Source organism: Nelumbo nucifera, chromosome 1 (genome assembly GCF_055504915.1).
Source record: "Nelumbo nucifera cultivar China Antique chromosome 1, China Antique-T2T, whole genome shotgun sequence".
In the NCBI taxonomy this organism is placed as follows: domain Eukaryota; kingdom Viridiplantae; phylum Streptophyta; class Magnoliopsida; order Proteales; family Nelumbonaceae; genus Nelumbo; species Nelumbo nucifera.
In genome coordinates this window covers 159,276,113-159,420,291 of record NC_142649.1, presented here as the reverse complement: position 1 = coordinate 159,420,291, position 144,179 = coordinate 159,276,113, and the positions used below count along the sequence as shown (strand labels likewise).

The following is a 144,179-nucleotide window of genomic DNA, read 5'->3' as shown; positions in this document are numbered from 1 at the left end:
AATGTATGTCCAAGTTCTATAATTTTTATATTTATATGTGTATGAAATAATTGTTATTTATTACACTTATTTTTGTTTAATATGATTATCAATATATAATATTAGAGATGTGTTCAAATGTTTTTTATAGAAATTCTGTATATTTTTTTTTAATTTTTATCTTTTTTGTAATTTTTATTGTTTTAATTATGACATCAAGGGTTGACACATTTGATCCAAAAGGGTGAACCATTGACCCAACACCAAAAAATAAAACAATTTCAGTTTTTTGTTAGTTTTAAATTGTGTTCCATTTCCATCATCAATGAAGGCAATTCTTGTTTATCCTTTATTTTTTCTTTAATATGATTAATATCAAATATTAGAGGTGCCTAACTTTTCTGTTTATTTTTTATTTTTATAATTGTTGTATTTATTTTCATTTTAAAATTTTATTATTTAACTATGGCATCATGTATTTATCTATTTGACCCAAATAATTGAATTGCTCTTGCCCACCACCTAGATGGAAGAATGGTTTTATTTTTTTGGTTGGTCTTAGAAAAGTATGCTTATATTGTTAAAAGTATTGGACATAGTATTAACTAGTGAGATTTAATAAAAGAGAATGGGAGCTACGACCTTAAAATAAGACTCATTAAAGGGAATTAAATAAAGTGAAAAGCATTACTTCAAATTACATTTTCTATCCTTACAGTTATAGAGGGACCAAATTCAAAAACTAAGATATTTTAGTCTAGAAAAAAAAATGTTGCACAAACTCATTTATAGTTTTTGATATTACAAACTACACACTTAGAGGGGAATTGGGGGTGGGGTAGAATAGGGTGCACATGAGGCCCACTGGTCATATATACCGCAGAGAGCCTGCAGTTCTGCAGGTTTGGTCCCGTGCAAGTTACCATTTTCAACTATTAGGTCATCAATGTTCACTTGTAATTTTAATAGTGTATATAGATGTGCAAGTTGTGATCAAAAGGCTATTCTCTTTATTTTCATGTTTAACTGCAAATTGCAATTTTGTAATAAAAATATATCAAAATAAATGTCAAATTAACAAAAGAGTAGTATTATAGTTCTTGTCATTGCTTTGAAGAAATATAATGAGGGGGGGTATTGGGTCTCTTCACTTTAGGTTTTGGTTTTGAAAAAAAAAAAATTAATAGGCTTTATTTTCTTCTGGTTGCCAGAGAGCTCGCTATATTCCTTAATTAATAGGATTGTAAGCCTGTTAACAGACAGACGGCATTACACCGAAATCTTTATCTATTTTAGCATTTTGATTTGAAACTGCAGTACTCCTCCTGGCATCTTAGCCAGAGGTTAAGATTCAAACTCTACTCAAGTAGGACGCCATCATCACAGTTTGGCCTTTTACATTCATTAGAACGAGATTATTTCCATATACATGTAGCCTACAAGGTCAAGGCCATCATCACACTTTGGCCTTTTTAATTTATATTCCCATACCAAGTCATCTCAGCTGTATTATTTGGAAAACTAGTTGACAAACAATCACTAATAATTCAATGTTTGGTGTCTTATGGGTTAAATAATATTATGAGTGATAAGTTCTGGTCAACTAACTGTAATTGGTTGGGTGGTTATGAGATTGAGAGAAGGGGCCATCCCCCTTCATATATAGCTCCATTTGCTAGCCAAAACAAACAAAATGGAGGTGGGGTAGGTATCTATTGTGGGCCAGGCTGGGTTTTACCACTTACCAATACAAAATAAATGTTCAGGCCCTTATCTCAAGTCCTATTCTCAGTCTAAAATAGCTAGTAAAAGTAAAATTGAGACCTAATGCTGTGTTTGGAAATGGTGTAAATGCATATGTACACGCTATAAATCATGAATGACACTTCCGGTTCAGCTGGTACATGCAAGGTGGGACCAGGTTTTTATTTTATTTTACACTCTCCTCGTTTGGTAACTAAGGCAATGGAAGATGGGCATGCATTTACTTCGCTAAAATCAAAGTAGTTTTTACCCCAAGATCAAAAATGTAAACTCTAACAAGTTTGCAAGTTTATTTCGATTTTAAGGGTATTTTCACATTGTTTTCAAATGCATGTGAATTAGGAAAGGAATGCAAAATAAAATTTATTACATACATACATATATATATATATATTTAAATAAAAAAAAAAAGAATAAACATTTAAACTTTTCCTTATGAACAATTAATTGCAAGTGTCCTTACTTCAAATATTTCAATCACAGGAAATTCTTCACAAGGTATAAGAATGACTATTTACAAAACAAATAAAAAATAATCTTCACATTTTGATTAGTAGCATTCCTTACTTCTTGAGATTTTGATCAGAATTAATAGTTGGGGGTGGGGGGGTTGTGCATTAGAGAGCCAAGTAAATTTATAAAAATAAAATAAAGTAAAGGGGGAGGCTTCTTGCTATCTCCCAATATACATACTTAGTCTCAATTTTGCTTCTTTTCCTACTTCAAGACGACCATTGAACCTCCGAGTGAAAGTGTAAGAATACTATACTCATTTTTAACCCCTGCACTACTTAAAAACTATATATACTAAGTCATTGATTATGTTTTTAAGTTTTTATGTATCCATTCTAGGTGAAAAGACGAAGCTAATCACTGGAGAGAGCAGTCAACCTCGAAGACGAATTTGATGACTGATCTCTATTTAAAGATGCCTGCCATTTACAACTTTCCATTTAGATATCTTTAATTGCATTACCTAATCTTTAACTAACTTTATCACAATCACGAGGTGACTCACTTTAGACACTACATTTAATCATCTATGCTAACATTTTCTCTTCCAAAATCTATTTATCATTTTCTACTTTTTTCCACACAATATCCCACACATTCTATTAGTTGTAGTCTTGTAGATAGATAATCTAGCAATTGAAAGTCTGCGGTACGGCCCCGCGCTGCTAGTCTTAGTCTAAAATAACAAGTAAAACTAAATTTCAGACCTAATGCTACATTTGGAAACACTGTAAATGCATATATATATATATATATATATATATATATAAACGCTATAAATCATAGAATTTCCGGTTCAGGTACATGCAAAGTGGGACCAGTTTTTTATTTTATACTCTTCTCATTTGGCAACTGTTGATGCAAAACATGGGTGCTTTTATTTCACTAAAATCAAAGTAGTTTTTACCCCAAGGTCGAAGTAAAATCTGACAAATTTGCAAGTTTATTTTGATCTTAAGGGTATTTTCACATTGTTTCCAAACACACCAAATAAGTCTGATTAATAATTTTGTTGGTTCTATGTCAAAACAGAGGGCTGGCTCTTTGGTGTGTTAACTGATTTGTTCCAACGTTGATGCAGAACCAAATCCAACGACCAGCACTTTGGGGAATCAAGGGGAAACTATCAATGGTGCATGGCACCAAATACCAAAAAGAAAAAAGGTGCAGGTGTTCTCTTATGTTGGTTAGGATCTAGGGGTACCCTAACCCTGGTTGATCTGACCCACTGAGTAACTGACAGCAAGCTTATTTCTTTCTGCCATATGGAGTGATGATGGGCCCAATCATGCATACTATCCAACAAATAGGAGGTTGTCTATTTTGTTATCTGGTCCACATACGCTCTATAGCTCCCTTCTATTTTTCCTTGTCTGAGTAATGCTACGCTAGGTGAACTGCATGTCATAGAGGGTCAAGACACTTCAGATTGATTTTGGGTCATATTGAATTTTTGATTGGGTTGTTAAATGCTAGACCCTAACCTTAAATGTTTAGGTTAGGATTGACTCATGGGTCAATTCGGGTCATCCCAAAAAATAAAGAAAAATATATGAAAATGTCAAAATTAAAGGAATTAACCTTAAAATTCCAAATATAAAATAAAAAAACTTGAGCATTTAACAATTCAAAGAGTAAACAATAAAAAATAAAAACTGAATAGGAAAAATTAAGGAGTATAAACTTCTAACAATACATAAATAGTCCCAATTAAACTTAACCATTGGGTCAGCGGATTGACCCATGACCCAACCCAACCCAGTTTTTTTTCAGGTTGAGTCCGGCCAGGTCATTCTCAAATTCAAATAGTTAAATATAAGACCCTAACCCTGATTTTTCAGGCTGGGTTTGGTCAGGTTCGCAGGTTTGGTCAACTTTTTTCCATATCTACGTACCGATCCATGGTGAATTCACACCCTCTTCCATATCCCAAGCCTTCCCTATACTTTCTTAACTCAGTTCAAACTTCCCCTACCACTGAATCCTAACTTTGTAATGACAAGAGAAAAAAAAAAAAAAAGAAAAAACCGTTCCTACAAAAATCATATGTATCGACATAAATATAAATTTGTTTCAAAAAGTCAGAATGCAAGTATGACTTGGTTTTTTATTGTGCTTTATTGTAATGGATACAAACAAAAATTTTTAGACTAAACTCTACCCTTTAATTTTTCCCATTGACCAAATTTTGGTGCAAAAGTTCACTTTTCATTGACCAAACTTTGGAAGCAAAGTTTGATTCCGTTTTGAATGTAAAAATGTTAGAAACGACAGATTTGCTTTTACTTCCAGTACAAAATTCTTACCACACAACTGCAAAACTGAATCGAGACAAATTCACCGTGGTTCTGCATTGCACTATTACCAAAGCAGCCTAATAAATGACAAAAGATACTTTTATGTGATTAATTTTAAAAATACCCTTACATAGATTCTAAAAGTACCAACAAATATCTGGGCATTTCATTGCAACATCTTTTCAAATACCAATAAAATCAAAACTTTGAAGGAGTTCGACTTAGATCAGGGCAAAGCCTGTGAGAATATCTCTCTAATTATGTGTTTTATTTTTTAGGGAGATATTCCTAATGTAAGGTTGTAAAAGGCAGTTGGAACAGTGTAGGCACGGCTATTTTCTTTGTAGAAATTATTAATGGTTGACAGCCCAATTCTATGCTTGACCTTTTTCTTATCAAAATTTGTCTCCACTCCTTTGTAATTTGTATGGATTTCTAGATTTTTCTCAATGGAGCTCTCAATGGTTAATACATTGTAGATCCTGGCAAGATATATATAAGGCTAATTTGGTCTCACCAAAATCTAAATTCCAATGATAGAGCGTTTGAAAATGTATAAAAATTCTGAAATTGTAATGTGATAGCAGATATTCTGTTAACTCATATACATAATGGATATGTGGAAGGAGGTCTATGAAGCAAAGAAAGTTTCAACTGGTTTCAAAAAGTATAGGGAGAGTTTTCCTCTATTCACAATTTAGGGGTGGCAACAAGCCGAGCTTTTTACGAGCTTCTCGAGCTCGGCTTGACTTAGTTTCAACCAAGTTTGAGCCCAATTCATTGGCTCAATTATGAAACGAGTCGAACTTGAGCTTATTAGAGCTCGGCTCATGAGTCTCGCGAGCCAACTCGAATATATATAATATTTTCTCAAAATCGAGCTCGAGCCTTGTAGAACAGTCTCAAGCCAAGCTCGAGCCTCGTACTATTCGGCTTGGCTCGGCTCAAATCCACCCCTAATTCACATCATCCCTCCTCTTTGTGCTTTTCCTACCACTTTTTGGTTTTCTACAACAAACAAAACATAAACCGGAACCATGAGAGATCGGAGATGCATGATGATGAAATGTTAATGGAATGAAAACAACTTCTCTTTAAACAAATCATCCATGGATATCTTTTGTTTAACATTATGTGTATTAGATTTTCTTCCTTTGACAAAAAATACTTGCCTCCTCTGAAACCAAATGTTAATCCTATAATTTTTCATAATTGATTACATGTTCTCAAACCGAATGGCATTCTTTTAATCCAATTTTTTTGTCTGTCAAGTTTAACTACGGTTTATTTCAAATATTTATTGCATATTAAATAAATAAATCAACTAATCACATTAAAGACATTATATAGTTGGTTTACTTTCATTGGCTTACATTTCACAAGATTTGCACTTCAACAACATTAAAGATTCAATTGTAACATGTTGCTTTATTACTAGTTCAAGTTTTTTGCTTCACAGTGCAATTCAAGCACCACATATTTTGCCCCGTCTTAAACCCTAAACTTTGCATTTCTTTGAAAACATTTTATTGAAAAGAATCGATTCTCAGATGAATCATGGAGTTTCAAACTCATATGGTGTGGTTGAATTTTGAAAATATAAGTTTCTCATCATCATCATCATCATTCATGTCTTATCCCAATATATGAGATTTGCCTAGATAATTGAATTGAATCCAAATCCATGCTTCAAAAATATTTCAAATATCAAATTGTATCTGAATTCCTATCGATTTGAATTCAGATTATTACAGTCTAAATTTAGACAATAGATAAAGAAGAAGAAAAGGGATGAAATGAGGCGAGCGGATGAACCCAGCTGCTTCCAAAGACCTATAAAAAAGTAGAGAGTCCTAAGGTATATCCCCAAGGAGAGCTCTTTGATGCTTAACTCAGTAGGTAGGTAATGGATCATTGGACCTAGCAAAGGAGGTCGGTCAGTTAAGAAAGCAAGAAGAAGGCAAGAGAGGGTTGTATTGTACATACCTTTTTTTGTGGGGATGTTATACCAGTATATAGGAGTGGTTCCATACTTCCATGCTCATGAGGAGTCTTAGTCCTGTAGGGAGACGGCTGTCAGGGCCAGTTCGAGGTTCTCGATAATTCATCTTTATCTTATAATGCTTCACACGCGGGCAAGGCAAGCTGGTCTATTCAATTATCGGGCTGGTTCGAGTCTCTGGGAGCTTCCTGGTTTGTTTCGAGACACGTAGTGGCATGGGCTTGAGCTGCACACATGGGACTCATCACAAAAACATTCCTCTCCAAATTCAATTTGATCCCTTTAAGTTGTAGGTAAATATGTATGGAAAAGTTGGTCAATGCCAATTTTCCTATGTTCTTGTTGCATTAAGCAATGGGCCTCATAGTAAAGTTACCCTTATTTTTCTGGGTAAAACTTATCCATCTCAGAAGTGGATAATGGATAAGTAAATTTCTCAATTGAGAAAAATTTTTACAAAACCTAATGGAATTATTTTATCCATTTTAACAGTTACTTCTTGTGGGTAGAAATATCATTCTATTATTTACTTGGGAATCCTAAAAATGAAAAGAACATGGATAAATACACTTACCTAGGTAAACGAAAACGAACAATGCTTAAGTGGAATTAAGTACTTTTGAATCCATGGCTAGGTCAGTCATGATATAGCACATCAGTCTGACTTGTGAGACCCATGTGTAAGGACATATTGTGTGGTGTTTGGCTTAGTATTACCAATAGAACTATAGACGACGCGATTATATTCCAACTCTAAGGTGGAGTTGTGAACGTCAAGGAAGCTTCCCTGTTTGGCTGTGGTTGAGGCGTTGAGCCATGAGCATTGGCATCATAGTATCTGTCCTTGGAGTGACCTCTTCTATAAGAAAAGGCCTCCGGTTGGTGGTTAGAATATGTAAGGACGGATTTTAAATCCATGCATGGCTTATTGGGTTATTGGCTTTGACACCAACGCGCAAAGACTTGAAAACTTTTTGGCATCTTCTCAACTGCCAAAATATACTTGCATATTCATGGAGGCCCATGAGGCAAACCAACTGTTGGAGGAATGAGGAGTAGTGGCATCTGGGGGACCTCTGATGGTAGGTCCAAAAGAGGAAACGCGAGGAAACCGCGTGGACTCGGGTACCATTATCAGTAGAATCCTCTGCTGCTTTCTCAGTTTTCCATGTGTTTCGAGTATTGACTAAAGCGCCTGTGGAGCCCAACTGAGTTTCCTTAGCTTTCCTCTCTCTGGACTTATCTGCAGAAGCCCCATGTGACGGACTGTATGTTCGCATTGGTGAGGCCTTCTACCATATCAAAAGCTCCATATATTTGTCCATGGTCTGTATGTAAAGGTAACTTATTAGTTATTTATCTCTGTCAAGTAAACTGACCAACCATTCATACATACTTTTTGTTGGCTCTCTTGGGTTTACTAGCTATAAGTTTTTTTTTTTTTTTCTTCTGAAAATGGAGGTTTTTCACAAAAGAGTATTTATTGATCAGATGGGAGAGCTGACATGGATTCGCTAGAAAATTCTGATGACAAAAAAAGGAAAATCTGTTAAATTTCGAACCAATGAGTGTAAGCATGAGGACACTTAACATACATTTTGTTCTGCTCAGAGTAGTAATCCTTTGCGACTAATCAATCTGCTTAGATCTTAGATTACATCTCCCTAGTACATTAACATACATTTTGTTCCAGTATTTTCTGTTCACTGAACTGAAAACAGTGATACCAGACATTTGGAGGTTATGGGTGCTCTATACATACAGAACTCATGGATGACTCAAGCTGCCTTGATCCCATTTGGAGCTCTATTACAGTAGCAAAACAAACATTCTGACCGTGTGCCAGTAGTTGTATAGGAAGTTGGATCAGAGACAGGACAATCTTTCCAGTATCTGGACTGAGTGGCACGCAAGCCAGTGGCCTATTTGCAGTGGTCCCTGAAAGTTGAAGTACTACCACCCATTTGCCACTGAGCCCACTTATATGTTGCTTCGGTAGGAGTGGTTCACTTCCATAGTGAATAATTTGCACTTCTTAGCCATTCACAAGTCACAACTATTTCATAGTTGTTTTAGTACAGAAAATGAGAAAAGTTCAGCTACACTCCAGTCTTGGTGAGAAGAGTCTTTTGTGATACTTAAAGAGATGGATCAATCTTCAAACTCCAAAACCTCTACAAAGTTGGGAGAGCCAAGGTTAGAAGCTCTTAACCTCCTTTTTTTTTTTCTTAGCTTCCTATATTTTTCTCTTTTCCCCCTCTTATTCTACAACTTCCCACTGTCATGGCTTTCTGCTGATTTAGTCAATGTCCAATATTTGATATACCAGTTGACCTTTAACATAGGTTACTCATTATTCTAAATTATTCTCACTGAAGCTTGTATCTGCAGAAGATACCTGTCAAAGCTTCTCACCTAGTATCAGCGGGTTTAAAGAGCCATAGTGTTAGTGGGATAGATGGAGAAATAAGGAGCCAGAAAAATAGTTGAGGTGATACTTCATGATGTATCTAAGGTTTCTACATATACCAGAAGACTGCTAACATTTTCTGTAGAATCTAGATCCAGATATAGGAATTCAATGGACTAAGCTTTCTGTGAATGATCCGATTCTGATATTCTACTTCTTTTCCTGAAGAGATGGATGAATATACTTATCATATATAGGGTAAAGTTCATTGAGGATGGAAATCAGTAAACCCTATACAATCTAATCTTCATGCAGTGTCCAGTATCACGAAACAATCCTGTTGGGACATACCCATTTCCTTAGCTTGCTTAGCTAGAACAAAAGAATAATCATCTCTTCAAGGGAGAAAGCCAGGAAATGCATTTGACATGTGCTCATTCTGTTAGTAGATAAAGAAAAACTAACCAAGTAATGCCCATTGGAAGACAATATTTGCAGATAAGAGACAACGATGTTTTAACAACTATTTGAAGAGATTAAAGTGATGAAACCTAGCTAAGGGTGTAATGGAAAACAACTATTCAGCTTGGTAGAAATAACCTAGAGTTAGTCTGGTTAGTTGAACTTTCTGATCTCTAGGTAGTGTTAGTGTTAGATGCTGAAAAAGAATGAAGCAGAAAAGGTGAAAGGGAAAGAAAACAAGATAAAAGAAGTAATGGATGACAAACCTAAGAAACTTAATTAAGGACAGCTACAGTCTGGCCTTGTAAGTATCCAAGACAACTAAGAGGCCCATTCTATTGGGATGGGCCTAACTTTGTTAAGCGTAGTCAGGGAAAGGAGGCCCCACGAGGATGCATGATGGTCACCATGGTCCCACTCAAAAGACCAAAATGATTTACCCATAATTGTGTAGATAAAATAAAAAAACCATTTGATTTTTAAGATATATCCTTTTATATTATTAAGCAAGTATAATGGAAGGAAAATAAGTCAACTTCTACATGGAAAGAGGGTGACAGTTGGCTCGGCCATCTCCAAGTTTTCCTACCAAAAAAAAGGCGCTTTATGATTAAATTTAAATGATTGCTTTTATTTTCTAGATTTTTTTTTTATCAAATAATATTTCTCTTTGTTTTAAAATGAGTGTATATATGTATATATATTTATCAGAAAGAGAATAGTATATGGGTACAAATTTTGCACCTGGTTCTATTTTGCATACACTTTTTTCGTAACTATGATTTTCCACCCCTATCCAATACAACATTTGTACTTTTTTTCTCACTGGCATTTATTGGCAGTGCAAATTTTGCATCCCAAAAATTCATATAAAATTTGCACCACCTTCCTCATACCTTAATTATCTCTCATCATGTACAATGATGAGGAACACATCATCTTATTTCCAACCTCACCTCCAAACAATTAAACAATTACTCTTCTTCCCTATCTCCATTCTCTTTATATATGAGATGGGAATCATTTCTTCCTATTTTATTTCTCACAAGCAAATAAGACAGTCAAATAAAATTCCCATATGTGCACTCCAATAGACAGCATATGTGCACTCCAATGACTTTATACCAGTTTAAATAAAATTCCCACTACAAACAAACTTGAGCCTTAATTAACATGTAATACAAAGAACACAATTGATATATTTAGACAAGATGCATAGATAAGGCATACATAGAACTTTTCGTAACACATCGAACATCTTGTGGTACATCAATTATCTAACATCCCGAGAAGGCAGAAGTCTATCCCTAACAAGTTGCATATAGTTTTCTTTTCCTTTCTCATCATTCTCTTCACTTAGAAGCAGGTCTAATCCAGATTAGGCCTGTAAGTTTCATCATATAAACTCATCTTTTCACTAATTAAACTTGGCGGTTACCCATCATCCAGGTTATTGTTTCCTAAATTTATAGCATTGTAAAACCAAACTCATCTCTGGTTAGAATATACTTTAAATTTGGTTGCATGTTGCTTATTTATCAAGGATATCGGTACTTAGAGAATAAAAACCTAATCAGGAACCTTAACTAACAATTTAAGCTTTTAAGTTAAATGGTTCCTTTTGACATGGTATCATAACCTATTTGACCAAGTGCTTTAGTTAGCATTAAAATATCGATATGTTCGATACCCAGGTTTCGGTATCGTTCATATCAATATCACCAAAACCATGTTTTTCTGAACTTTTATTTTTTCATCAGATAATCATTACAGGAATGGGGCCCTTTAAATTTTATAATCCAAGCACAAATAGGTACATCATTGCCCCCATTACAATTAGTTAAATTTTAACATAAGGTATGGATGAATATGTACTTATCCTCACTTCAAGGTCCAATAGGCTTTTGCATGAGATAATGTATTAGAAAATAAAAACTTATTAGGGACCTCACCTAACTATTTAAGCTTTTAGGTTAAATGGTGATGGAGTAAGCACCACTTTTTTGCTTTTCTTTTTTTTTTTTCTTTTTTCTTAAATATGCACTTGATAGTAGGGATGATGATAAGGGGGGAGTCAAGTTATTGGGTGGGGGGTCCTTCTCCCCCCCAACCCTTTTCCCCACCCTATATCTTTAACTAGGGGTAGCCCATCCCATATACCAACAATCAGGTTGGGTTAATGTTTGGCCCCCGAAAGCATTTTAGAAAAATGTTATTGGGTACGCAGAGTCACATTAATACTGATTTATCTCAATCATGACCCAATTTGATTTTTTGAAATCCTAATTCTAACTTTAACAAAACCCATTATTTTTTCCTATGTCAATCTAATTTGTTTGAATAGGATTTTTGAGGTTGGACTTGAATTAGAATGACTTATTTACATATATATTATTGGGTCGGATTGAACAATGTCTTAATCTTAACTTAGCACGAAATTTAATAGGATTCATATTTTTTAACTTTAACCTTAACAAAAACTTTAAACCGGACTTTCTAGTTGGATTTTAGGTGAAGAATACATCATAGGTGCACTTTAGGAATTTCCACCTAGTTTCCATTTTCCATTCTTCCTCATCTCTCATTCTCTTGGCCTCCCTAAGAGAAAATTCTTAGCTCCGCCACTGATAATGATAATTAGCCAATTTTAATTTTTTATCCCTCTACAGGTGTTTAATAGGAGATGAATCAAGCTTGAAGAGAAGGAAGTGGTCGTGGTCTGAAGCCCACCTCCTGGGCTAAGTTCAAAAGAGGTTCACTCCCTTGAGCTTGTCATCCCTAGCTAGCTACTACCAATTTAACAAAGACGATAAAATTTTGGTGCCATTGTTAATATCTTTCTTGTGCATGGAAACAAAAGCTACACCTTTCTGTCTCAAACCTCCAAATTTTTCTAGAATATATCAATTCAACTGGTCCCCCTCATACCTTCATTTGGAATCTATTATAAGTACTCAATAAGAAGTGATAAAAGTTATAGTAAGGTTTTAAAAACTGACTCGAAATTGGAACCATTTTGGTCATCTGCTTTTAGGTTGATGGGACCGTCTGATTCGAATGGATGGTTCATTCCAATTTAAAAAATTAAAAATAAAAAAAAATAATTAAAATAGAAATAGCCAAAACTGTTGAACGGGTCAACAGATCGCAAACTAAATCATTGGTTTTTGGCCAAAGACCAGGGTTAAGGGTGAAATAGAATTGGTTGCCTAAACTGTTCCCATGCTGAATGGTCCAACCGTCCAAATCAACGGAATTACGAAAACACTGAATTATATAAGATTTTTGGAATTTAAGAAATACTTTTGAAAATCCATTAGGCTCATATCTATATTATATAAAGACAGTATTTGTATTGCCTTGATTTTAATGCATGCCATAAAAGTTAAATTCGATTATATAATATATAATATTAACTTATATTCTTAAATGTATTTTTATCCTTTAATTGTACACATACATGGCCGTGACTTTACACTAGTTACAATAAATCCTCCCATTTACTGGTTTTGCCGAGGGTTAACCCTTTAGACACCTCTAGGTTTCAGCTGATAGGACAGTTCCTAGAAAACCTATAAATACTGAAATTTACCATTTGGGTTATAACCATTTTGTTTCTTAGCTGAGGGTCTCGTTTCAATGACTTGGAATCCGGTGGACCCATACTTATCTAACCATTAATATCCTAATTGGCAATGAGAATCTTCCATTAGACTCACCCTAAAATAGTAATTATTGACTTTCATCCAATACCACCTCTATTTGAGTCAAACAAAAATACGTATATTTGAATCTTAGAAAATACTGACAAAAAAAAAAAAAAAACTCTATTACAGTCGGATTGGATGTGCACCTTTAACTGTTTGATGTAGTTAAATAACTCTCGACTACCCATTCTTACCTCTTTAATTACTTGCTTGTGCTCCTGTCTAAAACGATTTAGGAGGCTGATGTTAGTATCCGAAGACCATTTAAAGAAGGTTAAATAAACCCTAGAGATAAAGGTTTTTTTTTCTTTTTCTTTTCCCTTAAAGCCCTTAGCTGCCTATGAGTTAGAATTATTTCAAACGTGTTTGGTTTTCAACTGAAGCTTCTTTTCTAAAATTATATGATTTGAAAGGATATTTTAGGTAATTTTTGTTTAGCAGAGTTCTCCATTTTTCATTATTCTGTCATATATAACAGAAGAATAAGTTTGTATTGGACGGGTGTTGAGTAGGCCTATCTACCACAAAAGGAGTAAAACCTATATGTATAACAAGTAGGCAACATTATGAGGGAGAAAGAATGATTCTGCAATTCCTACACTCATTTTTCTGCACTTTCTGATTGGTTACTTTGTGACAGGTGCTCCATTAATTATTGACTTCTTACCTGAATATAATAGGTTAGTGCTCGGAAACCATTAAAGATAAACCCACCTTTAAAATCTAGGTTGGATTAATCGTATTATTATTCCTTGTTCATATTTATAGATGGTCACTCCTAAAATTCAGGATACCACCCGGAGTCTGATCTTCACAGTAGCATCTATTTCCATTATGCATATTTATACAGAACATTCAGGATATTGAAAATATGGTTTGAGTTTGAACAAAAAAAATTGGCAACCTAGTTCAAATAATTCAGGCCAATTGTTAGTAATCATCCGAGCCGATCATACAAACAAGCCCATCAACTAATCTTAGTTTCAATGGAGGACTTAGTGGCTGAGGTCGACTTTCTTGAGCATGGACAAAGCAAAGTCGGAGGTTAGGGGTGGATAAGAATGAAGTTATCATTTGAGTTCAATTGGTGAGAAGATTGATTTGGCTCAATCCAAATTAAGCTTTGAAATAGAGCGTGAATTCAATATATAAGCTCGATTGCTAATCAAGATGAGCTCAAATAGCTCATGAATCTCACAAACCCAATATATAGGTTTAGTTTGTTTTTAGCTTGATTCAAGCCTCAAGCCTAAACTTGAACCTTATGTTTTTCTGTCAAGCTAAACTCGAGTAATCTAATATTCAACTAGGCTCAGCTTGTATACAGCTTGTATACAACTCGACTAATCTGAGAGCAGTTAGAAAGGTCACAGCCCTAAAGTTGGGGTAGTAGAACGGGAATGTTTTCTTTCGAAGTGTTTAGTGTGGGACTTCTGTGGTGTTTACCCTAAGGTGGAAGTAACAGCTTCCTAGGTTAGGATAGACTGAATTAGGGGTACAATTGAATCAAGTTCTAATCAAATAGTAAGGGCTCGAGTTTGATTAGGCCGATGCAACCCATAGCGAGCTGGCTTCATGTTGTGTCATGCTATGCTGGGCCATGGGTCGTGTCAGCATGGCCCACATTCTCATGCCATGTCATGCCGGCCTGCAAACCTTTAAATCCAAGCCCAGCACGACCCAAGGGTATGGATTGGGCTGTGGCAGTCTGTGTCATGCCATGTTATGTTGAACCATTGGTGGCACAACCCAATTTACATCTCAACTTCTAAGTAAACCAAAAATGATTTCATCTCTTAGAAATGCTATTATGGAGTACAGGGTGGAAAGTGACATTGAGATAAATAAACATTTGGATTGGAAATCTTGGCTGGAGAAGAGGAAGCCTATAGGCTCTAGGGGTGCAACTTAGGTGGCCCCAATCCGAGACATATATAGCATTGTCGAACAGTGTCACATTAGAAAGTGGGCTGATTGACCTATCTGAGCCTGGCCCAAGCATAACCCTAACTCGAATGAATCAAATGTTAGTGCGGGCTGGGCTCAGGTTGGATAATTCAAACTTGACCTTGGGCTTGGACTTTAGGCCCAATTAATCCAGCATAGTCCATCCAATTTCCACCTAACACGTGTTGTTACCTCAAGTGATGTCGAGCATGGTTTTTGAACCACCGTTGAGTCGGACGGTCGGACCGTTGGGCCTGAAAATCATCCAAGCAACTGGTTCTATTTTACCCTAAACCCGATCCTTGACCAAAAACCGTTGAATCGGTCAACAAACCATTGATTCGAACGGTCAAACCACTAACCTATTTGATCCATTCAATAATTTTTGGCCGTTTTTAGATTTTAATTATTTTTATTTATCTTTAATTTATTTTGTCAAAACGGACCGTTTTTTAAAACATTGATGTCAAGGACGATTACGTTTTTAGTGGTGGACGTATTCCGGGTACTCAGAAGACAAAGGACCTGCGTATGTTTTGGGGGAGTTCAGTGTGGAGAGAACTGAAAGAGATCCAAAAGAGTATGAGGGGATGAGCAAGCAGAGGAAGAAATTTTTCATTTGCTTGTTTTGCTTTCTTTGTAAAGCTGTTTTTAAGGGCTTCTTCTGGGGCTGGGCTTGTCTTTTCTATTGGTCCCTTCCCTTAGGGTTGGTTTTGTTGTTAGATTGGGCCTGTTTCTTGTGGTTATTGGTTTGCATAGGTGAGGAATGGTCCCCCAGGCTTAAGTTCATCTTTTGAGCTTTCTTTTTTTTTTCTTTTATTTCTTTGTTTTTTCTTTTTTATAAATTTTCTTTTATTATCTAAAAGCTTACGGTTTGACAGAAAATACAACTCTTGATAGAGCTCACTAATGGGGTAGAATTAGTGTAGCCATAATTTTACGACTTTGATGACTAAGAAGAATGATTCAACTTGTTTCACACATAGGAGGATTAGAAGCGAATGTTAGAGAAAATGCGCAGATTGTTGCCTCAAATAATTCTTCTTTATATTGCTGTTGTAGTTAGATGATCTACATCTATATTAGCACTTAGTCCTAGCAATCAGTTTAACCTTATCATAAAATATACAGACAATACAAAATTGATGCTGGTGCTTTCTCTTTCTCATACATGTCCATGCGTGTCAAGACTTTAGGATAAGAAGGGAAGAAAGGATTTGGCAGGCTAGACAACCATCTTTTGTAAGAGAACTGATGTTGCAGTCTGGACTGTCCATCAGATAGGAGAATTCTTTCAATTCACTAAGGGTCTGTTTGGTTTTCAGTCGGAATTGGAATCAGAATATGAATGATTTATTTTCATAGTATGTTTAGTTCTGACAGGAATGGGAATGAAAATTGGAATCAGCAGAAATCATGAAATTTCATTCTCAATGGAAGGGGAGGGAATGTCCATTTCCTTGCATGGGGGAATGTGATCCCACCAAGAATGGGTGGGATTCCAGTTCTGCCAAACCAAACAGTTGGTTCATTCCGATTCTAATTCCAGACCCCTATTCCCATAAAGCAAACAGGGCATAAGTGTTGATTTACCTCCTCATCAACCATTAGGAGTGCAACTTGGGTGGGCCCAAACCGGCCCAGACCGAAATTTTATACGGGCTGAGATTGGATTTTCAGGCCTTGGGCTAGGCTCGAGCCCAAGAAATCAGGTTTTTTTATTTTTTGGGCCAGGCCCAGGCCCAGCCCTTAGGTAGCCCAAACCCAGCCCAACTATCTATCTATCTATCTATATATATGCCTATTTACATACATATATACATAATTATATGTATACATATTTGAATAAATGCATATATATGTATATTTTTAGAGTGGGTTCATTGACCAACCCGAGCATGGCCCAGACCCGAGCCCAACCCAAATGCATCAAATTACAATGCGGGTTGGGCTCAGGTTGGGAAAATTGGGCATGACTTTGGGCTTGAACCTTAAGCCCAAATTTTAGGGCCAGGCCCAGGTTGATCATAAACCCAGCCCAACCTGCCCAACTCACACCCCTATCAACCATATACCCCCTTCATATTTGCCCCTTTTCTTATTAATGTTGGTTATAACAACTTCAATATAGATCTTATTTGAAAAGTCTCATACAAAATGACTTAGCTAATAGTTTACATGGCAAAGCTGTTGGCTTGAAGTATATATATTCGATTGATGAGAAGGATGAAGATAGAAGAACAAATGGAGTCATTTTGAATATTCATCAATGTTGTTACATGTGAGATTTATCTCTTCTCAACCTTGTCTATCAAATTCATGCCTAGGGATGGCAATTTATACCCTATCTGGCGGGTACCCACTCCTACCTGCCTCGATGGGGTGGGTTTTTTTGTTTGAAGGACGGGTTTTAGGATTTTACAACCCATACGAGTACGGATAGGGTACGATAATAGGCTAAACCTAGGTCATGCGTTGTTAAAAAGGATATAAGTTTTATGTATTAGGTGTTGAATTTAATAATATGTTGAGTTTTATGTAAAGGATAATTGATTTTTACATGTTTTAATCAAATAATTAAATTTTTTGTTGTTTGTTTGTGTTATTTTACTTATTTACTACTTATATATAATAAGAAATAATAGGAAATTAGATGCAGGTTCTAAACCCTACCCACCTACCCCTGAATGCGAGAAGGGTAGGGTCGAAGAGGGTTTTGTATTTTTATGTGCGGGGAGAATTTGGATTCTCAAAATCCAGCCCGCTACGAATTTTGGGGCAGATATAAGTTGAAAGGTTTAGAGAAACAAATAAGATCTAGAATTTATAAAGTCCTCCCCGAATCCACCCGGTTGCCATCCCTCCTATAAACTGTTAGCTAGAAAGAAAGAAATGATTTGTTTGAACCTACACTTACTTGACAAAGTTTCCAAGATACTGTGCATTAGAGTATAGACACCCAAGGGGGAGGGGGGCCTACCATTTAAAGGGCATAATGCTAGCTACCCTTCGGTCAATACACAGATGAAACTAATAAAGCAGTGATGGACTCTACGATCGGTAAAAGTATAAAGACTATGAGCAGTTTCAATTTGTGGGTGTCACCATATATATGTTGAGTATTGACCACATACAAATCAATGCTTCTGTGGGAGTCTACATGACTTTCCTCACTATTTCCTTTCTTGGACTTGTGCGGTATTCCGGAAAATCTGAACATCAATCTTTGGAAAGCAAAGAAATATTGAAAACAATTTGGAAGTCTAAATTGTAAACACAAATTTCTTGTTTTTTTTTTTTTCTCAACTTCTGAATATAGTGAAGTTGTTTTGTGTTCTGAAATCTCTCAAAAATGTCTACAATACTGTTTTACCCTTTTAACATATAATATATAAATTATAATATAATTATAAGCCTATTTTTGTGAGAGCAATTTCCATAATGCCCGAAGGGTATGATACTGGGAGAACTTTGACTGATCAAAACCCAAGCGTGATTTTTTTTTTATAGTAAAGTAAGAGAAAATCTATGATAGCAGAAAGGCATGGTATCGAAAAAGCTTTGAACAATCAAGGCACCAGCATGAATTTTGACTGTAAGCTTTTCCAATATCATACTTTTTTGGTATCATAATCAAACTCATATATAAAAAAGTAAAGATATCAGGTGGAGAAAAAACTCCGCCACATCTTCAAAAGCCAAGATAAAAACGACCTAAACATCATGTACAAAACAATAAGACAATATCAGAGAAGAGAAATATCACCTCCAAAGATATGAAAAGTTGAAAACTAAAATCAGGTCCGAGTCCTCAACCCAAAACCGGAGAGCACCAGAAAAGAAATAAACTGTCGTCTACATAGCCTTCCTACCTCACCCCAGCCCTGAATTTAATTTGATTCTCAAAGAACCAACCATACAAAAGTCCTTCAGACTTGATGCGTGGATAAGTATAGACCCACCCATACATTGTGCTTAAACATAATTAATTAAGATGGGATTATAAGGATTGAACACTAATTAAACAACTTAGTCAAAGAATCATTAAACCTAAAAGGTTAAACTGTTATGTGAGGTTCCTGAATAATTGAATATAGATTTTTATTCACTAACATTGATAAATACTGGGAGTTAGATTGGTTACCAGTTCTGTGATTGTTACCAGCTTGTTTAGGTATCATGCCCATAGTATTGTATATAATATATAATTTAAAATATATCATGTTATTTATTTATGTAACGTTACATCGTATCTTCTATACATTGCCTAACCTCTTAATAATTTAGTGCTGAATGTGTTTACAGAAGAGACCTCCTCAGATCTGAACGAACATTTGAGAGGTATTTTTAAAATTCAGAGTCGTCTTAAGAGGTAGTTGTAGCACAGATATGCTAAAAGCCTAAAACTTAATTTTTTCAGAGCTAGCTCACAGGTCCATTGGGCACTACTGAACAGCACCTTCGTCCTCAATGTGGGCCCTGGGGCTTTATACAATAGCTGTGTGTTACTGGTGACTTTTTCTTTCTTTCTTTGTTTTTTTAGAGAGAGAGAGTGTTTGACTAATGACTTGAACAGCAAGGCATGAGAAACATTTTCTGGGGGCCCATCAATTTTTCTCAAGATCGGGATATCTCCATGTTCTTCCACATCTTTAGGGCATAATTGGTTTCCTCAGTTTTAATATGTACCAGCTAATGACAGGCAGGTATTTTGTTTGAGACTCGCTATGAAAGCAGTAGCAGTAGGTTTTGAAGCATTTGGAGGATATATGATGAGCTATTTATCTGATTTAAGACACACTAAATTAGGTTTAATTTGTGATGAATCATTAAACAATACCCACACCAATGAAATTAAATCTTGAAAGCTTTTGTGCTGGGTTTTTGTTTGGGTTGTATACAGGAAACTAAAATCAGATTTTATCTATTATGAAAAGGACATGAGCTAATTAATTAACAGTTTGGGTTAGGAAACAAGGGTGTATACATACAAGATAATTAAACACGTCTGTGAGTGTTGGGTTATTGTCTCGGATCGATCAACTCTTAGGGGTTTCACTATGCTCTTGGGGGGAGCTTATGCACATGTCTGCTTGGATTTTGGATATTGGATATTGTCATCACACTAAAAGACTTGTGACACTCTGTTGTGACTGTGCAACTGATCGATCGAGCTGAAAGTTTTGACTGAGACCTTTTATGTATGCATGGGTAATGGGTTCTCTTGATGGAAGTGATACATACACCATGCATGCATCCAACCTGTCTGGATCCCTTGTGGGGGCTCTATTACAGTACAAAATCCATGCATTCCAACTATTTGTTTATTTGTACGGGAAAGTTAGAATGAACACGGAACAATTAATATTGCTTTCCAGTGGCCTTCTAGTAACTGATACTAAGGCTTGATTTGCGGTCAGAAGGCTGAAGAAGTGCCCCTCATTCTAATTTTTGGCTGGGATCGGAGCTTTTCTAGTTCTCTCTGGGCCCATGCAGATACAGTTGTTCCTTAGGCATGATTAAAAGCATCCCTACCTTGGTAACCTGATGAGCTTTATATAAACAAACAAATGAACTTCATTTTCATGTTTGTTTTCGTACTGAAGGAATGTGCCACTCCAGTAGTATTGGTGAGGGGAGCCTAATTTGGTGGAAACTTCGGAGAGCTGAATTAATGCCCCAGTCCAAACTCCAGCCTCTGCCAAGCCCACAGTCATGGTTAGAAGCTTTTAAACCCTTTTTCTTGTTATTATTTCTTTTATGCATGAATGTGTTTTTCTTCCCTAGTCGTCCCCTTTTAATAGAAGATTCCACTCCATGTCTCTATGACTATCTCTCTATCATGGGCTTTATTCTGATGATTTAGTTATTGGTTATATCTGAATCTGATCATGTAAGCTAGTAATTGACCCTCTATATATAATAGGTTGCTGCATTCTAATGTCATAGTTTTTTTTTTTTTTGGTGATTTAGCTAGTAGTATGATATGGTCTAGTAATGTAAGTTGTTGATTCCCAGGTGAAGTTGCTATAGATGTTTTAAATTGTTCTTCATATTGAAGGTCTTGAATATATCCGCATCAAGTTTTTGCATCAAAATTACACATAAGATGTGTAATTTGAGAGAGTGAAAGAGAGAGAGAGAGCTGTGATGTAACTACTCACCTCATTAACATTTGGATTGGAATGGTTCCTTAGAATAGACTTGTACATAAAGAGAGATCAGTGGTTAAGCTACTGGAGAATAATGTGCTCCATTAAATGAGTTGCTCCCTCCACTGGGACACTTCACATCTATATGCTTTGATGGGACACATAGTAGGGTCCACATACTCTGTATCTGCTGCTGAGGCTTCAACAGCAAAATAGTTCACCTCCTTGCAATCCCTAGCTCTATTTTTCAAGAAAACCTTTTCATTTATCAGAATCAAAATTAATAAAGCCCCAGAATCTCCATTCTCTTTCTCATCAACGAACGAATTATTGATTGAAAAATAAGAATGAAAAAGGAATAATATTTGGTTGATGTTCAATTTTTTCATGGAGATTGAATCTCGTCTTATGAAACTGCAAACCTATTGAAAGCTGATACATCTGTTGGCTTCCCTCTTTCTTCTTTGTCTGTTGTGAGAAAACATTGGAGCTGGATTTGTAGTTTAACAATTCACTGTAGTTCGAAGTTCTGGTTAATGACTAGGGTTCTAAGAACTTTCAGATTTTGTTTTGATAAATAAATGCCAAATAATGGACGGAGATGCTTCATGGGTTGAATATTGGAGTCATTCGGAGCTATGTCACAATTTAAAGGTCCTAGATAGCAGCATTTTTTGCTGCTGAAGCCTTAGAAGCAGATCTGGGCTAATTTTCTTCTTGGCTCCCTCCATCCAGAAGCTGAAGGCATGTCTAGTATTAATTATAAATCTTCAATATGGCTCCCTCCATCCAGAGTAGAATTTAGGGGTTCAGAAAATGACAAAGTTATATGGAATATATAGGAACACATGGAGACTGTAATTGTGCACCCTGCTGTGATTTACAGGATTTACTTTCCCAAGTGTATATGGTGGCCTCAGAGTGCAATATTTACAGCCTTCCTACAGTTTATGAAACCACAGAACATATTTCTTTCTTTCTTTTTCTTTTTTTTTTTAATGGTAAGGTTTGTAAGAAAGAAAAAAGGAGAAAAGAATGTTTTTACTGTATCGCAATTATCTGTCATGAAATCATCTAGATTAAGGGAATTATATTCTCTCTTTAAGGCTAAAAGCTAGGTAATGCATTTGAAGTTTGAACCTAGTAGATAAGGTTCTTTCTCCTTGGTATATACTGGAATTCGTACTATATATATCTCGATCGCTAATTCCAGTTATATATTGTTTCACGATGAACACAGCACTGTATTAGTTGTTATATTTAAAAAAAAAAAGAAAAAGAAAAAAAAAACACAGCACTTTCTTGTCATTAGCAATGGATCTGTTGTGATTTGTAGTAAAACATCCATAGAAGAAAACAAAAAGGCTATCTGGAGTTAGGGACTTGGGAGGGGTAGACTATGGTCCTAGCATATAATGCATTTAATTTCTTTTATAAACCAGAAAGAAGGTTTGAAGAGAATGTGTTAAAAAAAGGAAAATAAGAAAAAGAGGGAAAAAATCAAATGAAAAATAGGACCACAAAAATCGCTATACACTTGCATGAACATGACAAACCCAATAAAAATTCTTAATGGTCGATCTTCTACCTATCTTATCTTCTGTTTTTTTTTTTTTTTTATTTGAAGACTTCTACATCTCTCTTCTATACATATGTAATTATATATATATATATATAGGTGCTTAGTTCATTACTTATCGAAATAAGAACTGAGGTTAGAGTTTATTAATTAAGCAATGAAAATGCGCTTGCAAAGTTTCTTTTGGGTTGGGGGTTGGGTTAACCCAGTGATCTGTTCCATTTTTAGCTAGAAAATAAATCGCATGACCTTGATGGGTCAACAGTAGTTTGTAAAATTGCCTGAAACTAATTAAGAGATCAACAATTTGACAGGTTGGTAATGTTAGACTGAATACATTGTTTTCTAATTCCAATTTTTAATATATATTTTCTATTTCTGTTCTTTTTTGTTTTACTCATACGTAATTTGACATTTGGGATATAACCATCCCAACTGAGTTGTGAAAAATGAAAACTATTAAAGTGCATAATATTTGGTGTATTACCTATCAAGGCTTCAGCAAAATTTAGGATACAATAAAATGAACTAAAGAGAAGAAAAGAAAGAACAAAAAGAGATAAGAATGCAAAAGGCCAAGCTTAGCCAAGCCTAGTGGCCTTAGATGTGTCTTAACCATAAACTAAGCCTTGCTTTGGTTTTAGGCCTAAGCATTTTAGCCAAAAATTAAGGTTGTTATTTTCTTTTGGAGGGTAAATTAAAAAAGTCTGAAGGGCTAAAAGGGAGAACAGATAGCCCTTCCCTTTGAATGTATGACCAATACAAGGAAGCTCCTTAACCAAGTTTTAATATATATTTCTTTTGAGAGACAAATAACAAGATGTTATTAAAATGATAGGGAAATGTCCTGACCAAGATTTAATATATATTCTAACACTATGACCTATATTACAAAGGAAAATGCCTGGAGGATGGAGGAACTAATCCTCCCTGTAAGTGTCAATTTCTAAATATTCCATATATTAGTAACAATCTATATTTATGCTATTATTAAAAGTGTGAAATGAGAGTGTAGAACTTTTGACTAAAATATCCCAATTTTTTCATTTGGTCTCTCTGTAATTGTAAGGGCAGAAATATAATTTGAGCAACCACTGTCTCCTCATTCAAATCCTCTCATTAAGTCTTATATTTAAGGTATTAAGCCCCATTAACATTCATTGAATCATATTTTTTACTAGAATACCCCTATTTTTTAATTTGATTCCTCTCTAATTGTGACGACACAAAATGGAATCGGGATCTGCTCCTCATAGATCATTCTTCACACTGACCTCACAGCTCCATCCCACCGTGTATTGGGAATATCTCCCCACAAATAATAAATATAAGTATGAGAAATGTTCCTGATGTGCAACCAGGACATGCTATGAGGACGGTGTGAGGAGCACTCTATAAGGAGCGGATCCAAACTCTACAAAATGTAATTTGAACTACTTATTGCATTTCTCCTCATTCAGTTCCCTCTCATTAAATCTTATATTTAGGGCATTAGCTCTCATTCTTTTATTGAATCTTATATTAATTAACTATATATTATAGAAAGATAAGTGTGACAAAGAATAATGGCTTTTATTGATGATATAAATAAAATATAAATTTAAAACCAACCCAAAAATGCAATTGTTTTCCCATTTGGTGGTGAGTCAACAATTCAACCCTTTGGGTCAAAATGTGCCAATCCCTGATGCCGTTGTTAAATAATAATAAAATTTTAAAAAGATGAAAACACACATACATATTAAAATATAAAAAAATCGTAAAAAACATTTGGACACATATATAATATTGTGTATTCATCATGTTAAATAAAAATAAGTGTAACAAATAAGAATAATTTTTATAGAGATAGAAATATAAAAAAATTGTAGAAAATTTTGAAAACATATTATTCACTATCATCATCATCATCATAAAAAATTTCCATGTGCACACTTAATAGTCTTCCCAATGTCTACAACAATTTCCAAGATGATTGACTTGCTGCTTTTGTTGCATATTCAATAGTTTTTGAACCTTCCTCTTCAACCATGATAAAATTAGGCTCTAGAATTTGACATTACCTCTGCTTTAGGGTTTTCATAGAATTAATTACTCTTGAAGCAACCTATAGCAGCACTATCAACTAGTTGGTAAAACTGATATATCAAAGGGGTTAGAAGGGGTTTTCAAGAATTTCCTTTTAATATCAATCCCACTCACCATAGTGACTTTTTGAGGCCTCACTTGAGGAAGTAAAGCTGAATTTTGTGTTATATGTCATAGTATGAGGCTACCTAGGAAAAACTTATTATATTAAAAGTATAATAACTTTTAGACATTCATATGAATTTGTCATAGATCTAAGTTATTTTTTCTCTATTACAATTTCATTCTTCTCTCTTTCTTTCTTTCTTCTATCCCTTATGTTAACCATTTGTGGAATGATGAATCGTGCACGAAGAAACAATTCTACCCTAAATGGATCTCACAAATGAACAATCTAAAAGAAATATTCAATTGATTCCTATACATCACCATGTATTTCACATGTGGTATACTAAGCCTTACACCTCTTCTACAATGAAGGTCCTTGGTGAGAAGTCTATTTCCTGGATACAGTTTACACAACAAATCCAAAGAAGGATGTTAGCCAAACTAGTTTCTTGAAAAGTGCTTTCCTGAGCCACTTGGCTGATTTGATGGAGAATGGACCTACAGGATAGAACCCCTCTCCACAAGTTATTTTTCTTTTGGCTATTAAAATGGATTGCTTTGATTTTGTCCATTGTTCCTTTTTTGCTCCAATTGTTCAATGTTCCTTTCGAGATGCCAATTAAATATGGGAAACTCTGATTTCACGACATAACAATCTTAATCAATGTCATCTGGTTCATAATGAAGAATAAAACTTCAAAGAGGACATTTTAAAAGCTCGGTTATCTAACCAAAGGGGGATTTTGTTTCCATTTTGTCTTGGCCTTCTATGATAGGGTTTCTCTTTGGTGAATTATTCCCCCAAACAAAGAAATTACTTGGTTTTTAAATATTTTTCCTAGAAAGTACCTATTACCTCCATCCAAACATTTTTTTAAAGTCATGATGAAGAATTTATAACCCAAGATTTTTCTTATGGCCGGGCTTCTTTGATATCTATGGCTGGACAATGTGACAACCATCGTGCCTGATTGATTTATACACTAATGTTTCTTACTTGAATAGAGGAATTGACTAACGTGATGAGGAATTTCCTTCCTTTTTCTTGGAACTTTTTTTTTTTTTGTTGGCCTTGAATTAAAGCATCCATTTCTGACTTTAGAGCTTGATTTTCTAAGGATCCTTTGGAAAAGAAGGGTACAAAAGAAAAATGAGAAGGATATATTTAATCAGAGTCTGTACACGATACAGAAAAAGATATTAAATATGGTAAACAAATGCACATGCAAATATTGGCCAAAAACACAAGGGTGACATTTTCCATCTAATGGACCACATTGTTTTATCAAGGATTATCAAAAAAAAAATAGTAATATCAGAAAATGTTGAAGGGACTATATATAGTTATTTTCCTATATTCTTTTAAATAAGTAGAAATAGATGTGTTTAGAGTAGATGTTTATAGTAAACGATTCTTACTTTAGAAACTAGAATCTCCTATAGGTGACTGATCAAATGGCACCTGCCAACTAAGAAAATGACACTGCCCCTCATTATATGTCCATCTGATCTAATTAAAGATTTTCTTTCTTTTTCGATTGATCGCCATTTTCTTTCTCCAGTATAACTAATAATCTGTCAATTCTTTGTGTATTATTGGATATTAGAATGCATTTTCTATATGAAATTATTTTATGACATAGACATTGAAAATATATATTGAAGTAATCTGAAAGAAATTCTTTGAGAAAACCACTTTAGTACGTAGCTCTATATAAAGGACCATTTTATACTTTTAATATTTTTTTTAATAGTGAATAAAACTGTTAAATATACAATCCATCTCCCTCCCTTAAGCAATTTGTATCTCCATTTATACAAATGAAGAGAAATACAATTAAGTTTCTCCAATTTTATTATTCACTCCATTATCATCTCAATCTCCTCACTCTTTACACCCGTCATCCCTTAATTTGGTTTAGGTTGCAATTAGCATAGATTCTCTTGGTTCTCTATTCTAATAATTTGGGGGGCTCCATTATCATTCAACAATCCAAAGACTAGTTACGTGTTTCTTCCCCTTTGCTTCCCTTCATTTTGACTTCATTGTATTTTGAAAATATTAGAGTTTTGATTATTGAAAGGAAAATATATTTTTTTAGTAGTGAATATAGCTTTATTACAGGTAACTAACCTAATTACAAAAATATGATTGAAACTTGAAAGTGTTGCAATTGAACTAAAAAACTGCAAAATATTTATGTGGTAATTAATTATAATTAATAATCTCTAACAATTAATAAAATATTTTTTCACCATAATTTTTGGTTATTGGAAGTATATAACTCAAATTCTAATCCTAATTAATATCTAATATATCATATGGTGTATCTCCTCTAAAACTTTTGTTTTAGGTAAATAGAAAAAAATTATTAAAATTAAAAGAGAAAAGATATATATATATATATACATACTTATGCTACTTGCTTCAATATCCAAAATAACCATGTTTGTTTACCATGAAAACGTGGAAAAGGGTTGGAAAGTTGTGTGTGTGTGTGTGTGTGTGAGAGAGAGAGAGAGCATGTCTGTGCACTAACTGAGAGACTGAAAGATTCAAGCCACATGATGAATTTGAAAGAGAGAATAATTAATATTGAATAATACAGTGATTTTTAATTTTTTACACAAAGAAAAATGGCCGATATGTTTAGACAAGATATATGAACACAACATAAATAAAATCTTTCAGATCCCAAAGGCCATCTTGCCCCTACATCAATCATCCGATCTCCAAACAAGACATAACTATTCTTATAAACAACAACACAAACAAATCATATATCAAGAAATGAGTGTCTTTCTCTTTGTTTTTTCTTCTTTTTTCCCATTCTTCTTTAAATAAGTTCAATTTAGATGAAAACTATGGTGTTATCATCCTCAAACCTCATTTCATCCAAACACGGCGGTCCTCCATCACCTAAGTGGTTCTCTTCTAAACTCATGTCCAGTAGAAACCCAAACTCATCTGCGCCTCTAGAGTCGACCTCAATCATGGGAGTGTTGTTCATCTCTTGAGGACATTCAAGAAAATTAGAGTTCATCATAGCCAAGTTTAGGAAACTGTGTTCTTGGTGGTAGACTGAGGACGAGAATGAGTCGAATTGTTTAAACCCACTTGATATGTTGTGATGATTAGTAGGAGACGAGGCAAATGTTGGAGAAGGGGCACCAAATGTGGATTCTAGCTCATTTGCTAAGCTAGGTTCTGTGAGACGCTCTCCCTTGCCTTTGTAGAAGACTCTACATAGCACCCAGTCTTCCTGTCAATCAGTTTAATCTTGTTAGCAATTAATTAATAATATATCAACAATACTAACTCTCTCTCTCTCTCTCTCTCTCTCTAAGCTACATGCATGCACTCCCATGCATATATAGCTATAAAATATTCAGTGAAGTAAAAATCCTGACTGCCATGAATTCCCTTCCCTAGCTATACCATATTAATTTGCTACAGATTTATCCACTTTTGATGCTGGTCATGATATCCACTCTCGTTGAATTTGACCTTTTCCAACCTTAAAGCTTCAATGTTTTAAATTTAAAATGGTTGTAGTTTGTTTGAATCTTACTGATAAATGAGGATTATATTAATGAGTGTCCAACCGTTGGTGGCACGTTCAACATTAATTCTTGAGTTCTTTAGAAGATGATTAATGATCATCAGAAGAATTTTAATTACTCGTCTGTCATTTTCCTTACAACTCTTAACAATAACAAGACGCTTTGTGAAGCCTTGCCTTGCCTATATCTATCTGTCTATATGACGACTATCTCATTATATTTATATTCTAAACAATCAAAACGAGTCATTAAGAAGCTGAGGACGGATTTTGAACCCAAGTCTATATATATATATGTGTCTATGATATGACCAGTATATGACTTGACCATGACTTGGGCCAGGAAATTGTGTAAACCAGCAAGTGGGACCCGTTCTTTAGGACGAGGAAATGTTAAGGAAATTGCATGCACACTCCATTGAGGGCACTTTGGTCAACAAACATCGAAAAATAACAAAAGCAGTTTGGGCATGCACTTTGGTCGATGAAACCCTTCCATTTTGTCATCTTCCCATGTCTATGGACACAAATGCCCCTTGTGGAGCCCACATGAGCTTCCTTGGCGTCCCCCTGTTTGGACTTATCACCCCCTAATTAGATGTCATCTTCAAATGGTGATGGTGGTAGTGGTTCCTTAGAGAATTTAAAACTTGGACATGGTATTATATATATATATATATATATGCATGTATCCAATTAATTAATGTCCATGTCTAGCTATGTAGAAATTAATTAAAGGGTGTGTGTCATGAAGCAAGAGAAAAGACGTAGAACAGAATAGAATGGTACCTCTTTCCCAAACCAAACTCTTGAGCTAGGAATAATAATTAATTAAGCCCAACTAATACTTAACCCTATTGTGAGTATGAAGAGCAAGAGTTTCCCCTTGCGACCAAACAGGTAGCAAAGGTCGAGCTTATATCTATATGGATCGTAGAGTTGTGTTCAATATCTCAAGGGTGACAGGGTGTGTGGGTGTGTGTATTGATTTGCAATAAATTAAAGTTGGAGTTACGTTGGAAATATATAAGATTAATAGGTAGGAAGTACTAAGTAGAGAGAAATAATGAAGCAGACTACCTTTGGAGGCATGTGTGGGTTCTCGAGACGGAACTCGTGCATGATCCAACCTGTCTTGATCCCATTTGGAGCTCTGTTGCGATAGAAAACTAGCGTTTTCCGCATACCAACAATTACACGAGAAGTTTGATCAAACACGGGACGATCCTTTCCGGTGGCCTTCCAGTAACCAGATGTCGTGGCTCGATTTGTACGCAACCCCGTCGCGTACTTGCGGTCTCGGAAGCTGAAGAAGTACCATTCATTGGCCCCCAGCTTTGCTACCTCTGAACCCAGACCCAGACAATACAGAAACAAATTATTAATTAAGCGTTATTTTAAGTAATATAGCTCCAGCTTAAGTTGAAGTTATAAGTTTGAACAACAACAACACAGACAAACACGCAAACACAACTTACACAGTTAGGTTGTTAGTTACGGACAAATTAATGAAACTTAGCTTCGTTGTTGTGTTTTTGGTGATGAATCTAGGAAAATAAGCTAGAAGCTAGAGCTAGTTAATCGGTGTTGTTGATGATGAGGGGAGTCACCTCTGAGAGCTTAACTTAATTAGAGCTTCTCACCTGGGTTCTATTTTCTCTTCTTAAAACTTACAACAGCTATAGTATTCAATAGCCTTATTAGTTTTACTTTATTATATTTTTTGTATATTCATGATGGGTCTGCGTCTGACCATGTTTTTCTCTAATTTAAATTACTAAAACAACTCATTTCGTGTCTCTTTCAAGTGTTTTATGATGATTTAGTGAATCTCTAATCTTGTAATCTAGCAGTTGACCTCTTCGGTACGTTGTTCATTTTTTAACTGTCTTCCATATTGAGAGAAGAGAGAGAGAGAGAGAGAGAGGGAAGAAGGAGGAGGAGGCTATATATGATTTTGATTTTGACGACAACGAAGGAAATGAAAGAGGGATGCTTAATTATGTGATGTGTCTAGGTCTTCCAGCTAGAAAGCCAATACCAGAATGTTGTAGTTGCAGAGAAAAGGTCCACAAAGAACAGCTCAAATGGTTTAGCTAATGGGTTCTGCTCCATTGATCAATATATAGGATCGATATGGTGAAATTAATACCTCCAATCCAGTAGTACTCTCCATCTGTGCTTATGCATGGTGGGCCATTCAGGATGCTAACCAATTAATGAAGTTAAATGGAATGAAAATATGATGAAGAAATTCAGTTGGGTGTCTTCGTCACCTTAGCTTGTCAGCTATAAACAAAGGATATGCTTTTGTCTTCAAGGTAGAAATCTAGGAAATCCATTCATCTTTTATTAGAGGAGTCTCTTTTCCTTAGTATATATATACATATAAGCTAAAGGCGGTGAAGGTGGCGACCAATCAGCAACCATGGAGGAACCCATGATTAGCTTTTACACCCATCAAGGACCCAGGCCCAGCTATTGATTCAATAAAGTGGGCAATAAATACTCTCTATAGCTAGCGCCATTCCCTGAGCACAATAGGGTCATGAACTTGGTGGTTAATTAGGATCATTCAATCGATGACGGACTGTATACTCATCAACTTTTGAATGGCCCCCGCTTATCTTTCGTTATCAATTCATCCTTCTAGTCATTATAGAAACATTGGGATGGTAGTTTAGATAAGTACGAAAGCTAAATAACAGCAGGAATCTTTATGCAAACGTCAAGGTTTTCTTTCTGAGAACACAAACAGAAAGTTGAGTTCATCTTGATCTTCTAAAAGATAAAATAGTAAATAAATGTGCTAAGAACAAAGAAAAGAGGAACAAGAGGGCCAGGAAACTACTAATCATCACTACTGTGTTATTCCATGCATATTGCATGGCTAATTACTTAATGTTTTTGGTCGTTCTTCAACATCTCTCTCCTTTATAGACATGTATGTAAAGGGATATTATATTGAATATTCTCTCTCCTTTCTTCTCCTTTCTCTCTCTCTCTCTCTCTCTCTACATATTTTCAAGCATGCAAGTATTCATTTCTGAACAGAAGAGAAGCTAATTAGCATATATAGAAGAAAAACAAAGCAACTTGTATTGAGCAGTGCAAAATTGAGGTTGCAGGTGCAAGGAGATAACAATATTATATATTATAATAGTGATTTGAAGTAAACAAAATGAAACTCATGAAAGGGTATACACACCAGGTAGCTGCCAGGGCTCACAGGTGTGCAGGTCAACCTCCACCATTGTTCCCTTTGAGACTCCCTCCTTAGCAATCTTTTTGTAGAGATAATGGCAGACCAGCTCCTCGTCGCTTGGGTAAAACCTAAACCCTGGAGGTAGAGTAGCCTCTATGTCCCTTAAACCCATGTATCCTTTTGGATGGAAAGATGACTGACAGAGCTAGGTGATGATGGGGTTCTTGATCGAGTTTGAATAGCTAAAAAAATTTTAAAAATAAAAGTGTAAGCAGCTCTACAGTTGGGAATTGTTGGGAGCTGGCATGAACAAGAACCCTAAAATAAAATCCCTCTCCTTAGCTGGGTTTCGATTATTTTATAGATGACAAGATGATCTCTCTTGTAGGTATGTACTTGGTGATGACAACTGGCTCAGAGGTGATGATCAGGAGGATATATATATACTAGGAACTTATGCTTTTGATGATGAGTTATGAGAAGAGGCTTCAGGAAGAACCAGCAGGGCCACAAGACATCTTGATCGATCTCTAGCTAGCTAGGGAGTCTCTTCTGTCTTGGGTGGATGAGGGGGGAAGGAAGTGCTGAGTGGCAATTTATTGCTACAAATGAGCAACAGCCAAGGTATTTAATAGCCAAGAGAAACTCCAAAACTTGTTTTCTAAATATATCCTGGTGAGCTTCTCCTTTAAGATAATTCAAAATTTTCAGTAAATAAGGAAACTTGGGTAGTTTTCAAATTAGGTGTTATTAGGCCCTCCCTAGCTCTCCCCCTCCTAGTGTGGACCATATCCCCAATCAATATCAATTTGACGATTCTCTCACCTCTCACCTCTCACCTCTTCAATGCATTTCCATCAACTGTTCGCATGCTTTTCTAGCCCTTCACATGCTCCTAATCAGATGGTTGTGATTGTGTGATGCGCGTGACTTATGACTATCTAGGCCATCAAATGAGCTGTCAACACCTTATTTTGATTCATGATTCTTGCCACGTCACGTGGAGACGTGCTAGAATACCACAATTTTTGTTCCTAATAATCAACACTATTAATTAATTAAACTCCCCCCCCCCCCCCCCCCCCCACTCTCTAAAAGAAAAAAAAAAAAGAAAAAAACCTAAGAGAAGTTGTTTTCCATCTATCATTCCCGTGGAACAATTATTGGATCAAGGTATGTGGATAATTACTGATAAGCTTTAGAGTGTCAGCCTGGAATGTGGCCCTAGCTAAGCCAAAATATAATCAAAAATAAAAATAAATTAGATGACATATATATGGTGTATTTTCAATATATTTATTATTATCAGTACTATTTTGTATACTGTATCTGTTAACATATATTTAATTCCATATAATATAGTATTTGCACAAAATAACTATTTGATCATGACCCATTTAATTAAAAATTAAAAATAGACAAAAAGAGGGTTTATATTGTGAATAGATCAATTAGGGCACCAAAAGAGGAGTACTACTTTTAAGAAAAAAAGAAGGAAATTAAATTAATGGTTTACTAAAAAGAGCCGGTAATTAATAATTAATCTAATGGACTTAATTAATTTATCTCTGCCTTCCTACTAATTCTCAGTTTCTAAGATTTTTTTATATTTTTACCGAAAATTCTACAATAAAACTTCAAATGGGAAAAGAGGAAAAAATATTATAACTAGAGATATATATAGGAAGAGAGAAAGATATAACTAGAATTAAATTAAATAAATCACTTGTTTAAGAAATGTTCACATCCATCTGATTCTCGTTCACGGAAGAACTGTTTGAATTGATAAGTTGGTGGGACATGTATTGCTACAGGGTCCATTGAGGACGATGGGCTTCATGTTCGCCGTATTATTCTTTTCTTGCAGCCATGAATAAGGGAACAAGCTGACAAATAATTGTAAGCAACTTATATTATTGATTGTGAGCAATAATAATTAAAATAACGACAAGAATATCTGTCACTATAAGCATGCATAAGATGATAACAACTCAAGAGAGAAGAATGTACTGTTCGATAAAGATTTGTTCTGAGGGTGTGTCGCTCATTAATTAGTAAATTAATTAAATTAAGCAAATAATGGTGCTTAATCATATTTCACCTCATGACTATGAAAAATACCATGGACATCACATGTATGAATTAATTAAGTCAGCATTAATCCTTCAATTTAACGTCCATAATTCCACACCCCTAGATCTTCGATTCCTCTCTCACATCCAGATTTGCTTCATTTATTCATCTTCTCTCCCCTTTAATTTTCTTTTTGATATCTAAATAGAGAGTCCCGATCACCTGCCAATTAACAAAACACGTTCCAACCCTCTACCAACATAATCTCACACCGCCCATTTCATATATGGCAGGTCCAACTTTTATGGTGGGTCTCAATCTCATAATGAGATGTGCGATGTTAGATGAAGTTGGTAGAGAGTTGGAACGTGATTTATTGGTAGAAGATTTCAACTCCTAAACACAGAGAGAGAGAAAGCCAGGCTGCAATTAAACTAACCTTCCCTTGAATATCATCACCATGTCTCCCCAGTATAGAGAGAATCTGGACCCACCATAAAATAGATCTGACCTAGATGATCACCTGTCTAACAAATTAAATCAGAAAGATAAGATGAATTTCGTCCATACATATATCATTAGTGAATTATTTTTGGAACTACTGTACTAGTGTCTTGTTCATCATAATTAATTACATAGTAATCTAACTTTCTAAGTAAATAGAATCATTTGATATGATTGTGCTGATTGTTGGCCTATACTACTGTTTTAATTAGAGTGAGACCCATCTGATGGTGGATCCCAAGCTTCTTAATTCGGACAATGGCAGCTCAATAGGCCACCTCACTGCTGTTTTGATGAGAGGGCTCTCATTGTAGAATATAATAATAGCATGGGTTTGAAGAAATTTGTGGCAATCCACACTGATGAGGGTTAACTACTTCAAATTGCTTTCATTCATGGTAAAGTATATGTGATTAATCCCGAGGAAAAAGAAATAAAAGATAGATAAATCCGATCCAGAAAAAAATTATTAATAATAATAATAATAGGGTTCAAAATAATTGCAGTTTGCATAATATAATTGCGAAATTTACGGTTAGAGTATTTCCGCTTTTGGCGGGTGAGGTTGATATTGTAGAATGAGTCACGGACTCGAATTCCCGTCTCTGCAACGTCCAATTAATTTCACTCTCATTTCAGGCATCTTTTTAATTTTGTTTAGTATACTCCCAGAAGTTATGTGTTTGTCACGGACAAATCTTGTTCATCCTATTTTAAAATTTTAAAGGGCCCATGAAGTTTATGACAATGATAAAAATCTTCCCTATATTTTTATTTTAACAAAAATTTCCCTTTTATTTTTGAAAAATTCAACAAATATTCCCTTTCCGTTAATGACTAAAACGGAAAATGTTAAAAGGATTATATTTTTTTAAAATACCTATTTTACCCTTTTATAAATTAGTGTGAATCTGTTTTTACTAAAATAGCCCTACACTCCCCCTCCAACCTTCCCTCTTCTTTAATTTCCCTTTGATTCTATCAATCTCTTTTACTCTCTCCAACATTGCGGCTTCTGCTTCTCTACTCCTCACCCCGGCTGTAACAACCATACTGGTGTGGTTGTCCCCAAAGAACACCCTCATTGACAATGTAACTGGCGACAAGCTTGCAATAGACGTGATAGCCCTTCCCTCTGCGTACAGATCAGAGCCTAGCCCAATTGTCGCCGCCCATCACTTCCTCTTCTCGTGTGCCCCAATTCCCCTCTTGGCCCATCTGGGGGGTGGTGTCAAGAGAATGGTGGGCTTCAGTCGCAATCGAATTGGATTACCGTCGCAGCTTGCAGCAGCGCTTAATTTCAATCGGAAGTTCGCTATCTGTTTGCCATCATCAACCTCATCGGATAGAGTTGTTTTCTTTGGCAATGGGCCTTATACGAAGGTTCCAGGCATTGACCTATCAGAGACACTTCAGTTGGAGAAGAATCTTGTACAGTTGGATGTGGATGCTTCGAGACTGGGGTTTAGTTCTTCACTCTTGACCCTACAAAACGACGTGCTCCGACTTCAACCTCCATCCGATTCGTAGAGGCTCCTCAGTTTTTCTCTCTCTCTGATTTATTAGGATTTGTATTAACAATCATGCACTGTTTTTTTGGACTAACTACGTGAATTTTAATTTACAGACATGTGAATGAAATTTTACTTTTTCCATCAAAGGAAATGGATGGGTTCAATAATTCAGAGGCACATTTCCATATAACAGTATTACACCAAAAAATCTAGGAAATTAAATTTTAATCGGATATTCAAACCTCAACTAGAAACTGCGAAAAAGGTAATTGGAAAACTCACTCCATTCTGCTTGCAATAGTCGACATCCGTCCAACAATCCTCCCCTTTGATAACATCAGCAAGCCAGGACCGAATTGGTATGGTGGCAAAGATCGATGACGTTACCACCATCCGTCTCACCCCACACTCCTTCGCCGCTTTCAGCACATTAATTGTCCCTTTGATCACCAAATCCAAAAGCTCTCTTAATTAATTAAATAAAATTAATTTTCATTTGTTCTGCCTTAGAGCCTCCGAGAAGGACCTCAGGGTCTTCGACTTTATCCACAATGTAGGGGAAGCAAGGTGGAATACACTGACGGTAGACCTGTTCATGGGTCGGGTGGCCCAACGGGCCGGCCCGGCACGACCCGACCCCCAGACGGGCTTGAACAGGCTTTTTGACCCGCGGGCTTAACCTCAGGCCAAAAAGCCTGACCCGCATAAAATTCGAGCCGGGCTCGGGCTTTGCCAAAATAGCCCGGCCCGGCCCGACCTATAGTTAAACCTAAGTAAAAACCCTATGTGATGTCCATTTGAATAAATTTTTTGATTTGAGAATGTTGTTGATTCACTTGTAGGCCCATTGTTCATTTAAATAGGGGAAAAAAACATCTAAATTAAAATAGAAAATGTCCATTTGAATAGGGAAAATTTTGAATTTCTTTTATTAGGTCGGGCTTCGGGCTTTTTATCAGGGTCGGGCTCAGGCCCAAGTTGTAGGCCCGTTGGTCGGGCCGGGCTCGGGCTCGGGCCTAACATTTTTATGTTAATAAAGAGTCAAAGCCCGGCCCGAGCCCGGCCCGGCCCGGCCCGGCCCATGAACAGGTCTAGCTGACGGTTCCATTAATCATGGCCACAAGAGAATCGTAGTCAAGGAGATCGATCTAGAAGAGGCGGAGAGACGGGGACTCTTCTCCTTGTATAATCGATGTGCCATTATCTTCTAAACTCAATAGCGGTCAGCGAGGTAGAACCAAATTGGTCGAGCGGGACAGTGTTCGAGCAGCATCGTGAGGAAGAAGATGAACAATGTTTGGGCAGATAATGGAGTTGCTGAGATGGGGTTATTTTAATTCATAAAAGGGTAAAATAGGTATTTAAAAAAAATATATCACCTTTTTAACATTTTCTGTCTTGATCATTCATGGAAGGGAGGTATTTGTTGAATTTTTCAAAACTAGAAGAGAAGTTTTTGCTAAAATGAAACTATAGGGGAGATTTTTATGATTGTCAAAAATAGAAGGGAGGTTAGTTGTATTTTACCCAATTTTAAATGATGATTTTTTTATTCGTCCTTGAGTCTCCGAAGTCAACACGTGGCAAGATGTTCTTGACAACTTGTCTTGTTATGTACTGTCAATATCATTTCAATGATGATTATAACAAATTTCATTAACATTTACAAAGTGGCAAGTAAGAAGTAACAGCGTTTCCGCTTGTTTTCTTCAAATTTCATACGCAAGCTTGATCTTTTTTTATCGTTTGTTTTGGCCATCTCTCTTTATTACATAACCAACTTCTCAACTTTAGTCAACAAATGAAGTGCAATCTCTCTCTCTCTGCCATGTTGGTGCTTAGAACAAAATTCAAGTAAGTACAATATCGGTCCCCAGGTCGTATAGGAAGGAGGTGGACATATATGACATCAATCTTCAACTTTAATAAGGACATAATATCTTTATAATATGTCAGTAAACAGAATAGAAGGAATCATTTGGACACGAGGTTTGGTGTACAATTCTTCAAGATCTGGATTTCCTGAAGTTGATGAAGTCTCAGACCATTAAAAATAGTACCACAGACCTTGGTATCTAAAACCTGATGCAATAATATTAACAGCAATTAATTAATATAGATATAGAAACCTTGCTTTAAAGAATAAACTTGAAGCCACCTTATCATTAAATGGGAATTGGGTTTGCTTGAGGACTGGTTCTAACTTTAACCCAGCCAAACCTTTGCATTAATCATTTTGTGACCCAGGTGGAATTGAAGTGGATATATAGAAAGCTTGCTTAATATGCATTTATGATGATGCCCAAGTTTTGTGTAATCTAATTTGATTTCATCAATTGGTTGGACCACATTGGCTTCAATTGGTCCCCTTTTCCAGTGGAGCATTACTGGGCCGGTTCTGATAGCTATGGGTTCTATTCAGGGAATCCTTTTGAAGCCAAATCTAGATTTTGACATGACATATTAACTTGGTATTAAGAAACTACATAAATTAACATTCATAGATATTACAAAATTCGGTGGATATTGTGGTAACATCTTTAATATAATTAATGGATTAACTTACAAAATACAGATATTAGATAATGGGAAGAAACAAAAAGATGAGACATACGACTTATACATTACCATATTATACTACTTCTTATGATGTTTATTTGGGATAATTTTATATTGACACTTAGGTCCCATCCTCTTTTCAGTAAGTTATTTATCCAGATAAATGCAATTATCTAGGAAACACTTACCCATGTAAGTCTATTTATCTATGTTTTTTTATTTTTCAAATAAAAAAAAGGAAATAACCATTTTATCCATAAAACTCAATTATTAAAAGGGACATTTTTGTCCCATTCAAGTGTTGGAAACTTTGTCCCCCCCTCCCTCCAGGTGGGAAAGTTAGTTATCCACAACCCAAGAAAATAAACTTATCCGGGTAAAAATACCCAGAAAAATAAACTTTCCCTGTTCCCCACATTAATCTGAAAAAAGAACATAAGATTCTTGCTCAATGAAAACCAAAATCCCATTGACTAACTTCTCCCTCTCAAAATCCAAAAAAAGAATGCCCCCTTAAATTAAAATAGTAATTGTTGGAGTAAAATTATAGATTTCTAGTGTCAAAAGAACTCGTCATAGATACTGCAAAATTCGATAGATTTTGTGAAAACATCTTTAATATAATTAAAGCCACCAACTTGTCTTAGAAATGATTGACATGAGACAAAGAAAACACAAGTAAGATTTACATCTACAATATAATATTGATGGTACTACTTCTTATATATAGTGATGTTTATACAAAATTAAATTGGAGTTATTAACTCCCCGTGTCCATATATAGTAATACTTCTCATGGATACTAAGAATTTTCGTGGATATTGTGCTCACATCATTAAATAATTAAAGAACCCAAATCCCAACTTGTTTATTTTTACAAACTGCAGACATCTACTTCTCTGTGTGGATAGTACTTCTCATATGTTGTTTACTGGTAAAGAATTTTATTTTTATGCTAAAAGTAAAGTGGTAGTTCTTCTGTAAATTATGGTTAACTTTCCTTAAGTGGAAAGACTGAAATAAGGGGGGAAACTATATATTGGAACACAGAGAGTTAACTGAAGTTGGATAAGGTCAGGATAGAACTGAGCTAATTATTCTAGCTTGCCAGGCGTTGGGTCAAATTAATTAGTGAACTATTGGAATATAGTTACCAAGATTACCATTTTGAAATAAGCTAACAAATTTTACCCCATGGCAAACGCCTGCAGCTGGGGAAGGAAGCAATAAGAAGGAAAGAAAACTGAAACTTAAAATGGTGTTCTGAGGAACATGTCTGATGAAATCAATTCATTCTCAGCCTGTTTTCTTAGCATATTCATTGACTACCGTATAGGGCTGAAAATGGATCGGATTTACTCCAATTTGAATTTGAATCAGATTTGTTTATCCATTTGGCCATAACTGGCAATGGCAATGGGGTGAGTTTTGGGAGGGTTTTGTAAACTTTAGACCCTACCCGCCTCTCTAGACCTCACAACCCGTACTCTCCTCAAATCCTATGGCAGGTTGGATTAATTTTCAGAATCCAAAGCCTCCCTGCACATGAAAATGCAAAACCGTCTCCGACCTTACCCTTCTCAAATTCAGGGGCGAAGCCAGGGGGTGGCGGAGCCATGGGGAGCCAATGCCTTCAAAATTCCCTTTAAATTTATTTAAGTTTCACTTGTATTTTAGCCCCTTTACTCATGTTTTCGAACTTTTGCCCCCCCCCCCCCATCCATGTTTTCTAGGTTTTTGCCCCCCTCTAAAAAATCTTATTCTGCCCCTGCTCACATTTGAGGGTGGGGTGGGTCAGATTGGCAGGTTAGGTCTAGAACTCACAAGTAATTAATTTCCTATTATTTCCCATTATATATAAGCAATAAACAAATAAAATAACATGAATAAACATCAAAATTTCAATTATTTGATTAAAATTATTACTTTCAATACCCAATACCTAAGTTCATATGCCTTCTTACAATATGCAGGTCTAAGAAGGTTGGGTTTAGCCTAATACCGTGTCTGTATAGATTGTGTAAAATCACAAAACCCATCCCCACTCCAAAACCTGTTTTTCAAGCAAAAAAAAAAAAAAAGCTCCATCGGCACAGGTACCTAATAGGTAGGGTGGAAATTGTCATCACTAACCATAACCAGATTAGATTTGGATCTTAGTTGATCTGATCTGCTAGGATCCAATCCAATAACATGTATAAATTTATTTTTTCTATTTATGTTATAGATATTTTGTTCTAGATTTATTTTTTAAAAATTATGATAATATTATATTTATCAGAATGAAATGGTAAAACAGGATTCATATAGCCAACCCGACAGAGTTTTCTTTGTTTTTTTGAAAAGGGATAACGAGGTGTTATATTATATTAAAAAAGGACTATACAAACAGAAGCATAAGACAAAAGGGCTCATTGAAAATACAGCTATACTGTAAACACCAGTTTTTGCCAAGTTGACTGCAATTCTGTTGTGCTCTCTCGGAATTCATATGAAGAATGGACAAAGAAGAGAGAGAGAGAGAGGATGCAGGTCCCTTCTACTAAATAATGATCCAATCTCCATTATAGAGCCAACCCCCGATCTAGTTGGGACAAGGCTTAGATGATGATGATATTACTCAAATCTATTGATATTTTAATCAAATCATATATATAGATATATAAACAAATTAAATTTGAGTCTATGTTTTACATATTCATTCAGATGGATCCCTCCAATTTTTATTGGATTTGAATCCAGATTCGAATATACCCCTATCTCAATTTGATCTGATCTCCTTACATCCCTACTACAATAATATTAATAAAATAGAAATAAGTCATTTTCTTCAAATCTTAAGGGGGCATTCACCAATGTGTATGATTTTGTTTTTTTTTAAACAAAACAACTTCAACGTTAAAAAAAAAAAGGAAATAAAAAAAAGCAATGGTTTTTAAGAAAATCTTGCCTATCGGCAAACACCCCCTAAATGAACTGTTTTCTTAATAAACGTTGCATAAATGGATCATTCTCTGAATTTATGCTTTAGAATCTTGAGGTTCAATTTGGAAAGAATACAAATACAAAGATGTACAGTGCAAAGTCTTGTATTTTACATTACTTTCATATTTTGTATGTAATTACACTATACATATTTATATATTTGTATAAATGGGAACTGTTTTTTTGGTAGAATTGGAAGAAACATAAATGGAAATGGTTTCAGTCCTTGTGGTTTTAGCTTCTCATTAATTAATTAAATAAGGCAAAAACGATTTTTAACAAGAAAGAAAATACCAGGATGAATTATTACCACAGAATGTCTCTCCATTAAGTACTGTTATTTTTACATATCTGATGAGATTTAAAATTAGCATACCACTAATGCTACTGCTGCCAACAACCAAACAATGAATCCACTGATCATTACATTACTTTCAGTGTTGAATTATAAATTAGGCAATAAATTGTCGCAGTAAGATTGTGTTTTTGGTTGCATTATGTATATCCCCCCCCCCCCCACACACCCACCCACACACAAAAAAAAAACATGTTAACCTTTGTTTCTCAACAATATATTCCCCTCTTTTTCTAGTTTTATCTTATTTCCATTACTTTGAAGTTGTTTTTTTTTATCTTTTAATGTCATAATTTAATAAACCTCATTAATTAATTAAGCACAAGAAGTCGAAGTGACAAATGATGAATAGATATATATGTCAGGCTTGGTATTCTATATATTGACTATATATAAAGAAGAACCATTTTTGTATCCAGCATCTTCCTAACATGCCCATAAGTCAAGAAGGTAATTAACCATCCATAAAGGGAACAAATCAAAACTGACAGGAAGCTTTTTAGAACACAGCATAAAATGTGTCTAATCGGATGACCTCAACATCCATTAAATGCATACATAATAGGGGGGGGGTGTTTCATTCACAAAATGGCTACAACCACAATTTGCAAAGATTCTTTAAAAGGGAATAATCTATATGGGAGCCACAAAGTGGTGACTTCATCACAGATTTTATAGTCCAGTGTACTTGCATGACAATATGACAATGTAGGATAGGACTACTGCTTTTCTCAACTAAAAAAATATATATATATCCTCATTAGAGGAATATCTTCCCCCATTCCTCCACCAACAACAGTCTCCCCCCCTCCCCCCTTTATTTTCTCCTAACCACCACCCATTTAGCCCTTCATGAAGTTTCAGCTACTCCCAGCTAGAAGTGGAACCTTTAAAATGTGCCATTCAGCTTTTCAGCAACTCAAGACAGACTTAATTGCTAAATGATGAAGCATAGAAATTGAGAGAATTACTCTGTATATACCAACAGTAACCCTGGATTTAAACCATTTTTAAAGTTTTTATCTTTTCACTTCACTAGCAGCAAAAATAACCCTGTTTAATTACCTGTTGTCTTTTTGTGATTAAAGGTTCTTAATTAGCTAGCTGTGTATGGAACATAATGCCAGCAAAACACAAAAATAAAATAAAATAAACCACTTATCTGTATATTCACCTGTCTACCAAACAATAAAATAAAACATTTGCTGTATTAACATCAAAAGGAAATTAAGATTGCTATCCATGTTAGAATATTATCAATTTCAAAGACAAATGACTGCTTTAGGGTGTACTAAAAATTTAAATGTTTAATTCGTCTGTTCTCATCATATTTTAAAATGGAGAACGTAATGTGTCATCAAAGATTTGAAGATATGGTTGTTAGCTTGGAAAGGTGGGTAATCGTTCTCTACAAGCACTGTCCCACCAAGCATACTTTTCCTTGGTTAGGAAGTATAAATAAACAGCTACAGTAACGGCTTTAGAACAAAGAAAATCCAAATGAGAAAGAGGAAATTAATTAATTAATAAAACCTACCCACACATAGACATCGCCCATGACAGCCCCCAATCCACGACGTTTCCTAAGCTAGTGCTTCATCCAGCAGCTTGACTGTTACAGGAGATGCACAGAGAGAAGAAGCAATTAATTTATTGACGCCTGCATGCACTGGTCCTCACCTCACCGGAGGTGGCCGTCCGGCCGGCCAACGTGAAAATGCAGCTGGCTCCACCTCCAATGGATGCTTATCAGATGAGATCAGGGGAAATGGGTGATAGGAGAACGTAGGACACCACATGCTGATGCTGTAGTGAAAGCGAGCAAACATTTGTAGCGTACGTGGATACGGTTGCTCCATTCCTTCTCTTGGCAATCCGGGTTTCAAGCTCATCGGCTTAATCTCTTAATCTCTGGAATTTGTGAAACCGTTTTCTTAAGGCTCTAACTCTTTGCATTGAAAAGCCCTTCCTCACCAAACTTCTTCAGTATGAACCTGTTGCTTTCATTCTTTTTGTTTGGCATCCCCCATCATGTTGGGATTTTGTCACTTCATGGGCCTGTCACACTCATGGCTTACTTGTATTCAATAATAGAGAAAAGAAAGTCCTACATTGTAAACTGTATACTGTTACTACTGTATACTGTATATGTAGAGAGAGATAGATAGAGAGAGAGAGAGAAAGACCCAAAAGATCCGCTATCCCAGTAGAGGAAAATAAGAACAAAATGGAAGGTGAGCAAGTCACAGATTTAAAAAGAGACATGGGTCCTCATTGATTTACGTAATAACAAGAAATGAATTTGAAGATCTCAAGATCTTGGAATGGATCCTGTCTTCACTAAGGTTGTAGCCCGTCGCCTGCAGAAAATTGTTAAATCAGCGTTGAAATATGCGGGTTGGAGCCATAATCCGATTTCACCCGACACTGTTGGTCGTATACCTACCTAGTAAGAAGTATATAAATGATTTGGTAGCTTAAGCAACTTTTCTTCTTTTTTTGAATCACCCCCTTCCCACTTTGTCCTTTTCACCCTTTCCTTGAAATCAACCTCAACCAATTAAAGCAGAGATGAAATAGATCATCTTAAACGTCCTGGAAGACCCAACCGAAACTCTATGAACTTTTGACTTTGAAATAACTTAAGACAGAAGTTTTACCATATATCTCTGATTAGGCCTTAACAGCACGCGAAAGGGATGGGGGATGTGGTGGGTGATCATTCAGAGTAGCAGGCCCTCTAGAGCAGTTAACAGTTAAATATCTGAATCAAAGGAATTTTTTGAAGTAACTTTTTCTATATCAAATTTGGATCAATTATTGAATCTGAGGTCTCGAAGATCAGTAACTGATTTGCAGTAAATTAAGCCTGGTTTAATATCTCTATCTTCTCTTCTCTAGTGGCCAGCACTATCACGAATGGTTTATATACAGGCCCAGTGTCGGTGACATATTTTTATCTTGGAACAGACAACACATGATGGGCCAGAGGGGAGTATGAAGCAATAAAATTTGGGGCTAATGACCCCTGAAACGTCTGTGACATGAGCTTTGTGTATGCTTGTCTCTCTCTTATCTCCTTACAAAAAAAAACTGTCTCTCTCTCTTATCTCTTTCTCTTTGTAGCCCCCGTGAAGGTGTAAAGACTAAAGACCGGAACTAAGGTGGTCTCTTAGTACCATCACGTGTTCTGTTTAGGGGAGAGAAAGGACCCGTGACACCTAGTCTCTGGCCTGTCAACTTCATATTAATTTGAGAGTGAGAGGAGCTTCTGTCTTTCCTTTTCTTTTCTTAATGCAATTTCAGTGCTGGGTTGAGATTTTACTTCGTTGGGTTTTCAACAGAAGGCTAACCTGACTGAAACACATGGACTAGAACGGATAAGAAAATATCATTAACTACTACTTTTGGAAATATATATATATATATATATCTGCAGTTTTATACACAAAACAAATGGCTATATATAAACTATCTTGTGTCCTATGTTTCTAAAGGTCTGTGACTAGAAAGTAGAAATGGTTAAGATATCTATTTGTATGACAAGTTCATTCAATTCAACTGGTCATGATTCTTGGTTGGTTACTGTAGTAATTTTATTTACATGCATGCAAAGAAGACAATTTCAACTTGCTTCAACATCTTATTCGAGACGGAAACTATGCTTTGAAAGAGATCCATGGTGACCCTTCAAACTGATGGCAATGTGTGGATGACAGTACTAAGAAGCTAATTAGAATTACCTTGTTTGGAAGAATTACTTATATAACAAACAAGGACCAGAAACCATACACAAACACCCCATTTACAACGCCATCTATAGGTGGCAGAAAAGAACAAGAAGAATTTGATTCCATTCTGACTTTCTTGTCCTTTTAGTCGTTGGCAGACTGATTAGAAGTTTATGAAAGGATTTGGCATTACTCTCAAGTTGTAGAAAACTGATCGCTGAAATGTTTCAAACAGGAGATAGATGGAAATGGGTGTTCATAAAATGTATGAACTGGGTTGGCTGTCAATAAGGAAAAAATAAATAAATAAAAAGAGAATGTGAACTGGGTCAATGCTATTATGCTACATACAACAAGGATTCAAGAACCCAAGAAAACACTGCCGAACTACAAAACAACTTCCTTTGACCACCATGTCTCTCAGGGGAGAATCTTCCCAAGGTGCAAAGTTTTCAAGGGTAGAATTAACCAATTGATGGTGGCTCAGTTGGTAAGTTCTCTAGCTGGTTGCAGCAGAGACTTGGATCAAATCCCGCTGTCACCAGGGTTGGAGGGGGACCATGAAGCCAAAGAAAAAAGGAAAAAAAAAGTTTTCAAGGGTAGACAAATAGAATAAACACTTGAAATTAAAGGAATACATTATCTAAAAAATTACCACTAAAAGTACCATAAAACAGCGTATTCTTCTGTTATTTTCTCTTGTCCTTGTAATGTGTGATAGGAAATTAATTAATAAAGATAAAACCCGCCCCAATTACTCAGTTTGACAAGTTACATATGAATCTGAAAGCAGAATTCAGACCTCCCTTCCCCAGTTTTCATCAACCACCGGAATTCCATCTTTAGCAGAATTACAACAATTACTATAAAGATTGTTGAGGGCGCTTGAATGCAACACCAAGGCAGATTCTGTTGTTTGGATAGTTGTAAAGTTTTTATTGAAGCTCAATCTAATGAAAATGAATACTAACTGCTATAGAAATTGACATGAGAAATAAACCTAAGTTATGCAAAAAGAATACTAACCCCAAAAATGTACTCTAGCTTTGCATTTGATAGAACACTAATCTTTGCCTGCAAAAATCCTTGTCGAGCTGAAAACATGTTTGATCCTCTACGACGTATAACTCCAACTACCATTCATTGATATTGATTGACCTATTACTAAGATTCTGGGTTTCGGGCAAGAATAATCAATCCACACAACCTTCTTATACGTTCACATTCTTGGGAGATGAAATTTCAAGATGTTGTTTATCATTTAGTGTTCAACTTCTAAAGTATTCAGGTGGAAGCCTGAGAATAATGACCTAATGATTTTTGTAGCTTCGTTCCAATCCAATTTCCATGATTCCATCGAATCAACGTTTAACTGTGCGCCAACACAACAAATTAAACTTAGATCACAACCCGTACACATTTAACCACTCAAAATGGAATGAAAGACAAACAAAGACTAAAGATTCAGACCCAACCCCGTATACATTGATCCACTTACGGAAGTTGAGATGGAGTTATCGCAACTGTGTTTCAGACAAGTTGAGTGGCCACATATAACAGTGTAAGCGTTTAAAAACTCCAATCCAAACCACTTCATTTGGTATTATCACAGCTGTTAGTGGGTCCAGTCAGGCCGTGTCTGGCCCCTCAACAGAAGCCCAAACCGAGTAAAGGCCAGCCTCTGCCCATCACAGGCCAGACATAAGAGGGCCCAATCCAATCTTCCATTTCTTCACTGGTGATTTTCATGTGGGAAAGTCAGAATATGCCCCCTCCCTCGGCTATTCTACGAAAAGACATCAACACGTAAACATTGACCCCAGATTCCCTGACATTTTACTGTTTGATGCGTAAAGACGAAAGGCCTCTTATGAACCCCCCCCCGCCCAAGTCATTCCAGATTATAGGTTTCGGTGAAAAGAGGACGTTTTAAGACCCATTGTCGTCAAGTGAGATTCAGTGCTTGACACATTCACCAGTTATGTTCAAGAGAAGCTCCCAGTTCCCACATTGACAAATAATAATTTAATGCATCCAACCCACGTACCCAGAATTCCAGACTGTCATTTCTTACCTATTGGTCATGTTTGGCACTGGTCGGATCAACCTGCATATAAATGAACTAGCTAAGCGCAACCCAACTTTTCATTCAATAGTTCTAGTTTTTACACCAACAACAACAATAATAATAACAATAGTTTTTACTTTATAAATATCTACATATTTATACATTATACATGTAGCAGGGATTCAGGGCTTCAGTCCATATCAACTCATCCAGTCAAATTCAGTTCTAATAAAGAATAAGATGATTAAAGATAAAAGAGAGGTAAGAAATTATAGTATTGATATGTGTGAAACACAATTTTTGCCTTGGATTTTCAGGGTTAGGTAAGATGAGACAGATACTAACCATTAAGCATTGATTGCAGCAAAAAAGAAACGGAGAAGTACGGATTTGTCTAATGCAGATTTCTGATTTACACTCAAGCTGTAAACATTCAAAAGGAGCACAACCTATACTATGCACCAACGCCTGCCGTGAATCAGCATCAATTCCGAGTTGGCACCTACCCCGACAGTACTTTGAACCTACAAATTTTGACCCTGGATTTGTCATTCTCCCAAAAAAATACATTAAACACTCACAGTCAAGGTTTAGAAATCGATATGTAATTATGTATCATATGATATGCACCAATATATTCCAATATTTTGAACCTTCAGTTAGATGGATTTATTATGGTTGATTATTAGGGGTGTCTATGGTTCGGTTAACCAAACTATAGACAATTTTTTCAAACCGAACAGAACTTACTGGTTTTTTGACTTCTCCAAACCGAAACTAAACTGGTACCATCGGTTGATCGGTTTCAGTTTTTGACCGGTTCGGTTCTTCGATTTTTTGATTTTTTATATTTATAATATATATTATATAAATATATGTATAATATTATATTATAAAAAATAAATGATATGTAATATATTATAAATATTAAAAAAATATATAATATACATGATACATTTATAAATAGATTATTATAAATATAATATATGTATAATGCATATATATTTAATATATAATATATCGAAAATGTGACATATTAAAAATATATATAAAATATACATATAAATATATATACTAATTGGTTCGATTGACCACCAGTTTTATCTAGGTTAACCACAAACCGAACCGGTCCTTCGATTTTTCAAAAATACCAAACCAATCGATTCGATTAATCACATTTTCTGGTTATGTTTTCTCAATTCGATTTGGTTATTCAGTTTTTCGCTTTTTAATGGACACCCCTATTGACTGTTGGGGTGCAAGTTGAACACCCGATTTGAAGATTTTACACTGCATTGGGCTTGGGCTGATGGGTTGGGCCAATTCAAATTTTAACAAAATTCCAACCCGAGCCTACCCAAGTTACACCCCCTAGTTGACTAAGTTGTTAAACATTGTCAAAATACATAGGAAAAATGAAAACCAATGCAGAAGAAACATAGGCAATGAAAGCACATTTAATGGCAAAAGAAAGAAGATTACGGAAAAAAATTAAAAAAAATAAGGATGAAGGTGACTCCAAACTAGTAATTGAAAGCCGAAGGAAGATTATATCACTTTAAATTTTCAGTCTTATTCAAGATTGCCATTATATCAGAAAAGATCATCTGTTAACATGAATACAGATAGTAAACCAAACAATGGATTGGCTACCCAATAGAAGTGACGCAGCGTGAGGTGCTCGGTAGAGATAGCTCTACGAGTACCCGGACGATCGAGTCAGCTTCGGACTCGATAAGACTCACGTAAGAGATTGGCGTAGAGCCTCAACAGTAAAGAGAATTGAGAAAGAAATTCTGGTTGTTATTAAAGCTTAAAACAAACGAGTATATATAGCGTGTCAAACACAATGGTAAACTTATAATGTAACTAGGTAACTCAGTAGCGAACTTGTAATATAATTAGGTGACTCAGCAAGTCTTTAGCATGTCTTCGACGTCCGCCGTTCGATGTCCATCATCCGACGCTGGGTAGAGTGCTCTAGCATAGGAACTCCCTTCTAAGACAGAGTTGGCGGAGCTGGTGCCGGTTGGTTCGGGTGGTTACGATTTGGCGCTCCATCATTCACCCCCACTTGGAAAGAACTCAACCTCGAGTCATGATCGGGATATGCAAGTGTCGCCTCAGGCAAATAACGATGTAGATCAATAACATTAAACGTTTTGGAAATACCCATATGATCTGACAAGTCCACTACGTAAGCGTTGTCATTGATCTTCTTAATAATCTTGTACGGGCCATACTTCCTAGGTTTTAGCTTGCTATGCCTCCCAACAGGTATGCGCTCCTTCCTTAAGAACACCATGACTTCGTCGCCAACTTCAAACACCTAGTACCTTCTATGCCTGTCAGCAGCAAGTTTGTACTTCTCATTGGCCCTTTGAAGTTTTTGCTGTACTTTCTCCTGTACTGACTGAATCTGACCTGCCAACTGTTCTGCTGTAGTACTAAGACCTAGTATCCTGGGTAGCTTCACCAAATCCAAAGCATGGTTAGGTACTTTCATATAAATAATAGAGAATGGGAATCTACCTGTAGAGCTATGAATTGCATTGTTGTAGGCAAATTCTGCTTGAGCTATGGCAAAGTCCCATTGCTTCAACCTCTCTATGCAAATACTGCGGATCAGGTTGCTTAGAGTTCGATTCACCACTTCTGTCTGCCCATCGGTCTGCAGATGAGTTGTACTGCTGAAATTCAATGACGAGTCAAATAGCCTCCACAATGTCATCCAGAAGTGACTTAGGAACCTCATATCTCTGTCTGACGTAATGGTCTTAGGCACCCCGTGTAAACGGACAATCTCCCTGAAGAATAGTTTGGCTATTGTTGTTGCATCCGCGGTCTTCTTGCATGGGAGGAAATGCGCCATCTTGGAAAACCGGTCAACAACCACAAACACGGAGTCCATGTTTCGTGGAGTCTTCGACAAGCCCAGCACGAAATCCATAGACAAGTCTTCCCAAATAGCAGTAGGAACTGGTAAAGGCAGGTAAAGACCAGTATTTTGGGCCTGTCCCTTAGCTGTCTGACATATATAACACCTACTCACGATAGTAGCCACATCTCTTCTCAGCTTAGGCCAGTAGTAACACCCCTTGACAGCCTCAATCGTCTTGTCCCTCCCAAGGTGTCCTACTAAACCACCACCATGCAAATTCCTAATGACTTTCTCGCGAAGGGATATGCAAAAAATACACAATTGGTCTCCCTTCATAAGAAATCCATCATGTACGTAGAAATCACCCGTTGGCTGCCTGTTCATGCACTTCTCCCAAACCTACTTGAAATCTTCATCCTAAGCGTACAGATCTTTCAAACATTCAAATCCCACGATTTCGATACTAAGAGTCTTAATCAAGGCCACACGTCTGCTCAAAGCATCTGCCACGATATTCTGTTGTTCAGCCTTATACACAATTTTGTATGGGAATTTATCAACAAAAGCAGACTACCTAGCATGCAGATCACTCCTCAACTGTTTTTGCTTACTTAAATACTTAAGAGCTTGATGGTCGGTGTAAAGGACAAACTCTTTAGCAATCAGATAATGTTCACATGTCTTCAATGCCCTCACAACAGCATAAAACTCTTTATCATAAGTAGACCACTTCTTCCTGGCTTCACATTGCTTCTCACTAAAGAAAGCAATTGGCCTCTTCTCTTGTGATAACATAGCCCCTATGCCCATTCCACTAGCATCACAATCAACCTCAAATAATTTGTCAAAGCTTGGCAGAGCTAAGACGGGAGCGGTGCATAACTTCTCTTTTATTAGAGCAAAACTTTGCTCATGTTCCTCTCCCCATTTGAACTTACTTTTCTTCAAACACTCAGTGATAGGAGCTACAATACTACTAAAGTGTTTGATAAACCGCCTATAGAAAGTTGTTAACCCATGAAAACGCCTTACGTCGGTGACATTTGTTGGGGTTGGCCACTCCCTAATGGCTCGCACTTTCCCCTCATCCACTTTAATTCCATCCTTACAACGAAACCCAAGAACAATAAACTATCACTCATAAAAGTACATTTTTTTAAATTAGCATATAATTTATTTTCTCTTAACGCACTCAATACCCCTCGGATATGTCCTATGTGCTCATCAACAGATTTACTATAAATCAAAATATCATCAAAATATATCACAACAAACTTACCAATGAAAGGACGTAGTACCTGATTCATCAGTCTCATGAAGGTGCTTGGTGCATTAGTTAGTCCAAAAGGCATGACTAACCACTCAAATAATCCATCTCATGTCTTGAAAGTGGTCTTCCATTCATCTTCGGGACGGATTCTGATCTGATGATAACCACTCCTGAGATCGATCTTGGAAAAGACCACAACCCCATCAAGTTGATCAAGCATGTCATCCAGCCTGGGAATGAGAAACTTGTAACCAATAGTGATTTTGTTGATTGCTCTGCTGTCGACACACATCCTCCAACTCCCATCTTTCTTCGGTGTCAATAATGTCGGCACCGCACAAGGGCTCATGCTAACTTGGATGTGTCCCGTTTTCAACAACTCTTCTACCTTCTCCCGTAAGATCTCATTCTCTTTATGACTCATTCTGTAGTGTGGCAAATTAGGTAGGCTAGCACCATGAACAAAATCAATGTGGTGCTGAATGTCTCGCATGGACAGAAACTCATTAGGTAAATCGTCAGGAACTACATAATGAAGAGCAATCCCTGCACTTCCACTGGAATTTTGTTCTCCCCTAGTGGTTCACTCACACTTTCTCCTTTTATAACCAATAAGTGGACATCACGGGTATCTTTACACTCCCTTACGAACTCAGAGTGGCGATGTGTTATGGTAAGAAAATTCCTTTCCTCCACCTTTGAAGCCTTGGTTTGGTTCCTTTCCGCCATAAGTAGTAATGTATAGCGCACACTCTCTTTCTCGAGCTGGTATGTGTTTAGCATCTGCATCAAACTGCCAAGGCCTACCAAGCAAAATATGGCAAGCATCCATGTCCACAATATCACAATAAACCTCATCAGTGTACTTATCAATAGAGAATGGAACCCTGCAGCGTTCCTCCACATGGACGCCCCCAACTTCTCTAATCCAACCAATCGTGTAAGGGTTTGGGTGTTTCTCATAAATTAGTTGCAGCTTCCTCACCACATCTCTGCCAATAATATTCTCCTGACTGCCACTATCAATAATTAATTCAAATAACTGACCTTGTACCATACACCTAGTGCGAAACAGTCGGTGTCGTTGTGTGTCATCTTTACTTTTCTGAGATAGCATGAGCTTCCTCACAACACATGTGTACTCTTCATGCTCATAAGTACCTCCTTCGTCCTCTCCATCGGGACCACAATATACTTCATCATCACAAACTTCTTCCTCATCCCTTTCTACTATGTTAACTGCCTTTCTCCTGGGACAGTCACTAGACTTATGCCCAACTTCATTGCACTTGAAACACTTAAAAGGAGCAAGTTTTGCATAGGGATTAATGGTTTTATGAGGGTTTGAAGTGTTACCTCGAGTATTTCCTCCCGTTGCGGCCTTATTAGCGTTAGCTACATTAGGCGGGTGGAAGGGTTGTATCCCTTGAGTTGGCTTGCCCTTATCAACTGCTGGTGGCCTATTGTCGTTCCCGCTATACCATCGATAATTATCAGCTCGAGTCCTCTCTTGAAACATCAACTCAGCCTTCAAAGCTAAATTCCTTGCTTCCTACACACTCAGAACCATCTGGACTCCAATCTTGTCTCGAATAACAGGCTTCAAACCACTCAAATAACGGGTTGTTTGTTGATTGTCACTTTCTGACAATTGGTTCCTCTCAGTCAATCTCAGAAATTCTGAGGTGTACTCATTCACACTCCTCGTTCCCTGCGCACATCTTTGATACAATTCAAACATATATTGTTCATAATCAAGAGACAAAAATCTTTCTCTTATTAATTGTTTCATACGTCTCCATTTTCGAACTGGACCTCTTCATTCTCTGATCCGAGTCTCCCCCATTCATTTCCACCAGATAGATACTCCTCCCTTCAGTCGAAAAGCTACTAGTTTCACCCTTCTCTCTTCCGAGATCTCCATGTACTCAAAGAAACAGTCAACCTCGATGATCCAATCCAAAAGACCCTCTATATCTAGATCTCCACTAAAAGTAGGGATATCCACCTTTAGTTTAAACTCATCATCATTCCGACGACGATTAAAATTGCCATGATTTTGCCAATTTCTTCCAGTCCTACCATCACCGGGAATAATTGGAGCAATGCCGAACTCTAACTCATCGTCGCTATCATCATCAATAATAGGGTTCCTGGGTAATTGAGGCATAAGATCAATGATTGGCCTACCGTGATCGTCTCCTCCGACTTGATGCAATGCATTATCCCTATTCTTTAAACATCCTCCCGCAACAAAGTCCGTAGTTATTTTAGTCAATTTAAACCAACTTCTAGCTTAATGATGATTCAATTATATCACTATAGTGGATTAATGCAAATATGTTATCCCCCCATCTTCTATAAACCTTTTTATTGTTCTTTACAAGAAAAAGGTATATGAAAGATATCTCCTTGATATTCATCGACAAAATCAGAAAAGCGTATGATATTGGTTGGTTTTGAAAATAAAGAGCTTCAATGAGTTAAATTGGCATCATTATGATATATTTATGACCAGTGTGAGAACCCAGAAAGGGGAGACAAGAAAACTACCAATCATAGTTGAATTACATTAAGAGTCAACACTTCGCATCTTTTCGTATGGAGGAACTAACCGGACAATACAAGAGATTTCATGGTGTATGTTAGTTAATTGATAAGACAAGATCTGCTGAATGCAAAATTAGAACGATGAAATGATGCTTTAGAATAAAAAAATCTTCAAGATAAATTGAACTAAGACAGAATACATGCATTGCAATTTAAGAAAAACATTAGTAACAAAGGCGATATACAAGATTCGTGATCAGAAAAAATGCGAACTAACTTCTTCTGGTACCTTGAATTGATAACGACGAAGAAATTAAAGACGATGTTGCCTATAAAATTAGATAAGGGTGGTTTTAGTGAAAAAGTGCATCAAGTGTACTGTGTGACTGGCAACAAGATTTTAAAGAAGAATTCTACAAGATAGTTACAAACTAAACATCATTATATGAGACAATGCTGGACAATCAAGAAATATATTAAAAAATGAGTATAGTAGAGATGAACGAGTAACAAAACTAAAGAGAATAGAAATCATAGAATTGGAAATAAGTGCATTGATGTTTGTTCATGTGCCTAGATGATCACTAATAAGTGAATTGGTGCATGTACAGGGCTCTAAAAGAGAAAGGAAAAGACCAAAGAAAATTGCGATTAGATGTGATAAAAAAAAAAAAAATTGATTTGAGGTAATGTAACAGAACACTGCTACATTACAATAAAAATTGATTCCTTGCATCTAATTCATCATATGACGTTTAACAAATAAAGAAATGAATAACAAAGTGTCTATTACAATAGACCACTGCTACATAGAATGATTCTTTCATCCAGCTCCCATTGAAGTTATTGGTTCTGATTTCACCAAATCCAGATCCCTGGTAGCTTCAAATATATTAAACTGGAAAAACTACTTAACCCTGCATTAGAACTGATCACTTGCAAGCATAAATGGGTCCACATGGAGTTGGCACAGTTGGGCATCTAATCTTTAGAGATCCGAACAACCAAGCCAGTTGGGGTATGGAGTGTTTTCAACTGGCCAGAGCCAATAAGATCCCGTAGATGAAACCGCATATCAAGAGGAGACATGCGGAGGCGCCTTTTCTCCAAAGTGGCTAGCAGCATCTCTTTATATTTCTTGCGGTTTAGGAAAGACATGAGCTCCTTTCTGCCCTGAAGAAATACTCAAGTAAATAGAGTTTCATTATTTAAGTTTAGAAAATGAAACTAATATGAAGTTTGCAGTAGGCCCTTTCCGTTTTCATTAAAGACAATTCATTAGAAGTAATATAGACAACAATAACTACTTGATAATTGGAAAAAAACATAATAGCTACATGAAGGTTAGGAGATCGAAAAGTATTGGCTGGTGGTGCCCCATTTATTTTTTTAAAATAGGGTGACATCATCAAGACATAAAATAAAGTAAAAAGATCCTTCTACCCCTGTGGCACTACAAGTCTATTAACACAGTCCCTCAAGTTGCGTTATAGATGTCAATCATATCCAACTTGTTACATATTTCACTGTGCCTTGGGAGTATTCAACCCTTTTGTGAAAACATCAGTCAGTTGTTCTTCGGAGTTAACATATGGAGTGCATGCCTCTCCCTTCTCAAGTTTTTCTCAGATAAAATGTTTATCAACTTCTATATGTTTAGTCTGGTCATAGAAAACAGGATTAGTTTCTATGTTGATAACTGCTTTGTTCTCACAATACAAAGACATAGGGTTGTTTACGGCAAACCCAAGTTCTCCTAAGAGATTCTTCATCACTAGAAAAGGAGAAATTATGGGGTAAAATAGTGGCAAGCAGACATGGATTGGAGCTAAATGGATGGGATGCTAGACTCTGGACTAGGACCACAAGTGCTTCGACTTGGAAAGCCATTCATGATCTATTACCAGTTTTTAACTCTCTTATCAGGTATGATTTGAACTCAAGTAACTCCATAAAATTCTGGGAACAAACTTGGGTGGGGGAGGGCCCTTTAAAGGAACAGTTTCCTTCTTTGTATGCCCTATCTGTTTTCAAAAATGAGACAGTTTCCTCTTTCATTACCCCTTCCTCTTCCATTCCCCCCCCCCCCCATTCCCTGTTAATGAGGTATGGTGCAGACCAATTCCTCCTAGGGTTGGTAGTTTTTGTTGGGAAGCATTTCTAGAAAGAATCAACACCGGTTATCTGCTCCAAAAGAAGAGACTCAATTCCTGTTTGTCCCCTCATTGGTGTGTTCTTTGTAAGGCTGATGGGGAGACTGGTTTCCACCTATTGGTGTCCTGCCAATTTGCAAAATCTTTTTGGGAGTGGGCTTTATCTCTGTTTGGGTGTACTTGGAATCCTCCATCAAATCTGCAAAGTCTGTTTGCTCCTTTTTTCAGGTGGCGTATGAAAAGGGGAAGGACTATGTGGAGAGGACTGAAGGAAGCAGTTTGCTAGTCTTTATGGGAAGAGAGAAACTCCAAAATCTTCTTTGAAGAAGAAAGAAGTGCTGAAGATCTGAAGGCCCTGATCCATATAAGGGTTGTACAGTGGATGAAATCCTTAGAGCTATTCACAGACTATACTGCAGATAACATGCTAAGGAAGTGGGGTGAGATTGCTAGCTGTACCCAGATTAAAGCAGTTATGAATGTGTCTTGGACTCCCCCACCTGCAGGGTTCATAAAACTAAACTTTGATGGAAGTAGCAAAGGGAACCCTGGACAATCAGGGATTGGCGGTGTCTTTAGGGATGAGAATGGGGCTGTTTCTGCCATGTTTTCAGGCCCCATTGAAGTGGGAGACTCCCTTAGAGCTGAGATCCATGCAATCTTGGAAGGAGTCCAGAAAGCTAGGTAGATGAATCTTAGAAAACTCATAATTGAAGGGAACTTGGAGGTGGTGGTAGGGTGGCTGAAGAAAGACGATAATGGTTTATGGAGATATAGCAATATGAGAAGGAAATTCATATGGCTGGTTCGAGAAATGGAAGTTAAAATCAGTTGGGTAAAAAGATCAGCTAATTCTATTGCTGATGGGTTAGCAAAACAAGGGGTGGACAGGGAGTCAATGTTCTGGGCACAGTTGTAATTTAAATTTGATTTCTCCTTTTTCCTTTTTTTCCTGTTTTCCTTTTTTCCTTCCTCTCCTGTTCAGTTCTTGGGGATTAAGCTGAAGTTGGAAGATAAGAAAGTTTGTCTTCCTCTTTGTAATTCTAATTGTTGATAATTAATGAAATGTGTTATTGATCAAAAAAAAAAAAAAATCCACATCACTTCAGCTAGTCCATGATCCATGGCCCTATACTCTGCTTCAGCACTTGATCTAGCTACAACCCTCAAATGGTCAGTCATGCTTGGAAAATGGAAGACCTCTTCTAGGATGCTTTCTCAAGTATCTAAGAAACTCTTTCTGCTGCTGCAAACTGTGATGTTTTGAGGGCATGCATATACTGGCTTAGAATTCCAATAGCATAGGCAATATCCGGATGGGTCATGTATAAATATAATAATCTCCCAATCAACCTCTGAAATTGTTTCACATCTGCAAATGTCTCTCCCTCATCACTCCCAAGCATGTGGTTTTTCTCTATTGGAGTATCAGTTGATTTGTCCCCCTCCATCCTGTAGAAGGTCAAGAACATACTATTAAAAGGTTATCAGTTCACCTTTAGCGCCACAGGGGCACTTCTGTATTTTTACTTTATTTTTGAATGCCCTAATATAAATACTAATGCTGGCACCACCAGCACTACTTTTTGGCTTTCAATCTTCTCTCCTCTCCACCCTTCTCTTCTCTTGCTGCTTTCTACTTATTGTTTTCTGTCTAATATGGCACCAGAGCAGGTACATTAGGCCCGAAAGCAAGATCGATCAAAGTTTTCTTCTTTTTGCTGGGTTCTATTTGGATAAGTTAGAGAATACTATCGGACTGCTCTGAGGGGGGGGGGGGTTCAGACCTGTTTTTTCCTTCTCTCTTGGTTGTGTACCAAGGAAAAAATAAAAAAATAATAAAAAAAACTGTAAGAGGTTCTTGTGATTGATGTGAAGTTTCTAGAACCTGTTTCAACCTTTTTTTTTGTGAATTGTGTGATCCTTATGGTGTGTTTATAGGTCAGGGATGACCTGTATTTTGCTGTATCAGCAGTAAAGTAAATTTTTGGTGATTGTAGTTTGTCGGGCCTTATTTGGCATGGGTGGTGATTGTTCCACAATTCCTTGATGCTGTATATGTTTTTTTTTCCAGCAGCAGAACTTTGTGTGAAGTGGAGAAATTTAATCTTTTTTGGTGCTGGACTGTAGTGCATCCTTGACTTTGTGGCTGATTAGGTGTGTGACGCAAGAACTGAAGAGTCAAAATTGGAATTTTGTGAAATTTTATGTATTTCTGTATTTTTGGATACCGAGGATAATTTTGCCATTTTACAATTTTTCTATAGGGTCCAATAATAGGGTTTGGGTCTCCATTTATAGTTTGTTTATGTTTAAAATTCCAGAGTCATTGCATAAGTAGGATTAGAGTTATTGAGTCTTCTTTAAACTGAAATAGGACATGACAGCTTATTTTGAGTCTTACTAGGATTATTGAGTCTAACAGTTTGCCTCCTAGGATTATTATGAGTTTAGAGTCTATAGATATGTATGGACGTTTTACACAAAGAACAATGAAGTTTATTGAGTTTTCTTCAGCTTATGCTAATTATGGTGAGTGATTCCCATGCCCTAGAGTGATTCTAGGCACCTGTGAGTGATCCGGGTATTTTCTCTCTTCTTTCTATCCCTATTTTCTTTCTTATTCCTCCAAGAAGCCATTACAACCATCAACAGCCATAAATTTCTGATCAAAGAAGACCATTCAACATTCTCAAGTAGGGACTAAAATTGAGTTGGTCCTACATCAGTGTGACCTGAAGTAGTTACCATGACTTCTGAGGATTCGGCTACCTCAAGTGTCTCCTCAATTCAAAATGGGCTGAGGGGGGGGGATATATTTGAACTTCCCCTATGGCTGTTATACCCCTGAATGGGCTTAATTACCTAGAGTGGTTGAACGTATCAAATTGTATATCACTACAAGGGGGAAGATAGGGTATATCAATGGAAAGATTAAGGAACCTAAGTTCAAAAGTGCCGAGTATGACAAGTGGAACCAGAAAAAAACATGGTGACATCATAGCCTCTAGTATCTATGCAGCCTCAAGTGAGAAAAAAACTTTATGTGGGTTGATACAGCTTATGAAATATGGGAACAAGTTATGTCTACCTATTCTCAACAGGAGGAAAGTCGTCTACCTGTAAGCAGGGGGAGAGAAGTCTTTTTGTGTACTACTCAGACCTAACCTCCATCTGGAAGGAGTTAGATCATTATCAAAGTGTGAATTGGAAGTGTCAAGTGTGATGAATATGGTAAGGCTTACAAGTCTCTTGTTTCATAACAACGGGTGTTTGCTTTTCTTTTAGGTCTAAACCCTGTGTCTGAGTCTATTAGGGTGTAGATCTTAAGAAGTAAGGACCTCCACAATCTTGAAGTGTATGCCCTAGTAAAGTCAAAGGAGAGTAAGAAATTTGATGAATAGTTATGAGGGAGAAGTAACTGCTTCGGCGGCTAAAGGGGGAGTAGTTGCAGGTGGTGGAATTCCTTTAAGAAGGGGACTTCCAAAAGAAAGTAAATGACAAGGATAAACTATGGTGCATTCATTGCCAGAGGTCTAGACACACTCGTGATACTTGTTAGGACCTTCATGGGAAGTCGAAGTGGGCTCAGGAGTTGAATAAGAAATCAGGTTCAAATTAGAACAAGAAACCAAGACAGTAGCTAGTTGAATAAGAAATCAATTATCAAGATCTCCTTGGATAATTGATTTAGGGGCCCTGAACCATATAACCGGTAAGTCAAATTGTTTTCAGTCCTATCATCTTCTTTCTAAAAAGGACAAGGTGAGACTAGCTACTCTTTCTAATGTTTTGCATGTTCCAAAATTGCTTATTTGCTTGTTTCCCATTGGTAATATTACTAATTCGTTAAACTGTTTAGTGACTTTCTTCCAATCTTCTTGTTAATACAGGATTTGGCCTCAAAGAAGACGATTAGAAGAGGTAGTATGGGGGATGGGCTCTATATGCTGGAGTCAATCTAGTAAGAGTCGGGCCTATTTATGCCACGGTCATCTTAGTTATTTATCTTTAGAGTCATTGAAAATTTTGCTTCTGGAGTTGTTAAAGTCAATCTCAATGTCAAACTTGCCAGTTGAGTAAGCATTGTAGAACTCATTTTTCTGCAAGAAATAATAAATCTGAATTTCCTTTCCATATTGTTTATTTTGATGTTTGGAGCTTTGTTACTTTGCTTTCTAAGAGACTTAACACTGACTATAAGTACTTTAGTAGACTTATTGATGACTACTCTAGATATACATGGGTGTATCCTATGCGATTCAGAGATGAAGTGCCAAAACTTGTAAAAGATTTCCAACACATGGTTTCCACCCAATTTCAAACTAAAATCCAATTCTTCCAATCCAACAATTCCAAAGAGTATTTCCATAGTGACCTCACGGAGTTTTTTACTTTGTATGGATCCCTTCACCATAGTTCATGCCCAAACATCCCAACAAAATGGTGGTGTTGAAAGAAAAAATTGCCATCTTCTTGAAGTTGCTCGTGCATTACTAATACATATGAATGTCCCATAGCATTTTTGGCTAGAGGTTGTTTTATGTGTTGCATATCTCCAACCGTATGCCATCTCGTTGGTTGGAGTACAAAGTCCCACATCAACTATTTCCCAAAGCTTCTCTATTTCCTATTCCCATATGTGTGTTTGGTTGTCATCTTTTCATTCAAGACTCGTCTCCCATTCGTGGTAAACATTGTTTGCTGGAATGAAGCTGCCGAAGGAAAAGAGAAGAAGAAGAGTTGAGAATGGCGGCAATAATCTCTCAGCCAGCCCTACCCTATTATTAATAAGTGTATTACATAATGTTACACAAATAGACTACAATGCCCCTGATTAGTGATGGGACACCTAGACAAATAAAAACACTAAATAAGATTAGGCCCAATAACAAAAGACTAAAGACCCAACAAAGATAAATAAACATATTAAGACAGCCGAACCAACTCCCCCTCAAGCTAAGCATGGATGTCAATCATGTTTAGCTTGCCAAGTCCAAGAATTTTACTATAACTAGCCCTTTAGTTAAAACATCAGCGATCTACATCTCGGAGGGAGTATAAGGAATGCATAGTTCTCCTGAGACTATTCTTTCTCTGACAAAGTGGCGGTCTATCTCAATATGTTTCGTTCTATCATGTTGCACTGGGTTATTTGCAATGTTGATGGCAGCCTTGTTGTCACAGTACAACCTGAGAGGGCACTCGATCTTTATTCCAAGTTCACCAAGAAGGATCTTAAGCCACAGAAGTTCATCAACACCATGAGCCATAGCTCGATATTCAGCTTTTGCACTTGATCTAGCAACCACATTTTGTTTTTTACTCCTCCATGTAACTAGATTTCCTCCAACAAAGGTACAGTACCCGGAAGTGGACTTCCTGTCCCCAACAGAGCCAGCCCAATCTGCATCAGTATATGCTTCAACTTCAATCTTATTGTGTTTTCTGAACAGAATCCCTTTCCCCGGGCAAGACTTCAAATATCTAAGAATCCTTTCCACAGCTTTCATGTGAGGGATTTTAGGAGTGTGCATGAACTGATTGACAACATGTACAACATAAGCAATGTCAGGGCGAGTGAGGGATTGATAGATCAACTTCCCCACTATCTTTTGGTATCTTTCCTTATCAAGGTAGTCCTCTCCTACGGATTCCTGTAGGCCATGGTTCTGTTCTATTGGAGTATTTGCTGGCCTACACCCCATCATGCCTGTCTCTTGTAGAAGATCAAGGACAAATTTCCGCTGACATATGTAGATGCCCTCTTTTTATCTAGCAACTTCAATACCAAGGATGTATCTCAGCTGGCCCAGGTCTTTGATCTCAAATTCAGCAGCCAAGAACTCCTTTAGTCTTTTAATCTCTTCCTGATCTTCCCCTGTGAAGAAAACTGAAGAGAAGAGAGTTGAGGGTTCGGCAATGAGGGTCTGAGAAGAGGGTTTCGAACACTTGCTCTCTCAGCCCCCTAACACTGTTTTATTAGATATATTTGAATAATTACAAGGAGGCCCTTAGTTGGGCAAGAATTTACAAAGAACTTTCGTATTGACAGGATGGGCCCAGAATAAGGTCCATTACAGAAAAGAAACATAAATAACAAGAAAGAATAAACAACCTACAACCTATGGGCCATTCGGCCCATCTTCTCTACACTCCCCCTCAAGCTGAGCATAGATGTCAATCATGCCAAGCTTGCTGGTATCATGCTGAAGTTTTGCCTTAGGAATGCCTTTGGTGAGAAAATTTGCCAACTGTCCTTCAGATGTGATGAAAGGAAGACACACTTCACCCGAAGAGACCCTTTCCCTAATGAAGTGTCGATCAACTTCAATATGCTTGGTTCTATCATGTAGCACTGGGTTGTGAGCAATGTTGATGGCAGTCTGATTATCACAGTACAACATCATTGGCTTGTCATATTCAACTCCAAGTTCTTCCATCAAAGATTTTAGCCATAATAATTCAGAAACCCCATGTGCCATGGCCCTATATTCTGCTTCAGTAGAAAACCGAGCAACAACCGATTGTTTCTTGCTTCTCCAAGAAACAACATTACCAGCTACCAAGCTGCAATACCCAGAGGTAGATCTTTTGTCATCAATGTTCCCGGCCCAGTCAGCATCGGTGTAGGCTTCAAGTTTCATATGACCATGCTTGGCAAACAGAATACCCTTTCCTGGGGAGCCCTTCAAATAACATAGGATTCTCTCTGCAGCTGCCATATAAGTGTCTCGGGGAGCATGCATGAATTGGCTAATGCAACTGACTGCATATGCAATATCTGGCCGAGTCATGCATAGGTACAAAAGTTTCCCAAGAAGTCTCTGAAAGATTCCTTTGTCTTCTAACAATGTCCCTTCTGAGGCTGAGAGTTTATGACTCATATCAATAGGGGTAGCAACTGGTCTAGCACCCATCTTTCCAGTTTCAGAAAGCAAGTCAAGAACATACTTCCTTTGGGAGATAAGAATCCCATCCTTGGATCGAGCCACTTCTATGCCAAGAAAGTATCTCAATTCCCCCAAATCTTTAATCTCAAACTCTGTATGGAGAAAAAATTTTAGATCATGAATTCTTGAAACATCATTACCAATCACTACAATATCATCTACATACACAATGAGTTATACTGCCAGAGGTCCACTCCTCTTCACAAAAAGAGTATGATCGGACTGTGTCGGCACATAACCAAAGTTAACAAGTGTTGTTCTAAATCTCTCAAACCATGCTCTAGGGGACTGTTTTAGTCCATAAAGAGATTTCTTCAGTCTGCATACCTTCCCTTTCATATCAGTTCCATACATCCCTAGAGGAAGAGACATGTAAACCTCCTCATGTAATTCACCATTCAGAAATGCATTCTTCACATCCAATTGATAGAGGGGCCAATCAAAGTGAGCAGCTAAAGATAGAAGAACCCTCACAGATGTCATGTTGGCAACAGGTGCAAAAGTCTCTAAATAATCAATCCCATATGTCTGTGTATAGCCTTTTGCAACCAGCTTGGCCTTGTACCTTTCAATGGTGCCATCAGCTCTGTACTTGATAGTAAAGACCCACTTGCAACCAACAAGATCCTTCCCTTCAGGCAAATCCACCACTTCCCATGTGTCATTCTTGTGTAGGGCATCGATTTCAGATCTCATAGCATCCCTCCATTCTGGAATCTTAAGAGCTTCTGACACAGACCTGGGAATAGGATGAGAAGCAACAGAGGAGAGATAGGCAAAGTATGAAGGTGAAAGCAAACTGTAAGAAAGGTGTTTGGAAATGCAGTGTGCAGTGCACTTCCGTTTTCCTTTTCTAACAGCAATGGGAATATCAAGGTCAGGGAAGGATGAATCCAAAGGTGCTGAAACAGTACCTGTTGTCTCTTCTGTGACTGGAAATGTACGAGGCTCATGTGTTGTAGGAGAAACAACCTGCACATTTCTGGATCTTTGCCTTTGATACACCTTGGGATTGAGGATAGGACGAGGAGGTAGAGTATTGGGGCAAGAAGAATGGAACGACTGATCCACCCTTGATACATTTGAAGGAGAGGCAGACATATTAAGAGACTCAACAGGGATAGGAAGAGGAAGAGCAAACACCTATGTCAAATCCTCCCCCTGTGGACAATGTCCTTCTGGAGAGGAACCATAAAAAGGGGAAAGCTCATCAAAGGTGACATCCATTGAGACATACCGATTGCCAGACTTTGGACCAAAACAACAATAACCCTTCTGTGTGGGGGAATAACCAAGGAAGATACACTTTTGAGCTTTGGGTTCAAATTTATGCCTTTGGACACTTGGAACATGTACGTAACAGGTGCAGCCAATGACATGAATAGGAACAAGAAAAAGGTCCTTGTCCGGATGAAGAGGAGTGAAGGGAGACCTAAACCCCAAAACCCTGGATGGCATGCGGTTTATAAGGTAGGTAACAGTAAGAACAGCATCACCCCAAAACCTGGTAGGAACATGTAAGGCAAATAAGATACTTCTTGCAACCTCAACAATATGCCTGTTTTTCCTCTCAGCAACCCCATTCTGTTCTGGGGTCCTAGCACATGAGCTTTGATGAATAACCCCCATGTCAGAAAGATAGCAGGATAGGTTTTTCTCAAAGTATTCTTTTGCATTGTCCGATCTGAAGATTTTAATCCTGGTATCAAATTGGGTTAGAACAAATTCATGGAATTGTTTTACAAGTCTTGGAACTTCATCACAGGATTTCATCAGGAATATCCAAGTGAACCGTGAAAAGTCATCAATAAACAGGATAAAATATTTGTAGCCAACCATGGAGGGTAAGTGGTAAGGTCCCCACACATCAGAATGCACAATATTAAAAGGAACAGAAGATCTTTTATTGCTCAAAGGATAATTGTTTCTACAATACTTTGACAATTCACAAGACTCTCACAATGAAGACTGGACAAACTAATTCCCTTAAACAGTTCAGGGAATAGATGACTCAAGGCAGAAAAAGACAGAGACCAAAACGACAATGACAGAACATAATCCGACTAACACACTCTGAAGAGACAGATCCGAGAGCAACATTCCCAAGATGATCAGTGCATTGTCCCCGAGTATCAAGTAGGTATATTCCGTTCGCCTCATGGCCACTCCCAATCACCTTCTGAGACTCCAGATCCTGAAAAACACAGTAGGAAGGAAAAAATGTTACACAACAGTTTAGTGACTTGGTTAAACTACTCACAGACAACAGATTTGTACTTAGTTTAGGTACATGAAGGGCAGAAGGTAGGTACAAGGAATCTGTAGCCTTGATGGTTCCCTTACCAGAGATAGGGGCAAGTGAACTATCAGCTAAAGTGATTTTATCACGTCCAGGAAGTAAGTCATATGAAACAAACAAGGTAGACAGATTGGTCATATGGTCAGAAGCACCTGAGTCAATAATCCAAGGGATCTTGAAATTACCTGAAGAGGTAGCATGATTGGCAGAAGCCCTTATACCTGAATGAGCAAATGCTGAAGCAATAGAATTTCCTGAAGGGTTGGAAGGAGAGGTCACATCACTCAGTTGACTAATCATCTTCCCAAACTTTTCATATTCTACTCTCATGGCTGCCAACTGTGCAGAAGCAGACATCTCTTCACTATCTGGCCCGACAGCTATATTTGCACTTCCTGATCTTTTACTAACATGTTTTTTTCTGAAACCGAATGGGAATAAGATTAGGATGTAACTTCCAGCACTTGTCTTTGGTGTGCTTCGGCTTCTTGCAGTACTCACATATAACTTCTTTCTTTCTGTGCCACTAGAAGTTCTAGCATTCCCTTTAGGTTTAATCCCCATATTGGCAAAGTGATCATTAATATCAGCCCCTTGAACCTAGACAGCCCTTCTGCTCTCTTCACTACTCACCAATGCATAAGCTTGTGACAAAGAGACACACTCCTTGGAAAGAATATTCTGTTTTGTGATATCATATTCTGGGTTTAGTCCAGTTAAGAACTCAAAAACCCTGTTCCTTTCAACCAATTTTCTGTAGGTCTCTGCATCATTGGTGGTGTCCCAAGTTACAGCTTCTATTAGGTCAATCTCTTGCCATAGGGACTTCAGGGTTGAGAAATATACAGCAAGAGGTTTCTCTCCTTGCCTTAAATTCTTTACATCACTTCTCAATTTATATGCCCGGGCCACATTGAGTTTTTGGGAATAGGTTTCTGCAACACTGTCCCAAATTTCTTTTGTTGAATTCATCCATAGGTAGTATTGATTGATTTGTGGCTACATTGAGTTCACAAGCCACCCAATGACAGTGTAATTTTCTTGCATCCACTTCTCGTATGATGGATCATCTTCTGGGGAAGCCTTCTTACTCCCGGAAATGAACCCCCACTTTCCTCTACTACATACATGAATCTTTACTGATTGTGACCATGCCAGATAATTAGTTCCATCTAGTTTAACTGTGGTCATAGTCAATAAGGAATCACTTGGAGTCCCCTGAACCAATCCATATTCAGCACCACTTTTGTTTTCAAACTCTGAGGAGTACATCATGTAAACACTCCAAATATGATTTCAGATGACTTCTACAAGTATACTGAATAAGGACAAGCAATAACAGAGTTCAGCCGACCACAAGAAGGCAATACACTGAGTTCAGCCTTCAAGAAGTAAACAGAAACTTCTAGGCACTCAGCCGAAGTACCCTTTTCAAATCTGAACTTCAAAGTAAATACCACTTGGCACTCAGCCGAAGTACCCTTTTCACAAACACAGTCTGGGCAATAGAGACAACCCCACTGTCAAAAGAGAAAAGGCCTCAAGAACAGTTCGTACAGCCCCTCAAAAACAGCCAGGTATAAGCAACAATCCACAGCCTTGTTACAGGGATGTTTCGGCAGTTTGACAATCCAATAAGGAGTGAAAAACAGCCCAGAAATTTCTGGGTTAAACCAGATTCAATGGCAGCCAAAGGTAGTACAGAACAACCAAAGTTTTCGGACAGTTCAACAGTCCAAACACATTCGAAAGCAATACAGAACAACCAGAAGAAAACTGAACCCAGAAATCTGAGTGCAACTTACAGTTTCGAACCAGAAGAAAACTGAACCCAGAAATCTGAGTACAACTTACAGTTTCGAGCTTCAACAGAACCGAACTGTTCCTCTTCCCCTTTTTCTTTTCTCTGATTCTTCCTGGCCACCAAACCACTTCTCCAAGAGATTCGAGTCTTGGGCACTTCCAATGACCTCCAAGAATCAGGCAACACGAGTCAAGCTTCCAGCCCTAGGATATTGAATTTCAGGTATGCTCTGATACCATGAAGAAAACTGAAGAGAAGAGAGTTGAGGGTTCGGCAATGAGGGTCTGAGAAGAGGGTTTCGAACACTTGCTCTCTCAGCCCCCTAACACTATTTTATTAGATATATTTGAATAATTACAAGGAGGCCCTTAGTTGGGCAAGAATTTACAAAGAACTTTAGTATTGACAGGATGGGCCCAGAATAAGGCCCATTACAGAAAAGAAACATAAATAACAAAAAAGAATAAACAACCTACAACCTATGGGCCATTCGGCTCATCTTCTCTACACCCTGTAATCACCATATCATCCACATAGACAATAAGTGTTGTAAGTTTTCCATTTCTCTTGCTTATGAACAAGGTATGATCTGCCCCACTTTGAGTATAACCACCTTTCTTCATGGCCCCACAAAGCTTCTCAAACCAAGCTCAAGGAGACTGCTTAAGACCATATAGTGTTTTTCTCAATCTGCACACCTTCCTGCAAAACTCATAACCTGGTGGAGGATCCATGAATACCTCTTCATGTAGGTCGCCATTTAGGAAGGCATTCTTCACGTCCAACTGATGTAGCTCCCATGAGAAATTTGCAGCTAATGACAATAGAACTCGGATTGTGTTGAGTTTTGCTACTAGAGCAAAGGTTTCTTTGTAGTCAATCCCTTCTTTTTGAGTAAACCCTTTTGCTACAAGTTTGGCCTTGTACCTTTCAATGGACCCGTCCTCCCTATGCTTTACATTGAACACCCACTTGCATCCAACAGTGCTTTTCCCTTTCGGTAGATCCACTAATTCCCAAGTCCTTGCTTTCATTAAGGCTTTCATTTCTTCGTTCATAGCCTCTTTCCATCTTGGGTTGGATACTGCCTCTGAATACCTAGTAGGAACATGCACAGAAGAGAGAGCAGACACAAAAGAACAATAACGGGGAGACAAATGAGTAAGACACAAAATCAGCAATGGGGTGCCGGATAGTACAAGAACCGGTAGGCTTACGAAGGGCAATAGGAAGATCCAAGTCAGAGGGATGTGTGATAGGATTACCTGGGGTTGCTGAGACAGGTTGATCCGAGTCCAATTGGTTGCTGTCATGAGTTGGAGGACCCTTTTTCCTTCTGATGTAGGTGATTCTTATATCTTTCTGCTGCCTTCTGGAGTCTTCAATAATATCTGCAACATCACTAGTAGTAGTTGGTGCAATGGGAGCCTCACTAGATTCACCCGGAATACCACAACTAGGAGGATCAGGAGGAGAAGATGGAAGGTCCGAGGTAGAAAGAGGTACAAAGAAGGAGAGAACAGAAGAATCCTCTTCCATCCCGCTAGTCTCCCCTTGAAGAGGATTCTGGGAAGAATGAAAATAGGATTGAGACTCAAAAAAAAACACATCCTTTGTGACATTTTTTCTTGGTGACTGGATCATAACACTTGTAACCCTTCTATGTAGGAGAGTACCCCCAAAAAGATTCCTTTCATAGCCCTAGGATCCGGTTTGGTCTTCTTTGGATCCTTTACAGGTATAAAGCATACAAAACCGAAGACTCTCGGTGGAAGAGAAAAGTTTGGAACATGAGGGCTGATGGTGCGCAATCTGGCCGGTCTTAGCTGTCGATGATCTTGCCTCTGAACTGAGTAACAGGGACCTGAAACGGAAGGAGAAGAGAAGCTCCGAGGAGAACCCGGCGTAAGGGCTCCGAAGCTCAAGTTAGAATCCTTTAAAGGCAAGATAAACCAGATAGCGCGAAAGTTAGCATACCTCGTTCCTGGGGGGTAGAAGCCTTTTATAACCACCTCGCGCACTCACTTCCAGACTTCCGTCAGGTCGGGCATGATTACTTCTGAACTCCTGCCAGTTCGGATGTCATTTCCTCTGGCCGGGCAGAACCGCCACTGTTCCTTTTGTCGGAGCCGTCTCTGCGGCTAGTGACGACGGTTGCAGGTGGCGGTAGCAGGAAGCCGTTTGAAATGCGGCTGTCAAGCGTCAGATCCCAAATCAGTCAGGTGCGTCGCCCTTGGATAGGGACGTCCTTGGTGTCGGGTACGTTTGGTCGGCCTGGTGTTTCGGAAGTGAAGTGTTGGAGTGGCGAGCGAGGTGTCTTGAGTTCGGTTTGGAGTGTTCCGAGCTGCCATGGGCCAGCTCGGGTCAGCTTTGTGAGGCTTGGGGCCCTGTATAGCTCGTGCTCCTTGCAGGGAGCTCGGGTTCTCAGTAGGGAGCTCGCTCTAAATAGGGAGCTCGGGTTCTCAGTAGGGAGCTCGCTCTTAACAGGGAGCTCGGGCTCCTAGTAGGGAGCTTGCTCTTAATAGGGAGCTCGGACTTTAGGGAGCTCTGGTTCTTAGGGAGCTCGGACCCTTAACAGGGAGCTCGCTCTTAACAGGGAGCTCGGGCTCCTAGTAGGGAGCTCGGACTTAGGGAGCTCGGGTTCTTACTTAGGAAGCTCGGACTCTTAACAGGGAGATCGCTCTTAACAAGGAGCTCGGACTAAGTACAGCGGTCTGGAGTTCGGGCTCGGTAGCGAGCTTGGACTTGCTTCCGATGTTCGCTTTGGGTGCTCTACTGTCCTGAGCTGTTTGCCTTTGCCACGTGTCGGGCGATCGCGAGGTCGGGCCAAATTTCCCTTCATCAATCGGGCCGAGCTGACAGTCTTGGGTCCATTCGAACCCTTTGCCTTTGATTGCTTTGAAGAAGGGTAGGCAGCGATCTGCCGACTTGGACATGAAGCGGCTTAGAGCGGCTATGCGGCCGTTTAGCCTTTGGACTTCTTTTATTTTCCGAGGTGGTCTCATATCTAGGATGGCTTTTATTTTGTCTGGGTTGGCCTCGATGCCGCGTCGATTGACAACGTAGCCCAGGAACTTGCCCGAGGTGACGCCAAAGACACATTTGTTGGGGTTCAATTTCATGTTATACTGACGCAGGATTTGGAAGACGGAATCTAAGTCTTGTATTAATTCTTGTGAAAAATGTGTTTTGACGACCATGTCGTCTACATAGCACTCTATCTTTGTGCCGATCAGGGGCCGAAACAGCCTATTTACAAGTCTTTGGAAGGTCGCCCCGGCGTTTTTTAACCCGAAGGGCATGACCTTGTAACAGTATAGACCGGACTCGGTTATGAAGCTGGTTTTTTCCTCGTCGGATTGGTCCATCCGGATTTGGTTGTAGCCTGAGTAGGCATCCAGGAAGCTTAGCAATTCATGTCCCGAGGTCGCGTCCACTAGGCGGTCGATCCTAGGAAGGGGGAAGCAGTCTTTCAGGCAAGCTCGGTTCAGGTCGGTGTAGTCGACGCACATGCGCCACTTGCCGTTCGCCTTTTTTACCAGCACAGGGTTGGCCACCCAGCTCGGGTAATGGACTTCCCTTATGAAGTCTGCCGCGAGGAGCTTTTCGACTTCCTCGTCGACCGCTTTCCAGCGCTCCGGGGCTAAGTTCCGTTTCTTCTGTCTAACGGGTCTGACTAAAGGGTCAGTGTTAAGTTTGTGAGTTATAAGACTAGGGTCAATACTGGGCATATCGGCCGCGGACCATGCAAAAATATCTAAATTTTGGAGTAAAAAACTTACCAGTTCGGTCCGTAGGGGTTCTTTGATAGAAGCACCAATCTGGAGTGCGCGAGCTGGGTCCGTAGGTGAGGTCGGGATTGCGACTGTTTCTTCTGTTGGCGAGGCTCGTTCTTCGCCTTGCTCCGTAGGCCGCTCCAAATCGAGGTCGCCGGCCGGCTTGGACTTGCCCTTTAGGGCGGCAACGTAGCACTTGCGGGACTCGAGCTGGTCGCCCCGCACTACCCCCACACCGAAGTCCGTAGGGAACTTCATGGCCAAATAGTAGGTGGAGACCACCGCCCGCAGGATATGCGTGATTGGCCGTCCTATTATGGCATTGTATGGGGAGGGGGTCGCAACCACCAGGAAATCGTGGTTGAGTCTGACCGCACAAGGCCGCGTGCCGACTTCCACGGGCACCGTTATTTTTCCAAGGGGCCTGACTTCCTCCCCGCTGAAGCCCACCAGGGGAGTGCTTGCAGGTTTTAGTTCGCTCCTTGGCAGCTGTAGCCGATCAAACGCCGACTTGAAGAGGATGTCTGCCGAGCTGCCTGAATCTACGAGCACGCGCCTAACCTCGAAGTCGCTGATCCTGAGTTTAATGACAAGTGCGTCGTCGTGAGGGTAGCGAACTCCCCGCGCGTCGTCTTCTGTGAAGAGGATCGGCTCCTCGATCTTCGGCCTTTTCGGGGGGTTCCGCTCCTCGAAGACCGCTTCGCGAAGTGAGGTCCGGGCTGCCGCTGAAGTGCATCCCGCCACCACCGAACCTCCCACAATTACATGGATGGTTCCCCGAACTGGCCTTTCTGCCGGAGGCTGTCGCTGCATCGGTTCGGCAGGCCTGCTGCTAGTCTCGGGGGCATCCTTTAAGTGTTCGCCCGGCTGATCCGCTTTATTGCTATTATTGTTGTGCTGTACAAAGTTTCTTAAGTATCCGCGACGGATGAGCCCCTCTATCTCGTCTCGGAGGTTATTGCACTGCTCGGTACTGTGACCGTGGTCCCTATGGAAACTACAATACAAATTCTTGTTTCTTTCGTTCGGATTTTCCTTTAGGCGAGGTGGCCATTTCACGTATGGGGCGTCCTTGATCGTCATTAGGATCTCGGTCCGCCTCGTGTTCAGGGGCGTGTAATCCGTCCGAACTGGCAGGGGAGCTCGGAACGACTGGTTCGGTTTTGGGTCCCGGGCCGGGTTTCTTCTGTCGGCCGAGCTAGAGGGTTTGGTTTTGGGTCCCGGGCAGGGAGCTCGGGTTCTCAATAGGGAGCACGCTCTTAACAGGGAGCTCGGGCTCCTAGTAGGGAGCTTGCTCTTAATAGGGAGCTCGGACTTTAGGGAGCTCGGGTTCTTAGGGAGCTCGGACCCTTAACAGGGAGCTCGGGCTCCTAGTAGGGAGCTCGGACTTAGGGAGCTCGGGTTCTTACTTAGGAAGCTCGGACTCTTAACAGGGAGCTCGCTCTTAACAAGGAGCTCGGACTAAGTACAGCGGTCTGGAGTTCGGGCTCGGTAGCGAGCTTGGACTTGCTTCCGATGTTCGCTTTGGGCGCTCTACTGTCCCGAGCTGCTTGCCTTTGCCACGTGTCGGGCGATCGCGAGGTCGGGCCAAATTTCCCTTCATCAAGGGCAAAGGACAGAGAAAGGAGTTTTCATCCCCAATACCTTGGATGGCATTCGATTTATCAAATATGATGCAGTAATGACTGCTTGAGACCAATAGTTTTGGGGAAACTTGTGTTGAAATAGTAAGGCTCGAGTAGTCTCCAATAGGTGTCTATTCTTGCACTCAGCAACCCCATTCTGTTGGGGGGTACTAGCACAAGATGACTGATGGATCATTCCAGCATCCTCCATAAACAGATTCAAGAACCTTTCAAAGTATTCAGCTGCATTATCAGACCTTAATAGTTTAATTTTCTTGCCAAATTGTGTTTCAATCATTTTGTAAAACGCTATGGTTACCCGTGGCACTTCATCGCGTCCTTTTAACAAGTAGATCCATGTGCATCGAGAGTAGTGATCAATAAAACTGATAAAGTACCGAAATCCATCAACAGAAATAATGGGTGAAGGGCCCCAAACATCAAAGTGGACTAAATCAAAAAAAGCTTGAATTTCATTACTAGAAATTGGATAAACAGTTCTACATTGTTTTGATAACTGACAGACTTCACAAACTAAATTTTGACTTGAAACACCTTTGAATAATTCCGGAAACAACACTTCTAATGATGAAAAAGATAAATGACCTAGCCTAGCATGCCACAGATGTAACCTAGCTATTGACTCCACATTGGACAGACTACTAGTAGCAGATGTTTGTAAGGCCGAACTGATGTCTGCATCAAGGTAGTAGAGACCTCCACACTCATGACCGCTCACAATCGTTCTCTTCGTCAATCTGTCCTGAAAGACACAATGAGTAGGAAGAAAAGTTATGCTACAATTCAAATTCTTGGTAAGTTTTGAAACAGATAAGAGATTTGAAGAAAGATTGGGAACATGCAGGACAAATTTTAGTGAGAGGTCCTTGCTTAGGTCAACCACCCCTTTCCCAGAGATGGTAGAGAGGGAACCATCAACAACCCTCATCTTATCTTGGCCAGGCAGTAAATGATAGGAAGAAAATAGAGAAGACATATGTGTCATGTGGTCAGTTGCACCGGAATCAATAATCCAAGAAGCAGGATCAATAGAACTAGTTGCACTAAAAGCTGAGACAGTACCTGATCTGGCAAGGGAGGTGGAAGCAAGAGAATTGGTCCTTAGACGGGCTAGTGCCCGGCTAAGTACCTCTACCTCATCGGTAGTGAAACCCAAGGACCCGTGTCCGGGGGAATTAGCAATCTGTCCCATGGAAGAGGAAGTAACTGTGGATGAGTGTTTTGAGCCATCACCACAGTGACTGGCAACCAGATTCCCACTTGCAGCTTGACCCTTCTGATGCTTCTTATCCTTCCTCAAAGCAGCTGGTTTCAGATGTGGATAGAGAACCCAACAAGTCTCTTTCACATGCCTTTCTCCTCCACAATGGGTGCACTTCAGATGTCTCTTGTCCGAGTACTTATTCCCCCTTTTGATTTGTAGAAATTAGGGCCGAATGTTCCACAGACTGTTCAGCTAGCTTAGTTTGAATATCAACTTGCATCTCTTTTGTTCTAACCTCTTCATTCCTCACGAGGTAGTAGACATGATGTAAGTCTGGCATTTCATCCCTTCCCAGAATTTGGGACCTTATGCTCTCTGTTGGATTGAAGTCTTTGTATGTATGAGTATTCGGCTGATAAGAGTTCTTATTAGCCTATACTTAAGTTTAAGTTGTCCTATACTGGGCCTTTGTTAATGGGCCTAATCCTGTTTAATGTTTTAAGTTGTCTGGGTGTCCCATCACTAATCAGGGGCATTCTAGTAACTTCCTATATCATTCTACTACACCATAATATAAATAATAGTACTGTCAACTGAGTAGTGCAGTTCGACATTCCAGCATCTCTTCTTCTTCTTCTTCTCTTTTCTGCTACTTCGGCTACAGTAATTTAGCTTTCATGGTATCAGAGCATTAGCTTCTTCCTGGTTTCAGCCGGCACACACTCTCTTCTCTTGCTGTCTTTTCATCTTCTCTCTTCCTTTTCTGGGTTGCTGTAGTGAAGACCTAGGGGTGTAAGAGAGTAAAACAAGTTCAAACCTAGGGTTTCTCTTGGTTGTAGGACTCAAGGGAAGTAAGACCCAGAAGTAGATGTCCTACTAGGTTATTTCCAGCAAATAGTAGCTATTTGGCTACTAAGAGAGGTCTGTGTAGGACAGACCTAGTTGAGGACTGATTTCAGCAGTCCTAGCACTAGCCGAAAGGGGCTTAGCTACTTCTACAGTTGCAGCTTCGGTGCTCCAGCAAGACTCGCACAAACTTAGCTTCTTCTACAGAGCCACTGTTCACTTGCTACTGTTGCAGCCTCGAACTGTTCACTCGCTACTGTACCCGAACTGTTGCAGTTTTTGGTTCAGCCCAAGTGAAGTCTATCTAGTGTTCTACCAGCACTGTGAACACTTCTACCAGCATAGCAATGTGGCAAACAGCTCCAAGTTCAGGGTGGTTATCAGTCTGAAACCCCTCACCACTGCTGTGAGATTACCTAGGGAGCTGCCAGCTCCAGATTTTTCAGCACTGTGAACCCTAGTTGAGGACTGATGTCAGCAGTCCTAGTATTGGCCGCAAGGAAGGGCACTCTCTTTACAGTTGCAGTACTCAAAGTTCAAGTGGAGTCTGCATAGCACAATAGTTGAGAACCCTTAGCTTCAGGTCGGTTACCAGCCCAGAACTCCTTGCTTGCTGTTGTAACTGAACTATTTCAGAACTGTCACAGTCTCGGCAAGTCTGAAACTGTGCCGAGTGCTGTCAGAACCTGCTGTGATCATTTCAGCTAATCAGATCTGCTCCAGAACTGGTTCAGAACCTTCAGAACTGCTTCGGCTAGTCTTAATCAGTGTCACCTACACAGTGGCTGCAGTCAAGAAGTCTTCAATACCCAGAGATGTTTCTTCTAGAGATAACAGGCCTGCGGCAAGTGGGAATTTTGTCGCCAGCAACAATGATGATAACTCACAAAATACACCAACAGTGTCTTCTTCTCCTATGGGACAGGTTGCTGATTCCTCTGGAACTGGTACATTGGGCTTCACTGCTAGTGAGGTTGAGGTCCTTAGCAGGGCATTAGCCTGTCTAAGAAATAATTATTTTGCTTCTACATCTCTTGCTAGATCAGGTACAGCCTCTACCTTCAGTGCCACTGGCTCTATTGACTCTACTACTTGGGTTATTGATTCCGGTGCTACTGACCATATGACACATATGTCTTCCCTATTCTCTTCATATCATTTGTTGTCTGGTCAGGATAAGATGAGAGTTGCTGACGGGTCTTTCTCCACTATCTCTGGAAAGGGAATTGTTGACCTAAGCAAGGACCTCTCTCTTAAATCAGTTTTACATGTTCCCAGTCTTACCTCAAATCTTTTGTCTGTTTCAAAACTTACCAAAAATTTGAACTGTAGTATAACCTTTTTTCCTACTCATTGTGTCTTCCAGGACAGATTGACAAGGAGAACGATTGGGTGCGGTCATGAGTATGGAGGCCTCTACTACCTTGATGCAGACATCGGCTCAGCCTTACAAGCATCTGCTGCTAGTAATCCGGAAAGTGTGGAGTCAATAGCTAAGCTGCATCTTTGGCATGCTAGGCTAGGTCATGTGTCTTTCTCCTCATTAGAAATGTTGTTTCCCGAATTGTTTAAGGGCATTCCAAGTCAGAGTCTAACCTGTGAAGTATGTCAAATGTCAAAACAATGTAGAACTGTGTATCCAATTTCCAGCAATGAAATTTGTGCTCCTTTTGATTTGGTTCATTCTAATGTCTGGGGCCCTTCATTGTTTCCTTTGATGGCTTCCGGTACTTTATCAGTTTTATTGACCACTACTCTTGTTGTACATGGATCTACCTGTTAAAAGGACGGGATGAAGTACCACGGATAACCATGGCATTTTGCAAGATGATTGAAACACAGTTTAATAAGAAGATTAAGCAATTCAGGTCAAACAATGCTGCTGAATACTTTGAAAAATCCTTGAACTTATTCATGGAAGATGCTGGCATACTACATCAGTCATCCTGTGCTTATACTCCTCAGCAGAATGGGGTTGCTGAGCGCAAGAATAGACATCTATTGGAGACAGCTCGAGCCTTACTATTCCAACACAAAGTCCCCAAGCAATACTGGTCTCAAGCTGTACTTTCTGCATCATATCTGATAAACCGGAATTGGCGGACCTGCCAGAAGGGAAAGGCACTGTTGGGTGCAAGTGGGTGTTTACTGTAAAGCACAGGGAGGACGGGTCCATTGAAAGGTACAAGGCCAGACTTGTGGCAAAGGGGTTTACTCAGAAAGAAGGGATTGTCACTAGCAGCAAATTTTTCATGGGAACTTCATCAGCTGGATGTGAAGAATGCCTTCTTAAATGGTGACCTTCATGAAGAGGTATTTATGGAACCTCCACCAGGCTATGACTTCAGTAGAAAGGTGTGCAAACTGAGGAAAGCATTATATGGGTTGAAGCAATCTCCCTGTGCATGGTTTGAGAGGCTCTGTGGGGCCATGAAGAAAGTGGGGTACACTCAGAGTGGTGCAGACCATACCTTGTTCATAAGGAGACAGGATAGCAAACTTACTGCACTCATTGTTTATGTGGATGATATGGTAATTACCGGGAATGACTTGGAAGAGATAAAAAGACTGAAGGAGTTTCTAGCTTCTGAATTTGAGATCAAAGACTTGGGTCATTTGAGATATTTTCTTGGGATTGAAGTTGCCAGGTCAAGAGAGGGAATCTACATATGGCAGCGGAAGTATGTTCTTGACCTCCTAGAGGAAACAGGCATGATGGGGTGCAGGCCAGCAGATACTCCAATGGAACAGAACCATGGCCTGCAGGAATCAATAGGGGAGGACTACTGTGATAAAGAGAGATACCAAAAATTGGTAGGGAAGCTGATATACTTATCCCTCACTCGGCCAGATATTGCTTATGCTGTGCATGTTGTCAGTCAATTTATGCACTCTCCAAAGATTCCTCATATGAAAGCAGTTGAAAGGATTCTCAGGTACTTGAAGACTTGCCCAGGGAAGGGAATTCTCTTCAGGAAAAACAATAGAATTGAAATTGAAGCCTACACTGATGCAGATTGGGTTGGGTCTGTTGGAGACAGGAAGTCAACCTCGGGTTACTGTACATTTGTGGGAAGAAACCTGGTCACATGGCACAGTAAGAAGTAGAATGTAGTGGCTAGATCAAGTGCAGAAGCAGAGTATCGAGCTATGGCCCACGGGGTTGCTGAACTCTTATGGCTCAGAACTCTTCTTAATGAACTTGGCATTAAGGCTAAAGGTCCTCTCAGGCTGTATTGTGACAATAAAGTTGCCATCAACATTGCCAACAATCCCATACAGCAAGAGAGGACAACATATTGAGATTGATCGGCACTTTGTTAGAGAAAGAATTGTCTCGGGTGAACTCTGTGTGCCTTATACTCCATCTGAGATGCAAATTGCGGATGTACTGACTAAAGGGCTGGCAGCAACAAAGTTTAGGGACATGCTTGGCAAGCTAAACATGATTGATATCCATGCTTAGCTTGAGGGGGAGTGTTTGGATTGAAGTCTTTGTATGTATGAGTATTCGGCTGATAAGAGTTCTTATTAGCCTATACTTAAGTTTAAGTTGTCCTGTATTGGGCCTTTGTTAATGGGCCTAATCCTGTTTAATGTTTTAAGTTGTCTGGGTGTCCCATCACTAATCAGGGGCAGTCTAGTAACTTCCTGTATCATTGTACTACACCATTATATAAATAATAGTACTGTCGACTGAGTAGTGCAGTTCGACATTCCAGCATCTCTTCTTCTTCTTCTCTTTTCTGCTACTTTGGCTACAGTAATTTAGCTTTCACTCTCATATATTGGATCTAGGCCAGCCAAAATTTTAATGCTCTGCCCTCTTCAATTTGTTTGTCATGCCTTTCCTTGTCTCTGGCATTCTCCCAATCAAGAATGAGGTGATGATCTAGCTCTTCCCATAGTCCTTCTAAGGTAGCAAAATATGTTGCAACAGTCATATCCCCTTGCCTCAAGGCAGCAATGTCTTGATTCAATCTATAAATTCTGGCATTATTTTTTCTCTGCCCATAAGTTTTAGACACTTTCTCCCATATCTTGGCAGCAGTGGAGAAATGTTGAACAGTCCTAGCTACCCTTGGAGTCATTGAAGCAAGTAGCCAGGACATAACTGTAGCATTCTCCTTACGCCAAATTGCATATTCAACACTACCCACTTCAGGTTCCTTCTTCTACCCGTCCAAATAACCTGTGAGTTCCCGGGATGTGATGAAGAGCATGGCAGAAACAGACCATTCTCTAAAGTTATACTCATCCAACAACACATTAGTAATCTGCAGGCTGTGCAGATTTGGATTCTCCAGATTAGGGGACCTCCCACTGTCCTAACAACTCTAGAAGACACTTCCCCGGATATAGAAGACATCTTCTCCTACTTGCAAAGATCAAGACTATAAACACAATATACAGAGAACTGTTTCAGACTTACAGAACTTGCTGCACTGCAAACTCTGTCCTGAGAACCCGTAACAGAGCTGAAACCACGAGCACCACACTGCTGCGCTGTGCTCTAATTACTGCTGTCGCAGACTGTAATCAGTCCAGACTTCTGTTGTGTTCTAATCACTGTTGTCGCAGGCTGTAATCTCTGCCACGACCAATTCTAGGACTGCCGAGATCAGTCCTCCCACCTAGATCTGTTCCACACAGATCTCCAGATCTCTCTTAGTCGAATGGCTATAATCTGCTGTACTGAGTCTATTAGGGCATCAGCTTCTAGGACAAACTCCCCTTGGGCCCTACAACCAAGGGAAACCCTAGATGTAGGTCTTGTTGTGTTCTACGACCAACCCTAGGGTTTCTTTGCGGCAACCAAGATAGAAAAGAGGAAGAAAGAGAGTTGGATACGAGTAGAAGATGAAGCAGCGGCTGTAACCAGGTGAAAGATTAGAGCTCTGATACCATGTTTGTTGGAATGAAGCTGCCAAAGGAGAAGAGAAGAAGAAGAAGAAGAAGAAGAGTTGAGAACGGCAGCAATAATCTCTCAGCCAGACCTACTCTATTATCAATAAGTGTATTACATAATGTTACACAAATAGACTACAATGCCCCTGATTAGTGATGGGACACCTAGACAAATAAAAACACTAAATAAGATTAGGCCCAATAACAAAAGACTAAAGACCCAACAAAGAAAAATAAACATATTTGTAATCTGAAGAGCTATACTCGAAGTAGCAAGGAAGAGAAGAGAACCACAGAACTGAAGAGATTGTCGAACTGTACTAGCCAGTCGACCAGTCCTTTATTTATAGATGAATATAGTACAAGGTACAAGAAATTACTGGGATGCCCCTGATTAGTGATGGGACATCCAGATGACTTAAATCATTAAACAGGATTAGGCCCATTAACACAAGCCCAGTTACAAGATAAGTTAAACATAAGAATGGGCTAATAAGAACTCTTATCAGCCGAACATAACTCTAACATTCTAACAATATTAAGACAGCCAAACCAACAAACATGACCCCCAAGCTATTCCTTGTGTTTTCCTAAGGTATCCCTCTTCAAAAAGGTTATCAGTGTTTTGATACCATCTCTCAAAAGTACCATGTTTCTATGGATGTATCCTTCTTTAGGAGTGACCCTTTTTTCTATATTTGTCCTCGGGGGGAGAGTAGCGTTTAAGAGAAACATGTTCAAGTTGAGCTCCCATCTTCCTGATCTTCCATTCCGTGTTTTCTTTCATTGTCACAAGGGTCAACCAAGTTCAAGAATTGTACAGCATCTTGAAGTTGTACCACCAACATCATCAGATTTCTCAGGGGCAGATCTTACCCAACAAGGTACTCTTACTCCCATTTGATGTGTTTGATCCTATTGCCATTGACACTTTTGTTGTTGATGACCTAAGCCTTCCTATTGCTCAAAGGAATATGTAGACATTTGCTCTGGTAGTTAAGATGAACTCTATAATAGTCCTTTTATTATCTAGCTGCTAACCTTAATTGGGACCTTCATCAATTAGATATCAAAATGCCTTCCTAAATGGTGATCTTGAATAAGTGCACATGGTGCAACCCCCTAGTTTCATGCTCAAGGCAGTGAGCAAAAAGTGTATAGGCTGAAGAAGTCCTTATAGCCTAAAACAATCACCAAGGGCTTGGTTTAGTAGGTTTCATTTAGTAATGTAACAGATAGGCTACAAGCGTAGTTTTCAATGTGCCAAGGCGAGGCTAGGCACTAGGGGGGCGCCTTGTCACCTAGTCGCCTAGGCGATGGATTTTTTTTTATGTTGAAAACATAGATCCTAGGGTAGTTCCCTAGGTACCATAACCATATTTCCTTAACAATTATTCATAATTTTCATAAGAAAAGTATAAAGTTCATATTAAAGTATAGAAAATCAACATATTCATAAGTATAAAGTTCAATACAGCATTTAGCAATGTTTGTGTTGATTAAACCCTAATAAATAAGAAAACAATAAAAAGAAATTAGTATCTAAACACACAAAATGATTATTTTAGTTTAGTAATATCTATTTTATAATTATAATCTCAAAAAAGAATGAACAAAAAAGCATTTTATAGTAGGAAGTAAAAAACTGCTTGGTAATTAGGCAAGGCGAGCCTCAAAGGGCGCCTTGTCACCTAGGCGTCGCCTTGACAACTATGGCTACAAATAGTGTCAATCTGATCATACATTGTTTGTGAAAAGAGCGGAAGGTAAACTGTAACCCTGATAGTATATGTTGATGATATAGTTACCACTGGTAATTGGAAAACTGAAATTTAGAAGTTGAAAGAGTTCCTTGCCACTCAGGTTGAGGTCAAACATCTGGGTCCCTTAAGGTATTTTCTTGGAATTGAAGTTGCCCACTCACAAAAGGGGATCTTCATTTCGTAGAGGAAATACATCCTAGATCTAATGCAAGATTCAAGAAAATGGGAATGAAGTCAGTTGACTCCCCCATTAATCCAAATCACAAATTAGGTGATTGTCATGGTGAAACTATCAAAGATGTGAAGCAAATCCAGAGACTTGTGGTAAGGCTCTTATATCTATCCAATGACCTGGTTGGACATTGCTTATGTTGTGGGTGTTCGTAGTCAGTTCATGCATGCCCCTAAGACCATTCACTTAGAAGCAACTGAGAGAATCCTCAAATATCTTAAGAGATTCCCAACTGCTGGTTTGTTATTCTAGGAGCATAGGCATTTGAAGGTTGAAGTGTATACACAGATGCTAATTGGGCAGGATCAGTTGATGACAAAAAATCCACCAGTGGTTACTATACCTTTGTAGAAGGGAACCTAGTCACATGGAGAAGAAAGAAAATGTAGTGGCTAGGTCCAATGCTAAAACTAAGGATAGAGCAATGTCTCATGGTGTAGTTGACATTATGTGGACAAAAATTTGTTGGGTGAGCTTGGATCTAGGATTTACAGCTGATAGTCCCATGTCCTTATATTGTGATAACAAGGCTGCCATCAACATTGCAGCCAACCTAGTTCTCCATAATAGAACCAAGCATATTGAGGTGGACAAACACTATATCAAAGAGAAACTTGTTAGTTGGTAGGTGTGTACTCCCTATGTTTGTTATGAAAAGCAGCTTGTGGTCATCTTCGCAAAGGGCCTACATCACTTGCAACAAAATGACTTTTGTGATAAGCTGGGCATGATTGACATCTATGTCTCAACTTGAGGGGGAGCTTTAAAAGGTTGTCGTTGGTTCATCTTTAGTGTCACAATGTCACTTTTGTATTTTTTACTTTATTTTTTGTCGCCCTAATATAAATACCAATGTTGGCGTCACCAGCACTACTTTTTGGCACTTAATCTTCATTTCTCTTCTCTTCTTCTCTCCTCTCCACTCTTCTTATCTTCTCTTGCTGCTTTCTACTAATTGTTTTCAGTCTAATATGTAAACTAAGAAGCTGAACTCGAAGTAGTAAAGAAGAGGATGAACTTCTTAGATGCAGAGAATGTCGAACTGTGTTAGCAGTCGACTAGGCCTTTATTTAAATATGTTAGAATGCTCGAGTCAGGGGTATTTTGGTCATTCTGGATTATCTGCTTGAGAGTGAAAGGTCTATTGTATCTGAGTTTAAGTTATGTGTCCCATCTTCTATGAGGGACAAAATGGTCTTTCCTGTAACTCTATGTTTTTGAATAAATACAAGTGGGTCAGCTAGGGGAGAGTGATTTTGACTCTCTTCTAGTCTGGCCGAACCTTTCTTTCTTCTTCTTCTTCTTCTTCTTCTTCTTCTTCTTCTTCTTTCTCTTTTCTTTCTTCTTCTCTACTTCAACCTAGAATCTGCTAGGGTTTACTAACATGGTATCAGAGCTGTAAGGTCGTATCCTCATTTCTTTCTTGCTGCTGTTCTCTTTCTGGGTTCGCCGCCAACTTTCACAGTCATCTTCCTTTTGGACTGACCTGAGTGGAGGTTCGATAAGGGGCTGAAAAGGAGCTGTCGTTTTGTGGGCCTGGAGGTGAGGATGCCTCTGGTCGTTGCTATGGTGGTCGTTGGAGTGGTATACTAAACCCTCTATTCAGTATCGAAGAGGGCTGAATGTGAACAGGTATGAACACTACTGCTGTTTGTCCAAGGGACTGTGAATGTTTCTTTTTGTTTCAAAAGTTGGTTGTGGTGGTGGTGCTCAGTGTGACTGATATGCATCTCAGTCGTGTTCCTCTGCATTTCTCTTCGTATGTATGTTGAAAGAAGAGTTGTCGACTGCTGAAGTTCACAACAGCAGTAGATTGGTGGTGGTTGTGTCGTGGTGATTGGTGTATCTATGTTTCAAAATATTTAAAAGTGATCTCCTATACCTTGTGTGTAATCAGTTCTGCAGTGTGCAGCCCAAGTGTTTGATGTGAGGACTGAGTGATTTCAGTCTTAGTGTGTTGATGGTGAATGGTTCTGCAGTGTGCAGCCCAGGTGTTTGATGTGAAGACTGAGTGATTTCAGCCTTAGTGTGTGGTGTGTAATGTGTATTTAAAGAAGCTGGAATTGGTGGTGTTATAAGTGAGATAAGTCTTGTGAAAGAGTGTGAGGTTGTGTTGTATATTTGAAGGTGAAATAATTAAGATGGCTTCATTTGAAAATGGGAATGATAACAAAACAAGTGTCATGCTTTCCCCAGACTATCTAAGTGTTCAAATGACATCCATCAAGTTGAATGGTGAGAATTATGTACCATGGGCAAAATCTGTGGAGGTGTTCTTGAAGGCCAAGAGAAAGGTAAAACATGTAAGAGAGGAGAAACCTCCCTCTGATTCCCCTGGGTTCAGTGACTAGGAACAAGTAGATGCACAGATAATGACATGGCTCTGGAACAGCATGGAACCAAAGATTAGTGTGAACTTCATGTTCCTAGATACAGCTACGGAAATCTGGGATCATGCTAAGAAGTTGTACTCTGGACAAGACAATACAACTAGGGTGTATCAGTTGTACCAAGAGTATTTCAATTTGAAGCAAGGGAGTCAAAGCTTAGAAGAGTACTATGCAAGTTTGAGGAACATTCGTAATGAGCTTAATGTGTATCATCCTCTAACATCAGATGTTCAGATCCAACAACAGCAACGTGAGCAGCTTGATGTGACAAGGTTTCTTGTGGGGTTGAAGGCTGAGTATGAGCCTGTCAGAGCACAAATATTGGGAGGATCTGATCTTCCCTCACTTGAAGAAGTTTTTGCTCGTCTTAAGAGGACATCCATTGAGTCGGTAGAACATTCTTCTCTCTCTGACAGATCTGGTTTGGTAGTGACTAAAGGGGGTGGTCGTGGAAATAGAAGTGGTGGTGTCAGGAGTGGACTCCCAAGCAATCGTGGTGGTCACATGTTTAGCAGGGCTAGTGGTCGGACTGGAGGTCGAGACTCAGGGGGAGGTCGGGGAAGAGGAAGGAGTTATACTCAGAGAAAGTGTACACATTGTGGTTTAGAGGGGCACACAGTTAATTTCTGCTATGATTTGCGTGGTGCACCCAACACTTGGACTAACAATGCTAGGACTAAGGGTAGTGACACAATTACTGAAAGTCAGCAAACTGACCCAATCCCCTCCACATCTACTTGTGCTTCTGAGAAGGAAATGGTGAGTGTACCACGTGCAGTATATGAGCAGTTCATTCAAGCATCTCAGCAGAACACTGCTACACTTGCCCAGTCAAGTATGGCTTGCTTAGCTTCCAAAGACTCACACTGGATCATTGACTCCGGGGCCTCGGACCATATGTCTGGGACTCATGATGTATTTTCTTCCCTTTCCCACTCCTCCACACCTCAAACAGTTACACTTGCTAATGGTTCTACATCTCCTATCTGTGGTGTTGGTGATGTTAATCTCTCCTCCTTGCCTTTATCATCTGTTTTATATGTTCCTAAGTTTCCTTTTAACCTTATGTCTGTCAGCAGATTAACCAAGTCTCTTAATTGTTCTGTAACCTTCTACCCTTCTTCTTGTGTGTTTCAGGATCTCAAGACGGGGAGGAAGATTGGTGGAGGGCATGAAGCAGGTGGATTATATTACCTTGATGGTGGTGGTCCTCCAGTAGCTTTTCAGTCATCTCTTACTCCTCTTCAATGGCACTGCAAACTTAGTCATCCTTCTCTCAAGGCCTTGAAGTTATTGGTTCCTTCCTTGAGTCATCTTTCATCATTAGATTGTGAGTCATGTCAATTGGGTAAACATCATAGTCTCATTTAGTCCAAGAGTTGATAGTCGTGTCTCAAGTCCTTTCTCTTTAGTTCATTCCGATGTATGGGGTCCAATTAAAGTGGTGTCATACAATGGGTATAAGTATTTTGTAATCTTTGTTGATGACTTTTCAAGGATGACATGGATTTATCTTATGAAAGATCGTAGTGAGTTGTTCCCTATTTTTCAAAAATTTTATGCTGAAATACGCACTCAATTTGGTGTTCATATTAAAATTCTTCGCTCCGATAATGCCAAAGAATACAACTCCTCACCATTTCAGCAATACCTAGAACATCATGGGATCATTCATCAAACTTCTTGTGCCTACACCCCACAATAGAACGGTGTAGCTGAACGAAAAAATCGACATCTTCTTGAAACTGCTCGATCCTTGATGATTAATATGAATGTCCCAAAACATTTTTGGAGTGATGCTGTTCTTACATCCTGTTTTCTGATCAATCGGATGCCCATGTCAATCCTTGGAAGTCAATCCCCTCTCTCCGTGTTGTTTCCCACTTTATCTTCATTTCCTCTTACCCCAAGAATCTTTGGCTGTGTTTGTTTTGTTCAACACTTGGGACCTGGGTTAGACAAGCTAGATGCTCGAGCTACTAAGTGTATCTTTCTTGGCTACTCAAGGACTCAGAAAGGGTATAAGTGTTATAACCCAAAATCCCATAAATCGTTTGTGTGCTCTGATGTCACCTTCTTTGAGTCAGTTCCGTTCTTCTCAGATGCTAGGATCTCTTCCTCTCCCTCTGTGGTTCCCCTTCCTGTACCTATTGTGGACATCCTTCCAGTAGCTCCTGTTTCTACTGCAGATGCACATCCTATGCCTGTTACTACTGAGAAGCCGCCAATCACTCAAGTGTATACCCGCAGAAGTGCATCGGGCCCTCCTCCACTTCAGCCCCTGTCGACAGATCCTACTACTGCTCCTTCTCCTTCAAATCCTGATCTTCCTATTGCTCTGCGAAAAGGTAAACGTACTTGTACTCACCCCATTTCACACTATGTTTCTACTGCTCACCTTTCTGCTTCTCATTGCATATTTATATCATTACTCTCATCTGTTCCCATTCCCAAGACTGTCCAGGAAGCTCTTGCCTCCCCAGGGTGGCGGCAAGCCATGGAAGAACTCTCTGCTCTACAACATAATCACACATGGGAACTCACCGCTCTTCCTTCCGGTAAGCACACAGTTGGATGTAAATGGGTCTACACAGTGAAGTATCTTCCTGATGGCAGTGTGGAGTGATTGAAAGCGAGGTTGGTGGCCAAGGGTTATTCTCAGATGTATGGTGTGGACTATATGGAGACATTTTCTCCTGTGGCTAAGATTGGTTCAGTTCGGGTGCTGATTTCATTAGCTGCTATGTATGATTGGCCTCTTGTACAACTTGACATCAAAAATGCCTTCCTGCATGGTGATCTAGTTGAGGAGGTGTATATGGAGTAACCACCAGGGTTTGTTGCTCAGGGGGAGTCTGGCAAAGTGTGTAGCCTCAAAAAGGCAATTTATGGACTGAAACAATCTCCACGTGCTTGGTTTGGCAGGTTCAGTGAAGTGATGAAAGCCTTTGGGATGAAACAATGTCAGGTTGATCATTCTGTGTTCAGCTATAACTCAAAGGATGGGAAAATCTTGCTAGTCGTGTACGTGGATGATATTGTCATAACTGGGAGTGATAGCAATGGAATCAACAGGTTGAAGAAATTCTTACAGGATCACTTCAATACAAAAGATTTCGGGAAGCTGAAATATTTCCTGGGAATAGAGGTTGCGAGGTCAAAACATGCGATCAAACTATGTCAAAGAAAATATGTTCTTGATCTACTTGAAGAAACAGGGTTGTTAGGTGCTAAACCAGCAGAGACTCCTATGGAACTCAATGCCAAGCTGAGTGTTGATGCGGGTGAAGAGTTTGATGATCCTGAAAGATACAGAAGGTTGGTGGGCAAATTGAACTACCTGACCATTACCCGACCAGATATATCATTTGTTGTGTGTGGTGAGCCAGTTTATGCAACATCCTCGGATTCCCCACTGGGAAGCTGTTCTGAGAATTGTTAGGTACCTAAAAGGTGCTCCGGGTCGTGGTTTGTTATACCAAAGTGGAGGAACTCTTGAGATAGTAGGGTACACAGATGCTGACAGGGCTGGTTCTATATCAGACAGGAGATCAACTACAGGGTATTGTACCTTCCTCGGTGGCAATCTTGTAACTTGGAAGAGCAAGAAACAAACAGTGGTGACAAGAAGTAGTGCAGAAGCAGAGTACAGGGCTATGGCCCATACCACATGTGAGCTAGTATGGCCGAAGAACTTGCTTCAAGAGATGGGATTCTCAATTGACAAACCCATGAAATTATACTGTGATAACCAAGCTGTTGTTCACATCTCTTCCAATCCCGTCTTTCATGAGAGAACTAAGCATATCGAGGTTGATTGTCACTTTGTAAGAGATAAAGTAATAAGTGGGGTGATAACCACATCTCATGTGAGCTCAGGAAATCAGTGGGCAAATCTTCTCACAAAGGGATTGTCTCGGGGAAGAATAGATTACATTTGTAACAAGCTGGGACTATATGATATATACTCTCCAGCTTGAGGGGGAGTTTTAGAATGCTCGAGTCAGGGGTATTTTGGTCATTCTGGATTATCTGCTTGAGAGTGAAAGGTCTATTGCATCTAAGTTTAAGTTATGTGTCCCATCTTCTATGAGAGACAAAATGGTCTTTCCTGTAACTCTATGTTTTTGAATAAATACAAGTGGGTCAGCTAGGGGAGAGTGATTTTGACTCTCTTCTAGTCTGGCCGAACCTTTCTTTCTTCTTCTTCTTCTTCTTCTTCTTCTTCTTCTTTCTCTTTTCTTTCTTCTTCTCTACTTCAACCTAGAATCTGCTAGGGTTTACTAACAAAATATAAGTGAAGTAAAAAGTACAATAAAATTACTGGTATACCCCTGGTTAGTAATGGGACAACCAGAATACTTAAAACATAAACAGGATTAGGCCCATTAGCAAAGGCCCAGTTACAAGATAAAATTAACATAAGAATGGGCTAATAGGAGACCCTATCAGCCGAACACACTCTAGCATTCTAACACTCCCCCTCAAGCTAAACATGGATATCAATCATGTTCAGCTTGCCAAGTATGTCCTTGAACTTTGTAGTTGCTAGCCCTTTTGTTAATACATCTGCAATCTGCATTTCTGATGAAGTATAAGGCACACAGAGTTCCCCTGAAACAATTCTCTCTCTGACAAAGTGTCGATCAATTTCAATATGTTTTGTCCTATCATGTTGCACGGGATTGTTGGCAATGTTGATAGCTGCTTTATTATCACAATACAACTTGAGAGGACCTTCAGTCTTGATACCAAGCTCATTAAGGAGAGTTCTGAGCCATAAGAGTTCAGCAACCCCATGTGCCATAGCTCGGTATTCTGCTTCTGCACTTGATCTAGCCACAACATTCTGCTTCTTACTGTGGCATGTAACTAGGTTTCCTCCCAAGAATGTACAGTAACCTGAGGTTGATTTTCTGTCTCCAACAAACCCAACCCAATCAGCATCAGTGTAGGCTTCAATTTCAAGTCTACTGTTCTTCTTGAATAGAATTCCTTTCCCTGGGCAAGTTTTCAAGTATCTGAGAATTCTTTCCACTGCTCTCATATGAGGAGTCTTTGGTGAGTGCATGAATTGACTGACAACATGCACTGCATAGGCAATGTTTGGCTTAGTGAGGGATAAGTATATCAGTTTTCCTACCAATTTTTGGTACCTTTCCTTATCACAGTATTCCTCACCCATTGATTCTTGTAATCCATGGTTCGGTTCTATTGGTGTGTCTGCTGGCCTGCACCCCATCATGCTTGTTTCTTCTAGGAGATCTAACACATATTTTCGTTGACATATGTAGATTCCTTCTCTTGATCTAGCAACTTCAATCCCGAGAAAATATCTCAAATTTCCCAGGTCCTTGATCTCAAATTCTGAAGCTAAGAACTCCTTCAGCCTCTTCATCTCTTTCACATCATTTCCAGTAATCACCATATCATCCACATAAACAATGAGAGTTGTAAGTTTTCCATCCTGCCTCCTTGTAAACAATGTATGATCCGCACTGCTCTGAGTGTACCCCACTTTTTCCATGGCCGTACAGATTCTCTCAAACCATGCCCGGGGAGATTGCTTCAAGCCATACAAAGCTTTCCTTAATTTACACACCTTCTTTCCAACATTATATCCAGGTGGGGGTTCCATGAATACCTCTTCATGTAGATCACCATTTAGGAAAGCATTCTTCGCATCCAGCTGATGGAGTTCCCAAGAGAATTTTGCAACTAATTACAGTAGAACCCTGATTGTGTTGAGTTTTGCTACCGGAGCAAAGGTTTCCTTGTAGTCAATTCCTTCCTTTTGTGTAAATCCCTTTGCCACAAGTCTGGCCTTGTATCTTTCAATTGACCCGTCTTCCCTGTGCTTTACTGTGAATACCCACTTGCACCCAACAGTGCCTTTCCCTTCTGACAGGTCCACCAATTCCCACGTTCTTGCTTTCATTAAGGCTTTCATTTCTTCATTCATGGCTTCTTTCCATCTTGGATCAGATACCACCTCTGAATATCTGGAAGGGACACATACAGAGGAAAGAGCAGACACAAAGGAATGATAGGCAGGTGATAAATGTGAGTAAGAGACATAATCAGCTATGGAATGCCGAGTGGTACAAGAACGAACAGGCTTACGAAGAGCAATAGGAAGATCCAAATCTGAATTGAGAGAGTCAGAAATACCTTGGATTGCCGAGACAGATTGATCTGAGTTCAACTGGTTGCAATCATGAGGCTGAGGGCCCTTTTTTCTTATTATTCTGATTCTAGGATATGCCCCAGGGGCATACTTGTAATTTCATATTCTTTTATGAAGTTAATATAAATAGAAAACTGGCGGCAGCCAGTAGTGACTCTCTCTCTCTCTCTCTCTCTCTCTCTCTCTCTCTCTTCAATGGGGGAGTCCATCTGCACCCAAACAAAGAAGTAAATCATTCCCAAATGAATTTGGCAAACTGACATGAAATTAGTAAGTGGTATCCAAACACACCATCAGCTCTGTAGTGAGGCAACAAACAGCTATTGGGTTTTTTCCTTTGAAGCAAATCTCCTGTATTAACTCTTTCCAAAAAGGCTTCCCAACAGAAATTCCTAACCTTCGGAGGTATAGGTTGACACCACACCTCTTTAACAAGAAAGGACAATCCAAAAGAAGATGGTTGTATTAGGGATTTAAAGAAATGAGGCACAGGTGAAGGAACCCGAGGGAGTGAGTGTCCAAACTCTACTATCTACCTTTGTTGGCTCCAGAAAGACCCCATCAAGGATGTATAGTAAAAATTAAGGTACAATCTAACTCTTGTGTCCATGAAGTCTCTTCTCAATCCCAAGTTCCAACCAAACCCAAAAGTTGAGTTAGAAGGTACAACGATGGTGGACACTGTCCATCCACATATTAATATAAATATCTTTCTTTATGGGTGTGTTAGACACAAAACACACCCACCAATTCGTGTAACTCTCTTGTTTCTTCTTCTATTTGACTAGAACTGATAGTAGATGCCTGAGAAAGGAGGCAACCACACAACCTAGTTTGCATTTCTCAATCATTACCATTATGTCTAAGCCCCTTGAATTGCTTAGTAACATGAATCAATAGATAGCATACGCAATCCATGCTTGCACCTAATTATTTGAACTAATAAAACAATAGATGTAAGACCACATGCATAGTAATGGTTGATAAAACACTAAAACTATATCAATAAACAAAGAATAGCATATCCATAAGCAATTTTAGAATCAATTTTGCAAGTGAACATATACCTGAGAAAGGCCCTTAAGAATGAAGCCAATATTTGGAATTGCAAACCAATACATATTTGGATCAATCAGTTGACGAGTCTACAACGAACATTAGAACATTAGAAACTGAAATTCTTTTTCTTTGTGTGTATTTGAGATAGGTAAGAAAGTTTCATCAACTTTCTAGAGAAATAAAAGAGGTGCAATAATCAGAAGAAATAGAATAGCAAATAACAAAATAGGGAGTGAGCAAAATAAAAATCAATAAAAACACCCCATTTACAGATATATACCATTCATACACCAAAACACAAGGGAACTGCTAGGTCATTTTATTTATTCATTCCGATTTTTTTTTTTTTTGAGAAGGGAAACACTTCCCCTTCCAAACTCCAAACCATAAGATAGCAGTACCACTACCATCCCCTTCCCTAACAAGTAAAACCACTACAAAATATCCACAAGAGAAAGAAAGAATCCCCCCCCCCAAAAAAAAACAAACAAAAGCAACTTAACCACAAACTTATCAAGCCTTGACAACTCTAACATGTAAGCTCCCTTACCTTAGCTCTCATCCGAATGAGGAACTTGGGGAGTTTTTAACGTATCAAGGCCAACACTCCTATACTGCCAAATTAGTAGAGTAGTAGTCTGTCTCAACTGCTCAAGTTAAACCTAAGGTACAGTGAGAAACACAAAACGAGACCATTTCCAGTTTAGCCCTAGATCTTAGAGATAAAGGGGTAAAACTGGAAAATTGCACTTAATCCCTTAACTTGATGGTGATACCGCACAAGGTGATGGGTCGACCTGCTTTTTATTTGTCAACCAATGATATCCTTCTAAGGTCAGATACCTGGGTATGTCGGAACATATGAGAAGTCACTAAAGTAAGTGATCATTGTGATAGGATCAACTGTGTCGAACAAGAGTACACTCTAATGGAAACCTAAAACTGTCGAAAGTGAATTTCAACTTATTTTGAAACCAATTTTGCAAAACGTACTTATAAATAGTTTATTTTGTTAAAGAGTTTGCAAAATGGTTTACCTCGGGATCCAAAGTAGAGGGTGTGACACTACACCTTTTTTCTCAAAGAAAATAAAGAAGATGCAGTTAGGGAAGATGTCCTTTCCTATTGACAATGATTGGATATTATTGGCTGAGAGGTTAGCTGCAAATGTCTTATTAATAACCCAATGGGCCGAATTTGGGCCTAATTAGTGTTGAGACGACTCACCAAGTTTCACCTTGTGAATTTGGCCCATTTACTTTAGTATATGGTAGAACCCTTTTGGTTTAAATTGAAATCTATGCGAGTCCCACACCACACAAAGATAAGGTTCAATAGCTGGTCAAAGTTGTGAGAGAACAGGATTACTTAAGAGCCAAATTTGTTTCTAGCTTCCTAGTTTGATTAGGTAGTTAGTTTGTTGGAAACTTAAGGTTGAAGTAGGAAACTAATTAGATCTCCCCTATCCTAAGTTTGTTAGCATTGTTTCATAATTTGCAGCCTTCCTAATCAACTAGGAGACTGATCAGTAAACTTCTACTTTGACTCTTAGAGTCTAAGCTATATAGAAGATATAAAGAAGGGAGACTAGGCTAATCAATCAAGACAAGCTTTCTTGCAAAGAAACCCTAGTTCGACCTAAGGAAAAAAAGGAGGCTATTTTCTTCTTCTCCCACCCAAGGTTTTAGAAAAAAATCTTCAGCCTTTTGAGAATACATCAGAGGTACACCATTGCTGAATCTGATCCATCTTTTGGAGTGCAACAATCAACATCAATTCTCCCAATTGTCTAGCAAGATCAATCTCCAATTTTGGGCTGTACCATCTTCAGCTTGTGGACTTTGTATCAAGTAAAATTCTACCCAATTGCTGGAAATTGCTTTGGCATGATGTGATAAATCGATCCTTAGAGAAAACAAGTTTCTCATGAGAGATTTGACCACTCACTTGGGCTGATTTCAAGAATTTTTGAAATTCATCTTAGCTACCATCAAGATTTGACCTTTATAGATTTTTCTCAGCCTATTCTTCACAAGCTCCTCTCTTCTTCCTCTTTTCTCTTCTATCTCTTCTTTTTTTTATCAGTATTCTATCTCTTCTCTTTCACCTCTGATGTCTTCTTTCTCATTCATTCCATCATAGATTTCATCATTCTAAGTAGTATACTATGTAATTAATAAAGCATTCTTAAAAGTTCACATGAAAATTAAGAAAAATGCAAACCTACCTAGACTAGTGATTGTTATGCAAAACTTCACTTTCCAATAAGAAAATTGGCAATGGAGTTGAACCTAAGAAAATTGGTTATTGAAGGTGACTCAAAGGTGGTGATGAGATGTCTGAAGGAAGATAACTCTGGTATCTGGAACTACAGCAATGAAAAGAAGTAGTTTAAGTGACTGACTAGGGACATTGAGGTGAAATACAGATGAGTGAATTACAGACTTCAGAACCGTTTCTTGCTCTAATGGTTTGGTTTGGTCCTTCAACCTTGACTTGTGCTGGGTTGATCTAGAGGCCTCTTTAAACAAAGAAAAATAGATATTGGAATGCTGCTTTTTGATGTAGCCACTGCAAGGTTAGTTGTTTTCTTTTTGGTAAATAAATGGAAATTCATTCAACCGTTGGGCGGGTAGATACAAAATCATTTAACTGAAAAATCAACCACCGGTCTGGAGCAGGTCCCCCGGCCGGAGGGGAGGAATACAAAAATGGAGCAGGCCTCCTGGGGAATATGGGTAAAAAAACGTCGGCCGGTGGGTGCAATTGGACGACAATGGATAACCAAGAGATATCATATCAGCCCGTACTGATGGCTAGAGAAATTTGTCTTACCTCTTACTTACGTCACTGATCAGACGAAATTTTAATTAATTTCCTTTCACTGCCAATATAATACCAAAACGCTGATGGGTTAGCCAAGCAAGGGGTGAATAGGGGATCTTTCTTTTAGGCTCATTTCTAATTTTGTATCCTTTGTTTTGTGCTAGCGGGAGAGTTAAGAAAGTTCACCTCCCCCGTCTTGTAATTAAAGCTTCTTCAATTAATAAATTTTGCTGTTACTGATCAAAAAAATAGCAAAGATTTTGGTATATGGCAACACTTAGTAGTTAGTTTGAAAATAAGAATAACCAGAAAATTCTATTTGGTTATTAAAATTGCAAATAGAGCTGCATAGTGTTGTATCCTGGGGTTTGATAGATTCAGGACTTCTATCATCTATCAAAACCACTAGTAGTTGGGTTGTGACATGACAGTACAATTGGATTGTGACAGGACAGCCCAGCAAATGGTTTTAGTAGATGTAGGCCCCACATCAACCAAACCTAGATTGCAACATTAAAACAACTTCCTTAGCAAATGGAGAGAGCTGTTACCATCTTCTAATATCTTGCCCTTTTGTTGTGAATCTTTGGGAAAACATTTTTGGTCCTTTTGGGTGTAAGTGGATGATGCCTCTGCAAATCAGGGGGCTTTTTGACCCTACAACTTTCAGGTGGCCTAAGAGGAGAGGCATAGCATTATGGAGATGTGCTAGGACTGCTCTAGTTTGGAAAGTTTGGGAGGAAAGAAATTACAGGATTTTTAATGATAAAGGGATATAGCTACTGTTTGGGAATGTCTGCTGATAAGGGCCATTAACTAGGCCAAATCTTTGGAGTTATTCTAATCCTTCTCCTTTGATGACATGTGGAGAAACTGGGAATCTGTTGCAAGCTCTTCCTCAGTTCAGGACAAACCCGTAGTAGACTGGAAGCCCCCAGAAGAAGGCTTTATAAAGCTCAACTTTGATGGCAGCAGCCTTGCCGATCATGGACCTGCTGGTATTGGAGGTGTATTCAGGAATGAAGAGCAACAGATTGTCGCCCTATTCTCTGGCCCAATCGGAGTGGGGGATGCATTTAATGCAGAGACGCAAGGGGCTCTACAGGGAGCACAAATTGCTAAAGAGTTGAATTTTAGGAGGTTGATCATTGAAGGAGACTCTAAAGTGGTAACTGGGTGGCTGAAAGAACAGACAGTAGCTTGGTCTTTTAGGGGAGAGATGAGGAGATTCAGGTGGCTTACCTATAATCTCACTGTAAGAGTTCAGTGGGAGAGGAGGTTGGCAAATGGGCTGGCTGACCTACTAGCTAAGCAAGGGGTGAACAGGGATCACTTATTCTGGGCTCAATTGTAATTTTACTTCGTTTGTAAGGCAGCAACCCGCACCTTCTGGGAGAACTCTGTTTTGTATAGAAGAAAAACAGCCTTTTGAAAAGAAATGACTGTTTAAAAAGTTGCAGAAAATCAAAAGAAAGTAGCAGAAATCAGGTTTCAAGAAGAAGAAGAAGAAGAAGAAGGTGGCAGCAACTAGGGTTTAGAGAGAGAGATTTTCGAACATAACCTTCTCACTTACACCCCTAATTCCATTTCATTAAGTAAAACTTTAATAATTTACAGAGAGGCCCCTAGTTGGGCAGAAAATTAAAAAACATAACACAAGAAAGAATAAAGCCCAGATTAGGGCCCATTACAGCAAATAACATAAAAAATAAAGAAGGATAAACAGCCTATGGGCCATTTGACCCATCTTCTCTACACTCCCCCTCAAGCTAAGCATAGATGTCAATCATGCCAAGCTTGCCAGTATCATGCTGAAGTTTAGCCTTGGGAATGCCCTTGGTGAGAAAATCAACTAACTGTCCTTCAGAAGTGATGAAAGGTAGACACACTTCTCCAGAAGCCACTCTTTCTCGAATGAAGTGTCTGTCAACTTCAATATGTTTAGTTCTATCATGTTGCACTGGATTGTGAGCAATGTTGATGGCAGCCTGATTATCACAGTATAACATCATTGACTTATCATGCTCAATACCCAATTCCTCCATCAAGGATCTAAGCCACAGTAGTTCAGAAACTCCATGAGCCATGGCTCTGTATTCAGCTTCGGCTAGAGATCGAGCAACAACTAATTGTTTCTTGCTTCTCCAGGAGACAATATTACCTGCCACCAAGCTACAGTACCCAGAGGTAGATCTTCTGTCACCAATGTTTTCGGCCCAATCAGCATCTGTGTAGGCTTCAAGTTTCATATGGCCATGCTTAGCAAATAGAATTCCCTTTCCAGGGGAACCCTTCAAATAACACAGAATCCGCTCTCTTGCTGCCATGTGAGTATCGCTGAGAGCATGCATAAACTGACTAATGCAACTGACAGCATATGCAATGTCTAGCCGAGTCATGCATACATAGAGAACCTTTCCAAGTAGTCTCTGGAAGACTCCCTTATCTTTTAACAATATTCCATCTGAAGCAAAGAGTTTATGACTCATATCAATAGGAGTAGCAACTGGTTTAGCACCCACCTTCCCTGTTTCAGAGAGCAAATCAAGTACATACTTTCTCTAAAAGATAAGTATCCCATCCTTGGATCTAGCAATTTTTATGTCAAGAAAGTATCTCAATTCCCCCAGATCTTTGATCTCAAACTTTGTATGAAGGAAAGATTTGAGATCATTAATCCCCAATACATCATTACCAGTCACAACAATATCATCAACATACACAATCAGGTAAACGGCCAAGGATCCTCTCCTCTTCACAAAGAGGGTATGATCAGATTGTGTTTGTACATAGACAAAGCTAACAAGGGCAGCCCTAAACCTTTCAAACCATGCTCTAGGGGACTGTTTAAGTCCATAAAGAGATTTCTTCAGCCTGCAGACCTTCCCTTTCATATTTGTTTCATACATCCCTGGAGGAAGACATATAAACCTCCTCATATAACTCTCCATTCAGAAATGCATCATTTACATCCAGTTGATAAAGTGGCCAGTTTGAGTGTGCAGCAAGAGATAGCAGAACTCTCACAGAAGTCATCTTGGCAACAGGAGCAAAGGTCTCCAAATAATCAATCCCATATGTCTGTGTATAACCTTTTGCAACCAGCCTAGCCTTCTACCTTTCAATGGTGCCATCAACATGATATTTGATAGTAAAGACCCACTTACAACCTATTGGATCCTTCCCTTCAGGCAAATCAACCACTTCCCAAGTGTCATTCTTGTGCAGGGCATCAATTTCTGTTCTCATAGCATCCCTCCATTCTGGAATAGTAAGAGCTCCTGACACAAACCTGGGAATTGGATTATAAGCAACAGAAGAAATGTAGGCAAAATATGAAGGAGAGAGCAAACTATAAGAAAGGTGTTTGGAAATGCAATGTGTTGTACACTTCCTTTTTCCTTTCCTAATAGCAATAGGGATATCAATGTCTGGGAAGGATGACTCCAAAGGGGTTGTATCAGTACCTGTTGTCTCTTCTGTGACTGGGAGTGCAGGAGACTCATGTGTTGTAGGGGAAACAATCTGCTCATTTCTGGTTCTCTGTCGTTGGTACAACCTGGGATTAAAAAGAGGACGAGGAGGTAAAGGAGGAGGGATAGGAACACTGGAATGAAAATGAAATGGTTGATTCTCCCTTGACTCATTTGAAGGAGGAAGATTCTCAACAAAAGACTCAATTGGGACAGGAAGGGGAAGAGCAAACAACTGTGACAAATTCTCCCCCTTTGGACAATGCCTCTCCTGAGAAGAATCATAAAAGGAAGAGATCTCATCAAAGGTGACATCCATTGAGACATACCGAATGCCAATCTTCAGATCAAAACAACAGTAACCCTTTTGTGTGGGGGAATAACCAAGGAAGATACACTTGTGGGCTTTTGGTTCAAATTCATGTCTCTGGACGCTTGGGATATGTACATAACAAGTGCAACCAAAGACACGAAAAGGAATAGGAAAAAGATCTTTGTCCGGATGAAGAAGACTGAAGGGAGACTTAAACCCCAAAACCCTGGATGGCATACGGTTGATAAGATAGGTTGCAGTGAGAACAGCATCACCCCAAAATTTTGTAGGGACATGTGAGGCAAATAGAATATTCTTGAAACTTCAACAATATGCCTATTTTTTCTTTCAGCAACTCCATTCTATTTTGGGGTCCTAACACAGGAGCTTTGGCGAACAACCCCCAAATCAGTGAGATAGCAAGTCAGGTTTTTCTCAAAATATTCTTTTGCATTGTCAAATCTGAAAATTTTAATTCTGGTAGCAAATTGGGCTATGACAAATTCATGGAATTGCCTCACAAGTCTGGAAACTTCATCACGAGACTTCATCAAAAATATCCAAGTGAACCGAGAAAAGTCATCAATGAACAAGATAAAATATTTGTAGCCACCCATAGTAGGTAAATGGTAAGGCCCCCACACATCAGAGTGCACAATATGAAAATGAGAAGATCTTTTATTACTTTGAGGATAATTGTTTCTACAATGTTTTGACAATTCACACGACTCACAATGAAGACTGGAAAAACTAATTCCCTTAAACAGTTCTGGGAATAAATGACTTAATGCAGAAAAAGAAAGATGACCCAAACGAAAATGACATAACATCACTCGACTGATGGACTCTGTAGATGTAGACCCAAAAGCAGCTTTTCCAAGTTGTTCATGGCACTATCCAGGAGTGTCCAGCAGATATATTACATTCGCCTCATGGCCACTCCCAATCACTTTCTGAGACTCCAGATCCTGAAAAACACAGTACAAAGGAAAGACAGTTACACAGCAGTTCAATGACTTAGTTAGGCTACTTACAGATAACAAGTTTGTATTTAGCTTGGGTACATGAAGAGCAGAAGGAAGTACCAAGGAATTTGTAGCCTTGATGGTTCCCTTGCCAGAGATAGAAGAGAGCCATCGGCTAGGGTGATTTTGTCACGGCCAGGAAGTAAATCATAAGAAACAAAGCGGAAAGGCTGGTCAAATGATCAGAAGCACCAAAATCAATAATCCAAGGGATCCTACGACTAACTGAAATAGTTGCACGATTGGCAGAAGCCCGTATACCTGAATGAGCAAATGCAGAAGATGTTGAATTTCTTGGAGGATTGGAAGAAGAGGCCACACCCTCTAGGTGACTGATCATCCTCCCAAACTTCTCATATTCTACCTTCATAGCTATTAATTACTCACTAGCCGTCATCTCTTCAGTTTGGTATCTGTCACTATCTGGACCAGCAGCAATATTGACACTCCTTGCCTTCATAATATCAGACTTCTTTTCAAACCGAAGAGGAAGAAGCTCATGATGCAATTTCCAACACTTGTTTTTAGTGTCTTTTGGCTTTTTACAGTACTCACAAATAATCTCTTTCTTCCCTGAGCTACTTGGAGCCCCTGCAACTCCCTTGGGTTTCACTCCCATATTAGCAAAGTGATCATTTAGTACCAGCCCCTTGGACCTGGACAAGTCTTCTGCTTTCTTCACTACATACCAAGGCATAGGCTTGAGACAGTGAAACACTATCCTTGAATAAAATATTTTGCTTTGTGATGTCACTCTGGATTCAGCTCTGTCAAAAACTCAAACACCATGTTTCTCTCAACAAGTTTCCTGTAGGTCTCAACATCATTAGTGGTGTCCTAGGCTACAGCTTCTATCAAATCTATTTCTTGCCATAAAGACTTCAGTGTTGAGAAATATATAGCAAATGGTTTCTCCCCCTATCTCAAATTCTTCACATCACTTCTCAGCTTGTAAACCCTGGCCACATTTAATTTTTGGGAATAGGTTTCAGCAACACTATCCCAAATTTCCTTCGCTGAATTCATCCACAAATAGTGTTGACTAATCTGTGATTGCATTGAGTTCAAAAGCCATCCAATAATAGTATAATTTTCTTGCATCCAATTTTCATATGATGGATCATCTTCCGAAGGAGCCTTCTTGCTCCTGGAGATAAAACCCCATTAGCCTCTAAATAGATATGAACTTTTACTAATTGTGACCAAGCCAGATAATTAGTTTCATCCAGCTTGACTATGGTCACAGCCAGTACAGAGTCTACATAGGCTCCCGGAACCTGTCCAAATTCAGCAACATGCTTGTTTTCAACTTCTGAAGGGTTCATCTCCTTAAATACTACAAAAATAACTTCTAACAACTTCAAATAACAATAAATGAAGACAACAAAAAAACGTGTTGTGAACCAACCTCTATGCAGCCGTACCAGCTACCTGCGTCACACCCGAAAGCCGGGAGAAATAGAGAAATCTCAGTCTCTCCTTGTAGACTTCACAGAACACCAATCCACTTTATTCGATCTTCAAGATGAAGGATGAGAAGGCCTTCAGTCACTGAGCGCCCAGGTCAAACTCCCTATAGAGCCCGCAATCAAATTTCTCCAAAAAATTAGGGTTTCGGGCAACACACTTGAATCTGTCAGGAAGACGACAAAACCAGTCCCCTTCTCTCCAGAAACCACTAACAACTAGACTGAAATAGGTTTCTTTAACTATTCATACAATCCAATTCTCCATACACATTGTGTATGGGAAAAAAAAGAGGTGAAAAGAGGGGAAAACGAGCCTGCTCTGATACCAAGAAGAAAAACAGCCTTTCGAAAAGAAAGGACTGTTTAAAAAGTTGCAAAAAATCAAAAGAAAGTAGCAAAAATCAGGTGGTGACAACTAGGGTTCAGAGAGAGATTTTCGAACATAACCTTTTCTCTTACACCCCTGATTCCATTTCATTAAGTTAAACTTTAATAATATACAAGGTTGGGCAAAAAATTAAAAAACATAACGCAAGAAAGAACAAAGCCTAGATTAAGGCCCATTACAACAAATAACAAAAAATAAAGAAGGATAAACAGCCTATAGGCCATTCGGCCCATCTTCTCTACATGTATCCACTTGTCAGTGTACTTTATACTTTAAACTTTATCTTAATAAAATTCTTCATGATTCATCAAAAAAAATTTCAAAATGTTATGACTCAAATGTCTTCACTCCACTGGTAGCCACTTTCTAGTTCTAGATGGTGATTGAAATTGAATACTAATGCAGCAATAGATGAAAGATAGGAGAAAATTGCTTTAGGTCTAGTGATTGGAGATCATGCAACAAGCCTTTAGACACACTCAGGGCTAATATTACAGAATAAGGTTTATGTGTATGAATTAGATGCTTTATGAAAGGATTTACTTTGCAAGGATGTACAAATTCCCTCGTGAGATCAAATTAGATGTGTTGGGAGTGACTGAAGTGGTTACGGAATAAATAGGTCAAGTTCAGCAAATCTCAGTCAGAGTCAGACTACATGGTAGCTATGAAGTCTATGACATATGTGTCATGCATCATGCCACAGGGAACCTGTTTAAAGCTTCATGCAATTCCACATGAGATCAATGGATTTGCCTCTCTTGGCGCATGAATCTCTTAAGCAGCAGATAAAATAGATATTGATCAAAAAAATAAAAAAAAAAAAACAGCAGATGAAACAGATAGTAGATCAGATAGGGCTACCTCCTGAATTCTTGTTGCAGATATTGATCATGGAGTCATGGACTTTCCAGAGTGAGCCGACCACATGGGCAATTTTATTTTTTCTGATGCTGTATTTTATAAATACATTCCACCAAGGATAGGAGAACACCCTTGGATGATTGGCCTCGTAACTAGTAATTTCCTAGTTATTCGGTAATTAGCTATAAGATGCCTTTTGGGTTCTGGAACAACAATAATGAGAAGAGGATGTTTAAGTGGTTGACTAAGGACATTGATGTAAAATGTATTTGGGTAAAGAGAAGTGCCAACTCCTCCACCGATGGTTTAGCTAGGCAAGGGATGATGCATAGGGATTCTATTTTCTGAACTCATTTGTAACTGGTTTTTCTCTCCTTGATTGTTTATTCTGATCCCTTGGGGAGCTAAGATATTTTATCCCCCCCCCCTTGTATTTTAATCTCATATATTAATGAAATGATTCCTGTTATTCATCAAAAAAAATATATATATTGAACATATAACCCATAGTTAAAAGGAAGAAAAAGAGAGAAGATAAGCAGTTGTCGATTGATCTGGGGTGTCAGCAACAGAAGAGAATGAGATCATTGCAGGAAAAAAAAAAAAACAAAATATGGTTTTTTCTGAAAGACTAAGCAAGCATTTGAAATGGAACCAAATGAATTTTAAGGAAAGGAACATGGTTCTTTTCTAAATTTAAATGATAAGTTTCAAAAAAGAAGATACCACCTAAAGCACTTTCCATTTTCTATTTTGTGTTTTATCTTCCTTTACAAGGTGGATTTGAACCATGAAGGACAGACCACTTTACTAGAAAGGGGAAGCCAGCAATGTGAGGCCTTATTTCCGGGTCTGACTTTCTTTTCAATAAGTGGATTCAAGGAGGCATTATTTACTAGTATTACTTTTTTAAAGATACAAAAAAGGCCAACAGCGAGTAAACAATTTAAACAGAAAAAGAAAAACCTTAGTCTTCCAAAGGAAAATAACACCATTATTCACTTACAAGAAGACCAGCATTAATTAAGAGAGAAATATGCTCATCCTTCAAACTTCCCCCAAATGACAGGAGTGAACACTGCAATGCAGCAAAGAGTACCAAAACTGTAAAAGAAAAAGACAATGATGAATAAATGGTTAAAGCATGGGATAGATGTATGACAAAAAATTTAATTCCTGAAAGCTAAACATCACCTATTAGCTTTCATATGTTAGTATTCAATAGCATAAAATTTACCATATAGATAGATAAAATATATGCAGTTTAATTTCATAAAAATAACAGTCAAAATAAAAACGAGAAGGCTCAATTAAACCATTAGGTGAACTAGTCCAATATTCATGGCACCTAAATTCTAGGAGTTCAGCTTCAATACTTTTCAAAATGAATGATGAAATAATAAAGTAGCATAAATTTTGAGACAATAAGAGCTTTGAGTGCACATGCAAAACCATGGCTCACAATATTGACAAGATTTGGGGAAATTTCCCCAAATTCTTCATCATCATCATATGGAGTTGGCTACATGTGTGTTCTGTCCAGTGCCATATCCACAGTTCCACCCTAAGTCCTTTTCAGTCAGCCCCTAGCTCTTCTAGCCCCTTCAACTTTTAACATATCACTTTTTCTAACAGGTGTTGTAGATGGTCATCTATGCATGTAATGAAACCATCTCAATCTACTTTCTCCCATTTTATCACTTGTTGATGCTTCTCCTAGGTTCCTTTGTATGACCATTTGTGACTTTCTTACCAACTCATCCTTCTAAGAATTCACATTCTGCCACACTCCTCTTTTTTTTTTTTTTTTTGACCTGTTGTTTCTTAGCCGCCCAAAACTCCTCCCCATACAACATAGCTGGCCTTAACACCTATTTAGGAGTTGACAGCTGTACTTAACTCTGGAAAGTTATTCTTAAGTTGTATCAATGAAGTTACTGTTTCCAATCAAAAAAAAAACCATAGCTGGCCTTACAAATGTTTTATAAAATTTTCCTTTTAGCCAAAGTGGTGTTCGCCTATCACACAAGACTCCAGATACACCTCTCGTTTTGCCTATCCTGCTCTAATTCAATGGGCAACATCCTCAAACTCTCCTTTGTTATCAATTATTGAACCAAGGTAACATCCTCAAACTTTCCCTTGTTTTTAAATATAGGCACCTTAATTTGTGTTCTCCGTTTGTATGGCACTTTCTTTGCTTTAATTATCTTGTTAAATGGTTTAGTTAGCCAAAACAAGCCTACCTCTCCCATCCCCTTTCCAAACTTCTATTATGATATCATCAGGTACTAACGCCGTTCCCTTCTTCATCTTGTTTAATGCTTCCTTCATTTTGGTAATACTAATTTTACAAAGGTATATGTTATTTTTAGTACTATTAGAATTACTAATCTCTCCACTATAAGTCCAAAAAAGGAGTATGACAGAAATGTTGATATATCAGCAATATCTTAGATATCCAAAAAAATTATGCATATATTATTTTTCCCAACATCTCTGATAAAGGTTAATATGTAGGCATATTTCAAATTTCATTGATAAACTATACATTTAAAGTTTAAGATTTTAGAATATTATAAGAAATTTTTCCTATATTTCATTAAAATTGTCATAATTTTTAAAAATATTTTCCTAAAAGAACAAATGGAGATTAGGTGATTGGATGCTTAGCTTACTATTCTAATATGATTAACTTACTAAATCACTATAATTCAAAAGAAAAACTAAGAAGAGGCACACTACTACAAAAGAGGGTCCTCAATCTAGTCAAAACATTTGGTTTTCTTTATAAGTGAAAAGAATTTTATTAAAATATGGATAATAACAGATACAAGTATCCCATAGAGAGGCATGAGCTGCTACATCTCCAAGCAAGCAAAATCAAAAAACAAACTACAAAGATGTCCAATACAATTGTTCCCTATTTGCCCCTTGCTTGGCAAGACAATCAGCCATAGCATTAACTGATCTCCAAACCCATTGTATTCTGACACAGATTTCTTGTCAGCCACTTGAATTTCTTAAGTTCACTCTTAAAACACCATATCACAGATTCTGAGTTCTATAGCCACCCCACAACCACCTTGGAGTCGCCTTCTATTAGTAGCTGTTTCACTCCTATCTGTACTGCAAACCGCACCCCTTGGAGGGCAGCACTAGTAGTTCTGCCCTAGTGGAGTCCCCCACACCTAAAGAGCCTGAGTATAAGAGAGTCACATTCCACTTTCATTCCTTAGAACCCCTCCCGTCCCTGATGGACTTGGATTACCTTGACTATTGCCATCAAAATTCAGTTTCAAGAAGCCTTTAAGAGGTGGTGCCCAACTCAAACATAGAGGTGTAAAGTGGGCCATGACGCAGGCCATGTCGTGCTGGCACATGGGCCTAGGTGGGTTGTGCCCACATGGCCAAGAACTCTTCAAAGGTTAGGCCTGGCATGGCCTGCAGGACGAGCCCAAGTGGGCCCTTGCCAAGCCGGGCCATAAGAGGCATGATTTAAAAAAAAATGAAAAAAAAAACTAAAAAGGTTAAAATAAATTAACAAAATAGACAAGAATTTGAAAAAAAAAATCTTAAAACTTTATTCTATATGAATTTTGATGTATAAATATGTTTATATATGAAATAATAAAATGAAATTAAAAAAATTGCAATACAATTGGAACAAAATAGTATAATAAAATTGAAAATAAAAATTTATATATGTATATATATTAATATATTATTACAAATAATTGTATATATATGTATATATTTTTTTATCTATATATATATATATATATGTGTGTGTGTGTGTGTGTGTGCGTGTGTGTGTGTATGTATATATGTAATATATATGTATATCAATATATTATTATATATATTGGTCGTGCCAGGTCGTGGGTTTGTGCTAGCATGGCCCACCTTTTGTGTCATGCCTGGTACAACCCAAATAAGTCCAAGGCTGCCTAAACACACCTTCACAAGGGAGCAGCTTGCGACTACTGCCCAATTCCTCCATTGATCATTAAGGGAAAATTAATGACCCAATGGGTAACCCTCAACCCAATGCACCCTATCCCTTTTCCTTTGGGTCATTCAACCCATATTGACCCACTTCTTCAATGGGTGGGTTTTCAAGTGGGTGGGTTGGGTGGGTCAAATGGGTTAGGGTCAAAATTTCCAACCCTAGCAACAATATATGTACACATCTATGACAGTATTGCCAACTCATTATGATACAATACCATCTCATGTATTCCACATAGAGCCAATACTTTTCACTAGGGAATATGCCAATTATTGTAGCATTTCATGTCAGTATCCATGGAATGAGAATATAAGTAAATATGTCAACAATTTGAACCATCCAAGTAGGGGACGATTATGCAAAGATGCTTTCAAGTTACCATGCAAGTCTTCTTGTTTCTTTTTTTTTTTTTTTTGATAATTTCCCTTAAGTCTTCTTGTTCACTTATAATTGACATGGGAAAAATCTTGCAGTCTTCATCACCTAAGGTGGCAGGTTAGATAATTCAAAAGCCAAATATGTAGGCAGAATAGTTGATCAATTTCAAGGGAAACAGTGGAAGATAATATGACAAAACAAAGAAGACTCAACACCATGTACCCAAAAAAAAACAGCAGGCCCATCACAAAGATTCAGATAAAATAGTGAAAATATAACTTGCATAAGAAATAAAATTTTGGATCTAAAATCAGAATTTCAGAAGTGATAAACATACATAAACTGCAAGAAGCAATTTGCCTTAAAGGAACTCACCAGCTCCTGATGCCCTATACTGGGATCAAGCTGGGTAGGAATGACATGTTCTTTAAACCACTCAAAAACTGCAATATCTTGTCTTTTGGCTTCCATCCTTTTCACCACTAGTTCAATCTAGACAGATAAACCACAAGTTGAAACTTAAATTAACAATTAATGATCAAAAGGAAAATCAAGACTACATTCTAAAAATATGTTAGAAATGGTACACCAAATATGTCATACTCATTAATACTACAAAGTTGAAACTATAGAAAACATATAATAACTAGCACCCCTGAAAAAATGGGCCAATAAAGTCTCATCCCCCTTTTTTCTATAATTCTTACAAAAGCTAGCAGTACAATTCAAATTACATTCTCAAGTATCATTTGAGAAAAGATTCAGATTCAGTAGAAGAAATAAACCTGGTTTAAATAATCATCAATGAACATTATAGCATGGTCATCTTGGCCTGTATTTAATTTGAAAATGCGCAAAATTTTCTCCTTCCTCAATGACTGCACAAAAGTAAACAACCGACATTTATGTCTTATTCCTCAAAAACAAATTAAAGAAACCCCAGCAAAAAGCTAGAAAACATTGTATTCTCCTTCCTCGAGGAATTATAGAAAAAAATATATACAAGCACTAATGAAAGAAGATAAACACATGAAAATATGGATAAGCCGATATTTTCCTTGGGGATCGGATCACCTACTAAAGTTCTATCAAAAGAAATACTATAAATTAGTTCTCTATACTCCAGGGATTATGGAGAAAGATTCAAGTATTATCAAAAGAAGATAGAATAAATAAAATGTCAAATATGCAAGCCAAAGTTTCCCTTTGGGGGAGGAGGGAACACCAACCAATCTACAGAGGTTTTATTGAAAATGAGAAAAACAAGTGCGAAAAGAAATGACCTCCTCAAGTAGGGGAAAAACATCAGAGTGGGGAGAAACCAAGACAAAAACAAATAACATCACAGCAGATTTTTTTTTAAATCAAGAAATAGATACATACCAATATTTCTAGTATCAACTTTTATGCTTGGTCAGCTTGTCAGCTGTGAATATTTGGTCTTTTTGTTAGGCATGGGATTGTGAACATGTGTGCCTGAGAGAGAGAGGGAGGGAGAGAGATAGTGAGACCCTTTGTATGGGTGGGTTGGGGGTGCTCTTGGACTCAGCAATAAAGCTGAGTAAGGGGCTCTCCCTTGGTCTTTTTCTAGTATCCATTTTCTGTTTTGGTCAACCTGTTAACCCATATTTTGTCCCCTTCACTTCAGTAAGGGGCTCTCCCTTTTATTTCCTATCAATAGATGTACTTTGATTGGATTTGCATTCCTCCTCCCTCCCTCCCTCCCTCCCTCCCTCTCTCCCCCAGTTTAAGTTACAATTTTACCCGAAGCATATGATCTCTCATAACCCCTTACGTCAGCCCAAGAATTAGCTGATCTCTGAACCCATTGCATCTTCACCGTCATACTCAACATCCATCTAACTTTTAGTTTCATTTCTGTACACCCAGATAACTTCTTCATATTCATCAACCACCCCGTTACAACATTTGAGCCCCCTTCTAATAATAAGTTTCTATATATTAAACTCTTTTGCACTCCCTCAAACCTTCCACTAAAGCCACCACTTCTGCCCTCGAATGAATCCCCAACCCCAACTGGTCCAGAAAACATAGAAATTACATGATCTCTCTCATCCCTAAACACCAAACCTACCCTGACTGATTCTGAGTAATCAGTCTTGTTTCTCCCCTCAGGAGTTCACCAAAAATAGCATCTAGTTGGGAATGGTACTCTTGCTAAGAATATTTGATCTAATCACCTCATATTCAAGTCTTAAATGCATTAGGAAACGCATAATCTTTCTCCTATCAAAGTGTTGTTTCATAAGCTAAACACAACAATCATATAAAGAATCTCTGAAGTGTACCAACCCATACTCGGGCCACAAGCTGACTAAGCCCACATAATTTTCTTGGATTCTTTTCTCTCCTTGACCAAGTGACGGGATCGTTCTCTCACCAACCCAAGGAACAGACAGAAACCAATGAAACAGGGAAGGGTAGTCAAAAACAACAGCCTATATCCATCTTCCACCTCCCAATTAAACCCTGGTAACCCAGTGAATTCAGTTTTTTCTACTGATGAGTGCTCTCTGTCTTGTATTCCGGATTCCATTCCCGTCCTAGATCCAGCAGCCCAAGTAAGAGAAGCCACCATAGCAGAGTGCTCTTCTAAGCAGAAGGAGGCAAGGGATAAAGGGGAGTTGATGGATGAGATAAATAGGAATAGGAAGGTGTAGGCAAGGGATAAAGGGAAATTGAAGAGAATGAGCTTCAAAGGGGGGATATAAATGGGACAACAGGGAGAGATTCTAATTAAAGGGGATTGAGGGCTGAAGGGGTGAGTGGGAAGGCGAAGATGGAGAGGACAGTGGAGGAGGTCTCTAGTAGAGAGGACTCCGTAGCAGAACTTGTGGGAACATCAGGATGTAAGTTGAAGAATCTGAATGATTTAAAAATTTTCATACATAAGGAGGATAGTAAAACTAAGAAGAGGAAGTTGAGTGATGTAGAAAGGCTGAAAAGAGATGTGGAAGGCGACAAGCAGTTTGAAGTAAAGGGAGATAGGAGGAAAGGGGTGAAGGAGAAGCTGGTTGGTGGGAGGGGGTAAGAAAAAGGTGAATATGAGGACTCTGAGCAGGAATGTGAGGAGTTTGGGAAGTGCCAGGAAAAGAGTAATGATTGAAGAGGTGATTAAGAGGTATAACCCAGATGGCATGCTAATCCAGGAATCTAAAAGAATGGATTTTGATAGTAGATGGGCAAGAAGTGTATAGAGGGCTAGGGGGATCAATTGGGTGGCTACTCCATCCTGGAGATCTTCAGGGAGGTTGTAACAACGAGGAAGAGTGATGTGCTTATGGGTATGGAGGAACTAATTGGCAAATACTCACTGTCTTTGAAGTTCAAGTAGGTAGAGAGTGGGTTTGAGTAGGTATTAACGAATGTATATGGGCCAAATGGTAGGGAAAGGAAGGAGTTGTGGGAGGAACTGGGAGATGTCAGGGGACTTTGGGAAGGGCCTTGGCGTCTGGGTGGAGATTTTAATGTGGTTAGGTTCACAAAGGAAACTAATAACCCTAATCAGAGAGTGACAACAAGTATGAGGGTGTTTAATCCCTTTGTGGATGCTTTTCAGCTTAAAGAAATCCAGTAGCCCACAAGACATACACTTGGTCCAATCTTCAATCGAACCCGATTTGCTCTAAGTTGGACAAGTTCTTATTCTCAACAAACTAGGAAGAACACTAGGGGATGTTAACATCTAGGGCATTGACTAGGCTCACTTCAGATCATTGGCCTATAATGATTTCCAAGGAGAAAAGGAGGGCGATGGACCTTCCCCATTCAGATTTGAAAATATGTAGCTACTCCACCCAGGGTTTACCAAGAAACTCAAAGAATGGGGGGACCAATGTAATCCCTCAGTGGAATGGGAAGGCATGAAGTTTCACAGGAAACTCCAATTCTTGAAAGCAAAGATTAGAGAGTAGAACTGGTTAGAGTTTGGGAGATTAGAAGAAAGGAAGCAGATACTAATGGATCAAATTGAGGAATTGGATCTGAAAGAGGAATGGGGAGTATTTGAAGAGAGAGACAAGGAACAGGGGGGGTTTGAGGAGGCAGTTGAAGGGCTGGAAGTGGAGGGGTCAATCCTAACCCACTAAGATGAGATAGTAGGAGCTTTTATAAATCACTCTAAGTCTATCTTTAGAAGGCCTTTGATTGGGAGGGTGTGGTTAGAAGGGTTGGATTGGTCAGATCTAGGGGCAGAAAACAGGCAAAGGTTGGAAAGGAGATTTAAGGTGGAGGAAATAAAGGAGGTTGTGTTTCCTATGGACAGAATGAAAGCTCCAGGCCCAGATGGTTTCACAATGGCCTTTTATCAAGACTGTTGGGAAATTTTGGAAAGGGATCAAGTGCTAGTGTTTGATGAGTTTCATAAAAGGGGAATAATTAATTTGGGGTTGAATTCCACTTTTATTGCTTTGATCCCAAAGAAGAAGGATGCCTCTCATCCAAAGGACTTTAGGCCAATCAGCTTGGTAAATAGTCTATACAAGATAATTGCAAAGGTGTTGTCTCTAAGGATAAAGCAAGTCCCGCACGATATTATTGCACCAAACCAAAGAGCCTTTGTAAAGGGAAGACAGATAGTTGATCAAATTCTAATTGCCAATGAGAGTTTGGAGAACTTCAAAAAAGTGATAAAGAAAGGAGTGGTGTGTAAATTGGACCTAGAAAAGGCTTATGATTTGGTTGATTGGTCCTTTTTGAAGGAAGTGATGGTTAACTTTGGGTTCAGGGAAAGATGGTGTAAATGGATAATGGGATGTGTCAAGAACTGTCATTACTCAGTACTGGTAAATGGGATAGTGGTGGATTTCTTCCCAGCTATTAGGGGAATAAGACAAGGAGATCCACTCTTTCATTTCTTGTTCACCCTAATTGTAGATGTTCTAGGTATATTAATTCATAAAAAAGATTCAAGGGATTTACTAAGAGGGTGGAGGTTAGGAAGGGAAGAGATCCCACTTACCCACTTACAATTTGCAGATGACACAATTCTTTTCTATGAAGGTGGGAACTTGAATTGGATTAAAAATTTGAAGAGGGTGATACAACTCTTTGAACAAATGTCCAACCTTAAAGTGAATTTTGAGCAGAGTTGTGTAGTGGGAGTGAATTTAGAGGAAGGGGAGGTCAGGAAGTGCGCAGGCCGCAGAGCTATTGGGATGTGCAGTTTCAAGTTGGCCCTTGAATTATCTAAATCTACCCCTGGGAGACAACCCTAAGAAAGGAAGGTTCTGGAATCCAGTGGTGGAAAGATTTGAGAAAAGGCTTGCCTCTTGGAAAAAGAATTACCTGTCTCTTGGTGGGAGGATCACACTAATTAGGGCAACCTTAGCCAATTTACCCATCTACTTCTTACTAGTGTTCAAGATTCTAGCAAAGGTGTCTAATAGATTGGAAAAGTTGATAAGAGACTTCCTATGAGAACCAGGTGAAAAGAAGAGGAACCATAGAGTGGGGTAGGAGATGGTGATTAGGGATAAGAAGTCGAGAAGGTTAGGGCTCGGGAACATTAGGAAGAGGAATATGGCTTTATTAGGGAAATGGTTATGGAGGTTCCCTTTTGAGGAGAAGTTGTGGGCTAGAATAGTGGCTAGCATTCACGGGCTGGAGGACAATGAATGCGATCCTGGAAACTTGGTAAGGACGACATGTGCCTCACCTTGGAAAGCAATCCATGACTTGTTACCAGTTTTCTCCCCTCTAATCAGGTATGATTTAAACTCAGGCAACCTCATAAAATTTTGGGAACAAACTTGGGTGGGGAATTCTCCTTTGAAGGATCAATTTCCATACCTCTATGCTCTCTGAATTGAAAAATGAGTTCATTTCTTCCTTTATTGTCCCTTCATCTTCAAACACTGGGTTTAGTTGGAATTTGGGTTTGAGAAGGGCTGTTAGAGATAGAGATCAGGACAGCACCCTGTCTCTCCTGGCTATTCTTGAAAATGGCTTCCTGAACCCCACAAAGGAAGACACCAGAATTTGGACCCCCACCCCCTCAGGCTATTTCTCTTGTGCCTCTTTCTTCAAAGCCTTAACTCAGCCTTCCAACACTGTCAATTTATCCTTCCCTGTTAAAGAGATTTAGTGTAAGCCAATTCCTCCTAGGGTTGGGAGTTTTTGTTGGGAAACTTTCCTGGAAAGAATCAACACTAGTGATCTGCTTCAAAGAAAGAGACCAAAGATGCGTTTATCTCCTAATAGGTGTATTCTATGTAAAGCTGATGGAGAAACTGGTTATCACCTGTTGGTTTCTTGCCAACTTGCCAAAACTATTTGGGAATGGGCTTTTCTCTTTTGGGGTGTAGGGGGAACCCCCCCTTGAATGTGCAAAGTCCTTTCTCTCCTTTTTTCAGGTGGCATCTGAAGAGGGGTAGGACCATGTGGCGGTGCCTAAGAGCTGTTGTATGCTGGACATTGTGGGAAGAAAGGAATTCAAAAATTTTCTCTGAGAAAGAGAGAAACTTTGAAAGTTCGATTGACTTGATTCACTTCAGGGCAGAACATTGGTTGAAGTCCTCGGAGTTAATCACAGACTTTATAGTGGACGATTTGCTAAGGAAGTGGAAAGAGATTGCTAGTTCTGCCCAGGTGAAAACGAGTCTTTGTCAGTCTGGATCCCTCCCCCCACTGGTTTTGTAAAGTTGAACTTCAATGGCAGCAGTAGAGGGAACCCTGGGCATTCAGGCATTGGGGTGTATTTAGGGATGAGAATGGAATTGTTTTGGCCATGTTATCAAGCCCACTTGAAGCAGGTGACTCTCTCAGGGCTGAGATATTTGCGGCTCTGGAAGGTGTTCAAAGGGCCAAGGAAATGAATATTAGGAGGCTTGTAATTGAAGGGGACTCAGAAGTGGTAGTAGGGTGGTTGAGAGAAGACAAAGCTGGGTAATGGAACTACACCAATGAATGGAAAAAGTTCAGGTGGTTGGCCAAGGACATGGAAATAAAGTACAGCTGAGTGAAGAGATCTGCTAATTCATTTGCAGATGGGTAGCAAAGCAAGGGGTGACTAGGGAATCTTTATTTTGGGCTCAGTTGTAACTTTGGTTTTTTCACTTTGAGGGCTCTTGCCTTTGTTGGGGGAGTTAAGAAAGTTTATCTCCCCTCCTTTGTAATTAATTATTCTGTCTGATTAATGAAATCTTTGTTATTGATCAAAAATAAATAAACAGTTGACTTATTCCTAGTTCCCACCCCTTGTTTAGCTAATGCATTGACAAAGCAGTTAGCATTTCTTTTCACCCAAATCAGATTCATTTCCATTCCTTGTGCCAACCCCTTAAACCTTCTTTTTTCATTAATTAGTCTCACCAACCCAGATCCTCTTCCTTTTGAAACCAGCTTATAACCAACATTGAATCCCCTTCAATTATTTATTTTCGAATATTCATTTCCTTGGCTTTTTGAACCCTTTCCAAAGCAGCTAGAATTTCAGTCCTTGGAGAATCTCCCACACCAATCAGTGTTAAAAAAAGGGCCAATAATTCTTCCTTCACCATTTTTGAAAACTCCCCCCAATTCCTGAGGGGCCCGAATTTCCTTCACTACTACCATCAAAGTTCAGCTTATATAACAGCTGATTGGAGGAGACCAGCGTGGCCTCGAGACAACCTTACTAGGAGTAGAACCAGCCACTTCCTTCCAACTTCTCCTCAAGTCTAAAACAGAAACATCCTCAAAAAATTTTAAAGTTTCCACCCAATGGATCACTCTAATAGTGATGACTTCAATTAGTGCATCCTTACTCCCCTCTTTTTCTACAAAAGTTCTTTGATTCCTCTCTTCTAGACCTGGAAATTGGGTTGTGTGGGTCGGGTTCAGGTTGGGTCAAGGTGCTTCTAGTTGATTTCGGGTCGAGTTGAATTTCGGGTTTGGTTGTCAAATGCTATGCCCTAATCCTAAATGTTCGGGTTAGGGTTGACCCAAGGGTCAATTCGGGTCATCCCAGAAAATAATTGGAGTTTAAATAAATAAAGAAAAATTACATGAAAAATGTCAAACTTCAAAGAATTAACCGTAAAATTCCAAATATAAAATAAAAAACTTGAAAAATTAACAATTTAAAGAGTAAACAATAAAAAGTAAAGACCCAACCCAACCCAGTTTTTTTTCAAGTCGGGTCGGGTCATTTTCACATTCGGATAGCTAAATATGAGACCCTAACCCAGTTCTTTTGGGTTGGGTTGGGTCGGGTTCGCGGGTTGGGTCAACTTTTTGCCAGGTCTACTCTCTTCCCATATTGCCCAACAAACCGCACCCTTGTACACCTCTATTAAGTTCTTCCCCTCTTCTTCAGGTAGCTAACACTTGAAACAAGAAGAAGAAGAAGAATTGTTTACTGTATTGCATGTTTGAAGAGAAGAAAAGAGAGAAAGAGAGAGAAAAAAAGAGTGAAGAGAGGAGAAAAGAAAGAAGGGGTTCAGTGGTGAATGATCTGCAGCCCTATACACTCCTTTATTTATAGCTTTTAGGATCCTTACAAGAATAGGAAATAAACAAAAATTAGAAACAATAAGGCCAGCCAGCCCAACTTAACAAAAATTAGAAACTTCTAATAACAGAAATTAGAAACTAAAGAAATTAGAACTACTAAAAAGAAATTAAAAACTACTAATAAAAGAAATTAGAAACAACAAGGTGGGGGTATGAAACCACACACACTAGAGCCTGAGTGTGGGTATGAAACCCCACAATCGTGGCTAACCACCTATTTCTTCACTCTCCCTCAAGTTGGGAGTACATATTTGTCATTCCCAACTTGCGTAGATCTGTCTCCAATTTGCCTTTTGTGACTGCTTTAATGAAGAGATCAGCTAACTACATGTTTGAGGCAATATAAGGAAAGCATACTTCTTGAGATGCAACTCGCTCTCGGATAAAATGTCTATCAACCTCAATATGCTTAATCCTGTCATGTTGTATTGGGTTGTGGGGAATATTAATTGCAGCTTGATTATCACAATACAGCATCAGAGGCTTCTCATAATCAACCTCCAACTAATTAAGCAAGGATCTTAGCCATAACACTTCTGCAACACCATTGGCCATGGATCTGTATTCCGCTTTTGCAATGGGGCGAGCAACAACATTTTGTTTCTTGCTTCTCCAGGAAACAAGATTTCCCCCCACAAATGCACAATATCCAAAGGTGGACTTCCTATCATCAACACATCCAGCCCAATCCGCATTTGTATACACTTCTATTTTCATATGACCATTATTCTTGAAGAGTATACCTCTCCCTAGACATCTCTTTAAGTAGGCAAGGATCCTTTCTACTGCAAGGAGATGGGTGGTCCTAGGAGAATGCATGTATTCACTGACAACACTGACGGCATAAGAAATATCTGGCTGGGTTAGACAGAGATAAAGAAGTTTCCCAACCAGCATTTGGTACATAGCCCTGTCCTCAAGAAGTTCTCCACTTTCTGCACTTATCTTATGGTTAGGCTCAATGGGAGTATCAACAGGTTTCACTCCTAACTTGCAAGTTTCTTCCAATAAGTCCAGAACATACTTCCTTTGGGAGATGAAAATGCCATGCTTAGATCGAGCTACCTCAATTCCTAGGAAATAGTGTAACTTTCCTAGGTCTTTCACTTCAAATTCCTTGTGAAAGTATTGTTTAAGGGTTTCAATTTCACTAGTGCCACTTCCTGTTATCACAATGTCATCTACATAGACTGCAAGTAGAGTCAAGGAATGACTTGCCTTCTTAAAGAAGAGGGTGTGATCTAACTGAGCTTGTATGTATCCGAATTTGCCCAAAGCCAGTCTAAACCTATCAAACCAAGCTTTCGAGGATTGTTTTAGCCCATACAAGGCCTTCTTCAAAAGGCAAACTTTCTTTCCTGCTTCTGTACTATAAAAACCAGGGAGAAACTCCATGTATACTTCCTCTTGCAAGTCTCCGTTGAGGAAAGCATTCTTAACATCTAGCTGAAATAGTGGCCATGAGAAGTTTGCAGCAATGGATAGAAGAACTCTGATAGTGTTCATTTTTGCAAAAGGTGCAAAAGTTTTTGTATAGTTTATGCCATAAATTTGTTGAATCCCTTTGCAACCAATCTGGCCTTATACCTCTCTACAGTAACATCAGCATTATATTTCACAGTAAACACCCATCTGCATCCAACAGGTTTGTTCCCTTCAGGCTGGATAACTAGTTCCCATGTGTTGTTCTTAACAAGAGCATCCATCTCTACTTGCATTCCTTCCTTCCATTCAGGTATCAAAAGAGCTTCTTGCACTTTTCTGGGTATAGGAATAGAAGAAATAGATGCCAAGTAAGATCTGTATGATTCTGAGAGACAATTATAGGAAAGGGACTTGAAGATGCAATGGACAGTGGATGAGGTGCAACGGCGCTTCCCTTTACGAATAGCAATTAGAAGATCAAGGTCATCAGTCTGTGAAGGCTGAACCTCTGTAACAGTGGGATCAACAGTGGGATCAACAGTGGAGCAGTAGTAGTGTTTGGGTCTAGAGCTATAGAAGATGTTGGAACTGGCCTAGATTGTTGTTGAGTACGAGAATCAACCTGCCTCCACCACTTTCTGTTATACACCCTCAACTCCCTGCATTTTTGACAACCTTCTTCGCAACTCCCCCCCTCAGTAACTGGGACAGGTAAAGGAACTCTTGGAGCTGAAACTGAAATCCCTTCCTCACTATTCTCCCCCTGAGGAGAAGCCTTGTGACAGTAGGGCATATCCAAAAAGAATGTGACATCCATGGACACAAAGCACATCGCTGAAACTAGCTCATAACAGCAATATCCCTTTTGATTTTGTGCATATTAAAGGAAAATACACTTAGTGGCTTTGGGATCAAACTTGGAGTGATGAGGTCCAAGGATTTGAACAAAACAAGTACACCCAAAAGTTTTTGAGGGGAATAGTGAATAGGTCCTTATCTTGATAACAGCCGACCTAGGATAATGATTTTGCAGTTAGATAACAGTCAACTACTGTCCTGGGATTGATATCAGTCCTGGACTGATTAATATCAGTCTTGAGATTTTCTATCCGTACCTCTCAGAATGAATAACAATGTCCTTTTGAGTATCAATCTCAAGAAAAGGTACTTACTTTATGAAGAAAAAAAGCCCGGAAAATTGATTGCTACCTTCAGTCTTCAAACTTGATCAATCGATTACTGTCAGCACCTTGAATCTTGATCAAAGAACCAAGAAAAAAAAAAAAAAAAAAACTGATCAGCATCTCCAATCTTGATCAAGAATCGATCTTGATCACTCAATTCTTGCCTGATTCTTCCTGATTACAAGAAGCTCTCTCCAATTTTAGGACAGCTGCTAAAGCCTTCTTGCAACCTCCAAGAATCATCCGAAATAAGGATCTTTCTGAACTTTCAGCCCTAAACAATTCTCATGTGGTCAGCTAAATTAAATCCACATGAGAAACCCTAGATCTAAGGCTCTGATACCAACTTGAAAGAAGAAGAAGAAGAATTGTTTACTGTATTACAGGTTTGAAGAGAAGAAAAGAGAAAAAGAGTGAAGAGAGGAGAAAAGAAAGAAGGGGTTCAGTGGTGAATGATCTGCTACCCCATACACTCCTTTATTTATAGCTTTTAGAATCCTTACAAGAATAGGAAATAAACAAAAATTAGAAACAATAAGGCAAGCCAGCCCAACTTAACAGAAATTAGAAACTAAAGAAACTGGAACTACTAAAAAGAAATTAGAAACTACTAATAAAAGAAATTAGAAACAACTAGGTGTGGGTATGAAACCACACACACTACAGCCTGAGTGTGGGTATGGAACCCCACACTCGTGGCTAACCAACTATTTCTTCACTAACAATGGGCCAAACAAGCTTTGTACATTTGGTAGGTGGTTCCACCTACACCCAAACAAGAAAAGAAACCAATCCCACCAAATTGATGATAGTAAGGGGCAGGAGATTAATAAGTAATGGCAAGACTCACCACTAGCCTTACAAAGGAGACACCTATGAGGGGATAAACACCACGTAAGTCTCTTTCTTTGGAGAAGGTCACAGGTCTTAATACTATCCAAAACACTTCCCAGCAAAAACCTCCAATCTTAGGTGGAATTGGCTTACTCCAAAACTCTTTAACTGGAAAAGACAGACCCAAATTTTATCATTATCTATTCTTCATGCTTAACATCAAATTCATCCAGTTTAGGTACTGAACCATCAATATAGCCCCAACGACCCTTTGACAAAAAATTGGAAGTGGAACTTCCATATGGTTACTTCCAATAAATCTAATTAATAAATAGAACTCTCCCCTTTCTGAAGACATTTCAGTGCAACAATTCAAAAAAATAACAGCTAGATATTTCTGCACTAGAAAATTATAGGAACTCAGCAACCCTATCAAATCCAATTAGACTTAAATGGAGGAGAGAAAAATATTCACAGCACAAGTCATCACCAAACTAAAGGAGTAGTTTCCAAAAACAAGTAGTCAAGCACTTGTTACAATGACAAAAAGCCCAAAAATAGGAAAGAACTGGTCTGCCAGCCAAAGAAAAGGGATCCCCTCCAAATCAAGGTCAATCTTCAATCAGATAGCAGGGGTGAAAAGATCAGCTGTAGGCAACACCAACTTTAAAGTTTCATGATCTGGTCATACATCAGAGAGATCAAGGACTGAGATCAGATCTGTACCTCGTTATCAAGAAAAAAAAGAAAGACTTGGGCTGATCAAAACAACCCTTAATACAGTTACAAAAAGCTCCAAATGAGTGCAGAAAGAAAGATCCTAAATCCCTTGAATGATTGCGCTATTCCAAGGTACAATCCATCATTCAAAATCAGGCAAAAGAACCTCCTCCTATACCATGTTCGAAGCTAATGAGCACATGCCCAAAGAATATCTTACATATGTGTGATTGAAAAGAATCAGAAAGGACTATTATGTCCTCTTACAAAGTCAAAAAAATGCTGTACAGCCATGATACAGTGTATACTATACATACATAGTACAACAATACTCTCAAGTCCCATAAAGGAGAAAATAAAGCAAAAAATGACAATCAACCCTTGATTCTCTACACAACCAAAAAAGAAAATAAAAAAGCAGGAGTCCTACTGCCCAAACAGGGATGGCTCGGGAATCTTTATTTTGGGCTGTGTTGTACTTCTACTTCATTGCTTTTCTGGGGGCTCTTGCCCTACCCAGGGAGTTAAGAAAGTTTATCTCCCCTTCCTTCTATTTAATTTGTTTCATTTTAATGAAAAGCTGTTGGTATTGATCAAAAAAAAATACAGATCTTAGTTCTCTCTCCTCAGGGTTTCAAAGAGTTTGTGTTTGCTCATTCTAGCAGGGATGCAAGTGTCCTTCTGAGCACTTCACTTAAAAACACACAAGCCATTCTCATGTCCAATTTGAAAGAGCAATGCTGGGTATGTGTCATGCAAGCATTTTTTTCAGTTTCAAAAGCTAAAAAGAATGGAAGAATAGAGGAGAAAAGCGCCCTTCTTTGTGAGCTTGGACCTACAACTAATATTGCTCTGATACCATGATAAATGTCGTAGAAGAGAAGAAAGGTCAGGAGGAGAGAAGAAGAAAGAGATGACACAAAATGTTGGGCAGTGCCCACTTGGTGTTTTATTGATTGTTTAAAACATATCAGGGAAAAGACAAAAATATCCTTGCACCTAAACCTACTGCATAAAAATTTACACCACTACAATGTATATCATCATCAATAAGTTAATTTTTTATTAAACTAACAGAATCTAACCTTGGAAGTAAAACAATCAATTGAATGTTCAAGGAATTTTAAATCTTGAAGTATGGAAATGAACCTCTAATTCCCTATCCACTTGTGTCCTGTCTTTTACACTGCTATACAGTTGTGAACGTAAAATAAAGGGCTGAACTGATACCTGAAAAGGCCAAGTAAAAGAGGTGATCAAGTAGTAAAAGAGCTTCTAAAATTATAAGGCATTAATTCAAGTGTATAAATTTCCTAGCATACTCGCTGATAAACTTCAATAAATAATCAAAAATTGACAGGAAAGAAATGAAAACAAATGTAACAACATAACCACTCCAAAAGAACACACGGAAACTTCTGTCAACATTTTTTTCTGAAGTGGTAAAATAAGCATGATGACCACTTGATCGAGTCGGGCAACGATCATCATGCTTATATCTAAAAGACTGAAGTATGTGTTGCATGAGGTGGTTGGGGAAGCTCAAATGGCTTTTGTAGAAGGGAGACAAATACTGGATGGGGTTTTAGTGGCTAGTGAGTGTATTGATTCACGATTAAGGAGTGGTAGACCAGGTCTGGTCTGTAAAATTGATTTTGAGAAGACCTATGACAAATACTTTGCTGTTTGTTTTGGTGATGGAGATTTTGAACCTGTTATTAGAAAGGAGTGATCAAGTGGGTCTGATAGAGGGTTTTAAGGTAGGTACAGATGGACCTCTCACCTACAGTATGCAGACAATACCCTAATCTTCCTGGATGCAAAGGTAGAACAGATTCTGAACTTGAGGGCAATCTTGGCAAGTTTTGAGCTGTTGTCAGGGTTGAACATAAATCTATCCAAAAGCACAATAATAGCAGTTGGGGAAGTTGGGAGAGAAGTGCTGATGGAGTGTGATGATGTCATGGAATGCAGAATCGGTGAGCTCCCAGTCACAAACTTGGGATTGCCAATTGGTGGTGCAGCGAAGTCAGTGAACTTATGGAAACCACTCTTGGAAAGAATTGAAAAGAGGTTAGATGGGTGGAAGCTAAGTATTTATCTCTGGGGAGAGGGTGACACTTATCAGAAGTGTTCTTTCAACTCTTCCAACATTCTACCTATCTTTGCTGAAAATTCCATCTAAGGTGGCAAAAAAGAATTGAGAAGCTCCAAAGGGATTTTCTTTGGGAGAGGGTGAGAGGAGGAGAAGGGGGCAAAAAATTTCATTTGGTGAACTGGGACAGGGTGTGTAGGCCGAAGGAGAGGGGAGGGCTAGGGATAAGGAGAGTGGGAATTTTAAATAGGGCCTTATTGGGGAAGTGGCTGAGGAGGTTCAGTTTAGGAGGGGAGGAGAATTCTTTGTGGAGGAGGGCTGTGGTGGGGAAGTATGGGGTTGTGAGATTCAGTTGGGAATCAAAGAAGGTGAGGGCTTCCTAGTGAGTGTGTGGAAGGGGATCATGACCTTTAACAAGGAATTCAGAGACCTAACCAGCTTCGTAGTAGGGGATGGATCTAAAATCAGGTTCTGGGAGGATGAGTGATGTGGGGTAGGAAGGCTTTGTGAAGTATGTCCAAGACTGTATAGGTTATCAGAGGCTGAAATTACTATCAGTGGCTGTTATGAAAGGAGGGGAGAGCAGTTGATTTGGAGTCCAAATTCAGGAGGCCTTTATTGAACAGAGAAGTTGAAGAATGCATCTCTCTCTTAGAGAAACTGGAGGGTGTAAAACCTACAGCTCAGCTCAGAGATGAGCTCTGGAGGAAAGAGTGCAAGAATGGCAAGTTTACAGTAAAGTCATGCTATTTGGCTCTCAGCAGGTCTATCTCAGATGTAAATCACATTAAGGGCATCTGGGGAAACCCAGTTCCTCCAAGAGTGGAGGCCCTGGCCTGGCTGATAGCGATGGACAACATTTTGACAGCCAACACGTTTTACCTATTCATCCCATGCAATTTTTCAAGATTCCTGTGGAAAGTGTTTACTTCCATGTTCAGGGTCTCTGGATTTCATCCAACCTCAACAGAAGAGATTTTTTCTACATGACCCAAGCTGTCTAGGAGCAAGAAGGTGAGGATATTATGGAGTTGTATCCCATTTGCAATATGCTGGAAAATATGGAAGCAAAGAAACAGGAGGACTTTCAAAGACAAGGCTTGTAGCATGGAGAAGATGGTTGCGGCTGTCGGCAGATCAGTGGTAGAATGGGTGTTGATTCTTCCTGAATTCAGTCAACTAAAAAAGGAGGATTTGGGGAGTGGGTTAGGAGAGGTCCTGGGATATCAAATATGTAATGCAGAGCCTGTTATCTAGTTTGATAGATGGCTCTTTTGTTTTGTTTTGTTTTGTTTGTTCTCGGGTGCTATTTTATCACCCTTCTTTTGTAACTTCTTTTCTTTTAATAAAATTCTTGCTATTTACTTATCAAAAAAAAAAGCATGATGACAAATTGAAACCATTCTTAAATATCATTTTTACTAGAAAAGAGAAGGTCTAATCATAATCTACATGCACTGTTCCACATAATAAGAGATTGTAAACTAAAACAGTGCAAACTGCCATGCTACTCATATTGATTAATAGATATATGTCAAGGAGCCGTTCAACCTAAAAGCTTAAGCTGTTAGGTGAGGTCCCTGAACAGGCTTTTATTCACTAACAATATACATACATGACAATGTAAGAAACAACCTGATAGGTACCTAGGGCTGCCTCTATATGATGAATTGATGATAGGCCAACAGGGAGGACAACGAGAATGTGTGTATGAATGAGATGCACAAGGTAAGCAGATCTTCTCCCTTAGAGAAGGTGGTAGAGGAGTTTCAGGTGGATGAATCTCTTGGCCCTTCCACTTTGGGAGGTAGGAACAGGATTGCTGCTGAGAAAATATATAGAGGGTTGGAGAAAGAAAGGCTAAATGGAGCGTTGAATAGAAATGAGCATTCAGAAAACAAGCCTCTCCTTGGAAAGCCATTTCAGGTTTGCTTACCCTATTTGTGTGCAACATTTGCAATGGTGTATCTTCTAGAAATCCAACCTTGTTCTGGGAAGACCTTTGGTGGGGAGATTGAATATATAAAGTTGTCAATCCACTCATGGTTCAAAATTTCGATACATATCGGCCCATATCGGGGCCTTCCCAATATGCCCCTACAGGGGGTGTTTTGGGTTGGCGAGTGGTTCAGGGGGTAGATCGGCCATAAACCGGCCCCTCTGAACCAGATTCAAAAAAATAAAAAACAAAAAAAAACAGTACCGATACAGGCCAATATGTCCTACCGGTGTATTGCCCTGTATCGATATTTTGAACCTTGAATCCACTTCTATATTCCTTATCTTTGTCTAAATCTAAATCAATCTCTCACTTTTCTCAGCACCTCAGCCATCCTGACTGAGGTATTCTTGGAATGTGGAGTTGCGGAGGTGCCTTAGAGAATCTTAAGTCTAGAGGCTCTCCTTTTGGTCAAGTCCCTAGACAGAGTGATCCTGGATCCCTTACGTCCCTAACCATAGAATTTAGTTTTCTTCAGCCTCTGGGTCTTTTTTCTTGCGCTTCTTTTTTCAAAACACTTTCGTAGTGCTGAGAGTAAAATAATTTTCCTGGTGAAAGAGATTTGGAGCAGCCCATTTCCACCCAAAATTAGGGCCTTCTTTTAAGGTTTGGCACTTTAAAATTAATATGTGATATTTTGAGAGGAAAAGATCTAAATGATGTTTCCCCCACACTTAGTATTCTTTCTATGGCAAATAGACAATCTATGTTTCACCCAGACACCTTCTGATCTCCTATTACCTTGTTACTAGTGCTCAGGATTGGTTTTCTACTCTTTGGTAGCAAGTGGACCCTTCCTTCCAAGGTGGTGGAACTTTTCAAAGCTTCTTTATTCACTTTGCTTAGAAGGGGGAAATTTTTTTTGGAGTTATACAAGGGCAGTAATCCATTGGACTATCTGGGAAGAAAGGAATGCCAAAACTTTCAGGGGTGTGGAGCAACCAAAGAAGGGCTTTCTTTAATAATGGATTGCCTCTTCCTCTACAGTGAGATCATTGGCAGGTTGGTAATAAAATCCACCTAATCTAAAGAGCTGAGGTGCAAGGCGCACCAGGCGTGTGCAAGGCGCACCAGGCGTGTGCAAGGCGCACCAGGCGTGTGCACGCCTTTTTAAAGGGGCTGTGCCTGGGCCTAGGAGAAGCACATGCCTTGAAATGTGCTTCACCCATGTGCTTAGGCATGCCTTTTAAATCACTGGTTTTAGCGTAGTGGTGTGGACTCAGCATGAACCCAACCATCAACAATCCAAGATCCAAAGTGTATAGTATATACCAATAAAGTTCCCTTCATTCATCCACCCCAACATCTATTCATGCCTTTCAGGTGTTTGATAAAATGCTTGGAAGGGGAAGATGGCTGAAGGACTGGGAAGTAAGTGAAGACGATCATACAGGAAGAGGCTAAAATCTCTCTTCAAGGAGATTTCAAACAGTAGCATTTTGGCGTTGAAGATTAAAGAAGAAGTCATTATACTAGAAAAGATAGCTATGGAATGGCTGAAAGATTTCATGCAAGGTGCAGTGTATGTAGTAATGCAGATAGAAATAGGGACTGGAGGAAAGAGTACAGTAGAGGCAAAAGACAATAAGCAGCAGAAAAGAAGGAAAAGAGGAAAGGGAGATTTCGCAGTGCAACGGAACACTTGGCATCAAAGGCTTACACTATCTATAAACCAGAAGGGAGAAGGTCATCAGATTGGATTTAGCTTCTCAAATATGTGCCAGAGTTTTATAGAGACAAAACAAAAGGAACCTACAGCAGGGGAGAAGCAACAGCTAAAGAAGGTGAAGCTGCATGAGAAGGACTACAAGATAGCCCTGGCAAGTAGCATTATTCCAAAAGCAGTGGTGAAGCAATAGCTCAATGACTAGAATTCTGTGGTGGTGGCAATGATTCTCCCAAGAACTGAACATAGAGTTATCAATCAAGTGATTCGAAGAAAACAGGGCAATGGTGTTTCCATCATCACCATTAGGTGTATGAACCATTTCCATTAAAACAGAGTTGGGGTCGATTCTGCTATCTCGCTGGTGCCTGCTAGTGAATATAGTTCAGATGCATCATACTAAAAAGACCATGAGAGACAAGGTACCTTTCCTTTCATCCTCAAGGTCTTTAAAACACATGAATGAGTTGTTTCAAAACAGGAGATAGGGGAAAAGTAGGGGTGATCATGAGCCAGGCTGGGGCAGGCCAGACTTCCGAGCTTACAATTTTCATCATCATCATCATCCAAGCCTTATGGGGGTCAGCTACATGAATCCTGTTTCATTTCAACCATTCTGCTACAAACTTATATATATAGTATATGTTATATAGAACAGAATAGAATATATGCATTACATTATAATATTATATATCATATCATATCATATCATATCATATTTTTAAGTAAAAGATAATCTTAAAATTGACATTACAAGCATCCCAAGGAGAGGGGAGAGTTGGTATTTATCATATTACAATACATGCATATAATTCCATGCCTGGGCCTGGATAGACTAAGAATGATCTCCTCTAAAGGCTGACAAAAAAGCAGCCAAAACCATAATTTTCTCTAGGCTCATATGGGCCTTCATGTTGCTCTCATGCATAGTTGTCAACACACCTATGTAACTCCAGGCAACAGAAAAGCACTTAGACAATCCAGGTGAACTATATGACAGAATTTTACAAAGTAAAAACAAAAACAGCAGTCCCCTTTAGTCTTTACAAATAATATTAATTTGCCTCACAAAACATTTCAAATCATTGTATTCATTTAAAATCAATTAAATTCAAACACTGCATTGTATCATAATAAGTACATAATAGAGCAATTGCATGTTATAAGAGGCTAATCAAAAGGGAAAAAGTACAAGGGACAAAGCTCATTTTCTATTTAAAACTATATTAATACAAGAACATCTTTTTTTATTTCTTTTTGAAGGGCTACACAATGGGGGTAGCCCATCCCCCAACCCAGGTGCAGACGGGATTCGATCCCAAATCTCCGCTACGACCAGCAGGAGACCCTACCAACCCGCTGGTTGGGACCTTGCATTAATAAAAGAACATCTCTATCCTTTTCTTCTCTTCTTTAATTCTTTTTCTCTTTTAAAAACCTTGGTTCTTTTTTGTTTTAAAGGTAAAACCCTTACACTATTTATCAGAAAAAAAGTAAAACATTTAAACAGAGTAATATACATAATATATTGTAGGATGTAATAAGATGTAGCTAATAGCGTAGGCTCACACCTGATTGCCTAGATGGGCGCCTAGTTGCCTAGATGAGCGCCTTTCCATACAAGCATGGCATCCAAGCAACACATCCAGCCATGAGCATGTAGTCACCTAGGTGACATGCCTTGACAACTATGATCTCACAAGAAGACAGCAATTGGTGTTTCATAAAACCATGTAAATCCAGCTAATTCCATGGACCTAAAAAGTTTTCACCGGCAAGCTTGAATCTATTAAGTTTTTTACTTGAGAACAGGGCAAACAAAAACAAGCTCATTCTAGAAAGCCCAATAGGTTACTTACCAACTTAAGTGGAACCCACATAATATGAGCCTAAAGATTTACTTCAATCCTGAAGATATTTTAAATCGGATTTTAGTATTAAGGATTGTTAGTTTTTCCATATTTAGAAAAATCAAATATTTCTTAGATCTTAGGAAATATGCGTGCTTCTCCATTTATATTCCATGTATTAACTTATTGGAGTTCTGGAATGAACGAAAGAAGAGATTTTTTTTCCTTATGTGTTTGGTCTTGACTCCAGACTTATGAAGGTGACAAATCCATCTCTTGCTGTTTGTTCCTAAAGAAATCTAATGGCACTGATTATATTAGGATTTATCTTTAACATTCAGCAGATATTTTATTTACCAGATATTTCAGATTTGCTTATTCATTGTTCTGTCTTTCTTCATTGCTGAATCATCTCCCTAGCTGTCATTTCCTATCTTTGTCACTTGATTATCGTCAAAGGGCTGAAATCCTTCTCTAGGTGTGTGTTCCTAAGGATATCTAATGGCCCTGATTATATTAGGATCTATCTTTAATGTCCTGAAGTTATTTCATTTACCAGCTGATTATTAGCTTAGTCAATCTCTGATATCATTTTCAGTACAGTAAGAAGATTCAGAAACTGAAAAGATTATGAAACGTCAATACCTTGAAAGTTTTTCTTCATTACTGAAAAGATTATGAAACGTCAATACCTTGAAAGTTTTTCTTCATTACTGAATCATCTCCCTAGCTCTTATTTCCTCTCTTTGTCACCTATTATCTTCAAGGTTCTTAAACCATTCTCTAGGTATGTTTTTATTTTTTTTTATCAATAACACTTTCATTAACTCATCAAAAGAAGATTTACAATAGGAAGACAAACACGCTTATCTTCCAAGAGCAACAAAGAACCTCAAGAAAAGAAAAAAATAAAGAAAACACACTATAGTTACAGCTTAGTCCAAAAGTCTAATCATTTGTTCCTAGGGAAATCTAATGGCACTGATTATATTAGGATCTAAAAGTCTATCTTTAATGTACATCAGTTAATTCATTCACCAGCTGATTATTAGCTTGGTCAATCATTTGTTCTATTTTCATATTTGCTTATTTATTGCTCTTTCTTTCTTTATTACTGAATCATTTCCTCACTAGTTCTTATTTCCCCTCTTTTTTTATAGATCTTATTTGCCCTCTTTTTCACTCATATCTTCCCTTCTTTTTGTCTTGATTCTATTATTTTCTACAGTTCTTAAACCGTTGTTAATTTGAGCTCCGGAACAATCTTAAGTTCTACCAACCCCTTTGCATTATCTCAAAACAAGAAAGCTAAACGCCTTGTGGTCTGTTACAAGCTTGATAGAGATCCTTCTCAACCCATTACTTCCCCTTAGTTCCTCCATAACTGTTGATCCTTTAGACTGATAGGATTATATTTTCTATATAATTTCAACCATTAGGCCGTCCTGGAAGGCCTCAGAATCACGAAGTCACATCAGCTCTGTTTCATTTCAGTGGAAGGAAATTCAAGGAATGTTATAAATTGAGCTTCTGGACAGACCCTTGACGATGGAAGCTCTCCCATCTGCTGTTAGAAATCAGGGAGCTTGCCTCTTGCTTAGAGTGCAGTTTTAGATGGATTCCTAGAGAATTAAATCAAGTGGTTGATAGTCTAGCTAAATCTGGGCTGGGAAGGGATAATTTGCATAGTACTCATACATTGCCCATTTAGTGGGCTTTGTCTTTTGTTTTTGTTTTTCTGACAAGGCTTTGTACATCCCCTCATGTACATCCTTCCCTTTTTTATCTTAATGGAATTAGTTATCTTCTCTCAAAAAAATTAAAAAAAAAAAAACCATTAGAATCCATCTTCAACCTAGCAATTTTTTCAACCATTTCTCTACTGGTCCAACATCAAATGTCCACATGTCTGTAAATTCAAAAATTGCAACAAAAGGAAAGTAAATTGCTAAACTAGTATAATACCAACCTTCTCAATGTTTGGAAACTGAGACCGCATTATCCGCAGAGCAATCAAAGTATCACTAAATGTAAGACTGTTCTCTGCATTTACAGATGTTAGCTCCATCTTTTAAGGTATTTCAAATCAGAATAAAACTAAAATTTTAGAATTTTAAAATTGGATACAGTTTCCATAAATTATTGACACTGAAGGTTAACCTCATAAAGCTTCACATAATAATGGTGTAAAAAAGAGATTCCTTAACGCATGGCAAATGTTCAAGGTTCACAAATTAGCAATTATGTAATTAAAAAATAAAAATGTGGGTCAAACACTAAAGTGTTGATGAATATTTAAGGATCAAACAATTTTAACACACTCAAGGAAATTGTTGTGCCAAGCATGTAGCTCTGAGACAATTGTTAGTTTGTTACTTTCTTTTTTACAGGAAAGATACAACTTAATTAATCAATGAAAATAAAGATTACGAATAATAAGTAGTAAAGAGGGCTTCTCCTTTTTCTGATAATAAGGGAAGACAATTCCATTAATCAGGAAAAACAAAGACAGTAAAGAGACTTCAACCTATTAAGAAAATTATAAAAAAAAATGATTAAGTACAAAAAGTATAACAAAACCATCAATTATCAATAGATACAAGATCCAGAATGACCTGAAAATCAGCACCAAATGATTGGCAATCATATCTTCAAACTCTGTATGTATAATCAACCATCTCACAGTTATGAAACAAATACCAGCAACATTTTGTTTCTACAGCTTAAATGCTTTTCTTCAAACATTCTTTCATTCCTTTCTTTCTAAGTACCCCAAACTACAACAAAAGGAACCATACTCCACACAATTTTTGCCTTCTCTCCAGTAGAAACATGGTTTAAAATGTCCATATATTTCCTTTATTTTTTATTGATAACTAAGAAAGTTTTATTGAAAATATTGGAAAAAAATTTGCATAGTTCAGCACCCCTATGCTAAATTCCCTCTTACCCCTTTATTTAAAGGGCAGCCCAGTGCACGAGGCTCCCACAAATGCAGGGTCTGGGGAAGGATTGAGGTACACCACATTACCCTTGCACCCCTTTGTCTACTTTACATAATATATTACAAATATTTACAACTGTCCCTTGAATAACTAAGTCCTAGTTGCACCTTGTTTTGCAAGTGCATCTTCCAAGCAATTTGCCAATCTCCTGACCCAATGAAATGAAGCCTCTAATTTCCTTGCCAACACTTTTATCTCCTTCATTATGTACCTGTATTCCCATATTCTTTGGCTGTTTGATCTTAGCCAACACTCCACTATTTTTGAGTCTCCGTCCATAATGATGTTTCATACTTGCATATTTCTCCCAACTCTTAATCTTTGTAGTACAATCTTTAACTCCACCACCAAAGAATCACCAACACCTATTGGCCCCAAGAACACAGCAATGACATTTCCCGTAGCATCCCTGTAAGCTCCTCCTATACATGATAGTTCTAGATTTCCTAAATTGCAACCATCAAAGTTCAATTTCAATTGAGCGGACCTCAGTGGCCTCAATTTCTGAACTTTAGTCCTTACCAATATTGATTTTGCTATCCAATTCCATCCTCTTCCATGGAAAAAGAGAAAGCAGCTCCATGGTCTTCAACCAATGCACCACTTTAATCATTATGCTTTCCATGATCTCCTTGTTTGTTCATGACTTCTCCTTGAAAATCCCAGTATTTCTTTCTTCCAATAATACCCATATATTTCCTAATATTTCCACAATATATTTTCATTTCCATGGGTACAAACATGAAATAACTGGAATCCACATATTTTTTTGATAAGTAAAGAGTCATATTCCATTAATTCAAAGATCAGTTACATGAGAATCCCCTTAGAGAGGCGTGAGGTGCTGCCTCTCCATACAGAAAACACAATAACTACATCAAAAAAACATGACTGTTGCAAAAGACACAAATTACAGTTGCACCCAGAACAATGTTTCCCTGTTTGTCCCTTGTTGTGCTAAGACATCAGCAAAAGCATTAGCTGATCTCCCAACCCACTGTACTGTTACAGACATATTCCTTGTCAGCCATTTGAATTTCTTTATCACATTCTTGTAGTCCCACGTGACAACTGGAATCCACATATTCCCTAATGAAAACTACCACCAATACTATGTAGAATACAAGACATGGTATTATAACATAAGTTGGCAACTACATTGTAGATACGCGGAGTAGCAGTATTATAGCCTACCTAATGGATATGATTACCACTTTGAGTAGCTTGAAATTCTTGTCAAACATGAAGTTAAATATTAGATTTTGTTCATACAATAGATTATCTGGTTGATCTATTAGAATAATTTTCAGTTTTTATAAGTTAAAAATTTTGCTTGAATTCAATCTACCATGTAGTTTTGGCTTGAGTTTACAAGGCAACTTCATAGTGTATTATTTTGTTTATTAACCTTAGTTTCTTAGTTTTGTTCAGTGCAAGAATGTACCTTCAAAGGTAGACTTTTTTGTTTCAACTACTTACTTGAACAGAATTTTAACCAGGGTCAACTTGATCAAGAAGGATATGCATTTGAAATCCACCAACTGTGTATTATGTGAGGAGCAGGTTGAATCAGTTAACCATTTGATGTTAAACTGTAGTTTCACCCATGAAATATAGGCAAAAATACGAAATCTATTTGAGGTGAAAACCTGCATGCCAGAATCGGTGGTGGAGCTTTTTTTTTTTGATAAATAGGTGGTGGAGTTAATTCAAAGCTGGAGAATTAGAGGCTTAACTAAGAAGGGTAGGTTGGCATGGAATATTGCACTTCCAGCGATTCTGTGGTGTATATGGCATGAAATAAACGCAAGGATATTCAAAAACAAAAGCAGCTTGGTAGATTCAGTTTTCCAGAAAATCTTGGGAAAGATGTTTTCTTGGCTTGCTATGAACAAGTTATTGAAGGACAAAAACTATAGTTCACTTTTTGTATATGAAAATCTTTTTGTAAAGCAGGGTTTGGGGGTATAGGGCTGCATGGGCAGTGATTGCAAGTTCCTGTGTACAGCAGCTTGTTGTACATGTTTTTGTTTTTATTAATACTATCGTACTTTACCTTTTTTTTTTGTTTATTTATATTGATATTACCATGCTTTGCCTTCTCAAAAAAAATGGGGTGTACCTATGCTACTTTTATCATATTATAAAATATCATTCCATATTTTTGGATATTTAACAATGTTTCAACCATGTCTATAATTTTACAATATTTCCATACAACATTTCTGAAATTTCTTACATGTTTCCTATACTTGCATGACCAATATTTTCACCGAGACTGAGATTTTAAACCTTTAACAGAAATCAAGAACCAGAGAAGAAACAACAAAAATAAACAAAATACAAAGATTTGATCATCCTTTATAATAATGTCTAATGTCAAACATTTTTGTTGCTGATCAAAAAAAAATGTCTAACGTCAACCTTAATCTGGAATCAAAGGCTTCTCTGTTCATTCACATTGTCAAAATCCTGAATAAACCAATCTCTACTAGGAGAAGCTTCCCTTCAAAAGAATATCTATTTCTTTCCTTCCAATACCCCGATAGACCACATAAATAAAGAATGATTTTTTTATAAAAAGTAAAAAAAACAAAAACGTTAGAGAGAGAGTACAAAAGGTGCCAAGACATCACCAAAAAGATAAATAAACAACTACCATCCCTCCAAATGCAGAACAATCACAACCAATGTACACACAAAATAGTCAAACAACCTCCCAACATCCATACCAATACTTCCTGTCATACAAAGCAGCAAAGTATCAACTCATCCAAAACACCAAACCAACTATTTATCAATAACAGGATTTCATTATAATTAAAGAATTACACAGCAGAGGAGAGATAACCTTTCTTACCTCTCCTCACCAGAATTAATTTTATAGGACAGCTTACAGTTCTACCCAAAACATTTGATTTCTTCCCACCCCTTGTTTTGCTAGAACATCAGCAAAAGCATTAGCAGTCCTTTTAACCCAGCTGAAATTCACTTCCATATTTTGTGCCAACCATTTGAATTTCCTCCTTTCACCATTGAAGATCCACAATCCACTTCTTCCCTTTTCCAACCACTCCACTACCAGCTTTGAATCTCCTTCTATAATCAGTTTGCTCACATTCATATCTTTTGCCTTTTGCACCCCTTCCAAGACAGCCAGAACCTCAGCTCTTAATGAGTCACCCACACCAATTGGACCTGAGAATAACCCAATGACCTTTCCGTCCTTATTCCTAAACACATCGCCAATACCAGAAGGACCTGGATTACCTACACTACTCCCATCAACATTTAATTTATAAAATCATCATCCAGTGGAGTCCATGTAGGTCTTACAACATTCTTATTACAGTTTGAACTAGCCACAGCCTTCCAGTTATTCGTTTCAGCAAACTTTCATCTAGGTTTTCTTTTTTTTTTTTTTGGATCAATAACTTTCATCTAGATTTTCCATTCTTCCCCTCCACTTTCTATTTCAACATAGTCTCCCAATCTCATTCCCCCTATGTATGATATACCAAATTCTTTCTCATCCTCTGCCACACAGAACATTTTCCATAATCAAATGTTACTTCATTGATAATAGAAAAACCAAATTTATTAATATCTTCTGTGAAGAAGCTTCGGTCTGATTTTCCTTTACATTGTTGGGCACAAATATACCATCCAAAATGGAGACATTCAGGCTGTGTTTGGCATGCTTTTGGAGGATTAGCCATAATGAATTTTGTGATACTAAGAAACACGTTTAAGTTTGAATTAATAAAAATTTTTGGAAATAATTCAATTTTTTCTGGGCTCAAAATTCATTCTAAGAATTGATTCATTGAAGCAAGAAAATGTAGCTTCAAAAAAGAATCATTTTTGGCTCAGAAATCATTATTCAAAATAGTGGTTATTTGAAGAAGAAAGAATTTTAACCAAAGATAGCCTCACTTTTTCATAGACAAAATAGAAAATAGGAAAGGAAAGAAAACCAGAGTCTTTGAAACACAAAGCAAAACCTCTAAAATCTAATAGGTCAAATAACTATTAGGATGAGTCATTAGATTTGCACATGTGAGGAATTCAGAGATTTCAACACAGAAAACATATATGTTATCATTTTTTTATCAGCAACAAGAAAAAAGAGATTTTAATCACTAAAAAGTTTAAAGCATAAACAATTAGCGGTTGTGATTAAAATCAAGGAGAGCAAAGTAAGCATAGCCCCACCCATCTCACCCCAACACTAACTTTAACTTTTACATTTGTGCCCAAAACAATTGCTGCCTGATAGCCCCTTGTTTAGCCAAACAATTGGCCGAACTTTTTACCCATTGAATTTCAAGTTGCATGTCCCTTGAAAGCCGTTTGAACTATCTAATTTCATTTATGAAACTCCATACAGCCCCTTCAATCATTCAATATCCAGTTGATCACCACCTTAGAGCCGCCTTCAATAATCAACTTTTCAACACCCATTTACTTAGCTTTCTACACCCAAAAAACTGCCAATTCCATTTCTTCCCTTAGTGAATTTACTTCCCCTGTTGGACTAGAAAACATTGCAAGTATGACCCCTTCTTCATCTCTTATCACAACCCAATTCCAGAAGATCCTAGGTTACCCACACAACTACCATCAAAATTCAGCTCCCACCATCCTCTACTTGGAGGTGCCCAATCTATTTTTACTTTTATTTTACTAGGTGAGGAAGCTACAATTGCCCCCAAATCGTGAGCAAATCATCCACTGTGAAATCAAAGAAAAGCTTCAATGTCTTTAACTAGTGTACTACTCTCAAGGTGGTGGATTCAATGACTGCCTCCCTGCTCCTTTCTTTCTCCATAAAGATTCTTGCATTCCTTTCTTCCCACAACATCCAAAGCACTACAGCCCCTGTACATTTCCACATAACAACCTGTCCAAGCTGACAAGGGGGTTCTACCTGCACCAAGAAAGAGCAAAAAATAATTCCCAAATATAGCAGGCAAATGGATAGGATATTAGTAAGTGATAATGCAGACGCCCCATTCATACACCAGTTATGAGATAATATCCAATTGGGTCTCTTGTTTTGTAACAAACCACAAGTATTAATGCTTCCATGAAAAGTTTCCCAGAAAAAGGCATTAATTTTGGAAGGAATAGGAGCACACCCACACTTCCTTCAAAGGAAAGGAACCAGAAGAAGGGTTGTTCAAAATCAAGGAAGTGAAAAAGGAACCAGAATAGAAGGCACCAGCAGGGTTAGGGGCCTACAAATGTCCATCCCTTTCAGAGGTAGCAAGAAACATCCCATCCAACAAGTTCAGAAGGCTAAAAAGGCAAGAGCAATTTCAGAATCCTTAAGATTCCACCTGAAGCCCAAGTTCCAAACAAGCCCAGAAGGCAAGGGAGAGGGTGTAACAAATTCTGAAATAGATTTAATCTTAAGAGTTGAAATGGAATAAAGGGAACAGAACAAGTCTTTAAAAGGAGACTCCCCAAGCCAAAGATCTACCCAAAATTTAATCTTGTTACCAAAAGATATATCATACCTAATGTGAGAAAGGAACAAAAGAAGAAAATTGTGGATGGCTTTCCATGGTGAAGCAAGGGTAGCTCTGTGCAATAATCCAACATCCCAGTCATTCTCCAAGAGTCCATAAATGCTAGCCATAATCTTATACCATAGTTTTTTCATTTTCCAACGGGACCTCCATAGCCATTTCCCAAGGAGAGTTGTATTCTTCTTACTTACATTACCTATTCCCAAACCTTCATCCTCTTTCCTTCTACTCACTATCTCCCATCTAATCAAATTATCTTTCCTTCCTTCTTTGGGTTCCCACAGGAAGTCCCTCATTAACTTCTCAATCTCTCTAACAACTACTTGTGGCATCCAAAACACAAAAAGGTAATATACAGGGAGATTAGCTAAAGTAGACTTAATCAAACTAAGCCTACCCCCAAAGGGAGATGTTAACCAGGGGAATATCTCATTCACTAGAGTTAGGATATCAGATGAAGATCCAGCAAATTTCTTAGGCGGTGATTTGGAGATATGAACTTTAATCAAATCTATATTAGTCAACCTTCCGATGCATTATCTTTCAGCCTTTAGGATGCCACAAATAATCACCAAGAGGATAGAAAGGCTGATGACAGACTTTCTTTGGGAAATAGTGTGTAGAAAGAAAGAAGATAGTGGACTAGGAATAGGTAATTTTAGGAAGAAAAATTTGGCACTTCTTGGGAGAAGTTGCGGCATACGGTTGTAGTAAGTATCCATGGAATGTTGATTTATCAAATAGTCATGCTTGCCTCCCCTTGGAAAGCTATCCATAGCATTCTCCTATTGTTTCTCAATCATATCAGGTATGACCTCTTTTCTGGCAATAAAATTAGATTCTTGGAAAATCTTCAGATTGGGGAATCACCTTAAAAGGACCTTTTTCCTTCTCTTTTTTACCTTCCTACTCTTAAAGGGAAGCCCATTTCCAAGTTTGTTGTGTTATTCTCTTCACTTTCTAGCTTGGCTTTGAACTAGGGGTTTGCAAGAAATCTTAGAGATTCTGATACCCTCTCGTTTTCAACCTCTTGCATATCCTGGAAGGGGTATTTTTTTATTCTAGTAAAGTACATGGTCGTCTTTGAATTCCCCACCTCACAGGTGGTTTCTCTTGTGCTTCCTTTTTAAAATCCTTAACCTTTTCTATTCCTCCTATGCTGTCTTTTCCTTGTGAAATAAATGTGGATTGTTCCCATTCCTCCTAAAGTAGGTGCTTTCTGTTAGGAAGTCTACCATGGTGGTATTAATACTTGTGATCTTTTGCAAAAGAAAGAGATCCAATTGGTATTTGTCTCCTAACTAATGTATCGTGTGCAGATCAAATGATTAGACTGCTTACCACTTACTAATCTCACGTCCACTTATTTGCTATATTTGGGATTGGCTCCTTGCTTTTTCTGAATGAAAGTGGCCTTCCCTTGTTAATTTGGACAGATTGTTTGATGTGACTACCTTCAAGTGGCCACGGAGAAGAGGAAGAATAATATGGAGATGCACAAGGGATACTTTGATTTGGACCATTTGGAAGGAAATGAATGTGCAGATCCTTGAGGAGAAAATAAGGAGCAAAAAGGCAATAATTGAAAGCACTAAAATGAGGAAGGCACATTGGGTGAAGACAATGAACCTATTTTCAGACTTCACAATAGATGATTGCTTTAGAAATTAAGGTGAAATAGCAGGGTCTTCATCAAAAAAGCAAAAAATAACAAGGAGTTGAAAACCAACGAGTAGGGGATTTCTTTAGTTGAACTTTGATGGAAGCAGCCTTGGAAATCCACAGTCGTCTAGAATAAGAGGAGCAATAAGGGATGAAAATGGGGCCACGCTTGCATCGTTTACTGGACCAATAGGTAAGGGAGATTCAATCAGGGCAGAACTTATGCAGCAGTGTTTGGAGTGCAGAAAGCTAAAGAAATGAGAGTTGAGAGGTTGGTTATTGAAGGTGACTATGAAGTTGTGATCAGCTGGTTGATGAAGGACAGCAAAGCTTTATGGACTTACAGAAATGAAATCAGATGTTTCAAGGGATATGCATCTAAATTTTCAATGGGTATAGAGATCAGCCAACAGTTTGGCTGATGCTCTTGCCAAACAAGGACTTAATACCCATAAGTTTCTTAGAATCAAATGTAAGAGAATCTGTTGTGGGGAGAGATAAGAGGGGCTATGCTCTCAAGAGTTGTAATGATTTGTACAGACACAACTTTCTTGTTGTACAACCTTGATCTTTTAATAAAATTTAAATTTTGTTATAATATATATATATATATATGTGTGTGTGTGTGTGTGTGTGTGTGTGTGTAAGGATTTACAAGAAACTTGGAATATGTAGAGATTATCAGGTAGAGCACCTCTTGACACTTGGGCACTGGGTAACAGTCAGCACAAGAAACTTTTAATTCCTTTTTTTTTTCATTTGTTTTATTTATACTGTATGTACTTTTTCTTTACATTCTACTCTATTAATAAACATTGTTCTTAACCTTTGATACTGTATGTACCTTTCTGTACACTCTACTAATAAACTTTGTGCTTAACCTTGTTAGTTGTTACGAATCAAATGGTTGAAAAAGGAAAGGAAATAAAATCAAGAATCCTCATCATCTAAGCCTTGTCCAACTATATGGGATCAATGGCATGAATCTTGTACTGTCATTCCGTTCTGTTCAGTGCCATATCCAGAAACTAGGAATGGCTGTTAATAGAACATTTGAATAATGTTGATTCAGGCCCAGAAAATGAAATCATGTCCATTTTTTCTTAACAACCTAAATTAATTCCATTTCAAGTGACTACTCTTTGGATACAAATGCTATAAAAAATCTAAAGTGAGATAATTCCATTTACCATACCTAGAGAGGCTTCCAAAGAAAATAGAGATACCAAAAGAATAGTTAAAAAAAAATAAAACTGAAAGCTCTATCCTGTGTGGATCACAGTTCACAGAGATTGCATTCTCTGGAATTCATTAAGGTTAACTGAAGAGAAACTAGAAAGTTCATTTTTCGGTCATATCAACTGAGGATGGGAAAACAGAGGTTTGATATTTAAATATCATGTTGATTCTGATAGAATTCAAGTGTGATTGACCATTAGTATATATTCTATGTCATTAAAACTTAAAAATACTAAGATGTCATATCATGGAGACCTTTTTCGATTGATCAGGGTTCATGGAGACTTTCCCACTTCCTTAATGAAATAAAGAAGGTATACATCTGTCACAACCAAGAAGAGGAGGATCCTAGGGAAGTTAACTTGATTAAAGACGGCTTGCCTTGAACGGGATAATTGAGATGCATCTTTTTGCAGTCTCATTTGTACACTGTCTCCGTTTGTTTCATCCTATAACAGTGGAAAAGTTGTGTTTTCTGCTCCTTCTCGGTTATATAAATGCAGTCTATATGCACAATCTTTAATCATCTCTGGTAATAATACAGTCGCATTACTAGTTTACCACATCAGAAAGAAGGAAAGAAATAACAGAATCACCAAGAAATCATATTAATACATTTACTAAGACGGTACTTATTTGCAAAATAGAACACCGAATAAAACCTAAATCATAGCTCAAGAACTTGATATTCATTATCTGGAAGAATCTGAAAAACAATACTTAGAGCTGTTCAAAGGGAACTCTCAAGTACCAAGCTGACCAAATGCATGAAATGTCCATCTCTAATCAAAACAATCTTCACTCTCGAACCTAGGTTCTATTCTACGCAACTTGAGAACGAAATGTTCAGATTACAAAAACAAAACGAATATATAAAATTCAAAGATTTAAATCATAGAACTCCAATCTATATAATCAAAGGATGCAAAATGGATTTTTATGGAGCATTCAACAGAGAAGGAAACAAGATCGAAATAGAGACTTCACCGAGCGAAAGAGTTTCGTCATTTTCTTTATTTTCGGATTCGATGTCTTCTTCCTCTCGTTCGCGTTTTCTCCCGATTGATCTTGAACTCCCCTCCATAATGGTATTTACAGTTCAATTGGCTTAAAGAAACGTTCGAAGATATCGAGAGAATCCTTTCCAAAGAGTAAATGATCTTATGTGTTTGTTGTTTTTATATTCTTTCCAAATCTCTTAATTGTTTCCAGATTCTAGGAAAATCACAAGGCGATCTCCGTGTTCTTGTTTTCTTCTTTACCGTCAGATACGAGATATTCCCCATATGTGGCTTCGATGTATGCGGGTAAGTGTGGGTAGAGTTGCAAATTCCGATAATTTTTTTTGGCCTTGGAAGAAAAATAAAATATATCTCTTGTCCCAAATTTTAATATCCTCTCGTAGGTAAATTACAAAGACCCCCTTGTAGAACAAAGGAGATCGGATCTGCTCTTCACACCTGACGCCTAACAGGCGTCCCACACGCACATCCTACCATGCATCTCATGTACTTATTAGTTATTTTTATGAGAGATGTTCCTAATGCACGGTGGATGTGCATGTGAGGCGTTCATTTGTGAGGAATAGATCCCATTTCGTAACAAAGACCTTATATATTTTAATCTGTAACAAAGACCTTATATATTTTAATTTGTAATAAAGACCCCTCTGAACTTTTACATTGTGATAAATACCCCTTGGCCGTTAAATTACATTAAGAAAGGCATTAAATTACCAAAATACTTCACTAAACTTTCTTTATTTTCTTTTCTTTCACATTCTCTCTTAAAACTTAGTTGACCCGAAAATTACTTTAACCATCACCAGAAAAGGAAATCGGGTTGACTTTCTTTGGTGAGAAATATGACTTTCTCACTAGTGATCACTGTTGGAAAAGGAAAAAACCTTCAGCAACTCGAGTTCTTACATCGGGTCCTTTTTGTCATCCATCCACTCTTCTTCTTCTTCTTCTTCTTAATTAGTGGCTTTTTGAGTGAGAAGTCTTCTTCTTCTTCAACAAAGAATAAGTTGAGATGAAAAAACAAAAGAAATTGACATCGTCTCTATTAATAATTTAGTATATATTTTTGTTTTTTTTTCTATATAATTTTATGCCTCCCCAAAACAACTCTTGGCACCACCACCACTCCCCATTGCCAGACTCACGTCACAAGCACCATTGCAGCATAGATGAAGATGACAAGGACCAACAACAAGCTGCTACAATATCTAAGTTTGCCAATGGCATCACAAGGGAGCAGCAACTTAAGCAGCATGATTCATCGAAGGCTCCTTTGTTTATTTTCGGTGATGCATAAATTGATTTTGATGAGATAGAGCTTATGAAGATGTTGGGGATTCCAATGGAGTGTGATTCTACAAAAGGAAAGCCAGTCCCTGGTGTTGAGCATAATCGATAGATTGCTTTTCTTAAAAGAGCATATATTGAATGTAATCAAGTGGAGTTGGGTTTTTCCCCTTTTGGTACTTCTTCAATCACAACCACAAAGAAAATACCCAACAAGGATGCAAACCAACCATGCCACTATAGCCAGGTTTTGGAAGGGCACCAGTCATGATAAGGTCATTTACAACAACTCTAAGTTAATTGGTTTGAGGAAGACACTAATGTTCTATCTATGTCGAGCCCCACATGGGGATAAGTCTCATTGGATCATGCATGAATACAGTCTCATTGGAAGGCCACCAGTCATGTACAGTGCAAAACCTTATATATTGTATTATTTTATATGTATTTGCAATTGTACTCTTTCTAAATTGAGCCAAAGGAACAAGCAATAAGAGATGTCAAATAATGGGGATGCTTGTAACTCTATGCTCTCTCTCTCTCTCTCTAACGTCCTTTATAGCCATGATCCCGCATCGCCGTAGCTGCGGCGACGAGTGTCATCAATAGTGATTTCGTTGACAATTAGCATCATCACTTTGATCCCAAGGCTATTCGAGCATTAATAGTACAAAGTGTAATTAGAAAAGGGTAGTTTAGGCATTTATAAAATTTTAAACAGACATATGAAAATTTCTTTTAGAAATTAACTAATGAAACACCAACAGAGGGGGTCTTTGTTGCAAAAAAAAGTACAGGGGGTGTTTGTTAATAACCCCATAGTACATGAGGTATTTCTAATTTACCCATTTTAGTATCTCTGCACAAATTTAGAATTCAGATTCACTTTTCACCAATTGTGCCCCATGGCCAAATCTGATCTGATCCTCACAAGAGCTCACACTGTTCGCACGATCCCTTGCAACCTTCCCATAAAAAAACATATTGGTATGGAGATATTTTTTATGCATGGCTATTAAAAGACTATGAACAAAGTCTTGTGAACAGTGAATCCAATCTCACAACAAGCATCCTATATGCACATCTTCGTGGGCATTGGGTTATAGTCATGTGAAAACAATCCCAATGCACGGTTGGGGTGTGATATGGAGTCTGTGTAGGTTGTTGTGTGAAGGTAACACAGGGATCTATACCAATAAAATGCTCCTAAGGCGGTCCCAACATGTCATTGCAATGCACATAGGTTGTGTTTGTTTGCGGTGTAAATTCTGACCAATGTAAATAAACACTTTGGTCTGTATTTGTTGGCGTTTGGATGGAGTGTAGCTAAACATAAAAAAATTGATGTAAAACTCCACTCAATTTGAGTTTTACATCAATAATTGATGTCAATACAGCTTAGATAAAAGCAATGTAAATATTTACATCAACAATCACAATTTTTGATTTACAATGGTTCATAACTTTAAACCGGTTGATGTACAACTCCATCAATATACTTTTGCTTTCACATTGCATTCAAATACAGCATTAGGAACATCACCCTTGTACATCATGGGGGAATGTTTCCTATTGCAATGGTTGGTTGGGACATTGTTGTCATTGCATGTTAGTAGATGATCCAAACTCTCCAATAGGGAAGGTTTACTTTCCTAAAAGGTTGATAAGAGAAAGTTCACTTTTGCAACAACACTATTGTAGAACAAGACTAAAACAAAAAATGATGGCCTCGGATCTACTATAGTGGCCCCACCAATAAGTCACTTCATGTTATTCAAAGGCTTTGATTTACTTGTTTTAGTGCAAGGCTTTGACACTGTTATAGCAAATGTGGGTTGAATAAGAAAACCATTAAAGTCTTTTTTATAACTATTATCCAAAAAAAAGGAGAAGAGAAGAGAGAAGAGATATCTAAGAGCCAAAAATCATAACTGGCAGCACAAGCTTTAGTATTTATATCAGGGAAATCATAACATAACATAAAGAGAAAAGGAATTACAATAGTACCCCTGCAGTACCAAACAAAAAAAATAATAAAAAAAAATAGTTTTTTAACTCTCTCCTTCAAGTTGGAACATGAATGTCAATCATGCCCAATTTGTCGCATATATCATTATGCCACAAGTGATGTAACCCTTTTATGAAGATGTCCACAAGTTGGTATTCGGACCTGACATAAGAGGTACACACTTCCCCTTTGACAACCTTTTATCTAATAAAATGCTTGTCTACTTTAATATGCTTGGTTCTATCATGCAGCACTGGGTTAGCAACAATGTTTATGTTTGCCTTGTTATCATAATATAAAGTCATAGGTCCATCAACTGTAAATCCCAACTCAATCAACAATTTTTTTAGACACACTATTTCAGCCACTCCATTAGACATTGCAATATATTTAGCTTCAACACTAGACCTACTCACCACATTCTGCTTTTTGGTTCTCTATGTGACTAGGTTCCCTCCAACAAAGGTACAGTAGTCACTGGTAAACTTCAAATCATTGAGATATCTTGGCCAATCTGCACTAGTATGTACTTCAAACTTCAAATGCATGTGATTTTGAAACAATAAACTTGTACTTAGGAATTTTTTAAGATATCTGAGAATTCTTTCAATTGCTTCAAGGTGGGAGGTCTTAGGGGCATGCATGAATTGACTAAGAATATCCATTACATAATCAATGTCTGATCGAGTCGTGGAGTAATATAGCAATCTCCCCATAAGCCTTTGAAATTGCTTTACATCATTAATGAATTCACCTTGGCAATCACTTAATTTGGAGAATCAACGGGTTTCGCTCCCAATTTTCCTGTATCCTGTAACAGATCTAAAACATACTTTCTCTAGGAAATGAAGATGCCCTGTTGTGAGCAGGTAACTTCAATTCCAAGAAAGTACCTCAAAAGACCTAAATCTTTCACCTCAAACTAAGTATCAAGAAATCCCTTCAACTTTTGAAGTTTATATTTTCAATCACCAGTGATAACTATATCATCAACATACACTATCAGGACTGTAATTTTTCCTTTCCCTCTTTTCATAAACAATGTATGATCAAATTGACATTTCTTGTAGCCTCTTTGTTGTACAACTACTTGAAATATGTTGAAACAGGCTCTTGGTGATTGTTTTAGGCCATATAATAACTTTTTCAACTTGCACACTTTTTATTCATTACTTTGAGCCAAGAAGTTAGGGGTTGTACCATGTATACTTCTTCTTCTTCAAGATCACCATTTAGAAATGCATTCTTGATATTTAGTTGGTGAAGTCCCAATCAAGGTTAACAGTTAAAGATAAAAGAACCCTAATAGAATTCATCTTAGTAACCAGTGCAAAAATTTATACATAATCCACTCCATACACTTGACCCTTTTGCCACTAAAGAAACTTTATACCGCTCCATCATGCCATCAACTCTATGTTTTACTATAAAACCCATTTACATCCAACTAGTTCATTCCTTTCAAGAAGATCCATAAATTCCTATGTACAATTTTATGCAATACACTAATTTATTCATTCATTGCATGTGTCCATTCAGGCACCAAGAGAATTTCTGCCACATTCTTAAGAATAGGAACACTATCAATGGAATAAATGAATGCCCCAAAAGAGGTAAAATGTTCTCATAGGAAACGAAATGGAAAATGAGATGCCTAGTGGTGCAAGACCTAACACCCTTCCTTGAGCAATAGGGAGGTCAAAGTCTTCAGTAACGGAGGTATCAATAGTAATAGGGTCAGAAATATCATTGGGAACCAAGATACTTGGTCGGGTAGAACCCATCCCCGAAGAATTTTATGGCATTGGTGGTACAACTTCTAAATGCTCCATAGCTCTTAAACTTGGTTGGCCTTTGTGACAACGAAAGAAAACACGAAAGAGAGGAGGATCAGGAAGAGT

General features: G+C 38.4%; 2 protein-coding genes and 2 long non-coding RNA genes across 9 annotated transcripts; 1 reads left to right on the top strand and 3 right to left on the bottom strand.

Moving 5' to 3' along the window:
• Window positions 1-8,273: 8,273 nt before the first annotated feature.
• LOC104590000 (uncharacterized) lies at window positions 8,274-32,802 on the top strand. 2 transcript variants are annotated; one of them, XR_016080496.1, is made up of 4 exons: window positions 8,274-8,751; window positions 12,097-12,180; window positions 19,387-20,799; window positions 32,165-32,802. It is a non-coding gene; the product is annotated as an uncharacterized LOC104590000 (long non-coding RNA). The 2 variants fall into 2 exon arrangements; XR_016080495.1 differs by lacking the exon at window positions 32,165-32,802 and adding an exon at window positions 25,381-27,298.
• Window positions 27,578-32,171, bottom strand: LOC104589998 (protein CUP-SHAPED COTYLEDON 3-like). The gene is made up of 3 exons (XM_010248497.3): window positions 31,780-32,171; window positions 29,652-29,917; window positions 27,578-28,271 (listed from the first exon to the last, which is right to left on the bottom strand). The coding sequence occupies exons 1-3, from the start codon at window positions 31,946-31,948 to the stop codon at window positions 27,861-27,863; spliced, it is 846 nt and encodes a 281-aa protein (XP_010246799.1). The 5' UTR covers window positions 31,949-32,171; the 3' UTR covers window positions 27,578-27,860.
• Window positions 32,803-37,497: 4,695 nt separating the features above from the next.
• Window positions 37,498-46,755, bottom strand: LOC148804046 (uncharacterized). Its single transcript, XR_016082451.1, has 3 exons — window positions 46,524-46,755; window positions 43,304-43,824; window positions 37,498-37,949 (listed from the first exon to the last, which is right to left on the bottom strand). It is a non-coding gene; the product is annotated as an uncharacterized LOC148804046 (long non-coding RNA).
• An 8,029-nt stretch (window positions 46,756-54,784) lies between these two features.
• On the bottom strand, window positions 54,785-139,155 carry LOC104602898 (Serine/Threonine-kinase). Of its 5 annotated transcripts, none has more exons than XM_088894967.1 (8): window positions 138,949-139,144; window positions 128,491-128,564; window positions 120,061-120,141; window positions 107,020-107,112; window positions 106,610-106,726; window positions 102,851-102,922; window positions 91,495-91,572; window positions 54,785-55,439 (listed from the first exon to the last, which is right to left on the bottom strand). In XM_088894967.1, the coding sequence occupies exons 1-8, from the start codon at window positions 139,043-139,045 to the stop codon at window positions 55,248-55,250; spliced, it is 804 nt and encodes a 267-aa protein (XP_088751093.1). In that variant the 5' UTR covers window positions 139,046-139,144; the 3' UTR covers window positions 54,785-55,247. The 5 variants fall into 5 exon arrangements, with proteins under 5 accessions (XP_088751093.1, XP_088751096.1, XP_088751095.1 ...); XM_088894970.1 differs by having other exon boundaries at window positions 128,491-128,557; window positions 138,949-139,102; XM_088894971.1 differs by having other exon boundaries at window positions 55,263-55,434; window positions 138,949-139,155.
• Window positions 139,156-144,179: the final 5,024 nt, after the last annotated feature.

What these genes read in the sequence shown, in the direction of transcription:
- LOC104602898 (XM_088894967.1), bottom strand. Translation starts at nt 139,045, where the DNA reads ATGGAGGGGAGTTCAAGATCAATCGGGAGAAAACGCGAACGAGAGGAA. An exon ending in TGACGAAACTCTTTCGCTCG is followed by an intron (nt 128,565 to 138,948) that starts GTGAAGTCTCTA and finishes CTGTAAATGCAG; the next exon opens with AGAACAGTCTTACATTTAGT. An exon ending in TTGATGATTATTTAAACCAG is followed by an intron (nt 106,727 to 107,019) that starts GTTTATTTCTTC and finishes TTATCTGTCTAG; the next exon opens with ATTGAACTAGTGGTGAAAAG.
- LOC104589998 (XM_010248497.3), bottom strand. Translation starts at nt 31,948, where the DNA reads ATGGGTTTAAGGGACATAGAGGCTACTCTACCTCCAGGGTTTAGGTTT. An exon ending in TGAGCCCTGGCAGCTACCTG is followed by an intron (nt 29,918 to 31,779) that starts GTGTGTATACCC and finishes GTCTGGGTTCAG; the next exon opens with AGGTAGCAAAGCTGGGGGCC. An exon ending in ACCCACACATGCCTCCAAAG is followed by an intron (nt 28,272 to 29,651) that starts GTAGTCTGCTTC and finishes ACTGATTGACAG; the next exon opens with GAAGACTGGGTGCTATGTAG.